Below are 144179 nucleotides of genomic sequence, written 5' to 3'. Positions count from 1 at the left end.
TGCCTCCAAGGTGGCAGTAGGAAAAGCACTGCAATGGGACTCAGCATCTGTGGGCTTTAGGGCAACCTTTTTGCTTGATTGAGTAGTTAGTTGATGGACATATATCATGTGTTTACTGACATCATCATGCCTCCCTATGCCGTTTCCTCTTCTGTGAAAAACAACAACAGTAGCACACCTTTCCTACCTGTCTCTGGGTTATTGTGAGATCAGATCCCTGATTCTCATCTTCATATGGTTTTCTTAAAGTATAAAGGCTTATAGCTTTTTCAAAAATAATTTAATGAATGCTTACTATATTCTAGGTGGTGTGCTGGGTCTTACATGTAATACCTCATTTTAATCCTCACTATCAGGTGGGTATTATCATACCTACTTTAGAGATGAGGAAACTGAAGGCTGGGAGGCCAGATACTGCTCATTTTCCCCAAGGTCTCATAGCTAATAAGTGATAGAGCCAAGAATCAACTCCAAAGGTCTTAGAACCACTGTGCTTTAAAAAATAATACCATTAAAATACATTGTAAGTTTGAGATCAGTATTGGCCACATACAATTCATCTCTCTACCAGGTTCTACAGACATCTTTCTAATGTTATAAAATCCTTAACTTGGAAAGCACACAGCAGTTAAATGAATGAAGATGAAGCATTGGGTAGAAAATAGAATGATCAACACAGGATCCACTCCCTTAACTGGATGATTATTTATGGACACTGGCTAGTTAATTAACATTCCCTGTGACCGATGTATATTTGCTATGATTATTACTACGATTAACATATGTTTGAGGACACCAACTGGAGAAAATCCAGTCACCTGTGTTAATTGATCTCTACCTCCTGGTAGTTCCTGGATGGCAAACTGACATGCACAGCAAGCAGCTTCATGGACTGAAGTTGAGCAAGGTCTGTCAGAGAGGGAAAATCCATATTAATGATATGCTATAAAACACTTTTTGTTAGTTACATATATTCCTTTACTTTCATTTCCCAAGAATAGCTCAGCTGTCAAAGCATTTCCAAGATTTCCATAGATTCGGCAAATACTGTGCGATTGAATTATTGCTCTGAGAGAAGCTGCAATTAAAACACATTAATCATTGTAACAAAGGATCCTTATTGAGGCTGACAAAGGTGGTGAAATCTGATGAGTAATTAGTCTGGTTAATCTTTTAAAAGTGAATTAAACCGCTAACAAGTTAAATCACTGTGATTTTCAAAATAAGCCTCCAGGGTGAGCAGAGAATGGGAATATTATCATCATTTTTAAAAGATATTTTCTTCCTCTTTCTCATCTCTGGGCTTGCATTGGAGGCCCTGGGTTAGAATAGTAGGACCCAGAGGAGCAGCTAGGGAGAATGAGGCTGGTCAAGCGTTTTCCCACAATGATTTCTCAATATATCTAAGAAAGTCTTATAGTGGATGGAGGAGGAACCATGCATCGTGACCTTTAAATCTGATTCAGAACTGATATGGTACCTGCTTACCAGCCATTCTCAATGACCTCTGGCGGATATATCATGCCATTCTGATTTCTTTCCCACCAACCATGACAACAGGGTCACTCTTGTATAACTTTGCCTTTTGCCCTTCCCTCTAGTCAGATGGCTTATTCTTCCAGACAACACCTCTCCTCTTTGCATGTCAATTACTGTGAAAAATCTGCCATACCCTGAAATGAACTGAGATGGGCAAATGTGAACTAATAAATCATGGGAACTGGAACAACAGGATAATCCTTTGGGCTAAAGTCTTCACTTTGGCTGAGACTCCACAACTTTTGGGAGGTTTAGTGGATGTTGTGATGCACGGTCCAGATGCCCTTCAGGTAGGAAGGACTTATTTCTCCAGCTGCTAGGAGTGCTGCTGGCATTTGGCCCTCAGCTGTTAGCCTTGAGTGAAGGAAACTGCCCCCGCAAGGTCATGCTTCCTTCCAGGGGCAGCTGGCACCCACTTACTGATCAATGTGGCGGTACAAAGACTGGCCTGACTTGGAACAACTCCAAGGGGGTCATTCTGATTCTGGAGTTCCCTGGGGGGTTGGCTAAGGCCTTTGCTGGGAGAGTATCGCAGCCCAATTTCTCCCTTATCCAAGCTTAATTTCTTCTCCTCCCTGTAGGTATTAATCACAAGAGGACTCCCTAACAAATAAACTGACTGCTAAACTCCTTCTCGGAATCTGTTTACGGGGACTTCCCTGGTGGCACAGTGGTTAAGAATCGGCCTGCCACTGCAGGGGACACGGGTTCAAGCCCTGGTCCTGGAAGATCCCACATGCCGCGGAGCAACTAAGCCCGTGCGCCACAGCTACTGACCCTGCGCTCTAGAGCCCGTGCTCCACAACAAGAGAAGCCACCATGATGAGAAGCCCACACACCACAACGGAGAGTAGCCCCTGCTCACCGCAACTAGAGAAAGCCTGCGCACAGCAACGAAGACCCAACGTAGCCAAAAGTAAAATAAAATTTAAAAAAATGATGGTGAGAAAGAACAACCATTAAAAAAAAAAAATCTGCTTCCTGGAGGCCCCAACCTATAACAGAAGATATCTCACTTGTGAAATGGAGGTCTCTAATGACTATTGATCCAATAACAGCAGATGGGAAAAATGAATCGGCCAAGCTCCCAACTCAGCTACCTCCCAGCTCTACATTACTCCTACAGCAAGAGTATTCCTACCAACAGATGCTCTAGGAGATGTCAAGGATCATTCCAAAAGAGAGATCATTGCTATCACAGATGAAAGGCTTATAGCTTTGAAAAGCAGGTGGATTTCAAGTTATTTAAGCCTAGTTACTTAAATTTCTGGTTTTTTTCATCTGCACAGTGAGCAGGTACAATCAGCCTCACAAGTTTATTGGTTAAGTGAGATGATATATGGCAGTTGCCTGATCCCAAATCCTACCAAGGGTTTATTTCTCTTTTATACATCCTCCATCCCCCTCACCCTGCTTTCCAGATTCCAGGAAAATCACTGCTTTTCTTTTTTTCTGACTGAGTTCATCTAATCCACGGGTATCTTGGAGATTCCATTTCAGGTGTTCATTCACCCATCTTCAGACCATGAAGTCTCTCTTGAGACAGCTGGTCTCATCAATTAGATGTCCATACCTGTTAGTTCTAATGCGGGTGAGGGCACCTCATTGTAATTCCCTGGGAACTGACAACACTTTGGAAAATACAGGGGACAGCTCAACGTTGTTGAAGAGTGATTATTTTCAGTTTAAATCTGGGCTCTGTTCCTGGCTTCGTGTATGGCAGCCACTTCTCCCCACTAAACTGTAAGTTCTATGAGGGCAAGTAGCATATCATCTCTTGTCACCCACCAGATCTAGCCTGGAGGGAGTGTTTTTTGCCAAATTACTTGGGGATGTTGACAAAGAAACTGATAAGAGAATAAGCAATACCTGTAAAAATTACATGTCCTGGGATCTCCCCAATCACTCTGTGGCAATTTCCAAGCCTCTTTAAATATTCTTTAATCTCCTGGTAATGCTGCTGTCATAGGTAATTGTGAATGAAAGCCAAATTTACAATGTTTTTGTCATGAATCAGATCCCTGCCTCTATTGCAGCAAAACTAAAAAAACCTGTAAAAGTATCAAGGGAAAGTTTGGGAATCTGGCTAAAATTGGACCTCAGAGAAAAGTGAAATAGAACTGAGATTTTTGGCCCAGGATAAGGGAAGTTCTACTAACTCCCTTCCCATGAAAAAGTCTATTGTGAGGAAACTGTTCAAGTCTTCCTTGACTTCCCATAGGAACAAACAAGATTGAAGCAGAAAGGACTTTGGCTAGGATTACTGAAGAATACTGAAATCTTTAGAGATTAAATCAGACTACCGTGTGTGTGTGTGTGTGTGTGTGTGTGTGTGTGTGTGTGTGTGTGTGTGTGTGTGTGTACTTTCAGGATTGCTTTTTAAGTATTTTGTTTTATAGCTATGTAACATACTAACATGGTTTCAAAGTCAAATCTACAAAACAATGTATGTTCAAAGAATTCTAACTATCCCTGATCCTCCTATTCTATTCTCCCTCTCCCCTAAGAAACATGTTTATGTTTTTAGTTTGTTTTGGCCTATATCCCTTTTAAAATCTCTTTTTTCCTTTTTACTCGCTATTACCCTTCAGTCACTTATTTATCTATTGAGCTTATTATTCTCTTTTGTGTTTTCCTAATTTAGTCTTCATTTCTGAAATAAAATTTTCCCTTTATTTCAAATTCTTTCCTGGGTTTATCACTTCATTTCCAAAATTTTCAGATTCCACATTGTCATTCTTTTATATCTTCTATCAGTTTAAAAAGTTTCTTTTAGCTTGTCTGAAATATTAGGACCTTCTTTTCATCCGTTTCATGAACATCTTTTTCTAAGTGGCTTTTAGTTTGGGGGTGAAAATATTTCCTTGATGCCCCAGCCTCAGTGCCCTTCATCTTCACTCCTCTCTACACACCTCCACCCAGGACCCTTCCCAGGAACTGACTCAGAGATTCTACCCTCCCCACTCCTCCAGGGTCTTGATACCCCCAATTTCTGTCACTTCTCTTTTTCTGTACTTTTAACCCCTCCCTCTCTACTGGAACTTTTCCTTCAGCATATAAACACGTTTGTATCTATCCTATCTTTAAAAATTAATACAAACTGCCCCCCTTCCCATCTTATATCCCCCTTTAGCCATCTTCTTCTCTTATTCTTCTCTTAGCCAACCTTTTGCAAGGTCTGTCTGCATTACTTCATTTCCCATTCCCTTGTCAACCCGTGTCAGTTAGCCGATGCCTACACCCCTCTGCTGAAACTCTTGCTGAGGTCGCAAGTGACTTCCTGGTTGTTAAATCCAATGACCTTTTTTCAGTTTTTATCTTATGTGACCTGTTTCTACTCTCAGACACCACTGACTACCTCCTCTTTCCTGAAATACTCTCCTTTGCTAGCTCTCTTTCTTTGATTTCTCCTTCCTCAGCCAACCACATAAATTTGCTATTCTGGGGGTTTCATCCTTGGCCCTGGTCTCTCCTCTTATCGTCTGCCCTCCCTGGGTGATCTCATTCACTGCTTCAATTTCCACTACCACTCCAATGTTAATCATTTCCTATTTACTACTTATTTATTTATACCCCTCCTTATTAAAAAATTAACTTAAGACATTTTAGTAAGATATACAGTGAAAAAATTAACGGAGAAAATCTAGGCAAAGGGTGGTGGTGGGGGTCTACAAATAAGGTAGAACACAAAAATGTGGTTCTAAGATTTCTTGTAGCCAGTGCAAAAAGGAAAACAGAATAACACATACATTTCACTATTTGCTCAACAGAAGCACAGAATTCACGGTTTTGAGACACAAGCTTTTGGTCCCATAAAGTCCGCATAAACGGGACATTGCACTGTGTTATGGTGTGTTCTCAAAATATATTAGTATAGTAAATACAATGATGTTTTTCTACAAGCTGTTTTTTTTTTAATAATGCCTCCCAATATTGATGAACTTGATTTTTTTTAAAGTAAACATATGGAGGGCCAAAACAATGTAGTCCAGGTACTCTGGTCTTTGACAACCAAGCCCATATTTTCAAACATTTTAACAGCAGACTTCTTTGTTAAAAAGGAAATCTCATGCGGAGTACTAACACTTAAAACCAATTCAGTTGGAACAGTTCTGATTGAAAGGGAAAGCAGAGCCCTTGTCCTTCCATCTCCTGTCCATCCCCACCTGCCCGAGAACCTCTGAGGTTCAGCAGAACAACTTCTGGAAGCCACCATCCCGACTTAGATTCAAGGGTAAATTCAGAGAATCACATTTTGAATGAAATGCTTTAGACAATTCTCCGTAATTATACCCCGAAGCTGAACTTTGGATCAGTATTGACTAAGGACATGGGGCAACAATTACTCAGCAATACACTAAGCAAATTAGCACAACTATTTTGGAAGACAATTTGGCAATACCTTTAAAAAGTAGCAATAAGTGGTAGTGAGTTCAAGGATATATTTCCAAATATGTGTAAGTATTCTAAGTTGCCATGTAAGTACAGATCCACGTGATGAAATGATTGGCCAAGTTGCAGATAGGATCAGGATTCTCATAGGCAATGGTTCTCAAACTTAAGCTAGCATCAGAGTCACCTGGAGACTTGTTAAAACATAGATTGGTACACTCCACCTGCAGAATTTCTGATTCAGTAGGTCTGAGAAGGAGCTTGAAAATTTGCTTATCTCACAAATTCCTGGGTGATGCTGATGCTGCTAGTCTGGGGACAACACTTTGAGAACCACTGTTCTTAAAGAAACTTAGGGAAAACTAAGGTGGCTACCTCATCTACCCAGAGTATCCAATTGCAGGTACGTAATATTCCTCAAAATATAATTTTGAATACAATCTAACTCAGGTGTACAGAGCAATCAAGGCATTAAATTGCTATGATTTAAAATGGCAACAATAAATGTTAAAACAAGAAAAATCTTAAAACATTGTTGTCATCTTGGTCTTTAAAAATATACTATTAGTAAAGATGCCTAAATGTTTGATTGAGTGATACAACTTTCTGGTGGGCAAAAAACAAAAACGAAAAAATAAAACAAAACCCCAAACCCTAGTTAACTTCTTTAATTCAGAGTGAGATTTCACATTTTTATTTCTTTTTCTGTGAACTATCTTTTGATGCTATCCTTTCACCATTCTAACAGAACTGTTTATCTTAACAACTTAACACAACCTGGGTCTGCCATTGGGTTGCAAGTATTTTCCAAGTTTGTCTTAACCTTGTGGTCATTTTTTAATATACATATTTTGAAATTTGTCACATTCAAGCATACATGTCAGTCTTTTCCTTAATATCTTATGGTTTTGTATTTTGAAATTTACAAAGTTCAAAATCTCTATTGAAGATTATATTTTAAAAATTCACCTATACTTTCCCTATCAATTTTTATGGACTTACACTCTTTTTAAAAATTAATTAACTAATTAATTAATTAATTTTTAGCTGCGTTGGGTCTTTGTTGCTGCACGCAAGTTTTCTCTAGTTGCGGCAAGTGGGGGCTACTCTTCAATGCGGTGCGCGGGCTTCTCATTGCGGTGGCTTCTCTTGTTGCGGAGCATGGGCTCTAGGTGCGTGGGCTTCAGTAGTTGTGGCACACTGGCTCAGTAGTTATGGCTCGCAGACTCTAGAGCGCAGGCTCAGTAGTTGTGGCACACGGGCTTTGTTGCTCCGCGGCACGTGGGATCTTCCTGGACTAGAGCTCAAACCCGTGTCGCCTGCATTGGCAGGCAGATTCTTTTTTTTTTTTTGGCAGGCAGATTCTTAACTACTGCACCACCAGGGAAGTCCTGGACTTATGTTTTTATGTTTAAATCATAGACTCATCCAAATTTTATCTTGATGTATCAGCTGTATTCCTTCCTCCAAACACTAGCCGGGTACCCTTAAGCTTTATTAAATTATCTAATATAAAGCTTCCCTTTTAAGGAAAAGGAAGACATCAATATTTATTTCCCAGAATTCCCTGGTGGCAAGAATCCCCTAAGGCACATATTAAAATATAAGTTCCCAGGCCCTACCCAGGAGACTGATTAATGTGGCAGGGGTGTGTACAGGAATTTATATATTTTAATAAGTACCCCCAGGTGATTCTTATCCAGGAAGTTTGGCAAACACTGGAGCAGACTCTGCTCTGGATCTAAATAGACAGGACCATGCCATCAGAGATTGGATCTTGACATTTCTTGAGAGGTCTGGGAATTTGTATTTCTTAGACCTGCTTCCTTAGACGTTCCACCAAATTACCCAACCACAGCTCAAATCCAAACCAAATAGGTTCTTTCTAGCACCCTCTTACTGAGACATCCCATGGTTCCCCAGGGTGTGCGCTCCCTCACTGCAACAATAAACCCAATTTGTTCAACTACATTACGGGTGTGTCCCTGGTTGTGTTTGGCTGAAGGGCATTGATAAAATACAAAAGCCTCTTTGGTAGTTCTAACATCTAAACAATTGCTGTAGTATCTGTTATTTTTAATAAAACATACACTACCTTCAAATTAGGCCATTTTTATTACATTTAATAAACACTGCATTCTTTGTGAAAGTTAATTTGGGACACTCAGTTATACAGTTGTGTCCCATGCATATGAATTCAGCTATGTGCATTTATCTCAAGAGTAAGTTTCTAACGGTTTGGTATGGTTCTTGCTCTTACGTCTCCAGCCTCTATGATACTACATATTCCTGTGTATGTGTATTCTACTGCATATTCTAGTGGAAGGAGAGATCATTCAAGTCCACAAAGCACAAACATCACTTAACAGTAGATTAAAAATAACAATAACAGTATACAAAACAGTGATTGTAAAGAAACACAATTTTAAACACAAATACAAGCTCCAAATGGAAATATCTAAAAGTCTCTAGAGTCAGTCCTGAAGAAACAAAGACAAGAATATTGCAGTCTCATATACACACTAATATGTATAAAATAGATAACTAGTAAGAACCTGCTGTATAAAAATTAAATTAAAAAAAAAGAATATTGCAGTCTCTGGAATTTATTGTGAAATGGAATTTTTATGAATCTCTACCAAACTTTTCCTAATTATTTGCATATTTGTTGCCTCATGTGAAAGAAACTTATCAAAATTACAATTAAATAAAAATGTTTTTGATCAACTATGAGTGAAGACATGTTGACAAATCTGGCTATACTGACTACTGAATGGGAATGTGCAAAGAAAAGCAGTTTTGATATAGTCAATGACAAAGATGCAGAAGCTATATTTCAAAACCAGAAACTATAATGTTAGTATTTGTTCAGCTACAGACCAATAAGTAGGTATAAGTTTTTTCCCCTTTTTCAAAAAAAAAAAATTATTAAATTTAATGTGTCATTTTATTACCTTTTTCTTTTTTGTATAATAATATCTTTTTGTTTTATTTAAAGTTTTACAGGCATGATTATACACATGATATGCAGCAGAAGATTTTCACTATCTGCATTTTTCACTGGCCATTATTCTTGTGTGTGTGCGTGTGTTTATTGAGGTATAATTAACATTATAACTAATGTTAATTATAAACTAATTAACATTAGTTTCATGAGTACAACATGATTCCATATTCATATATATTGCTAAGCAATCACCACAATAACTCTAGTTAACATCTGTCCCCATACACAGTCACAAAAAATTTTTTTCTCGTGATGACTTTCATTATTCCTTTGTTTCATCTATGATTATTACTGAATAATTGTGTTGAATAGCGAGGAAGTATTTAACAAGAATCTGCTCTGAGTATCCAACATATGAGGTGCATCACTGCAGACCAGGCTCTCTCTGCCTTGGGACCTCGGCCTGGAGTGCACTTTCTCTTTCTCCTGCCAGGTAATCTTTACTCACGCTCAGGCCTTAGCTAAAGTGATACTTCTGGGAAACCACCGTTAAACCTTCTGCAGTCCAGAGCTCCTGTATATTTCCCTCTGGACCTATATTTCCTTTTTTCATATTGTCCATGCTTGTTTAACTGTTTATTACTTCAGCTAGCTTGTGAGCAGCATAAGGAAAGGGCTTGTATTTCTCCTGCTTGCTCAGTAAGTGTTTGCTGAGTGCATTGAATAATGAATCCCCACCCCAGACACCTAAGGTAACAGATCAAATAAGTAATTGGCCTGAGCTACAGAGCAAGTCTTTTGGTAGAATTCCCAAAGCAGGAAATTTCTAAATAGAAAGTTTTCTAGGAGGTATTCCCACAACAAACTTGTGAGAATCAAAAGAACCAACTTCAATTTTACCTTCCCTCTATTCTTCCAGTCCCTGCCTCTCTCTGCGCTTTAATATCACAGAAGTGCCCCAGGAAAATTCAATGTAAAGATAAAGAAGGTAAAAATCCACTAGAGATGTCTAAAAACAAATAGAATATCAAGAGGAATAGGACTTGAGGAAAAAGAGAAGAGCAGGAATGTCCTCCACCCAGAATAGAACTGTGAGGGGCAAGCACTTCCCCCCTTAACCCCTGACCTTGACAGGTACAAAGTTCTCAGAATTAGGAGGAGTGAAGGGGCAACAAACTTGGGTCTCCAATGCTGAGGCAAACCCAGAGGAAAGAAAACAAGACTGATTCCTGGGGAGGGGATCAGAGAGCCTCCTGTTTTCCTGAGGATCCATTGCTAGTCCAGGTCAGCAGATAACAGGAGGCCAGGCATCCTGGATGAGCAATGCCTTGAGTTCTCCCTTGTCTTTAGCATTTTAACATGAGGATTCAGGGTGATAAACACTCACAAGTGACTCATGTTCCCAAGAGCTCTTGTATCACTTGTGTTCAGGGTTGACACCCAATCCACAGCATGGCTCGCAGGGGACCCTGAGCAGTGCCGCAGCCTTGACCATCAGAGTTGCCCCGGATATGATATGAATATCCAGTGCTGATATGAATGTCCAGTGTGGGTAATTGAGTCTGCTTGCCCAGCAGAGAAACCCAGTATTCCACATACAGAACTGCTGTACTGATTAAAATGTATATTTTGAGGCAGAAAAAGATTCCCTACATTATAGTGGGACTGAGAAACTTGCATGTCAGGGTGAAGCCTGATAGAAATTAAACAAATGGGTAACAAACCCTTCTGGAGAGGAGCTTATAATGGAAACACTGACGGGATATAATTATGATCTGGATTTTGATCACTACGTTCTATTGAAGACACCTCCGGTATACAGTAGTTATGTAAAATACCTGTACACTGTTGTCAAGTGGCATTTTAAAAAAGCATTAAAGTTAATTTTTAAGAGCCTCAAAAACCACAGTAATGATTAAATGAGGAAGCCAACACTGCATTCTCTTTGCTACAAAGGAATTCAAGAGAGGCAAGAAGAGGAGGTGACTGGTGGCAATCCACTTAAGTCCTGTCTGTTTTTCCTTCACTTCTAAGAGATTCTCAGCCTTCATAGTCTATTTTGAAGGTCTAATTGAAGGACTGGTACACAAATGTAGCCAGATAGCATTTTTCCAAATAAGTAAATTCAACCAATACTTATGGATTGCTTGTGGTACACACAACATAAATCACAATTATTGCTCTCAAGGAATTTACAATCTAGTGGAAGAGAGATAATCCAAAGGCACAAACTACCAATATGCAAAGCTATGCATTGTAGATACCATGGGGCCTTAAGGCTCCTTATTTAGTTGGGAGACAAGGAAAAGCCTCTGAATATTCAGGGCTTAAACAATAGGCAAAATCTTCAGGAATAGACAAAGGTGAGGAGTGTTTAGGGCGTGGCAGGCAGAGCGAACAGTAAGAACTATGGTGTGGAGGCCCTTAAGGTCTCAATTGGGCAAAGCACTAGACAAGAGAAGTAGAACTTTCCAATGGGTGATAGCCATTAGTTCGAGGTCAGCCTGGAGTGAAAGAGTGGAAAAAGACCCATGAATGGCATGCTGACGACTTAGAACAATAAGAATGCTTTATGCACTGAAGATTTGTTATCAGGAAGAAGTCCCATCAGAGTCATGTTAACATCTCTAAGCAAGAACAAACCTGATAATGCCCCTTAGTGACAGAATTGTCCCTTAAAAAAAAAAATAGATGTGCTTCAGATGCTTTTAATAGGTTCTAAATCCTTTTACACTTATCATTCCTTCCTTTTTTTCCTCTCTTAATCAAAGAATACTACGCTGGCTCCAGCCTCAGATGTCAAACCTCAAGCTAAGCCTGATTGAGAAGTTTGCAGATGAGAATTAAGAAACCAGAAAAAAAAAAAAGACAACCTCAGATTATACTCTTAGAATTAGACCACCCAGCTTCTGCAGCTTTCTTGTCCTTTTCTATCCTGGGCCTCAGCAGGAGGCCAGCTGGGGGCCTCAGACTAGGGAGGATTGGCTGGTCTTAGGATGCTATTATAGACAACAGAGTTCCATGTCTTGGTAGTAAGGGAAAGTTGAGTTCAGAAGGGTAAAAATGCCACTACTCATTTTCTTCTTCCAGGGTCCTTAATCTTTGTAAAAACAATTAGTTTTAATTTTCTGAAAGCTTTGAGTTTTCTGTACATCAAGTCTCTAAAGAGAGCACATCTGGGGCTCTCCTCCCCCTGGTGGGAGTCCAAAGAAAGGGAAACTTGGTAGAAAGATCCATCTTTGAAATTCCTGAAAGATTCCATTCCACTGGTTTGGTACTGACAGATCTACTTCACCAAGTCTAAATTCCTCTGCCTGGAGTTGCAGCGTGCCGCCACAGCATCGCTGTCCATGGTGCTGACAACCACTGTTCCGCTAAGCAGACATGGTTGTTTCTCTTATTTCTGAGACACTGTTGATGGTGAATTGAAGGTCCTTGTGTGCACTATGTCAAAATGGTCATAGTTGTATGTATTTTATCTTCTATCTGAGGAGTAACTTTATTTTTTACTATATTGCATAACAAAATTATGGTTTACATTTTCCAGTGTAGGTAGAGGATTCACATACACTGAGAGTTCTACCATGTTTCTGTTGATGATAAAATATCTCCCTCTGGAAGGCACATGCGCTATCCACTCTTCCCCATATCTCTCTACTTATAACTCTACCTGGCTTTGAAAGTACTCTCCAATCTGATCATAATACCTGTATATCCCTATCTCCTGCTTTCAGCACACACTCTCAGCAGCAGAGAGCAATTGCCTTTTCACCCCTCACATGCTACTATCAATCCCCTCTATTTCTTGACTCATTCTGGCTCCCAGATTGTAATTCCCCTCTATGACTTTCCTTCTTTCTCATAAAAACTCTACCCAGATTTCAATGTTCAGCTCCTACCCTGCCTCCTCCATGTAACCTTCTTTGATAATCCAATTACTTCATTCTTCCTCTTCTCCAAATTCTTTCAGAATTTTTTATTTGGAAAATCTGGCATTGCATCTGGGATCATAGCACATTTGGAAGGGAACCTCAACTTTAGTTCCATGCCTGTGCCAAAACAGTGCAGTGGAAAGTGCATATGTTTTAGTATCAATTTTTTTTTTTTTTTAGTATCAGACAATTCTTAATTTCAGTTCTAACTCCTCCATTCCCTAGCTTGAGTTGAGGTACTTAACGTTTTAAAGCTTCCTTTCTTCTCTAATCATGAAGAAAAATGTTTAACCTATATATCATGAAATTATATATGCATTATAAATTATTTGGCATACAATAGGCCCGCAGTAAATGAGTTTTTGCTCTCTTCTTCCTCCCCACTGTAGCCTTCATACTACCTAGCACAATGTTGAACATATGGTAAATGTGACTTTACTGAAATGCACAGAAAATTCAGTTTGACTACTCAGCTTTTCTGTGAAATCCACCTGCAAGGAACTGGCCATCTCTCATCAAGCACATTTTGGGCAGAGAAGTGTCCACAAGGCCTGAGAGAGCAAACTTAAGAGAGACCATTAGAGTAGATGTTAAACTACTTGGCTCTTGAAATGGTTATAGTGATGGTTAATTTTATGTGTCAACTTGACTGGGCTAAAGGAATGCCCAAAGAGTTGGTTAGACATAATTTCTGGGTGTGTCTGTGAGTATTTCTGGATGAGATTAGCATTTGAATGGGTAGACTCAGTAAAGAAATTGACCTCATCAATGTAGGTGGGAATGATCCAATCCACTGAGGGCCTGAATAGAACAAAAAGTGGAGGAAGGGCAAATTTGCTCTTTACCTGAGCTGGGACATCCACCTTCTCCTGTCCTTGGACATCAGCACTCCTTGTTCTCAAGCCTTCAGAGTTAGACTGAATTATACCACCAGTTTTCCCAGTTCTCCACCTTGTGGATGGCAGATTTGGGGAATTCTTGCCTTCCATAATCCTGTGAGCCAATTCCTATAATATTACCCCCTTTTATATATCTCTCTATATATCCTATTGGTTCTTTCTTTGGAGAGCCCTAACACAGTCATGTTCTCAGTCAAGGTCCGATGACCAAGTACAAAACTCATGGATGTGGGCACTGGCGAAAGATACACGTAGCTGTGAAAATCTGACTCCTGCACAACCTGTGCCCAAAACTCTTTAAAATTCAAAGTGCAGTGTTGGAGGAAATTTTTACTCTCTACACTTGCCAAATTTTGACATTTCCCCCCTGACATTTTTATTTTCTATTATCAGAATTTCTTCTGAAAAAGAGAAGAAAAAGAAGATACATAGAATATTGGTTTTAAGTGTTATTTTTGTTCTTGAAAAGGCTTCTCATAGACTTTAAAAGAAAGCTTTTTTCCTTCAGAGATTTATTTTGATAGAATTATCTGAGCCTTGTCAGGAAGAACAAAATTTTTGTGAGCCTACCGTACCAGTAAAATGCCAAATTATATGCTGTAAGTTTTTTGTTTTATCTCTGGGTCCAGTCAAAGAGAGAAAAGATTTTGAATCCAGAACTATTAGCATTTGGAGACAAAAAGGAGCCTTCACTGCAGCTGATACCCTGGGGCTTGTTCCCCAGCCCTACAGGCTCCATCACTCAGGTGGGAAGATGCTATATCCCTCACACACACACACACACACACACACAAACACTTCTGGAAATCTAAGGAGTTTACACACAAGATCAATTTCCTCAGTAACCTCTTTAAAAAGCATTAAGTCAACTTTATAATGAGCACCAGGAGATGAGTGCACGCACACATGCACACACACACACACCACACCCCCACCAAAAAAGTAACATTTTACTGAGGGCATTAAGTCTGCACTGGTATATCCTGATCACAAAGAAGTAACAGAGTGCAGTGGGAAGAGTTTAGACTTTAAAACCAGACACATCTGGAGGTGAATCCCAGTTCTACCACTGTCTGGCTCTGCTACTTTGGGCAAATTACCTAACCTCTCTGAGTCTCAGTTTCTTCATTTGTAAAGAGGAGATAATAGTAATATCTGTGTTGAGGAGCCATGGTTAGAATTAAAAATTATATAGGTAAAAACGCCTTATGTATTGGCTTGCCTGCAGTAGGAGCTCCCTAAATGGTATACTGTTACTATAAATGAAACCTGGGACTATGACACCTGAGAGACAAACTTCACGTGTTGGAGACACCACAGGCAGGCTAGTGTGAGTGGAAAGAGGCACCAACAAGTCGGTGAGGCTGCAGAAATGAGCAGGGGCCACATCAGGTAGGAACTCATGCAACCACAGTAAGGACTTTGGAATTTTGTTCTCTGTGTGATGGGAAAGCCATAAAGAGTTTTGATTAGGGGAATAAAATTTTTCGATTATGTTTTGAAAATATTTCTTCGGTTGCTATGCAGGAAACAGACTGTGGTTGAGTGACTAGGAGGTTACTTTTGGAGTCCAGGTGAGAGCTGATAATGGTGGGAGATGATGATGCAAATGGCAAGAAGTGTTTTGAAGTGCAGTATGACTTGATGGTAGAGTTGACAGAACTTGCTGATAGACTGGGTGCATCGTATGAGAGAGAGGGGAGGAAAAATACGATTTTTAGGGGTTTGCACTGAGGAATTAGGAGAATGGAATAGCCATGAAACAGGGAAGACTGTGGAAGAAGCAGTTTGGGTCAGAGAGAGCAGGGAATGAAGAGTTCTGCTTTGGGCATGGGAGGTCTGCAATACCTATTAAACACCCAAGTAGGAACTGGAGACTGGACCTCAGAGGAGAAGTGAGATAGGAATTTGGATGTCATCATCCTAAAGATGGTATATGGAGCCACGAGAAGAGGAGATTGCCAAGGTAGAGACAGAAGGAATCTGAGGCCCAGGGCACTGCAACATTTAGAGGCTGGAAAAGGAGAAAGTCCAGTAAAATAGACTTAGGAGGACTATTCACCCCTGGATTTAGCTACACAAACATATTGGTAAGTGGAATAGTGGGGACAAAAGCCTGATGTGAATAAGTTCCAGAATGAATGGAAACTGATGGAGGAAAAAAAAAAAACCAGTATAGGCAACTCTTTTCAGGGATTTTATTGTAAGGGGAAAAAAAGAGAGAATAGCTGGAAGGAGAAGTAGAGTCTTGAGAGTTTTTTTTTTTAAGATGGAAAACATATTAGAATGCATGCTGATGAGAATGATTTACTAGAGAGGGGAAATTAATGGTGCAGGAAAAAAGTGAAAATATCAGGAGTGAAGTCCTTGAGTAGGCCAGAGGAGGTGAGATCTGAAGAAAGTGGGAGGGTTGGCCTTACACACAGTGAATTGTAAGAGGAAAGAAAGCCAAGTTTATGAGCAGAGATTCAGGAGGCTGGTAGAATAATTGCCTCACATATTCTAGAACAAGGCGTAGGCCAAAGCACATTACTAGAGAGTACCCTGTATTGGAGATGGGGGCATTCTACAGTATGATATTTCACCACACAACATAGGGAAAGGTAATTTTGTTTTTCTCCTGGTTCCCTGCCGTCGACCCCTCCTGCAGCCTCTGTGGCTTTTCTCTCCAGACTCCAGCATGGACACTGCATGCTAATGAGACAACACTTGGTCCAATCCCAGACACTTGTTTCTGAATAATCTGGCATTTTATCAGCACCTACAGCCTTGGTTTTCCTGATGAAATAAAAGGCCAACGCTCTTAACAACCGTCAACTAGCTCTTTGGTGTGGTTTGGCTCCATGTCATATTAACCCACTGGGAAGTCTGGAACAATCTGATGAAAGGAGCACACCCTCCCCCTTTTGGGTACTCCCCCAAACCATAGCTCAGACAGCAGGGGTTCAGCTTAGTCTTTCTGGGAAGATGGAGGAGGATAGGATGTCCTGACAATTTCAACTCCACACACCCATTTTGAACATCACAAGGGCCCTCTGGCTTTCCTGAGTCCCATCCAACCATTCAAAGGCCTTGTTTTTGTTTGCTCTCTGGCAATTCTCATGTCTCCCTCCTCTCCGTCTGCTAGTCTTCTATTTCTCCTGAATGTGATCAAAGTCAGCTTAAGTATGACTCAAGCCCTAAATTCAAAATAAAGGAAAGTCTCCTTCCTATTGAGAATTAAAAAAAAAAAAAAAAACCCAAACAAGAACAGGTTTCTCTCAGTTCAAATTTGAAAATGCCAGGCAGAAGCTACACCTTTTAAATAAGCTTTGAGATTTCTTTGAAGATGGCAGAAAGATGGAAGAGAAAGAGGATCGGGTAGCAACTGGCTTCTGTGAAGTCCAGCTGGCACTGTAGAGCTTCCTGAATTCACAAGGGTCATCAGAGGCACTGAGATAGCAGAGATCGTTGTGGCAGAAGCAACTGGAAAATGTCCTGGGACTGAAACACAGACAGATTAACATCACCCCGGTGGACACTAATGACTTGCACTTTGAAATGCCAGAGGCTCATACTGCCAGTTAAGACAAGGGGAAAACACATTTCTAGTCTCCAAAGACCTTAGATCTTTCCAAACTCTGCAGGCAAATGCAGCCGTCATGAATTTCTGCAGCGGGGCAGCCCCTTCGTGCCAGTAGGGGAATCACTGCCAGAGTTGCTATGGGCAGCGTAGTCAGCAAAGCTGAATAAAACAATCCCTGAAAACCTCTCAGAAGTTAGTAATGATTCAATTTATAATTCAACACAATCAAGCCTACAGCATCTCCAAATACCAAGCTTATTTTAGTGATACCACCTAAAACACTTTTTCCTCTCAAGGTTCACAGGCTAGACAAAGGGTTTCCAAAAAAGTTTTATGATTTACCATCAACAGATAATTAGAATGTCTTTTCAATCACTGGCATCTGGATAAAGTAATTTTGCCCCAGCACGGGCATTTCTAGGAAGCAAACAAAAGTCAAAGAGTAGGGCGGAGTCAGATGGCGTACTAGGGGGACGCAGAATTCACGTCTCCTCACAACTAGGGCACCTACCAGGCACCGGTGGGGTACCACAGACACCTCAGGCGACGGGAGGAACCCCCAGCGACCAGGTAGGACGTGGGGCATTGGGGGAGTGAAAGGGGAGGAGAAGTGGAGGCGGGACGGGACTGGCTCCCCTGAGGGGCAGCTGGGGGAGGGGAAGGGATCCCACCCCGTAAGGGGTAAATTGGGGGACCACTGGGAGGGCAGAGGATCAAAAGGGAGTGTGACCAGGTTTCCCCTAACCACTTGGGCCCCCAGGAACCTGCTGAGATCCCGGGCCTCATCCTCTGCCCCCCGAGGCCCCCTCCAGCCACGCAGGTCCTGAGGGAGTGGGAGGGAGGGAAGGGGGAGTAAAAGTAAAGGCCGGACCTCCAGGACAGTCATCCCTGAGGGGTGGCTGGGGGAGGCGAGTTCCTACAGCCAGCGGGACCCACCCGCGGTTAGGGGTCCAGCAGTGATGGGGGACACCCTGGGGGAGATGGTGGGGGAGGGGCACGAAGAAATGGAAGGGAATGCGGCCAGTGCCTTCCCTGTCCACTTAGGCACCAGGGAGCCTGTTGGGCTCAGGCCTAATCCTCTGCCCTTAGAGGCTCCCCCCTGCCTCTCAGAACCCCAGCCCCGCCCTTACACCCCCACCCAGGGCCCTACCTCTACACTCGGAGACCCCCTCTGAGACCCCCTCCAACGAGCTGGGCCTAAACCCCACCCACACACCCTCATCCAGGGCCCTACCTCCAAACTCGGGAACCCCACACTCCAGAGACCCTCCCTTCCACGTGCTGCCTCTCCCCACCTGCACAGGTCCTAAGCATAGGCCCTGCCCGACGCTTTAAGGTCTCCCCGCACCCTCCTAGGTCCTGCCCCACCCTAAACCCCGCCCCTACCTAAGTTCCACCCACCCCACCCCCGCCTAAACTCCGCCCCCATAGCCAAAGCTTATTTTTTTCTTCTTTTAGATTGGGGTTCTGTTTTACCTTGTTGATTCATTGCTGTTGATACTTTTAAATTATTATTTTTCCTAATAAATCTTTTATTTTTCTAATTTTATTTTATTCTTTATACTTTGTTATTGTTCTCTCCTTTTGGCTTGTCACCCCCCCACCCCCCCCCCACACACACACAACCTTCCTTTTTCCTTTTTTCTGTTGTGGTCTTATTTTACCTTGTTGTAGTTGTTTCAATTACAGTTTTATTTTTCCTAATATATTTTTTATCTTTCTAATTTTATTTTGTTTTTTATTCTTTGATATTGTACTGCTCCTTTTTTTTTTCTTCTTTCTTTTCATTTTTTTAACCCCGCCACGAGGCTTGCGAGATCTTGGTTCCCAGGCCAGAGGTCAGGCCCAAGCTCCTGAGGTGGGAGCTCCGAGTCCAAACCACTGGACTAACAGAGAACCTCAGACCCCAGGGAATATTAATCAGAGTGAGGCCTCCCGGAGGTCCTTATCTCAGCACCAAGACCCGGCTCTATCCAACTGCCTGCAAACTCCAGTGCTGGAAGTCTCAGGCCAAACAACCAGTAAGACAGGAATACAGTACCACCCATCAAAAAGAGAGAGAAAAAAAAAGAAACGACAAAAAAATATGTTACAGATGAAGGAGCAAGGTAAAAACTTACAAGACCAAATAAATGAAGATGAAATAGGCAAACTACCTGCAAAAGAATTCAGAGTAATGACAGTAAAGATGATCCAAAATCTCGGAAACAGAATGGTGAAAATACAAGAAACATTTAACAAGGATCTAGAAGAACTAAAGGGCAAACAAACAGTGATGAAAAACACAATTACTGAAATTAAAAATACTCTAGAAGGAATGAATAGCAGAATGACTGAGGCAGAAAAACGGATAAGTGAGCTGGAAGATTAAATGGTGGAAATAACTGCCAAGGAGCAGAATAAAACAAAAATAATGAAAAGAATTGAGGACAGTCTCAGAGACCTCTGGGACAACATTAAATGCACCAACATTCGAATTATAGGGGTCCCAGAAGAAGAGAAAAAGAAAAGGTCTGAGAAAATATTTGAAGAGATTATAGTCGAAAACTTCCCTAACATGGGAAAGGAAATAGTCAGTCAAGTCCAGGAAGCACAGAGAGCACCATACAGGATAAACCCAAAGAGAAACACACTGAGAAACATACTAATGCACTATCAAAAATTAAATACAAAGAAAAATATTAAAAGCAGCAAGGGAAAAGCAACAAATAACATACAAGGGAATCCCCATAAGGTTAACAGCTGATTTCTCAGCAGAAACTCTGCAAGCCAGAAGGGAGTGGCAGGACATACTTCAAGTGATGAAAGGGAAAAACCTACAACCAAGCAAGGATCTCATTCAGATTCGATGGAGAAATTATAACCTTTACAGATAAGCAAAAGTTAAGAGAATTCAGCACCACCAAACCAGCTTTACAGCAAATGCTAAAGGAACTTCTCTAGGCAGGAAACACAAGAGAAGGAAAAGACCTACAAAAACAAACCCAAAACAATTAAGAAAATGGTAATAGGAACATATCAATAATTACCTTAAATGTAAATGGATTAAATGCTCCAACCAAAAGACATAGACTGGCTGAATGGATACAAAAACAAGACCCATACATATGCTGTCTACAAGAGACCCACTTCAGACCTATGGACACATACAGACTGAAAGTGAGGGGATGGAAAAAGATATTCCATGCAAATGGAAATCAAAAGAAAGCTGGAGTGGCAATCCCCATATCAGACAAAATAGACTTTAAACAAAGACTATTACAAGAGACAAAGAAGGACACTACAGGGCTTCCCTGGTGGCGCAGTGGTTGAGAGTCCACCTGCCAATGCAGGGGACATGGGTTCGTGCCCCGGTCTGGGAAGATCCCACGTGCCGCGGAGTGGCTGGGCCCGTAGGCCATGGCCGCTGAGCCTGCGCGTCCGGAGCCTGTGCTCCGCAACGGGAGAGGCCACAACAGTGAGAGGCCCACGTACCACAAAAAAAAAAAAAAAAAAGAAAAAAGAAGGACACTACATAATGAGCAAGGGATAAATCCAAGAAGAAGATATAACAATTGTAAATATTTTTACACCCAACATAGGAGCACCTCAATACATAAGGCAAATGCTAACAGCCATAAAAGGGGAAATCAACAGTAACACAATCAGAGCAGGGGACTTTAACACCGCACTTTCACTGATGGACAGATTATCCAAAATGAAAATAAATACGGAAACACAAGCTTTAAATGACACATTAAACAAGATGGACTTAATTGATATTTATAGGACATTCCATCCAAAAACAACAGAATACACTTTCTTCTCAGGTGCACATGGAACATTCTCCAGGACAGATCACATCTTGCATCACAAATCAAGCCTTGGTAAATTTAAGAAAATTGAAATCATATCAAGTATCTTTTCTGACCAAAACGCTATGAGACTAGATATCAAAGACAGGAAAAGATCTGTAAAAAACACAAACACATGGAGGCTAAACAGTAGGCTACTAAATAGCCAAGATATCACTGAAGAAATCAAAGAGGAAATCAGAAAATACCTAGAAACAAATGACAATGAAAACACGACGACCCAAAACCTGTGGGATGCAGCAAAAGCAGTTCTAAAGGGAAGTTGATAGCAATACAATCCTACCTCAAGAAACAAGAAACTCTCAAATAAACAACCTAACCTTACAACTAAAGCAATTAGAGAAAGAAGAACAAAGAAACCCCAAAGTTACCAGAAGGAAAGAAATCATAAAGATCAGATCAGAAATAAATGAAAAAGAAATGAAGGAAACAATAGCAAAGATCAATAAAACTAAAAGCTGGTTCTTTGAGAAGATAAACAAAATTGATAAACCATTAGCCAGACTCATTAAGAAAAAAAGGGAGAAGACTCAAATTAACAGAATTAGAAATGAAAAAGGAGAAGTAACAACTGACACTGCAGAATACAAAGGATCATGTGAGATTACTACAAGCAACTCTACGCCAATAAAATGGACAACCTAGAAGAAATGGACAAATTCTTAGAAAAGCACAATCTTCTGAGACTGAACCAGGAAGAAATAGAAAATATGAACAGACTGATCACAAGCACTGAAATTGAAACTGTGATTTAAAATCTTCCAACAAACAAAAGCCCAGGACCAGATGGCTTCACAGGCGAATTCTATCAAACATTTAGAGAAGAGCTATCCTTCTCAAACTCTTCCAAAATATAGCAGAGGGAGGAACACTCCCAAACTCATTCTACGAGGCCACCGTCACCTGATACCAAAAGCAGATAAGGATGTCCCATGAAAGAAAACTACAGTCCAATATCACTGATGAACATAGATGCAAAAATCCTCAACAAAATACTAGCAAACAGAATCCAACAGCACATTAAAAGGATCATACACCATGATCAAGTGGGGTTTATCCCAGGAATGCAAGGATTCTTCAATATAAACAAATCAATCAATGTGATACACCATATTAACAAAATGAAGGATAAAAACCATATGATCATCTCAATAGATGCAGAAAAAGCTTTTGACAAAATTCAACACCCATTTATGATGAAAACCCTCCAGAAAGTAGGCATAGAGGGAACCTACCTCAACATAATAGAGGCCATATATGACAAACTCACAGCCAACATCATTCTCAATGGTGAAAAACTGAAACCATTTCCTCTAAGATCAGGAACAAGACAAGGTTGTCCACTCTCACCACTGTTATTCAACATATTTTTGGAAGTTATAGCCATACCAATCAGAGAAGAAAAAGAAATAAAAGGAATCCAAATCAGAAAAGAAGTAAAACTGTCACTGTTTACAGAGATAATCCTAAAGATGCTACTAGAAAACTACTAGAGCAAATCAATGAATTTGGTAGAGTGGCAGGATACAAAATTAATGCATAGAAATCTCTTGCATTCCTATACACTAATGATGATAAATCTGAAAGAAAAATTAAGGAAACACTCCTATTTACCATTGCAACAAAAAGAATAAAATACCTAGGAACAAACCTACCTAAGGAGACAAAAGACCTATATGCAGAAAACTGTAAGACAGTGATGAAAGAAATTAAAGATGACACAAACAGATGGAGAGATATACCATGTTCTTTGGTTGGAAGAATCAACATTGTGAAAAATGACTATACTACCCAAAGCAATCTACCAATTCGATACAATCTGTATCAAACTACGAATGGCATTTTTCACAGAACTAGAACAAAAAATTTCACAATTTGTATGGAAACACAAAAGATCCCGAATGGCCAAAGCAATCTTGAGAAAGAAAAATGGAGCTGGAGGAATCAGGCTCCCCGACTTCAGAATATACTACAATGCTACAGTAATCAAGACAGTATGGTACTGGAACAAAAACAGAAATACAGATCAATGGAATAGGATAGAAAGCCCAGAGATAAACCCATGCATATATGGTCACCTTATCTTTGATAAAGGAGGCAAGAGTATACAATGGATGAAAGACTGCCTCTTCAATAAGTGGTGCTGGGAAAACTGGACAGTTCCATGTAAAAGAATGAAATTAGAACACTCCCTAACACCATGCACAAAAATAAACTCAAAATGGATTAAAGACCTAAATGTAAGGGCAGACACTATTAAACTCCTAGAGGAAAACATAGGCAGAACACTCTATGACATAAATCACAGCAAGATCCTTTATGACCTACCTCCTAGAGAAATGGAAATAAAAATAAACAAATGGGACCTAATGAAACTTAAAAGCTTTTGCACAGCAAAGGAAAACATAAACAAGATGAAAAGACAACCCTCAGAATGGGAGAAAATATTTACAAACGAAACAACTGACAAAGATTAATCTCCAAAATATACATCAGCTCATGCACCTCAATATCAGAAAAACAAACAACCCAATCCAAAATAGGCAGAAGACCTAAATAGACATTTCTCCAAAGAAGATATACAGATTGCCAACAAACACATGAAAAGATGCTCAACATCATTAATCATTAGACACAGGCAAATCAAAACTACAATGTGGTATCACCTCACACCGGTCAGAATGTCCATCATCAAAAAAATCTACAAACAATAAATGCTGGAGAGGGTGTGGAGAAAAGGGAACCCTCTTGCACTGTTGGTGGGAATGTAAATTGATACAGCCACTATGGAGAACAGTATGGAGGTTCCTTAACAAACTAAAAATAGAACTACCATATAACCCAGCAACCCCACTACTGGGCATATACCCTGAGAAAACCATAATTCAAACACAGTCATGTACCACAGTGTTCATTGCAGCACTATTTACAATAGCCAGGACACGAAAGCAACCTAAGTGTCCACTGACATATGAATGGATAAAGAAGATGTGGCACATATATACAATGGAATATTACTCAGCCATAAAAAGAAACGAAATTGAATTATTTGTAGTCAGGTGGATGGACCTAGAGTCTGTCATACAGAGTGAAGTAAGTCAGAAAGAGAAAAACAAATACCGTATACTAACACATATATATGGAATCTAAAAAGAAAAAAAATGGTTCTGGTGAACCTAGGGGCAGGACGGGAATAAAGACACAGACGTAGAGAATGGACTTGAGGACACCGGGAGGGGGAAGGGGAAGCTCGGATGAAGTGAGAAGAGTAATACTGACATATATACACTACCAAATGTAAAATAGATAGCTAGTGGGAAGCAGCTGCATAGCACAGGGAGATCAGCTCAGTGCTGTGACCACCTAGAGGGGTGGGATAAGGAGGGTGGGAGAGGGACACAAGAGGGAGGGGACATTATGGGGCTATACATATGCATATAGCTGATTCACTTTGTTATACAGCAGAAACTAACACAACATTGTAAAGCAATTATACTCCAATAAAGATGTTAAAGGTAAAAAGAAAAAAAAAGTCAAAGAGGAAAGAGCTTGCTGGAAACTTTCTCCAAAGGAAAGTCTTTCAAGAACCACTCTCAGCTGCAGGAAGGGAACGTTCCCATACCAATTTGATCTGCAAAATAAATGGGGGCTTTGAGCAGTGCGGATCAACAAAAGAATATCTGGTGTGACTGAAGGAAGGAAATCTCTGGTTAAATATCTAAAACTGCAAATGGGTAGGAACTGATTAGATGTAATGTCAATCTCATGAAATCAGTCCTAAATGAATCTAAAATTCACACGTCACAGGTTTCTAAAGTCAATCTACCGCTTACAAATCTGGTCGACAAATAACTTTCCGATGCCTTGCACCAGGTGCTACAAGCAAGGGGAGAAGTAAAACTGGACCTGAGTTCTCAATTTCTCATCCAGTTGAGAAGGCCAAACTAACAGAATGAAAGGGGCATAATCAAATGCCAAATTGTGCAATACTGATTTTAAGTTGAATATAAATTCAGAAATGAGAGAAATCAGTGTTGGTTGGGGTGGAATAGTTCCTGGGAGGCAGAGTAGCAAAAGACCCCCAATGAACAAAGACATATTCTTCTACAGGCCTGCCTGCAATTGTCACCATCACCGCTGTGCCTTTGCATTGTGGTTATTATTTTAAAACAGTGTAGGATAGTGGTTAGATACACACTGGCTTTGGAACCCGCCTGCCTGGGTTTCAAACCTGGCTCAATCACTTATTAGCTGTGTGATCTGGAGCAAATTAGCCTTTCTGTGCCTCAGTTTTCTCATTTATAAAATGTAGTTACTAACAGATCCCACCTTATAGAACCGTTCGGAACATTAAATTAGTTAACGTATGTAATTCACTCAGTGAGATTATAATTTGGTGTGCATCAGAATCACCTGGGGAGTTATGTAAAATATGGGGTCTGTAGAAGTTAAAGAAACTAAGTTCCCTAGTGCAGCTAATTACATTTGGGGAGATGGTGGTAGAATATAGTGTGGAGACTTTTTTCTTTTTTTTTTTTTTTTGCGGTAACGCAGGCCTCTCACTGTTGTGGCCTCTCCCATTGTGGACCACAGGCTCCGGACGCGCAGGCTCAGCTGCCATGGCTCACGGGCCCAGCCGCTCCGCGGAATGTGGGATCTTCCCGGACCGGGGCACGAACCCGCGTCCCCTGCATCGGCAGGCGGACTCCCAACCACTGCACCACCAGGGAAGCCCCAAGACTTTTTTCTTTGAGTGTCTTATTTCCAAGCCACTTGGTCAGCAGACCATTTCACCTTTGTTCTAGGGTGTTTCTCCTCAACCTCCTTGCACAATTTTGCTTTGGAATATTTTTGGTGTGTTAGTTTCAATTTGGAGTATATCTGATTTTTTAAAAAATTCATTTATTCTTGACTTGTTCCCTTTTGTTGAAACTTTGGAGTATAGCTTGGTTATATTTTAATCTTTCAACATTTTCAGTGTGTTATCTTTTTTTAATGTAATGAAGTTATAATCGACAAAATGATAAAGCAATGAGAACACAGAGAATGAATTAAAACAGTAAAAATAATTAAAAAATCAACTTACTGATGTTTAGAGGAAGCATGCTGTTAAAGAATTAAACCTAAAACTATGGAGAATAATGGTACTACCCAAAGTCAGTATGTATTAAGTTGGGCCTTTTTCTAGTGCAACAGCAAAAGCTCTCTGAAACCAGCTTAAGTACAAAGGTGATTTATTGGCTCATGTACCTGGTAATTAAGTCCAGGGGTAAATCTGGCTTCAAGCACAACTGGATACGGAAACACCAATAAAGTCATAAGCCTTCTCTCCAGACCTTGGCTCTGCTTCTCTGTGTTGTTCTCATTCTCTCCTACTACATACAGGTGTCTTGGTGGGGCAGGGAGAATGCCACCAGCAATTACTGATTCACGTTTTCATGGCTGATAACTCTACAATAAGGTGTCTTTCCTACCAGCTGCAGTTAAAAATTCAATGAATTATGCCATTTGCTTTATTTTGGGTCCCTATTACTCTAGCCAAAAGGATGGGATTCTCTCATAGGCTAGGCCTGGCTCATGTGCTGATCCCTTGACCACTAGTGGGGTGTAATATTGGAAATTAGAAGAAGTATGAATGTAGGGGAAACATTGTGGAACAATGACAAAAAAATGCTGACAGTCTCCTTCTAACATGCAGCGATAAACACGTATCTTTCTTGCCATATATAATGCAAAAAAGTGCTTTAATCTAATATAATTCAACTGTCCCACACTCAACGAAAACACACCACTCACTTTCCAGTGGGAGACAACCCCAAGACACACATTGGTTCTACATCCTGCTTGCTGTGCCACATTTGCAGGTGATTTGCATTCCTCCCAGTCAGGCCTGGAAAGCAAGATGGGCAGCCAAGAACAATAGCCATATCAATGTCTTTGCAACTTAATGCAATGAAAAATCCATATATTCTTTACTAAGCACAAGTAAAGTCTATTAGTTTCCCTCTCCAGCTTAAACTGAAATTATCAGAAGGTAAATTGCATAAAAGTATCCAACTTGTAAAAGAAATTACTTTCCAACCCTTGGAGAGACACAAGCTAAAATTTCGTATTACCTATTGCTCTTAGAAAATTAAATATATTTTCTAGTTCCTTAAAAACAACAACAACAACAAAAACTTCAGTTAAACAGGAAATTTAAGAGATCCATGTCACATTTTAGGAATTAGCAATGACTGTTAATAAAGACTTCCTAAAGTTTATGTTCAGCTATTACAAGGATGATAACTGTTTTCTGTCTTGAAGGGATTTAGTTGTATAGTACATTGAAATGCCAATTACGTTTGACTACTATTCTATATTGATTTATCCGGACACTATCTGCCCTGTGGGAAACACATAAACTTTCAGCCTTCACACATGGTAACACTGGGAAAATATCAGCAATAACCCCTTGTTGCCAATGATGGTTATTTTCTTACAGTAAATGACCCTGCACCTGTCTTCCTGGTTTGTGCACTTACGAAAGAATTATTGTTTGATGGAAGTGTGGCTGAAGGGTGTAACAATGACAAATTGGACCTCCACTTATAATGAGAATCTCGGGGCTGTCTGCAAATAAAGGTCTGAGCAGAATATTTTTTGAATAATTGGGAATTACATACATGTATAAATTTGGATATGAAAAATGTAGTCACAGATGGAAGAAGCCCTTGATTCATCACACAAGTTGCCTTAAGAAAAAATACAATCATAACTAAACATTAAATCTGCTGCTTAAAATATGTTAAGGCTTTTAAGCAAACCAGGCTTTTAAACTCAAGGCAATCACTTGGTTCTTTGCTCACAGTAGTTTGGATGTATTTGTGTGAAAATCAGAGGAGACTCCAAAGAGGCCAACAAACAATTATGAATGATCAGCTCTAGTTTTTGATTCTTTGCGATTCCTCATAAATTATATGAGGCCAAGAAAAGGTTAATTTGACCTAAGTGAGATTAATGTCCACCGCCTTGTAAATTTCCCATTCAGGGCGTTGAGTACCATACTTTCAGCTAAGAATTTTGAAGTTAAATCATTTTTTTTTTTTTTAAACTTTGGTCTTAAATGAAAATCTTTGTCTTAGATTGTATTAGCTACAATCTCAGATATTTCATGTTTTATGTAAAATGACTTAGCAACAACAGCAAGTTTCAATGTGTGAGCAACTATTTGCTGGAGAAGTCAATCAACGATGTTGTTCCCATGAACACGTCTCCAGTTCGAAGAGGTACAGTCTGATACATTTATCTGCCTGTTTCTGTTTACCCTGCACTTATATTGACATGACTGAGTACAGTGTTTTTCAAACTCCAAGTCATGCTGTATTAATGAATAGTGAAATCAAAATACAACCAGCATTTAAGATCTTTTTCTTTATGAACACTTAAAACCATATATAAAGTAGAGAGAATAGTAAAATGAACTCCTATACACCCACCCAGATTTTAAATATAGCAAGGTATTCACACTTGCTTCTTATGTCCTTTTGTTCTAACTTTTATTCCTTGGGGAGGTTTCTTCAAGAAAATTCCACACAGCATGTTAATTTACTTCTACATATGCCAGCATGTATCTCTAAAAATATACAAGTATTTTCTTACACAGCAACAGAGCCCATTATTACACTAAAAAAGCAATAATTCTTGTATTGTGCATTATACTCGTGTCTAAAAAAGTCTTCTTATAGCTGGTTTGTTTGAATTAGGATCAATCAGCATTTTAAAAAATGAAATAGATAAGTAAATATCTAATGGCATCACGTGTAGCAAGGCTCATTACTGTTTTATAAAATTTTTTGGTATGTGTGTATTTGTGTCACTTATAAAACATATTTTCTTACCATTGGTCACAGCCACGGAAGCGTGAACACCACTGGTTTAAAGATCCTCTCCTTTACTCGATAGGCTCTGGGCAAACTTCTGTGTCCAAAAACACTTTCTGCAGTTTAAGAAGGGATGTATATACAGAAAGGAGAGCTCTGTATCTCTACTTTTACTGTTCCCTCTGACTAGAAGTCCTCTCGCCATGATGTCTACTACTTAACATCTTCCCCAGCCTACGAGGGCTGAAATATCATTCCCACTATGAAACCTTCTTCTGTTCTCCTGCCTGGCTATCATTTGGCTTGTCTCTTCTTCATTCTACTCATCACACTGCCTAATGTAATGGTTATCTATATACAATATGTGTTTTATCCTGTCCTATAAATTAAGCTCATCAAATGTAGTATGAATAATTTCTTTGCCCTGAGATGTAACTTGCCCCGTGCTTGGCTTACACTAAGCATTTAACAACTGGAAAACTAAGTTAGGAATTTGGGACACTGGCCATAGATTATTAGGCAGTAAAGATGTTGGGGTCAAAAACTGGACCCCAGGGAGAGACTGGAGAAGAACCCAAATTCATGAGGTTTAGACTCGATTATGAAAAGCAACAACAATATTGATGGTAGTAACATTATTTTTCACAGTTTCCTATGCGCCTGTAAGTACGTCACTAATATTCCCAAATAATCCTGGGAGGAAAGGGTAGATATCACCAGTTTTACACATTAAAAAAAAAAAAAGCAGTTAAGTACTTCTGCAAAGTCTGGCTTCTAAACTGTTAAAATTCTGTTCAGAGGCTATTCTATTTACTGGGATGGGGACCCCTAATTTTCTAACCAACAGTTGAACGCATTTCATAGTTCAGAATAACTTGAGGGAGAAACCAAGGATGCTCAACCTGGGCTCCTCTTCCACTTTGTCACATCTTCTGGAGACTAAAGAAATCTGAGAACAACTTGGTTAAGTCTGAACTGAAAAACAGGCAAAACCACTCTTTCTCTCTTACACACACACAGCACATACCTTGCATGTGTTAACAGCTAGTCATCCTTCAGACTTCAGCTTAAAGATCCCTTCCCTGGAAACGTTTTTTGATTCCCAGGTGAGGCATACTCGCTCAAGGAAACATGTCTCTTTCCTTCAGAACCCCTGTTTCAGTGTTTAATTCATTTAGTGTGATTATTTGATTAATATCTGCCTTGTCCCTTAGAAGGTAACTTCCATAACAGTAAGGACCATGCCTGCTTTTGCCCATCATATTTTTTTCTACACTTAACTTGCTGCCTGGCAGAACTTAGGGATTTAATAGTGAATACATTCATGATTTAATAAATGAATGCCTAGACAAATTTCATCAGTATTGCCTCATACTTCAAGAGGAAGCCTGGTACAAGGACAGAGAGAATCTTGGTTGCGGATTAAGGGTTTCAGAGCTAGAAGCAAGTAGAAAAGAATATGCATTCATTCTCACTACTGCCTCTACCAGCCTCATTGATTCTGCAACCACATGCCTTGTCCTTCCTTCTGTGACATTGGTTGGACTGTCTGGATTCTTACCTAAAGTCAATCCCTTCACTTTTGTACTGGATCCCATCCCGTCTTGCATATTCAATGTACTCTTTCTCCGTCTTATGCTGCATTATCAATTTTTCACCCCTTACTGCAGCACTGTCCAGTAGAATTTTCTATGATGATGAAAATGTTCTCTGTGCTGTCCAATACAGTAGCTACTAGCTATGTGTGGTTGAATGTGGTTAATTACTAAGGAACTGAATTTTAAAATTTATTTAAATTTAAATCTCCACTTCCCCTTCCTTCATGTACTCTTAAACTTGCTTCGCTCAATCATTTAGCTCAGCATGTCACCAAAATGGCTCTTCTAAGCATCACCAGGGACCTCTGAGTTGAGAAATCCTATGGTCAATTTTGAGTGCTCGTTTTACCAGAACAGCAGCATTTTACATGGTTGATAATTCCCATGGTTGAAAGGTTTCTCTCTGTTATTTGTGAACTCACTACTCTCTCTTGGTTCTCCCCCTACCTCTCTGGCTATTCTTTCTCAGTTTCTTGTGCTGGATTTTCATCTTCGCATCCTCTAAATACTGAAGTGTCATAAATCTCAGTCCTTCGACCTCATCTTTTGTCTATCCATATTTTCCTCCTAGGTGCTTTTGTCCATTTCTCATTCATTTCTATGGCTTCAAATAATAGATACAGACTATAAACTCCCAAGTGTATCTTTAGCTCTGAACTCCAGACTTGTATATCATACAGCCAACCCCCTACTCAAACTTGACATTTGGATGTCTAACAGGCACTTCAAGTTTAATATTCCAGATTACTTTTTTTTTTTTTTTTTTGCGCGGTACGAGGGCCTCTCACTGTTGTGGCCTCTCCCGCTGCGGAGCACAGGCTCCAGATGCGCAGGCTCAGTGGCCTTGGCTCATGGGCCCAGCCGCTCCATGGCATGTGGGATCTTCCTGGACCGGGGCACAAACCCGTGTCCCCTGCATTGGCAGGCGGACTCTCAACCACTGCGCCACCAGGGAAGCCCCAGATTACTTTTGATTTCACCTTTTAAATCTGCTTTTCCCTCAGTCTTTCCCTTCTTAATCAGTGCCATCTCTATCTTTCTAATTGCTCAGGTCAAAAATTTTGGAGTCATTTTTGACTTACATCCCATAGCCAATCCATCAGTAAATCCTCTTGGTTCTATTTAAGTAGAGTGAGGATCTGACCCTTTTTCATTCTCTCACCTGCCACCCCCCTTCTCCAAGCCACTACCATCTGTACTCTGGATTATTGCAAAAGCCTCCTCACTGGTCTCCCTACTTTTATTTATCCTATTCCCTTAAAATCACCTTTTCAAACAGCAGCCAGTGTAATCCTTTAAAAATGCAAATGGATTCATATCACAACATACTAAACTTTCCAGTGGTTTCCCATATCATTCTGAATAAAAATCAAAGTCCTTACTACAACACTCTGCATGATGAGGCCCAACGCCCACGGTCCCCGCCACCCCCTTTGCTCTTTCTTCTCATCCACACCGTCCTCATTGTTCTCCGAGGGGGTTAAGCATACCACCCTCAATTCCTTTCCCCTTATTTATTTTACATCACAGTTCTTATCTGTCTTCCCAAACTAAACTTTGGAGCCAATCGAATCAAAATCCAGACTTGGTCTCTTTTGTTCTCTGCTGTATCCGCATCTCAAATAGTGCCTGGCACTATTTGAGAACACTATTTATATGTGTTCAATAAATCAGTGTTGAATGAGTGAATAAATTATATCCTAGTGCCTAGTAGTATTACCCAGAGTAAATCATTTAACCTTTTTTTGGATCTCATTTTTCTCATCTCTCAAAGGAGAAATGAGCTGGATAACCTCCAAACACATTTATTCAGTAATTATTTAATGCAACCTACCGTGTGCTTGGCACTGGGTAGGTGCTTCCGTTACAGGAAAAGGTCGCACGGTTCCTGCTTTCAAGGAGCTACTTGTCGGGCTTCCGGAAAAAACTTCTGAGCTTTCACCTGGGAATGCTTAGAATACAGCTAGGTGAAGAGGGCGCTGGAGAGTTATCTGTACTTTTGAAGCCTGTTCTCGGCTTCCCACATAACTCCGATTGCCCCAACAGATACTGAACAGGCAAAACTTTGCGGAGAAAGCTGCTCTGAATTGTGTTTGAAAATACATACATAACTTGACTGTCAATTAGTGTTTTTACAAACTGAGATGGCATATTACAGTACTGTTTTAAAAGTTACGTTTATGAATCGAAACCTTTGGGTAACTTGGGAACTTGTAACCCAAATTTACATATATAATATGCAAAAAATCTTTTAAGTTGATTTACATGCACAGGGTACCCTTCCAGGTCGTAAGGCTGGGGGCCTCCTATTTTATCCCCAGATTTGGCTCAGGACTTTTTTTTTTCAGGACTCTTAATTATACTGTTATCTTGCTGGTGCATTTACTGAAGGAATGGGTGGGGTGGGAGTTGGGGAATATAATGCGTTCACCGCCAGCTTTAAAACTATACGACCTTCGTTATAATCCATCCATTTCGTAAAGCAAGGCACTGCTCATGGACTTAAAAGTTGTACCTCCGTATACCTTTACACTGTTCCCTGGCCCCAAGCACACAAATCACATCACATTTAACCTTGGAGGCCCCTAGCACAGTGCAAAGGTCCTTAACGTTCTTCCTGTCCCATACTTCTGACTATAGTACGTTCCTCTCAGTAGGCGCGGCATCTTCGGCTTGGAGCGGGAACCGCGTAACGTTGGCTACAACTCCCGCACTCTGCAGAGAAAAGTCCCACACTCCGGGTTCTTCACAGTCGGCTCTTCTCGAGAGTTCCCGGGTGTTCTCGCTAGTTGGCCCCCCGCAAGCCCTTGCGCGAACCTGGGAGGAGTCGACCTCTTCCGACTCTACCAACTGAAAAGTGAAGGGGTGGAGAGACTGAACATGCTGACGTGAAGGAAAGAGAACGGAAAGAGACGCTCCCTGGAATGACATATCAAGCTACCTTGTAATGCACATATCTCGTGGGGATCATATGTCCTGGGAGAAACAGGTTTTTCAATCTTCCAAGTTATAACAACACGTGCCTCCCCCTACGTCTGGCGCGCCCGGCCTTTGGTCTCTCCCGCGCCGGACGACCCCGCGGTCACGTGCTCCCCCATCCTTGCCCAGCGTGCAGCCTACGGTGGGGACGGCGGAGCCATGGCGGCCTTGCTGAGACCGGCCCGCTGGCTCCTCCGCGCTGGGGCGGCCCCGCACCTCCCGCTCTCCCTGCGCCTTCTAGCGGGCGGCCCGAGGTGGCCGCACGCCGCCTTCTGTCCTCACGCCGCTCGCGCCGGGCGCGTCGCCGGGTGAGTGCTCGGCCGCTTTCTCAGCCCGCCTGCAGCGCGGCAGTTCCTCGGGGTCGTGGACGTGGGCGAGGGCCGGGTCCCACTTGCGCTCTTTTCACACTCTCCTCGCTGCTCCAGGGCCAGGCGTCCCCGGGCCTCGTATCACGCTCCTCACCGGGGGGTTTAGGGTGACAGGGTTGGTCGCCTTCGAAGGTTACGGCCACGGACGTGGCTTGCTTCCGTCATGGATCCTGCCATCGCCGCCTCGGACTCGGTCGTCCTGCCCTCGGGTTATCGACGTCCTAAGAAGCTGAGAGGGGCTTTGAAGGCTGCTGCAGGGGATCAAGTGTTACTCTTCTATGATTGACCGGCTCGGGTGTTGTCCCACGTGCAAGCGTTATTGGTGCTTAGTAACCATCTACGATTTAAGTTTCGAGAGCTTTCTTTTTGGAGGGAGGATAGGTTGGGAATTTTGGGTGAGCTAAGGGTAGTTTAGAGGTGGAAGTTTAATTATCAGTGTGGGCTTTTGCCTCCGTTTTCTTCAGTGGAGTTTACCTCAGTATTTACGAAGAAGTGCAGCGGGTTGGGAGTCGGGACAGTAGACTCTGTAAATGTCAGTGAATGTATAAGTGGACGCATTCTAGGCACTCTGTGGGAACTGGGGGTGCAAAGGCAAATTAAGTTCTCAGTGGGTGTCAAATGTGTGAATAAATGCTCTCATGGATTGAGGTTTATCAGGGGGTAAGTTTGGTATAGACTTTGCCAAGGAGACGATAAGGAAGCTTGATGAACGTGTTAATTTGAGTAGTATTTTTTTTTTTACATCTTTATTGGAGTATAATTGCTCTACAATGGTGTGTCAGTTTCTGCTTTGTAACAAAGTGAATCAGCCATACACACACACATGTTCCCATATCTCTTCCCTCTTGCGTCTCCCTCCCTCCCACCCTCCCTATTGCACCCCTCTAGGTGGGCACAAAGCACCGAGCTGATCTCCCTGTGCTATGCGGCTGCTTCCCACTAGCTATCTATTTTACGTTTGAGTAGTATTCTGATTGCCTGAGAAGGGTAGATGGGCACTGAGGTTTTAGAGTTGAAGAAAAACTGATTTTGAAAGACGAGTGTTTATAAATAGAGGTACTTTGGGAGACAGCATAAGGGCTAAGAGCTGAGGATCTGGAATAGGCCAGGGCTGGACTGCGGGCTTCTCTATTTGCATTATGCCACTGGGCAAGTTACGTAACGTTGACAGGCCTCAGTTTCTTTAGTTATAAGATGGGAGTAGTAATAGTGTTGGTGACATTGCATGAGGTTATCTATATAAACCTCTTAATATAGGGCCTGGTTCCTCGTAAATGCTGTATTAGTTACTATAATAGTAACAGTAATAGCTGTGATTGCGTGGATTTTTTGTGGTCCTGCTTGGAAACCTACTTTATGTGTAGAATTACATGGAGGAAATGTTTTATGACTTCTTAGCAACTTAGTTATACAATTTTGGAATGTAGTCTGCTTATGACTTGGAGCCTACCTGAATTTTCTCATTAGGCCTGAACAGTTAACCTTTAGAAGTTGTGCCTCTGCTTTCACAGATCTACACTTCTTGGCTTTCAGAGAGGTTCTTTTGAGAAAGTTGTGCCAATGATTTATATTTTTCTAGTCCTTAACATCCCTGTGAGGCCAGGGGAGGGTCGATGTTACAGTTCATCTTCGCTGTTGCATTTGAGGAAAACAGTAGGGGGAACACAATCTAGTAGAGAGGGTGTTGGTCTGCTCATCAGACCTGGGCTCCATTTACTTGCTGCATAACCTTACCTAGCCTTTTTGATCCTCAGTTCGTTGTCTGTGAAGTAGAGGTAACAAGGCCTTTCCCTCTTCTTTTAAAGCTCATTTCTTGTCATTCAGGACTCAACTTAAATGCTATCTCTTCAGAGAGGCCTAACCTCAACACTCAGTGCAAACCCTATTTTAGTTGTATCACGGCATGTCTCACTTGTCTGATATTATTTATCTGCCCGCTGCTTGTTTCCTTAGAACTTAGTCTTGTTCACCATTGTGTGCTCAGCTCATAGCAGGCAGTAAAGAAGTGTTTGTTTTCTTGTTCTCCTGGACTCTGAACGTTTTCTATACAGTTTCCTACCCACAGCCTGTAAGCATGCTCACATCTTTCCCACCTGAAAAACAAAACCTTTCCTGAAACTGGACTTAACTCCACATGCTCCCCAGTCTCTTCTTCCTGTCTGTACTCCTGTCTCCTTCATTTCTTCACTTCGAATTCGCTCTTTGACCCACTGCAGTCACACCACTGGGAATAGCCATCATTGTTTTATTTATTAGCTTTTTATTATGTATTTTTAAATTTTAGAACTTATGTGCCTTCAGGAACAATTGCAAAATATTGGGGGGGAAAGCAATAAACTAAAAATCACTCTTAATTCTATCACCCACAGAGAGCCATTGAGATGTGTGTATATATATATACAGAGAGAGAGAGAGGGTGCTTTTAAAATTAGGCATGTGTGAGATGTAAGTTTATTTCATTTAATTTTTTAAGGGACTTCTTAATAACCAGATCCACTCTTGGTTGTTTTTTATATAATTTTTTTTATTTTTGGCTGCGTTGGGTCATTGTTGCTGTGCGCAGGCTTTCTCTGGTTGCGGCGAGTGGGGGCTACTCTTCGTCACAGTGTGTGGGCTTCTCATTGCAGTGGCTTCTCTTGTTGAGGAGCACAGGCTCTAGGTGCGCGGGCTTCAGTAGTTGTGGCACGCGGACTCAGTAGCTGTGGCTCATGAGCTCTAGAGGGCAGGCTCAATAGTTGTGGCACATGGGCTTAGTTGCTCTGCGGCATGTGGGATCTTCCCGGACCAGGGCTCCAAGCCGTGCCCCCTGCATTGGCAGCCAGATTCTTAATCACTGCGCCACCAGGGAAGCCCCCAGATCCACTCTTAAGGCCTTGACCTCTGGCATTACTGTCTCCCATTTCCCCCTTAATGAAACCCTTTTATTGGCATTGAAGATGACACCACTCTTTCTTGATTTTATTCTCTTTAGAATTTTTCTCATTTTGTTGCATCCTTTTTCCTCTGTTCATCTCTTAAATGCTGATATCTTTGGGGGGTGGCGGTGGTTGTCCTTAGTCCTTTTGTTTTCTCATTTTTTTTTCATTCCCTTTGGGCAACCTCTTCCATTTTTAGGGCATCAGCTGATACCTGCCTATCTGATGATGGCAATATTTTCCCTCCTGGAGGTGCCTGCCTGCTACTAGGCACCTCCACTTGTTGACCTATAGGTACTTCAAACCCATACATCTCAAACTGGATTCATCACTTTGCTGTACACCAGAAACTAACACAACATTGTAAGTCAACTATACTTCAATTTTTTTTTTTTTTTTTTTTTTTTTGTGGTACGCGGGCCTCTCACTGTTGTGGCCTCTCCCGTTGCGGAGCACAGGCTCCAGACGCGCAGGCTCAGTGGCCATGGCTCACGGGCCCAGCCACTCCGCGGCATGTAGGATCTTCCCGGACCGGGGCACGAACCCGTGTCCCCTGCATTGGCAGGCGGACTCTCAACCACTGCGCCACCAGGAAGCCCTATACTTCAATTTGAAAAATTAAAAAAAAAAAAGAAAATATCAAACTGGATTCATCTTTCCTCCCAAGTCTGTTCCTCGTGCGTCCCCTGTTTTAGTGAATGTTGCTATTTCTGTCAGCTTTATAGAGATTTTTCATTCATATTTCTTTGACACTTCCCTGTTCCCATCCTCCCTCCTATGTATTGATTGCACAAATGATTAAGTTCTGTTAGAGCTACTTCATCTGGAATGATTTACCTCTTCTTCCAACCCCTACTTTATTCTGTAGTTACCCTGGTAATTTGATCTTGTCATTTTCCTACTGAAGAATTAGACACTGTGGTGGCTCCATTTGTTCCAGGATAAGGTGCTTCATGATCTGGAGATGCCTCTGGAGCCTCACTTCTTGTGAGTTCATTCCCATGGTGTCCTCTGTGCTAGCCATCTCAAACTCTACTTCAGAGTCCTCCACAGCAGGGCTTCTGAAACCGTAATGAGCATAAGAATTCCCTGGGGATCCTCTGAAAATGTGGATTCTGACTTTGTAGGTATAGGTAGGGGACTGAGATTCTGCATTTTTAACAAGCCCTCAGATGATAAAGGTGCTGCTGGTCTGTGAACCAGCAAGGCTTTGATGGAGCACGTTGCACATCTCTTTACCTTTGACTGTGATGTTCATTGTTGGGATGTGTCTCCTCTTCTCTGTTTAATCTCTGTTGCTGGCTTCTTCCTTTGACCACTCCCTTCTTGTGCTTTCTCTCAGATCCGGAATCACTAAAGCACCCATTAACACTATTGCATGTGTACCCACCAGCACTCCAGACCTGGTTGAAGGTTCCTTGAAGGCAGGGACTTTGTCTTACTCTTTTTGCCTCCCCTGGTGTCTGACTTTGTGGCACATAGTAGATGTCAAATGTTTGTTGAGTAAATCAATGAAAATCTTAGATATTGAGGAAGGAATATTTGTGGGATGCAAAGGAGTGTGAAGGGGTACTTAACCCATTCATGTAGTGCAGTGGATATCCACAAATTCACCCTGATCTTGATTTCCAGGAATGTCTGAGAAGGACAGATGAGTATTATTGAGTGAAATTATTAGAATTTATTAATACTTAGGTGCTTCAGAGGAAAGGTAAGCTTTGAGTTAAATCAGTTTGGAAGCGGATCTGGATTGATGATTATCTTAAAGGTGAAGAGCACATATTGCCCTATGACAGAATGATGTGACTTCTAAAATTGAAAGGAGAGAAAACTTTTCCTTGTTTACCTCTCATTAAAAAAACGTTCTCAGCACATCTTAAAAGTCTGTCTGGGTCCTTTGGAGTTGCGATTCAGCCTCTGCTCCCTGTGGGTTTAAGTTTATCAATTACAGAGGACTATGATAGGCACGTGTACAACATGTTATGTATGTGCTATCCATAGAGAGGAATATAATACTGTGGCATTTCAGAGAGAAGAAGGAAAGAAACATTTGTTTTGTGGTAGGGGATTGCTCAAGTTTAAGAGGCCATGTGGTAATGAGTAGTCAGAATGTTCCAGGGGAAGAAAGAGGAGGAAGAAACTTGGAGGCCATACTTTTATCCTGTGTGTCTACGTGGGGTGGGATGTAGTGGAAGTTGATACTACAAAAGTCCATCAATTTCTTTTTTTAAAAAAATAATTTATTTTTGGCTGCGTTGGGTCTTTGTTGCTGCACGTGGGCTTTCTCTAGTTGCAGCGAGCAGTGGCTACTCTTGGTTGCGGGTGCGCGGGCTTCTCACTGCGGTGGCTTCTCTTGTGGAGCACAGGCTGTAGGCACGCGGGCTTCAGGAGTTGTGGCACACAGGCTTAGTTGCTCCATGGCATGTGGGATCTTCCTGGACCAGGGCTCGACCCTGTGTCCCCTGCATTGGTAGGCGGATTCTTAACCACTACACCACCAGCGTTGGTTAGAAAGTTGGTCGGAAGCCGTTGGAGGCTTTTGAGAAATACAGTTCTTCACAAAGTTTACAAAGACCCTAGGAGAAATAGGGACTGGGGATAGATAGACCAGTGAGGAACAACATTGATACATACTGCAGATTAGGCTTAATAGGGCCACAACTAGGTGGTGCAGAACTGAAGAAAAGATACTTCCTTTTCTGAAGGAAAGAGAACAGGAGCTTGGAGAGAATGTTAGAATTAGGAAGAATTGATTTGGAGATTAGGATAAATAATAGTACCTTTGGGGTAGATCTTTACCATTGTTAAACTGTGTTTGTATGAATTTATCACACACACGTTTCATCTTCTGTGGGTTGATATTACAAGTTAGGAAACTGAGGTTTAGAAGGGTGAAGTAATTTATCCAGGATCTCCAGTTGGGATTCAACTGCAGATGCTGTGATTCTCAGTTCCCAAGTGCTTTGAATATGTTGTGTTTTAGGTGCTAAAGGGATTACTTATGGACAAAAAAACATTTTTTAAAAAAGGCAATACATAATACAGTATAAACTGAGGAATTAGAGACTATCACAAGTAAGTAAGCACATGATAAGATCTCAGAATGTAAACTCTGGAGGGCATCTCTAGAATAATCTAGTCTATCCCACTCTTGCTTTATATTGATAGATTCTACAGAGTATCTTGCTCCACGTTACATATAAGGTCCCAGCCTGGGTAACTGACTCTTGTTAGTTCCTGTCATAGCTGAGGCAAAGGAGACATCCCTTTGGACTGGAGGAACCTGAGATGGAGGGGACATCTGGATAGGTAGAAAGGAATGGCATTGGTGTTTCAAGTCAGAAGACTGTTACCAAGTGTAGAAGGGTTGCAAGTGACTTTTTTACTCTGAAGTTCTGTGACTTACCGTAGAGCATAAAGCAGTGTTTGGGGGACAGCTTAGCTGGGCAAGAGTTTTCGGAGAACTGAGGTCTTGGAAAATTCAGGGAGAATTTTTCAGGGAGAAAGTTCATTGTGACAGCTTTACAAAAGATTTTTTAAAAGATCAAACAGCAGATATTTATTGAGTACCTTCTATAATAAGAACTATTTATTGAGCACTCTTTTGTTAGGAATCTTATTTTTTATGTGATCTTTACAAGGTAGGTACTTTTTCTCACTTGAGGGAACTAATGGTTAAACCAAATACCTTTCCCAGAGTCACGTACCTGTTAAACAGCATAGCTTGGATTTCAGTAGGCCTTTTAAAATAAGTCTTGTACTTTCTGCTAATACATTTTAAAAAGAAGAAGTAATGTAGTTAATATTTATTATGCTTAATTTGCTGGGTCCTTTATGTATACTTTTCTCAGTGTTGCCCAGACCTTGGGCATTTGTGTACTGCCTTCACATTTTTTTGCCAAATCTAGTACTACCTAAACTATTATTTATGTTTAGCATTTTTCTTTTCATTGGGTTTAGATTTAAACTGACATTTTATAACTTAATTTTGTTTTAAGCAAGAATTCTAGGAAGATAAAGAGCTAGATGCAATAGTTATTTTAAACTATTTATTGAAGTAAATAAAACTACAGAAATAGAAAGTCTTTGTCTACATGCTATCTAAAACCATTTTCCTGGCAGAAGTGCAATATTTTGGGAAACACTGCATTATCTCAGTCTTTGTGATACTCCTGTGCGGTGAGTACTATTATCTCTGAGATTTTACGGGCTCAGAGAGAGTTGTGGTAACTTGGCCAAAGTTACATATCTTAGAAATGGCAGAGCCTGAAATCAGGACAGTCTGTTTGTTTGGTTTTTTTCCCCTTCCAATGAGAATGTCTTGAATGGCCTAAATTTTGCATAATGGCTAACCGTTTATCCTTTTTTTTTTTTCATATAATTAGAGACTTTTGGCTTATAATTAGTGATAGTTCCCAGGAAACATGGCAACAGATATAAAAAGAATATATTAGACATTTCTTATTGGAATCTAGGTTTCTATTGAGTCTGGTGTTAGCAAATTTGGAATACTAGACTTCTCAGTACAAGCTCTTCTGTTCTTAAGCTTCTTTCTTTTCTCCTTATAATATAGACTTTACAGTTAGGGGCCATGTTGGAAATTCTTAATTTTTTTAAACACATAAAATATTCCTGTTAAATTTGACTCTAAACAAGAATTTTAAGGACCAAAATTAGGAGTAATTGCCAAAATTTCCCCTCCTTATCCCAATAACCATTTTACATTTTTATATTCAAGCCCACACTCTGAAAGCTGGTGTGTTTCCACTATGCCATGGAGCCTTCTGTTTTTGTCTCTAAGATTGTGCTTATCAAGTGTTATGAAAATGATACATAATACGTTAAGATGTATACAGAGGATTAATCGAGACTCTGTAGGGCTCTTTTACATGAATTTTTCTCTATTACATGGAAGTGAGAATTAACAAATTGTACTGGCAAGACTTGTTGCCTGGAATTTGCAGTTAAATCAGGTGGGAGCCTTGGTGATTCTTATCTCCACGCCCACCCTCTAAGCTTCAGTCTCTCACTTGGACTGCTGCAACAGCTTCCTAAATGGTATCTCTATTAAATTCTTGCTGCTGTCTAATTTTTGGTCCACCCTGCAGCTAGACTGATCTTTTCTAAACAGAAATAGATCATACCACAACCCCTGCTTACAAAACCTTCAGTAGGGTTATATACAGTTTTGTACTTGGAATGAAATCTGTATCTAGAATAAAATCCAGACTCCTTACCTTCACAATCCTCCATGATCTAGCCCAGCCTTCCTCTCCAATCTCATACCATCTGTTGCTCACGCACTTGGTCTACTGACTGTTCTACTTGGCCTAGAATACTCATCCTCTGATATCTGTATGGCTGCTGCTTTTCATCCTTAGTTAAAAATTTTGAGTGTCATCATCTTTGTACATTTAATCCAAAGTAGAACCCTACTGTTGTTTCATTGGAGTCATAGAACTTAACACAACTCGTGGGTTTTGTTGTTTTGTTTTTTAAGTTTAACTAATTGATTATCAGGTTTACTTACTAGATAAGTAGAAAGGCTGATCCTAGCACAGTGCTTTATACATAGAAGGTGCTTAATAAATCTTCTTTGAATCAATAAATGAAAGAATTTAGGTGTTGTGATAAAAGTAAAAAAAACAGTTATAGGATCCTAAAGAGGCAGTGGCATGAGACGGTTTTGGGGGAGATTGATCTGGCAGTTGTATGAAGAAAAGCTGAAGCCTGAGAAACTAATATGAGTTTTGTTGCAAAAATCCATGTGTTCTGGATTGAACAAGGAACTCAGAAATAAAGAGGTATCTGAGGGCTCAACAGATGCGCTGTGAAGGATGAGAGGGATTGAGCACTTATCCTAAGATTTTGAGCTTGAGGGAAAAATGTAAAGATGGTGTAGTCAGTAGCAGTGAAGAAATTTGAAAGGAATACCAACCACTTTTAGGAGTCATTGTTTTTTGAATTTTTAACATGTTAAAACTTAATTGGAATCAGTATATACATAAAATGTATAAAATAATTATATACTGCAACCAAATTGGGTTTATTCCAGGTGTGCAAGCCTGGTTCAAGGTTTGAATAGTCAATTGATGTAATCAACCATTATCAACAGACTAAATAAAGAAAACTCAAGTAGAATAGTTAAAATAAGGGATTGGTGAGAACATAAGAGAAATTTGGATACCTATTGCCTACAGAATAGTTCAGCAAAATATGCTTCTGTGAGAGCAGCATTGTGAAAATCAGTCTTGTATTTTATAAGCATGTCATAAAATCCAAATCCTGTCGTTATCAGCCATTGTAGACTTTCCCTTATCTCGTCTCACATTCCCTGCCTAGGTTTAATTTTTACCACTTTCCAGTGTGAACTGCCTGTTGCAGCCAGGTTAGTTTCCTTGATGCCCTTCCGCCATGTTGAGCTCATTTCAGAATGAAATTACCCATGTACAGGTACAGGTCCTGTCGTTTAACTAGCTTTTACTGTGACTTTGGGCAAGTTACTTCACTTTTCTTATCTGTAAAGTCAAGATTATAGTCCTAATTTTCTATTACCTTGCATGTCTTAAATGCGTAATAAACATTAGCTACTGACTATACCTATTCTGTCGCTGTATCTTTAAACTCTGATAGCTCTAGAGTGATGCCCAATTGGCTCATAATAGCAGTGAAAAAGGAAGAAGAGAATAGGGAAGGGAGAGTTTTAAAAATGTATGTGATTAGTTTGGTGTATATTCAGAGTTTAAAAGGAATGAATAACAGTTCAATAAAAAGTTTACTTGAAAGAAATAAACACTGAGACTATCCAAAAGATACAAAGAACTCTTAAAACTCAACAATGAGAAAACTTAATGACCTAGTTGAGAAATTAGCACATCTGAACAGTTCACCAAAGAAATACTGAAGGCAAATAAGCATATGAAAAGATGCTCATATCATATGTCATTAGGGAATTGCAAATTAAAACAACAGTTAGATACCACTACATGCATGTTAGAATGGCTAAAACACCTATGGCATCTGTGGTGAGATGTGGGGCAATAGGAACTCTCATTTATTGCTAGTGGGGATGCAAAATGGTACAGTCATTTTGGAATAGTTTGACGGTTTCTTACAAAGATAAATAAACATAAGCTTACTATATGATCCAGCAGTCACACTCCTAGATATTTACCCAAATGAGTTGAAGATTTCTGTCCACACAAAAACCTGCACATACATGTTTACAGTAGCTTTATTCATAATTGCCCCAAATTGGAAGCGACTAGTATGTCCTTCAGTAGGTGAACTGATAAGCAAATTGTGGTACATCCATACAGTGGAATGTTATTCAGCACTAAAAAAAAATGAACTATCAAGCCATGAAAAGACACAGGGGAACCTTAAATGTGTATTGCTAGGTGAAAGAAGCCAATCTGAAAAAGATTACGTCCTGTATGATTCAACTATATGACATTCTGGAAAAGGTGAAACAAGACAAGTAAAAAGTGGTTGCTAGGGGTTCAGGAGGAGGGGGAAGGGATGAGTTAGGTGGAACACAGGGCATTTTGAGGGCAGTGAAATATTCTGTGGTTCTGTAATGCGTGTCATGTATTTGTCAAAGCCCATAGATATGTACACACAGAGCGTGAACATTTTTGTATACTATAGACCTTAGCTAATAAAAATGTATCAATATTGGTCATCATTTGTAACGAATGTACCACACTAATACAGAATGTTAATAGAGGAAATTAGGTGGAGGGGGAAGAGGGTCTAATACATGGGAACTCCGTACTTTCTGGACAGTTTTTCTGTAAACTTAAAAATGCCTTGAAAAAGTAAGGCATTGATTTTTAAAAGTGACAGGCTTAATAGGGGAGCCTGTTAATTAGGGAACCCATGGAAGCCTGTTTATAATAATCTAATAATAATCTAGTCCTTGTACCTTTTTGAAATATGGACGCTCAACTATAAAATCATTATTTTTTTCACTAAAGAGTCAAAAAACACGAGCACCCATTATAAAAAAACAACAAAACCTGAGAAAAATAACTTTTTAAATGCCAGATTTTGCCAGAGAAAATTCATGGGTAACCTGGAAGTTGGTTGTGAGTGCTGGAGTCTCAGGAGGAAACCTGAGAAATTTAACTCAAAAATATAAAGGAGCCATTTATGACACTTGGGTGAAATGATAAAATAATTTTCCCTTATGTGTTTACATCACTTGGTCATCAGGTTTTGGAGGCAGTGCATTCCAGCTTGTTCAGGCCTGATGGTTAGGTTCCTACCTTGCATGGACCCACCTTAACCCCTGCACTTGTTCTTTCCTTTCTTTTATATCACAACATACCTATCGTTCTAGGCTGTGAACACACCCTTTTTCCTTCAGGGTGTGTTCAAGTGAATTTAAAAATAAATTCTGTGTCAAATAAGAAATGTAGAAAGGGCTGCCATGTGAGGAAGCACTGGAGAATCTTTTTTTTTTTTTTTTTTGTGGTACGCGGGCCTCTCACTGTTGTGGCCTCCCCCATTGCGGAGCACAGGCTCCGGACGCGCAGGCTCAGCGGCCACAGCTCACGGGCCCAGCCGCTCCGCGGCATGTGGGATCTTCCCGGACCGCGGTACGAACCTGTGTCCCTGCATCGGCAGGCGGACTCTCAACCACTGCGCCACCAGGGAAGCCCTGGAGAATCCTTTTGAAGAGGGAAGAATCCTTTGACTTAAATATGTAACTCTTTCCCTCCCCAGTTTACTTTATAGTAGATTCATATTTTGACTTAACTAATTAAAGCCAAACACACGTGAAGGAGACTTAGCAGCATTAAAGATTTATTTTGTGAGAAAAATTAGCTTTAGAATGTTCAGCATGCAGTGCTGGTTTATTAACGTCTCTGTTTTCTGCCTGGATTTTATTTGTGTTTGTTTGATCTTACATTTTATTTTATTTTTTAATATTTATTTATTTATTTTGGCTGCACAGGGTCTTGGTTGTGGCATGTGGACTCTTAGTTGTGGCATGCATGTGGGATCTAGTTCCCTGACCAGGGATCGAACTCGGGCCCCCTGCATTGGGAGCGCAGAGTTTTACCCACTGGACTACCAGGGAAGTCCCTGATCTTACATTTTAAAGCTGCATTTTAAACAGAGGTTTTATTTTTATGCCCCTTCACAGTTTATCAGATTTGGGTTGTGTAAAAAACATTGACAAATACACTTCACTACAATTTTGAAATCTCTTATGTTATTAGCTTTCATTGTTGAACAATATTATTGCACACTCTCCTGAACCTGACACATTGTTCTGGGTGATTTAAAATAATATTTTGTGTTTGCCTGACTAACAAGGGCATAGGTTAGTAACAGCCAGACAAACAGCCAGAGAAAACTTTTGAAAATAAGGGATAAGTATATGTAGGCATGTATCTTCTGTGGTTTATAGGTAAAAATCTAGCATTTAATTAATTCAGTTCATTTAACTACTTTAATCAATTAGCCATCTGCAAGTGCTGATCATTAGGCTTCTTAACTAAACAAGATAAGACATTGTCTTGTTTAGTTACTATTTTGATTTTTTCCATTGTTTTCCAGTCTACTGATTTACATAGGTGGAATCATTGATGGCCAGAGTGATTTGTCCCAGGTCACAGTGGTAGAATTTCTAGTCATCAGTTACTGCCTCTGTTTTACATAACTTTGTTGTGAAACTACTGGTGTAGCTTTCTTTAATGTAACATCAGGTACTTAATCATTCAGTTTTGTGAGTGGTTTTCCAGGTTAATAACATAGGATAGGAAGTCAACAATTTTATTTTTAAACTCACTAGTATGTAAATATTTATTTTGGTAATTGTGGTAAAAAATGTGCACATGCTAGAAAAATGTTATTGTCATCCTAAACGCATTCTCAAATTAGTAAGTAGAGTGTTTTTACATTATACTTAGTTACTATGTACTTAGTATTATTTAGTTATACTTACTGGCTACTTCTGAAAAGTCTAAGATATTTGGGGGTAAAGATGTAAATCTCTGAGAATTAGATAATTTTGTGTGAGATTTGAATGCACAGAAAGAGTTTAAATTCAATTCAAAGATTTATGACAGGGTTTCCTTCACACATAAGGATTATTTCTAAGTTTGATGTTTGTAAATCAGGTAGAGCCTATTTCTACAGCGTAGAATACCTCTGATTTCACGTTTTGGAGCATTTGGTCTGCATGCTAGACCTCTTTTATTAAAATGTTGAATGGTTTAAAGGTTGTTTGCTTTTTGTACACATGTACTAGTTTGACCTTAATTTTTTTTCCTTTTGACTTTCCCCAAATTAATGATGTTTAACAGCAGAAATCTAGTTTTATATTTGTTGGTTGCAGTTGTTAAAATGATTAGAAAAGTATACAGTTAGCATTTTGACATGAATTGAGAGTTGAAACATCACTATAAAATGTTTCAGATTTATTTAGAAAGATGGGAAATTCTTTCGTTGTTAATGATCCTTTAAAACGTATAATTTTAACTTGGAAATTGGTCTTCTTAATAATTCATAATAAGCAACACCTGGAAAGCATTTGAAGAATGCTTTAGAATTCTTCAGAATTTTAGATATATTTTAGATCTCTTGTCTCATTTGCAGAGGTAAGAAGAGCTTTGTAGCATAATCTTCATTTTCCTTCACTGACTTGGTTTTGGTTAAGGGAGATTTAAAAACACTTAAAACATACTGTATTATTGTCTTAGTTTGAGTTGATTCCATGTGAAAAGTTATCCAGATATTGTCAGTTATTCAAGAGGTTAATTTGCATGCAGTTTATGCGCATGTGACTTCATTTAAAGCAAAGGTCAAAACTTTCTTCCCTACCAATTTATACTTCTCTGTGCATTTTTGCTATTGTGCTATGAATTTAGGTATTTAGTAACTAATAAGAAAGCTTTGTATAAATTTTACTCACACAGATGACCTATGTGGTTAGTAGCTGACATAGTTTATTTCTAATTGTCTTTCATTTTGTAGAGAGCTACTGAGCCAAGCCAGGCTGTATGCCATTGCTGCTGAAAAAAAGAATTATCTTCAAGAAGAGGCCACTTCTTCTCATAGAAGGAATACCAGTCAGTTTGATTGGGCTCTAATGAGGCTAGATAATTCTGTCCGAAGAACTGGCCGCATCCCTAAGACTCTTCTACAAAAAGTCTTTGATAACACCTGCCACTCAGGTATTTCAAGATTTTCTGTTCAAAAAGTTGAACTTAAGTACTGGTTTGGTGGTAAGCTCATTATAGAGCACATTACTTGATACTTCAAATTTTGTTATTTCTATTCATGATTTTATGTTATGATTGTGATCTGTTTTTCCAACTCATCAGAGCAAAGTTTTGAGTAAAACATTTTGTTTTGCATGTTTATTTCAAAATCAGCAAATAAAAATGGTCTTCTCCCACAGTTTATGAAGGAATCACTTTGAGTGGTAAATTTTCTTGGAAGATATTAGTTTTTCTTCTGTTGTATAGTGTCTGCTTTCCCTAAGATAATCACATATGACAAATTCCCAGAAAGACTGATAATCACTATTTCCCTTTCATTTTCACTTAGCTATTAAAATTTATTTGAGTCACTTATGCAACTTTGATAATCTGATAGAAACTTGCCCTCAACACCGCCCCCCAAAAAAAACCCTAACCACACATGCTCACACAAAAGCCCATGTGCAAGCCACACACATAATTTTGTATATAGTTTGAGAGCATTCACCAGCTTCCCAAAGCCCATCCATGATTTCAGTCACGTTAAGCTGTAGAATCTAATGATGAGGGATACTAAAGAAGTATCAGTAATAACTTGCATTTAAAGACAGTTTTTATCATTTTCTCTTGAGTTGTACGGCTATCACCGCAGTCAATTTTAGAACATTTTTATCACCCCCAAAAGAAACGTCCATACTCCTAAACATCAGTCCCCAGACCTCCATCCCTTCCAGCCCTCGGCAACCACTAGTGTACTTCCTTGTAGATTTGCTTATCCTGGATACTTTATATAAATGGAATCATGCAATAAGTGGTTTATTTTTGTTTTTGTTTTAAAGTCAGCTTTCAGAGACATGTGGATAAAGGGAGAAGGAAGTTAATATTTTGTAGAGGATTATAAACCTAAGTTGGATATTCTTGGGTTTTAATTGCACTACTTTGTACTATTTTCATAAGATACTGAGAAGTTTAGCCTTTCTATTGCAGTAAGCACTAGGTTCTTTGTAGTCTTGCAGATTGTATAGATTTATAACCTTAGCTTCCCTAAGAAAACAGATTAGTTTTAAAAACTTGTAGTAACATTGTAAATGATACTTGTTGATTGGGATAGGATTTTTCTGATTTATGAGTACTCTTTTAATATTATCTTTAGTGAGGCAGGAGATTTTAAAATATTTACAGATTTCAACTTAAGTTTTGATATTTATCTGCATGGTATTGTTACTATGTTAAATATTATACATTAACCTGTTTTCATAGGTAGCCGAGGTGGTAATCAAGCCTTGCTTCTGCTGCGCAGCTGTGGTTCTCTCTTGCCTGAACTAAAGCTCTCAGAGAGAACAGAATTTGCTCATAGGATATGGGACAAACTTCAGAAATTGGGTATGATTGTATGAATATATGATGTGTATGAAGGGTGTAGATACTTTTTCTTTTAGTAAAAAAGAATTTCTTTTCATAAATGCTGTAGTTCAGTTTTATGGAAGGGTTTTACTTGATTCATATTTTTTTGTGATATGACTTATTTGGTGAGTTATAGTGACATCTAGGGGCATTAAGAGTAAAATAATTTTTCATAACAAGTATTACTTTTAGGGTAAGTTAAAAAGAACGAAGTAGAAAGACATTTAGTCTGTCAAAGTTATAAGTGCACATACTATTTGACCAAGCATTTCTATTTGTTAGAATTTATTAACATATCAAGCATTTCAGTGTTTTAATATGTTTATACTTAAAAAAATTCCTTTTGACGTACAGTTGATTTACAATATTATATTAACTTGAGGTGTACAACATAGTCTGTTTGTTAGAGTTTAGATAGATATACTCACATGTGCAAAAGGATATTCTTCATTGTAGCTTGTTTGCAAAAGTAAAAATTGGAACCAACTCTAATGTCCCTCACTAGAGGTTTGGTTAAATAAATTATGGAGTGTCTGTAAAATGGAATACGGTGCAACCATTAAAAGAATGGAGTTCTTCATATACTAATGTGGGGTTTTCTCCAAAATATAATTAAAAATTAAGATACAGAACAGAGTGTATAGTTTGATACCATTCTGAAGAAAAATGTTTATATGTGTATGTGCATATGATATTAAAATATTTCTGGAAGGATGATAAACACTAGATACAATTTTTACTGTATACTTTTTAAAAAAATTATAGTTGATTACCCTATACTCTTTTATACTTTTTCATTTTGGGGCTATGAATAGTACCTATTCAAAAAATAAAATAGTTTAAAAGATCATTTGATAAAATTCAATGTTCATTCCTGATTTAAGAAAATCTTAACAAAGCAAACTAGAAATATCTATATGTCAGTAAGTCACATAACTTAAAAACACATGTTGAACTGGGAGAAATATTTGTGAGAATGGTTATATTCTAAAATAGAAAAGAACCCTTATATAGTAGTCATAACATTAATACCTCAATAGAAAGATAGACACGTATTACTTTCTATTATAATTGTTCACAAACATGTCTTTTCTCTATACTGTATATCCTTTGTGAGAGTAGAATTCATAACATCTTTGTTTTTCTCTTTGCCAGTAGAATAATGCTTTGAACTTATTACACTTGTTAACTAGTTGTTGAATTAATATTGTTAGAAACCTGGTAGATTGCCACCGTGACTCTTGTTCACAGACTTTTTTTAAGCTGTAAGAGATTTTTTTAGCTTAGGTAATATGTCCAAAGTTACAGAATGAGCTGTGACAGATCCGAGACTGGAACTGAGTTTTCCAGACTAAAGGGGATTCTTTAGTCCCCTTTAGTTTGGAAATGATAGGCTCTCATTTCAATGTTGCCATATGCTAAATTTTTTTTTTTTTTTTTTGCGATACGCAGGCCTCTCACTGTTGTGGCCTCTCCTGTTGCAGAGCACAGGCTCTGGACACGCAGGCTCAGCGGCCATGGCTCACGGGCCTGGCCGCTCTGCGGCATGTGGGATCTTCCCGGACCGGGGCACGAACCCGTGTCCCCTGCATCGGCAGGCGGACTCTAAACCACTGTGCTACCAGGGAAGCCCTAAATTTTTAAAAATAGAATTACTTCTGGTGTACTTCTTGGCCACATCATGATAATATATGTCTCCTTAAGTTTTGTTATTCAGGTTATTTATCTTTTCTGGAGTGTTCTTTTGTTTCTTACTCTTTAAGTCAATCCATTTTTCAAGCTATAATTTAAATCCCTCCTTTCTAGAGTTTTACCTCCAGTCCCAATTAGTGTCTCATCAGTTTCCTACATTAGAATTGTGAGTTTGTCTTTTTTTTTCTTTGGCTGCATTGGGTCTTCGTTGCTGCACGCGGGCTTTCTCTAGTTGTAGTGAGTGGCAGCTACTCTGTGTTGTGGTGTGTGGACTTCTCATTGTGGTGGGTTTTCTTGTTGCGGAGCACGGGCTCTAGGCATGTGGGTTTCAGTAGTTATGGCACGCGGTCTCAGCAGTTGTGGCACACGAGCTTAGTTGCTCCGCGGCATGTGGGATCTTCCTGGACCAGGGATTGAACCTGTGTCCCCTGTACTGGCAAGTGGACTCTTAACCACTGCGCCACCAGGGAAGTCCCTGAATTTGTCTTTTTAATAGATATTCTTCTCTTGGAGGCTGATGATCTTATCTTATTCATATTTAGATCTTTGTCATGAACCTTCCAGTGTTTTGCACATGTTGGGTACTAAAGTAGTAATAGTTGAAATTGTAGAAAATGTTCAAGCAAATTTAACTTGACTTCAAAAAAATTCAAATTCTACTTCATTAAATAGTAAATCTGTTAATATTAACATGGTTCAGATGCAAAAGGTTCAATAAAGTTTATAGTGAAAGGCTTTGACCTATGTTCCCCAGACACCCAGTTCCACTCTTGGGGCCAGTCAGTCAAATCTAACTTAAAAAAAATTCTCTAAGAAAATAATCACATTTTGGAAAAAGATAGATGTAATTTTTTTAGAAAACTATTTCTTACAAAGGCTGTTAATCTATTTGGGATTGCAAAAAACCTTGATCACTAGAACTCTGGTTTAGAGACAAAGGTAGGGAGGGATAAAAACTACTCTGAACAAAAAAGTGCAAACATGTTTTTAAGTATTGGTATTAAGGACAGGTCCACATTTAATATATTTATATAATCTTAATGAAGGGGACTATATAATGACATCTTAAAGTTTTCAGATGACACCATATTTTTCTTGAACAGTAAAATGCCAAGCTAATTAACATAACTACACATAAAAAGCCCTGTGAGATGACAGAAAAGTGACAGGTAACTTTTACTGTGGGCAAGCACAAGGTAATACATGGAAGAGAGAATAATTATCCGAAATACACCAATGGATGAGCACTAATCTAGCAAGAAACCTGGCTTTTATCTAAAATAGTAATATTTTAGGATATTCTTTCAGATTTGAACAAAATAAGTATAAGATAAATGTAAGTGGATGACAATTTACAAAATTATTACATAACGAGATTGAACAAGAACATAATATTAAAACATTAAAAGTAATGGACAGCAGAGCCAGAGCCATGAGATAGTATTAGAGGTATAAGGGTATATGGTAAGGTACATAAGGAAATGCTATTATATAGCTTTTGATTATTAAAGTAAGATATTTTAGGATTATGTCCCTAAACTTTGAGTTTTTAATTTAAATTTTAAAGATTTTAATTTACTCTATGAAAGATACACTATGTATTTTTAAAAAATTATTCTTCAAGAAATGACCCATGAAATTAACTAGACATAATAGTAAATATGGGGATAAAATTTTTACTGAAGTTCACAGAAACGTTTTTGTCATCTGTAGAACCATGTCAATGTGGCAGAAATAAAGAAATGAAACCCAGTTATGTTAACATTGATCTTGACTAAAATCTGTATGAAAATCCAGAGTAGATGTTACTTCTCTGGATTTTCAGCAGTTTCCTCAGCTTTTCCAGCACACTAGAGTAAATACCTTTATAAAATTATAGAATATAACTTCCTCAGCCTTAGAGCTGTAGCCAACCATTGTTAAAGAGTTCAGCTTGAGTTGATGGTTTTTTGAAAGTTCTCAGACACTACATGGTAACCCTGTTGCATAATTATATTACAGATGTGGACTTGCATATGGTTTCCTATAAGGCCCTGTATAAAGTATTACAATGGTTAAGAGATTGGGCTCTCAAGGCAGACTACCTACATTCAAATTTATGGTCATATACTAGCCTTGTGGCCTTGGGTAAATGGAAGAGTCAGTTTTCCTAATCTGTAAGATGGGGATGATAACAGTACCTTCCTGAAAGCTGTTGTGAAGAGTAATTCAACCTCTGTATGCAGAGCACTTAGTACAGTGCCTGAAACATAGTAAATAACACTACATGTCTAAGGTTAAAAACAAGTTTTAATTTAATAGAACAGGACTCTACTGCTTTGAATGCCAAACTGACACCACAGGCCTGTGTAGCCACAGGCAGTTGAATAAAGATATAAAATTTAATTCCTGACAATTTAGTAAAACATGTTAGCACTGTATTGATATGGTAACCCTGATGTCATGTTGTGCGTTGGTATGGTAAGGCTGAGTGGTAACCTTAATTGATATGGCCTTAGGCAAGATAAACATAGAAAGAGGGCTTCCCTGGTGGCGCAGTGGTTGAGAGTCCGCCTGCCGATGCGGGGACACGGGTTCGTGCCCTGGTCCGGGGGAATCCCACATGCCACGGAGTGGCTGGGCCCGTGAGCCATGGCCGCTGAGCCTGTGCGTCCGGAGCCTGTGCTCCGCGACGGGAGAGGCCACAGCAGTGAGAGGCCTGCATACCGCAAAAAAAAACAAAAACAAAAACAAAAAACATAGAAAGAAAACAAAGGGCATTGCAATACAGGTAATTAACAATAGCAGACTAGAAATGGTGTTCAGCAACTAGAAATGGAGTGGAAATGGAGCCTTCAAACACTGAGTAGCCTGGTTAGTAAATAAGCAAAATTGTTAGCACAGTCCTACCTGTATATAACAACTGCAGTCACAATTCATCCATCTCAGGGTATCTGTAATGTGGCAAGGACTGCTTTATAAGGAAAAATCTTTCAGCCACTTTAAATGTAGGGGTCTTACTATTATAAAACTCCTAGAGGAAAACATAGGCAGAACACTCTATGACATAAATCACAGCAAGATCCATTTTGACCCACCTCCTAGAGAAATGGAAATCAAAACAAAAATAAACAAATGGGACCTAATGAAACTTCAAAGCTTTTGCACAGCAAAGGAAACCATAAACAAGACCAAAAGACAACCCTCAGAATGGGAGAAAATATTTGCAAATGAAGCAACTGACAAAGGATTAATCTCCAAAATTTATAAGCAGCTCATGCAGCTCAATATCAAAAAAACAAACAACCCAATCCAAAAATGGGCAGAAGACCTAACTAGATATTTCTCCAAAGAAGACATACAAATTGCCAACAAACTCATGAAAAGATGCTCAACATCACTAATCATTAGAGAAATGCAAATCAAAAATACATTGAGGTATCACCCCACACCAGAATGGCCATCATCAAAAAATCTACAAACAATAAATGCTGGAGAGGGTGTGGAGTTACACTGTTGGTGGGAATGTAAACCAACATTCCACTGTTGGTGGGAATGTAAACTGATATAGCCACTATGGAGAACAGTATGGAGGTTCCTTAAACAACTAAAAATAGAACTGCCATATGACCCAGCAATCCCACTACTGAGCATATAGCCTGAGAAAACCATAATTCAAAAAGAGTCATGTACCACAGTGTTCATTGCAGCACTATTTACAATAGCCAGGACATGGAAGCAACCTAAGTGTCCATTGACAGATGAATGGATAAAGATGTGGCACATATGTACAATGGAATATTAGTCAGCCATAAAAAGAAATGAAATTGAGTTATTTGTATTGAGGTGGATGGACCTAGAGACTGTCATACACAGTGAAGTAAGTCAGAAAGAGAAAAAGAAATACCGTATGCTAACACATATATATGGAATCTAAAAAAATAAAACAAAAAATGGTTCTGAAGAACCTAGGGGCAGGACAGGAATAAAGACACAGATGTAGAGAATGGACTTGAGGACACGGGGAGGGGGAAGGGTAAGCTGGGAAGAAGTGAGAGATTGGCATGGACTTACATATACTACCAAATGTAAAATAGATAGTGGGAAGCAGCCGCATAGCACAGTGAGATGAGCTTGATGCTTTGTGACCACCTAGAGGGGTGGGATAGGGAGGGTGGGAGGGAGACTCAAGAGGGAGGAGATATGGGGATATATGTATATGTATAGCTGATTCACTTTGTTATAAAGCAGAAACTAACACAGCATTGTAAAGCAATTATACTCCAATAAATATGTTAAAAAAAATACAGGGGTCTTGTCAGCATTTTCTAACAGGAAGGGAATACTGTGCTTCATAAGTAAGAGAACTTTTAATCCTTGAATAGGCAGTTACTTGTAACTGTCCATTAATTCAGTAATTATTCTCTTGTGTACTTAGTTTCCTCTGTTCTGGCAGAATTTCTATATAGGTGGGTCTAAATATGGGGTATAATGCTGAAGTGATCATTTTACCCTCCTTGTTTGTTACATTTAGGTGCACATATTTCAGTTGTGTTAAAGGGTATGACTTTAAGTGCTCTTCCAAAAATTTGATTTAAATTTCATTTGTAGGTACTGTGTATGATGTAAGTCACTATAATGCTTTGCTTAAAGTCTACCTTCAAAATGAGTATAAATTTTCACCAACTGACTTCTTGGAAAAAATGGAGAAAGCAAACATTCAACCAAATCGAGTAAGTAGTTGCTATTATAAATGTTTATTGGTCATATCCACTTTTATTTTTACCCAGAAAAAAAAAATTTTTAGGCAGTATTAACTGGCCCATTTCATTGACAGGTGACATACCAAAGGTTGATTGCTGCTTATTGTAATATGGGAGATATTGAAGGTGCCAGGTATGTAGTTCTACGAATGTATGTTTAAGCCAACAAATTTGTAAGTCTTGTAAACCTAGAATATTTTCATTCTTTTTTTTTTAAGTTTCTACTTAGTAAGAAAATTATTTCAGAAGTATTTTAACCTAGCAAATTTGGTCATATGACTTAGATAAAATATAAAATTTTGTAAAAGGGGAAGTGTAATTGAAAATTGCTATTTTAATTAAAAATTTCATTTACTGGAGCAGAAGTTTAAAATTGTTGAGGTACAAAGCTGACTTTACTTTTTTTTTAATTGCTGTTTCCAAAAGTAAATGTTCTTAACCATTTACACTGTATTCATTTATAAAACTGATAATATTCTTTTTTCAGTGATTTGTATAAAATTAGTTATGACATTTCTCTGCTCATGTAAAATTTATTAATACTTTTGGATGGAGGGTTTAGGAAATAAGAAATAAATTGAAATGTACAATCTCATTTTTAATGAAATGAATCACTAAACTTTATGCTTTTTAAAGGTTAATTAGTACAGAAGAAACAATCAGATTTTTAAAACTTACCTAGTGTTTTTAACAAGAGTACTTCAAGACTATTGATATAACTTCAAGGAGTGGAATTTTGTGTGCACATGTTGTAAAAGGTGTTTTTCATGTGTATTTCCAAGAAGTATTTTTATTTCTCTTTTGTTGCAGCAAGATTCTTGGATTTATGAAAACTAAGGATCTTCCAGTCACAGAGGCAGTATTCAGTGCTCTTGTTACAGGGCATGCAAGAGCTGGGTAATGTTCCACCTAAGGTTTCATTCTCAAGTGAGATTTAAATTACAGAAAATTATTGTGGAAAATTCTTAAACTATGTTTATCTCTCAAAAAAAATCTTGAGTGTGTGTGGTAGAACATGCACATCTTAAAATAAATTATTCTTAAATTTATCTGTTTCATCAAACTTTTATTTGAAGATTTCAGTTTTAAAAATTGGACTTGATCCAAGGTAACTGACTTTGTAAAGTTTATTAACTACTCTGCTAGTGACCTGGAAAATATTTTTATTTTTGAAGAATAATTTACTAAATGTTATTCTTTCCTAAAAAGGTAAATTTAAGTCACAACATACCAAGTGAAAGAGGGCACGTTATTTAATGTCTATGTAATTATTATTTAATTTGGTTTCTCTTTTGGAAAAGTTACCTATAAAAATTTGAGATGTTTATGATCTTTATTATTTCAGAAATCTGTTACCAGTTTAATATGTATTTATTCTTTTCTGATGTTACGATTCTAAATGGTACTTAAGAATTTTAATTTTAATAAGCGTGAGTAATACTTTCTAGATTAAATGATATGACATTTGGCAGTATTATGGTAATCTATTTTATTTTCTTTGAATTAACTTACAGAGATATGGAGAATGCAGAAAATATTCTCACAGTGATGAAAGAGGCTGGAATTGAGCCTGGTCCAGACACATACCTAGCACTGTTGAATGCATATGCCGAGAAGGGTGACATTGACCATGTTAAACAGGTGTGACTTATATAAATAAACATACTTTAAAATCATTTGTATAAACTGTGCTACATTTTGCAGGATGCAGAAAAGTGTAGTTTATATGTTTTTAAAGATATCTCTTGTAGACAGTCTTGAAGGAGAATTCTTACTATAGTTCAGTACTTTGGTGTTGATGTAACAGTTATTGTTGGAATAGAATGTTTTTCTGTTTCATAAGAGACGTCTTAAACCTTTAGATGGTATGTGTTTCTAATTTTTTAAAATCTTGGTATTTTAATTTATTTAGCTTTAATAAAAAAAACAAACTTGTGTCTAACTTGTTCTTCTAATTTCTGGAACTGTCTATAGACCCTGGAGAAAGTGGAGAAGTCTGATCTTTACCTTATGGATCGTGATATATTGCAAATTATCTTTAGCTTCAGTAAAGCTGGATATCCTCAATATGTCTCAGAAATTTTGGAAAAAATTACATATGAAAGAAGATATATTCCAGGTAGTTTTACAATTTTTACTTTCATGATTTTTCTAAAAATAAGAATTACTATTTCTACATGATGGAAAGGGCATTCTTTAACAATAGGGTATTGTGGTAGATGAACATAGGATTCTTTTAAAGTCAGCTTAATAAACTGAAAAACTTGAGTGAATGAATACATGGGAATGTTTTGATTTGGAAGTGTTTCACTATCATGTAGGCAGATAAATCCTTTTCGTATTTGTAGTTCATAAGTTTGTCTTTCATATTGGTAGCAGTGTAGGAATATTGTTCAAATCGGTAACAAAAGATGTCTTTGTTTTCTTTCCAGATACAATGAACCTCATTTTGCTTTTAGTCACAGAAAAATTGGAAGATACAGCATTGCAGATTTTATTAGCATGTCCTATATCAAGGGAAGACAGTCTGAGTGACTTTGGCAGTTTCTTTTTACGACACTGTGTGACTATGAATACGGTATTTACATAGTCCATTTTTTCTTTGTAGACAATGTAATTGGCAGTGAAATAATATTCTTTAAAATAAGAGAACGTATTATGAGATTAGACCAACTATAAATATTAAGAGAAGTTTGTTTTTGTGTTGGAAGATTATTAGATAGAAAGAGGGTGAGAAGTTCAAATTTTTTATCTCAAAAGTGGTAGAATATTTGCAGAAGGTCAAATGGTAGGATATTTGCAGATTCAGCTGATGTGGTGCCTTTCTTTTCTAGCCTGCAGAGAAGCTTAAAGACTACTGTAAGAAGTTAAAGGAAGCCCAGATGCACACATCTCCTTTCCAGTTCACACTCCACTGTGCTTTACTAGCCAAAAAAATGGGTACTATATTCTCGTAATTGAAACCCACATAAGTAAGTTTTGCTGAGGTAGCTTTGTAATATTTTATGGTGTCTCTTTCAGATTTGGCAAAAGCTCTAATGAAGGCTCTGAAGGAAGAAGGTTTTCCTATCAGAACTCATTATTTCTGGCCATTACTAGTTGGACATCAGAAGGAGAAAAATGTTCAAGGTTAGGTTTTACCTTTTACAGATTTAATAGTGGTTTAGATATCCAGTATAACAGTTTCTACACACATTTAATTATTTGGGAAAACATGCTTATTAGATCTTATGAGAAAATAGAATTAAGTCGTAGTAAAGTATTAGGTAAACGTTTAAAAAACAAACATAATAGATGTCTTTCATCTTAATTTCTTTTTTTTTTTTTTTTTTTGCGGTACGCGGGCCTCTCACTGTTGTGGCCTCTCCCGTTGCAGAGCACAGGCTCCAGATGCGCAGGCTCAGTGGGCATAGCTCACAGGCCCAGCCGCTCCGCGGCCTGTGGGATCTTCCTGGACCAGGGCACGAACCCGTGTCCCCTGTGTCGGCAGGCGGACTCCCAACCACTGCGCCACCAGGGAAGCGCTTAATTTCATTTCTTAATTCATCTCTGATCTTGATATTCAGACTTGTGATTGTGGTTTTAAATAGTTCACTGTTTTTAAGTTTTTCAAAAAACTCTTTAGTTCTTGATTTTACATACATACAGTGTTTGAAATTAGTTTAGCCTTATTAAAGATAAAATATATACAATCAGACCATTTTCTTTGTGGACCAGTCTATTTCTTCTTAACTGAGCTGAGTTAAAATAATAGGAAAGGCAGGAAAACTTTTATTGCAAAATGAATGCTCATGACCTGACAGCCAACTGATTGAAGGACAGAAATGTTCAATCTTTCAGGTTCTTAAGTACGTTTAAGCATTTAGCATACTTTTACCTGTACACATGGGATGTCTATAGGATATGAATAAGAATTGAACAAATATTAAATTTTAGAGTACAGTATCTAATTCTTTGGTTTGCATTATTGGTAATTCAGAAAGAGTAGTCTCATAAAAAGATGCTTTTAACAGAAGTACTTCCCCCTTGGGGAAACAAAAAATGGTCTTTTTCATTTTATCGCGCCGTATAATGTGCTTTAGAATGAGATGCAGAGTTGTTAGTATGACATTGGGTGACAAACAAAATGCACAAACATCAAAAAAAAGTGCTTTTAGCAGACTTTCATATTGCAATTTTATTTAAATATATAGCCGTCTTCTGGTTTAAAGGAAATAGTGAAACAAGTATTCCCTAATTGTTTCTGGCTGTAAAAGTCTCTAAATCCTTTTTAGAAAAATTTTTGTGAAAACAATATGCTAGTTGGTTAACTCTTTGCATATCCTCCAGTTCTGAAAACTCTAAGAGTTAACCTTTAACCCTAGTATTTTTGAACCACAGAAAGTTTACATCATTCCATGAAAATCTTTGGCCATGTTAGTATTGTCCACAATACACAGGTATGAAAATACTTTTGGTACTCCTGTTGAAATGTTTGTTTATTCATCAGGTAAATTTCCTTTTCTCAGCCTATCATGGTATCTAGACTTGAATTGGTTACTACATTTTTACTACTTAGTAAACATGAAAGACTTCAGGTAATTCTTTCCATAGTTGTAGCTCAAACTAGTAGAAAAGTGGACTTTATCTTGAAGCCATTTTTTTCTTAGAATCGTAGAATCAAAGGTGCCTTGTTGAAAGCTCACATTATATTAATGAAGGAACTGAGAGCCCAGAGAGATTCAGTGGCTGATCTTAGGTTCCACATCTAGTTGTCAGAAGTGCTGGGATTAGAACTAGGATTTCTGTCCTCCTGTTGTAAATACTTATTTTTAATACCGTAACACCTCCATATTAGGCACTTGTAAATATGCCGTACTTGTTTTATAAAAATTCTTAGCTATTGGTTAAAAATTAGGTATCGATTTTGGTATTAAGGACATATTTTAAAAGTGGTACCAAGTTTTTTAATCAGTGAAGGTTTTAACTGGAAAAATAGGAAAGCTGGAAAGTTAACTTGAGAGTACAAGAGATTGTCAGCTGTTTTACAGTTTTTAAAAAGTACTTTCTCCTTTGTAGGAAGTCCTGAAATAGAGTAAAGTATGTATTCTACAGTCTTTTCTTCATGTAACAGGGAAATGGCTGTATATATTCTATATAGTTTCTTCAGTGTAAGATAAGAAAGTAAGATTCTTTTTAGTGCAGTGAATTTGTTCTTTGTCTGGGGAAAGTCATTATAAACTGGTAGAAATAAATAATTAACAGAAGAAAATAATGGCTACAGAGATGGAGGATGTAGAGGAGTGTTTCATAAGGAATAAATAAAACCCTTCAGGAAATCAAAGAAAGGTATGTAGAGGTCAGATCAGACTGAACCAAGTGTTCAACAATAGGATGATCAAACTTTCATTGAATTCTAGAATTTTCCTGGCTGCAAATTTGGCCAACCCTTAAAAAAGATTCTTATAATGACTTCCTCATGGCTTATCTTGCTAGTATTTTTCTCTGTTGTGCAAATGGAAAAGTCCTCTCTTAGAATTTTAGCAAATTGGCCCAAGTGAGAGGAAATAATGCAGAGTGATTGAGGGATTATCTACATCCCTTGGTATATTTAGGAAACATGAAAATAAGAATATAAAACAGGTAAAATATAAAAGGAAGGGCTGGTATGAAAACCTAAATGCCAGTTGAGTGAATGGTTGAGTAGATGATACTTTTTAAAAAGTAAGAAATTGCCTCCTCGTAAAGTGAGCGCTCTGGGCAGAGTCTAAAATTATGTGGAGTAAAGAGTCCTAGTTGGTGGAATTTGTTCAGGAAAACCATATATCTTTCCCAATAGTTTGAACTACTTTAATTCTTATAAAACTTTTTGAATGGAGACTTTCCTTTAGATTCATAAACTTTCTTGTGCCTACATTTGAAATATTTTTACTAGATTGTTTAGATTTTCTAAGTTCACAGAGGTTTGGGATCCTCGTTTATCTAAGTTAATATATGATTATTTTAATCTTTTATTTTAAAAAGAAATATGAATTGTATTTTTGAGGAGGATATTTGTAGGTATGTCAGATCAATCACCTTTCTTTCTCCTTATTGAGAAGTGTTTCCCTCTTCCTGTCCAACTATAGTTACTGAAGGGAATATCCTTGTGTGCTTCCTCAGAGTGCTTGAGGGAGTGATTGAACTTGGCTGAGCAATGGTGTGAACCCAGGTTTTCTTAAACCTGCTTTAGTTTCAGTTGGAAAGATACATGAGTTACAAATGCTACCAACCCAGGTCATCTAAATGAGCAGAATGCACTCCTCTCCCTGAAAAACATTATTGGAAAAATGAATTAAGAGAATAAAATATATTTGAGGCATAGATGATGAGGGGAAGTGTTTGTATAGGAATAGGAATCTTCTATCTGCAATCAATTTGTTGGCCTGTTTTCAAACATTAGAAAATGAAATAGAGTTACCTTATGCTAAATTTTAGAAATTATTAGAGTATTTTAAGACAGCTAAAAAAATTAAATCACTGTTAATATTAACATTTGTTTAGTATTTTTAGGGTTTCACACATTTTTTTTTTTTTTTTTAGTTTTAATGACCATCCTGAGAAGTAAATAGGCAGCTGTATTATCATTCCTGTATGCAAAATGACTTGATCCCACATCCTTCTGATTGGAGGGAAAAGTGTAGGTTTTTGCAGTTTTGTAGTGTTACAAGCACCTGCCAGCAATTAGGAGACAAGGTTTCTTTTTCAAGACACGTCTCTGATCTTGAAGAAATCGCTTACTTTAACACTTTTGTTAAAATACAGATTATTGGACTTCTAAAGGCATTTCCAGCTTTATTTAAATAGAGAAGTATACACCCCCCTTCTCCCTGCCTACCCAGTAGGCTGAAATGAAAGCCTTTTTAGTATGAACCTGATATATTGATCTAAACTGAGTTGTAATACTGCGGTTCTTTTTGTTCAGTATGTTCTGTTTTTTCTATTGTCCTCCATCTTCCTGTAGGCCTAGACCACAGAATTTCTTCCATACCTGTGGGTAATATTTACAATTTTTGTTACTTTGCTTCTATCCATTCAATAAGCATGAACTCTTATAGGTCAGAAAATTGTTCTATTTATTGAGTGCCTTGACTCGTATTGCCTTGCTTAATCCATGGATGGTGGGTAGAAGGATCAAGCCAAAAGGTACATGTTAAAGTGTCTAGAGGCACGGTTCTGGCATATTGCCATTTCTAGTGTGTAAGCTAAGAAAATGGCTCAGAAAAGTGGAGTTACTTGCTCAGATTTACACTGCCATTAAGTGGAAGAACCCGGGTTGAAAGGTAGGTCTCTTTAAATTGCAAAACCTGTTTTTGTTTTGTCACTTCTCTGTAGTGTCTTATCCGACAAAGCAGTCAATACTGGCCAGAAGGGACATTGAGGACATTAGATTAGCACAAGACTATTACAAGTAATTGAAAAGCAGCTAAAAAGAAAAGAAAAGCAGCTATGTCCTCCTGTCAGGTGCTTAGTAATCTTTGCATATGAAGAAGAGCACAGGGCTTCCCTGGTGGCACAGTGGTTGAGAGTCCGCCTGCCGATGCAGGGGACACGGGTTCGTGTCCCGATCTGGGAGGATCCCACATGCCGTGGAGCGGCTGGGCCCGTGAGCCATGGCCGCTGAGCCTGTGCATCCGGAGCCTGTGCTCTGCAACAGGAGAGGCCACAACAGTGAGAGGCCCGCGTACTGCAAAAAAAAAAAAACAACACTTTTGTCTTGGAAAGATTTCCTCTCACCCCATTCCTCTAATCCCTTCTCTCTGCAGTATTTCGTCATGTCAAGTTTTATTTTGTAGATCCATATTGCTCTGTGATAGCAGTGCTGTTTTATGATCTCTGTTCAATTGGGATACTGGAAATTACTAAGCATCTTGCTTGTTTTCATTTTTCTTTTAATTTCTAGGGTATTTCCTTAGCACTTTCTCCTGAATTAATAGGGAGAGATGAAGGAAGGAGCAATAAAATTTTTTCATTTATCATCTTATTATCCAGTTCTGTTGTTCTTTCTCTTTCAGATAAACAAAATGCTGAGTACTTTTCCGACATTATAATTCAGAAAGTAAATGAACTGAACTTTTTGATTTTTTGTTAATTTATTCCAAGTTCCTCATCTTTGTGCTTCTAAATTTGATTTTACAGGTATAGTTGAAGTCCTCAAAGAAATGCATGAAATAGGAGTAACTCCTGATCAGGAGACATACATAAATTACGTGTTTCCATGCTTTGATAGTGTAAAGTCAGTTCGTGCTATTTTGCAGGTGAGTGCAAGTGTGGTTTTAATTTCATAATTGAAGAACATTTTTCCTCCCTAATGTTTTGTGGTAATCAAATAAAAAAAAAACTGAGCTGAGACTAAAATGGTTATGTTGCTATATAATTTTCTGAAGCTTTGTAAAAATATTGGTTAGTGTAACAGCTGTAGTTTTTTTTTTTAAAAATATTTATTTATTTATTTTGGCTGCACCAGGTCTTAGTTGTGGCATGTGGGATCTTTAGTTGTGACATTCAGGCTTCTTAGTTGTGGCATGTGAACTCTTAGTTGCAGCATGCGTACGGGATCTAGTTCCCCTACCAGGGATCGAACCTGGGCCCCCTGCATTGGGAGTATGGAATCTTACCCACGGGACCACCAGGGAAGTCTAGCATCTGTAGCTACTAAACTTAAAAGTCTTATAAAGGTGAAGTAGTATTTTTCTCGTGTGTTGAAAAGACAGTATGTCAATATCAGACAAAATTTAAATGAAAGTTTCACTCTTTAATCCCACTCTACAGTGCAACTGCACCTTTCATTTTTGAATATTACTTTTCACTTCTATATGAATTTTCATAATAAACTCTTAGTATATTTACTATTCTGTTTTTTTTTTTTTGTAAGTAATCTTTTGTTTGACCCCAGAGCATTGTTTTCCTGCCAGATAATTCCTGTGCCCACCAGAATAAGTAAGGCATTTATGAAGGGGCATATGAAAAATTGACCCAGTGCACTGGGGCAGCAATGGTTACACTTTGCATTTTCAGAATAAAGTGCTATGCAATTAGGAACAACATGGCGGAGTATCACACATTTTAGTAAGAAATATTTTGTTCAGAAGACCTGTTTCCTAGGTGGTTATTCACATAACGCCTTTATTTTTCTAATATTGTGTTAGAGTGTTCTTTTCTTTCCTTGAAATGATTTCATAATTCCAGTCCTCTTCAAGGGAGAGTTTATGTCTTGAGTGTCTTTACCTTTCTTCCCTGAGTATTTAACAGTGTATTTTGACACTGTGCTATACATATTTTACTGTTAAAAAAGTAATTTTCCCACATGTTCTTTTTCCCCAAAACCTACTTTTTTCATGGCACCTTTACATTATAGTGTGTAATTCCACAAATAATTGTTTATGTTTGTATGATGTTTTATTGTGTGGATATACTGTAATTTATCTTTATTCATTTCTTATTATTGATTAGTTAATTTTCAATATTGTGCTATTATTATAAAGTGGTTCAGTAAACATGTTTGGCTAAATTTCAGCCCATATACTTAAATTATTAAATACGATGTTGAGATAAGTCATTAGCCATTTGAAGTTAAATAAAAATAGATTTGATCTTTACCTCATTATATGTCTTAAAATATCATTTTAGATCAGTGCATTCAATTTTCATTTTGTTGTTAATTAGAGAATTGTTCTAATGTCTTCAATAGTAAACTCTTCCTAGAAGGAAGACACTCTAAGGGTAACAGATTATATGAATTTGAAGATAAGCATTTAATTTGGGATGTTGGGACTGTATCTCATAGCTTTTGCTGAAGTTTGGTTATTCAGTTTATTTGCATTATTTTAGAAAACGGTCTTTTTTAAATGAAGGATTATCAGAATATGGTCATATAAAGAAATGGGAAAACAGGAAGTTTGACATATCAAAATATTTTTAGCTGAGGTGTATTATCATTGAAATATGCTTTATCCCTAGGAAAATGGATGTCTACATGAAGATAGTATATTTTCTCAAGCTGAATTGAGAATTGAAGCAGTAAATGGAAACTTAGACTATATTTTATCATTTTGTAAGTATGCAGCATTAGAAGAAAGCTTGACAGGTGTTAATTTCAGTTACTTTTGAGGGCATACAGGGTGGTTCATGCCCTCACTGCCTGCCTCAGGTAGTTGAAAGTGTTTTCCTCAAAAGCAAGGAAGTTTTTATATGTTTTATTTAAGTTAGTCTTATAAGATAGTTTATGAGTTTAACTTGTAGATAATTTGGAAGTAACTTTAAAGTTAATAGGACCTTGGAGATAACATGGTGTTAGGTTGGACTGGGGACCCAGAGGACTTGGGTCCATATTTATAATTTAGCTGCTGATTATAGGACCTGAAACAAATACCCGTATTGTTCTTTCAGTTTTATGAAATGGGATAGTATTGCCTATCTGTCTACCTTGTGGGAGTTGTGAGAACCATATGAGATCTTGCTTTTGAAAGTGTTTTCTAAACTAATGCTTATTATGGCCCTAAGTTACATGAAGCCATCTCCCAGTCCTCATTATTAAAAACACAGTAAATGTTTCCAAACACTTATAAATGATAGGGTGCTTTACAACGTTCATCACATGTTAATAAACTTCCTCCATTGATAGATGAAGAAAGGCAGAGAGATGTTAAATGATTTGCCCAAAGTTAGTGATTGAGTCAGAACCAAGATCATCTAATCTTATGAACTTATTTTTCCACTATACTATGTTTTAATTTAATAAATTAGACATTTTTTAATTTTAATTTTTAACATATCTATGGCATTATCTTGACAGTGTTTCATATCTTGTGAAAGAGATATCATTTAAAAATAAATATAAAACATCAATTTCTAGCACACTGAAATGTTAAAAGTTAAGATTTTATTAATGTATATTCAAATTGTGTAAGTGGAAGCTTTGTTAAAACCAGGTTACTGGTATATATTATCTGTGTTTGAGGTATTTAAAATAGTTTATTGTATTATTATAAAGGGGAAGGCGAAGTGTTCAGTATGAAAGCGTTGACTGTTAGAGGTGTAGTTATTTGAGTGTAAAGTTGAGTATTAATGCTGGCTGCTATCCGAGAGTATTGATTTTGCCTTCTACTCTGTATAATATATAGATTTTCCATACTGACAAGATGAAAACAGAAGCATTAGCTGAGGAATCTAGGTGCATAAGGTGGATACATGAGAGCTGCCTTTTCCCTTTATCATACCATCCATTCCACTTCATTGTCAATCTCTTGAAATTTTTCACACTTGTTTGTTGCTAAGGAAACTAGATGCTTTTTGTCAGCAGCCTTCCAGCTTGCTGAGATGTTTCTGGTCACCTTTTTTTTTTTTTCAGTCACCTTTTTAATGAATAAAAACTTGATAATATTCTGTAAAATACTAATTTGAATAGTTGAGAAATAAGTTTCCAAGAGGTTGTTTATTAAATGTGAAAAAGAAAAATACCATGAACTTAAAGACTAAAGAAGATTTCAGCTTCCTCACCCTTTGAATTACAGATCTTTGAAGAGCAGTTAGTTCTATAATTGTTGGTATTCCCTGTAGGCTGCTTATAGATAGGCACTTTTGGTTATTACAAGGAATGGCAGGTAGTAGAGAAAAGTAAATGGCTTGTCTTTTTTTTTTTAAATTGAGGTATAATTGATATATAATATTATATTAGTTTCAGGTGTACAACATAATGATTCAATATTTGTGTATATTGCAAAGTGGTCACGACAGTAAGTCTGGTTAACATTCGTCCACATACGTGGTTACAAAAATTTTTTTTTCTTGTGATGAGGATTTCAAAGATCTACTCTCTCAACAACTTTCACATATGAAATATAGTATTATTAACTGTAGTCACCATGCTGTACATTCCATCCCCCTGACTTATTAAATGGCTTATTTTGATCAAGTTTGTGGAGTAGTAAGAAACATTTTCCCACTTGATTTTATAGGCATGGAAATTAATTTGATCAAGCAAAATTAAAGGTTACCGAAAAGCATGTGGTGTATCCACCTTAAAATTCCTGAGTGACTAAATACAGCTCATTTCAGAGACGATTTTTAGAGTTTTAATTGCCACATGAAACCACTGAGAAACTTATGCTTCCTGTTCAAGGGATCTAACAGTCAGTCTAAAGTATTTCTCCTTGTGTGTGCGGGTTAAATTTTTATTCATATTTAGGGAGATGAGCAAATATTAAAACCTACTGTGATTTTTCCCGTGAGTTTTTTTTTTAAGTTAACCAGCTATCTTAATCTTTACCTAAGCTGTATTTATTAATTCTGTCTTCAGAATTTGCCTCCACTACGAGTTCCTATCTAACTCCATCCCTCTTGAATCATTCAGCAGCTGCTTTGCATATATACTGAAAAGATTAAAACAATTACTTATAACATGGCACCATTTTAATATAATGACAGGAAAAAATAAATTCAGGATATGCCTACTGTGATTCTGTCCCAAGATAATTATGGCAAGGGTTATGTGGAGAACCAGGTCTTATGCATTAAGGCCTGATTCTTATACTAAGGCAAATCAGGCTTAGAATGTCAGCATTGAAACATACAAGGCTGTATAAACACCAAAATGAATAGTAGAGCAAACAAATCATCAGAAAAATGAAAGATCAGTATAAATCAGTTACATAACAGAGGTAAAGAGGTTATTATGACTTTAGGTTGTCACTCTTGCATGAATGCAGGTCATAGATCATGTGGAAAATAGAATGAGGAATTGTGAGTGGTTCAACAGAATCCAACAACACTCTCAGAAAAGAACTTTCCCCCTCATCTTCTGTCTTTAAAGGGTAGTTACAGTCTCTCCCTTCATAGTGCCATGTTGTCCAGTAACATACAGCCTTGGTATGTGTACCAGACTGACTTTGAGTATGCTGGTAGATTAGTTAATTGCCATTTATAGAAAAGAATATTTATAAATTCATTAGTTGTATAGATTTATGTAAATGAAGTAAAGTGTTTTAAAAGGATAGCTTATATTGCCAGTATATATTTCTGCAATTTCTAATTAACTTTGTATGCAAACTTTAACATTTTAAAAATAATATTTCCCAGATGAAAATTGAAAGGTGTTGGTATAAATGTGCTTTCAAATAAATTGATAATTTAAGTTTTTGGTTTTGGTCTGGGGTTTTATGATGATTATTTTCTTTTGCAGTGGAATCAAATACATTGCCTCTCTCATTTGCTTCATTGAGAGGCAGCCTAATTCTAGGCTTTAGGAGGTAAGATGATCACCTTATATAATCTTTGCCTGAATATAGACTGATTTCTCCTTTTTGACCTGCTGTGTGAGGAAAGAAACAGATATTCTTATCTTCCAGTATACTAGTTACCTGAAATAACCTTATCTATTTTATTCTTCCTACTAAGTAGTTGTGAGTTTAGGCTGCCTTTTTTTATCATCTATTCCAAGAAATTCATACTGATTTAGTAGAGGTCTTGTTTCAAAAAAAGAAAGCACTCTTTGAATATGGCAGGTTGGAGTTATAGACAAATTTGCATGTATATTTGATTTATACTTTGAGCATTTAATTACAAGAGGAATTTTATTCAGTGTAATACTACTCTCTTCCTCGGTGTGCTCAGGGAATGTTAATGACCTTTTTTCCCAATTTTGTTGTTTTGAAAATATTCAAACATAAAGACAAGTTGAGTGGTAAAGGAAATACTCACATACCCTTTATGTAGATCACCAATTGTTGATATTTTGCCATATTAACTTGCTTTCTCTCTCATACACTTTTTCTATAATATATACATATGGACATATACATATACATATATACACTTTTTCTCCTTTTTTGCTGAACTCCTTGAAGTTGTAGACATCATGATACTGGATCCTTCAATATATCTCTCTTAAGAATAAGGTCATCATCTATGTAATCACAATACCAGTATCACTCCTAAAAATTAACAATACTATAATATCAGCTAATATACATTGCGTTAAGATTGTCCCAGCTGTTCTAAAATTCTTTTACAGCTGTTTTACTTTTTGAGGATTCAGTTAAGTTCATGCATGGTATTTGATTGCTATCTCTTTATTCTCTTAAAAACAATTCCCTACTTTTTTGGTGGTGGTGGGGAAAGAGTCGAGGCTTCTTTCTCTGTAGAATGTCCCTCTCATATTTTGTGTTTACCTAATTTTTCCCTCACGATCAGACTCAGATTGAACATTTTTAGCAAGTATATTTCATAGGTGATTGGCAGTTCTTAAGGAATATAATGTCAGGTGTCTAACTTTGGTGTCATCAGCTAATTTTGATCATTTGCTTACATTGGTGGCCCCCACTTCTCTTCCTTGCAAAGGAACCTCATCTCCTTTGTAATTAGTAAGGCTTCTGTGGGGTGATACTTTGAGATAGTGTGTCTACCCTGTTTCCTAGCACCTTTCACTCAGTGGTGATAGTAGCCATTGGTAGTCCTTGTTGAATCAGGTGTTAGCAGAGGTGGTTGCGAAAGGGTAAGTTTCTAATATTGTCATTCTTTCTTTGTTTATAATGTTAATGACTTCTGATATTGATCCCAGTAATTTTTAGACTGTTTGTTGATGGAAGCACTAGGTTTTCTGTTGACATCTCTGGAACCTCCATTGCAGGCAAGAAGAGATAGAACAAGTAGGAGGGATTCTTGTTGCCATTCTTTATTTAGCCAGTGCAATTCCACTCCTCTCATACACCTACATACATTTAAATAATTGCTGTTTTCCTGAAGTTAAGGAAAAAAAAACCCAAGGTCTGTGCCTATAAAGTTTGAAAATACAGAACACATAATCAAGTAGATAAAAATGCTAGTAGAGCCAGATTTTAAAACAAGAACCCATAATGCATTATGAAGTGAAATATAGTGACTTTTCATATAACTGTCCTTGACAAAAGACTTGAAAAAAAGTTTTTCATATAAACTTCCAGACGATGGGTATTTCCTTCTTTACCTTTATTATTTTTCTTAGTCAGTTTGAAAGGCAGTTGTTATATTTCACAAATCCGACACTTCTTTTTTTTTTTTTTGCGGTACGTGGACCTCTCACTGCCGCGGCCTCTCCCGCTGTGGAGCACAGGCTCCGGACGCGCAGGCCCAGTGGCCATGGCACATGGGCCCAGCCGCTCCGTGGCATGTGGGATCTTCCCGGACTGGGGCACAAACCTGTGTCCCCTGCATCGGCAGGCGGGCTTCCAACCACTGCGCCACCAGGGAAGTCCTAGAGCAGCTTTTAGTCTAGGATTATTCCCACTAAAGTAGTCAAGCCCTACTATTAAGGTAGTATCCTCCTGATACTGATAATTCTATCGGCTAGCCCATGTATTTTGAGATTATTAGGAATGTGAACTATTCCAATTCCATGTGTGGGTTCTGGGAATTGTCTTTTTTTGAGCTTCTGGAAAGTTCTCAGGTAGTTTCCTGGACTTCAGATTGTTTCTTCACTCGAACGTGCTTATCAGTACTTAGCTGAAGCCTGAGGACAACCCTCTGCAGTTCTCCAGGGCTCTGTATTTGTCAAGGTCTCTCTGCTCTGATAGTCTGCCCTATAAAAACAAGTTTTAATTAGTCCCTTCCAGAGAAATATTTTAAATCTGTAGGTTCTAAAACTGTATTATGTTGATGAATTTCTTATTGTAGATACCGAAAAGTTTCAGGTTGTGGTAATTTGGCATTAATCATAAGAATGTGCAAAATCTGAAGTATTTGACCAGAGGTAATTTCTTTCTTTTCCTCCCACCCCCAAAACTATTAAAAATTCAAAACATAGTCATTACAGTCCATTATCTTGGCATTAATGTAGCCTTCTATTCTTTCATTTGATGCTGAGCCAAATAGTATATATATTTTCAAATCCCTTTGTCAGTACATTCAGTACAGCTTTTGAAACAGTCACCTATCACATGCTTCTCAGGGTCCTGTTGTACTCTTCTGGCAACTTTAGAATTGGCTGAGTGACTGAAAGCTGTTCTGAAAACCAAACTGATTGGTATTGCCAGTAGACTCCTGCAGCTCCTATAAGGATTAGCCCATAAGAGATTCACTTAAAGTTACCAGAAAAAATTATTCATAGTTATCAGAAATAAGTTATAAAACATTAAATGAGATAGCATAGTCACTTCAGCTAATTCTAAGGGAAACTTGGATGTGCATTTCGGTATTGGAATGCAATTTTTGTAAGGGTTATCTGCCTTTAGTATTACCTGCCTAATAGTGGTAGATCCATGGTCCAAGAGGCAGTAGTTCCTCCCATGTGTCTGTAACCTATTTGGGCCCAGATTAATTTTTTATGCTATCCCACAATATTTTTGAAAGACCAACACTATTTTCTTCATATATTTTGAGAGTGGTGTTTAAGTGGCAAGCTAGTATTTCTGTAAATTGATAAGCTCAGGAGATGGTCATTGAATACCAATTAAGTGTCATGCCTTCCCGAAGTTTCCCAGTGTATAAACCAAACTGGTAGCCTATAGAGGCGAAGTCACCTATATAAAATGTTTAAAATTCAGTATTGCTATTAGTTAGGATGAGATTATTCAAGGTTATTAGGGAATTTTTACTTTAAAATTTTTTTAAAAAAATAAAGCTATTTTAAAGTATTTGAAAGGGCATTTACTCTGGTAAAGTTAGTGAGTTCTTCTGTCAAATCCAGGGCAAGAATATGTTTAGTATGAATAAGACTTTCTTTCCTCTTAACAATAGTTCCAGCTGAAAAAAGTTCAAATGAGAAGGAAGGCAGTGTACATTTTGTATATTAGTGAAAACTCCACCCCAGAAATATTGAGTCACTTCTAAGAGACAAAATGTCGCTGAAGATAGTTCAAAATTTGGTTGGCAAATACCAAAAAGAGAAATGTTTGAGAATTGGCTTGGAGGCACTTAAGTCTTCGTAGTCCATAGATAAAGAGTTCTGTGTGATATAAGGAGAGATTTTTCTGACCCAATGGCAAGAGTTTGAACTTGACAAGTGGGAATCTGTACCATTGGAGCAGAGCTGCCTTTCACATGTTGAAAAAAATCAAGTTTCTGACACTCGCCCTGTCACAGTCAACCAAGTTAAGTGCCAGGTGTTAAGTTCCTCTTTTCAGTCAGCCAGTGAGGCTCCCACTCACGACATTTTTACAAGGAGAAGGGAAGTACTTCATGAAGTACAGTTTGTGAGTACTCAGGAAATATTAGCTCTTAGCGTGTGTTAAGGGCTGGGACTGTGAGGTAATAGGTAATTCAGGAATGAATAGGAATCTTCTTGCCCCCACCTTGTTAACTAGGTACCAGAAAATAGGAAAGCAACTGCAAACTTATCTTGATAATTATGAATATATAGAGGAGAAGACACTATCTGAATGGATAAAGAAGATGTGGTGTGTACACATGCACACACACACACACACACACACACAATGGAATACTATTCAGCCATAAAAAGAATGAAACAATGCCATTTGCTGCAACATGGAGAGACCTAGAGATTATCATGCTAAGTGAAGTAAGTCAGAAAGACAAATGTCATATATCACTTTTATGTGGAATCTAAAATATGATACGAGTGAACTTATTTACAAAACAGAAACACAGCCACAGAACACAAACTTATGGTTACCAAAGGTGAAATGGGTGGAGGAATAAATTAGGAGTTTAGGATTAGCAGATGCAAACTACTATATATAAAAGAGATAAACAACAGGTCCTACTGTATAGCACAGGGAACTATATTCAATATCCTGTAATAAACCATAATGAAAAAGAATATATATATATGTATATATAACTGAATCACTGTCTCTTTCTGCCAAGGTTAGGGGAGGAATGGGTCAGGGCAAGATGTGTAGAGAAGGTGCTGAACTGAGGTTAAAGGATGAATAAGCATTTGCCCAGGGGAAGGAAGGGCATTCCAGGCAAAGGCATTGAAGCTGAGGGAACAGTGCATTTGGGAACCTGATGATAGATTGACATAATGGTTGCCCATGAAATAATGGCAAGAAATAAAGCCAAAGTGGTAGCCTGGGGCTCTTCGCAATTGCTCTCATTCTAAGTTATGAAGTTTAGACCTTGAGTCATGGCTTTCAGCCGCTGAAAGATTGACATAATGAAGGTTAAGACTGACAGTGGCTATTTGAAGCGGGGAGAAAAGTGTACTGGTAAGGGTAGGTGGGGGAATAGGACAACAGCAAGAGATAATCAACAATTCGTGGGATCCTTTTAGGTGCCCGTGGAACTTCCGGTGAAGATAATTCTAAACTTAGCCTTTCTGAGTCTGTTTCTTCTTCTGTGAAACAGGGAATTTAAATGCCTGCTTGCAGGATTGTCTTAAAAATTAAAAAATAAAATGCACTTGGAACCTAGTACAGAGGATTGTTTTTAAGGAGCACCTAGGGAAGGAGAATTTCTGAAACAGATTGAGTAGCATCACTGGAAGACTGGCAGGGAATGATCAACAACACAAATCTCAAAACTTAATCAAAGGGGACCAGAAGGTGTTAGTTGAATTTTGAATTGAGATGAGTGGTAATAGTAAGAGTACTTTCAGTGGAGGTTTGGGGCCAGAAGCCAGATTGCACGGATTGAGTGTGTGATGAAGAAGTGTTAACTATCCTTCACACAGCTTAGTTGAAAAGATTCTGTGTGGGGTTTTTTAGTTTGTTTTTTCTGGACCTGTGCCATCTGTCATGAAGCTTCACATTCAAGGTAGTGCTTTTAGTCATTTTCAGTTACTTTAGATGTATGTACAATTTTGAAAGTTTGCCTCTGTGCCTTCCCTAGGTACTTCATGCCAGGTTTGATGGCAATTTACTATCTTAGGGATACTTTTTGTTCTACATTAAGTTGATGTTTGATGAAAGATATGATTAAAGTAGCTTTTCTTAAAAAGAAAGCCCAGTTTATTAATGCTGAGAGTTAGAATAGAGATGTAAAATTTAGACCAGAGATGGTATGTGTTTATTTTTCATTATGGAGCTTTCAATCATTCACGAAAGTAGAACTCCAAAGTAGCCACTGCCCAGCTTCAACAGTTAAGATTTGGGCAGTCTTGTTTCATTTATTCCTTCCCCACCCCCACCCCCCTTTTTTCCCCTAGACTGTTTAAAATTATGGACCTCTTGTCATTCTGTCTCGTATATACCTCAGAACTTACTTTAAATAAAACAACCACTGTAATGTTATCACACCTGACAAAACTAACAGTAATTGAGAAAACGAATTCACTGAAGTCCCAAAGGGGTCCATGGTACAGGACAGATGACAAACCACTGCAAATCTTGCCACTTAATATTGTGCACTTTTGGGCATTGGCTTCTCAAGTCCTTGCAAGCTGATTTCCCTACTCCCCTTATTCCCACCTTCCTCCCCAGCACCACCACCCTCTACCCCAGTTCCTTAGGTGTGGTAAGCATCTATCTACAGGTTCAGATTTCTTGGAATTAAAGTGGATTCTAGCCTAACCAAAAAAGATGACTGATTTTTTTTATCAATATAGATTTTTAGTGTATCTTATTCTTCACTGCACAGCATTTTATCTTCTTTTTTTTTTAACTAATTAATTTATTTTGGCTGCGCCAGGCCTTAGTTGCAGCACGCAGGATCTTCTTTGAGGCATGAGGGATCTTTAGTTGCGGCGTGCAGACTTCTTAGTTGCGGCATGCGGGCTTCTTAGTAGTGGCATGTGGGCTTCTTAGTAGTGGCATGCATGTGGTATCTAGTTCCCTGACCAGGGATCGAACCCGGGCCCCCTGCACTGGGAGCGTGGAGTCTTACCTGCTGGACTGCCAGGGAAGTCCATATCTTCATATTTTGAGTGCTCACTCTTCTTTCACTTACTATTTGGCCCCAAAAAAAAAAAATTTTTTTTTAACATATGGAAGTGTCAGGTAGTCAGAGGAGGCTGCTCTGTAATCAGTGGATGGATGAGATGAAAAACTTTCTTGTAACAGTTGAGAGATTGTCTTCCAGTTCAGCCTAGAGATACAATTTTTAGGTCAGTTTATCATGTCTTCTGCTAACTGATTACTCAAAGAGTTTTTTCCAAAACTGGAAGAAACACTATTAAATGCAGGGCTTCGTAAACATTTTTTTCCCCCACTTACTAATAAGATTTCATCTTTTTCAAAACTTTTTCTTAATGTGCTTTAGTAGGAGGGATGGTTTTTATCATAAGGCAGAGGATTCTAGAGGGGCATGGAACATGTTTTTATTTTTTGTTTTGAAGTACTTATGGAGTCATGGAAGTTGCAAAGATAGGACACAAAGGGCCTGTATACTCTCCATCCATTTTCCCCCAATGGTTACATCTCATTTTATCACACGTATGGATTTGTGTAACCATTACTGCAGTGAAGATACAGAACTATGCCATCACTACAAATTACCCCCTGCCCCCAGTACCTCTTTATCTCCCATCCACCATCCCTAACCTATGGCAGCCACTAATTTGTTCTCAATTTTTATAATTTTAGTTTGTAAAGATTATATAACTGGACTCATAGAGTATATCATATTTTGAGATTGGCCTTTTTTCACTCAGCGTAATGTCCCTGAAATCCATCCAAGTAGTCATGTGTGTCAGTAGTTCATTCTGAATGTTTTTAAAGTTGAAATAAGTGCCTTATTAACTCACTATACCAAAACAGTCCACCCTAAACTACCCAACCTCAAGTTTAAAGAGGGCTATGAATTTTTAAAAAGGCCTGTAAGTTTTGTGGGTATTTTACAATGTTAAGTATAATATACATAATTATAATAAATATATAAATCATATTTGCATTGTAAAATTATCATTAAAATGTAACTGGTCTCTTTAAAGTAGATTCTGTGTTTGACTTAAATATACAAAGCTTATAGACATTAAGTTTACAAAGCTTAAATAGTATAAGACTAGGGTTCATTGGTTACCCAGTTTTGTAAATGATTTTTCATTTAAACAGTCAGAATTTGGGTGAGCCGTTCTTTTTGCTTTCCTGAAATAATTTCACATTTATAGAAAATTACAAGAGTAGTACAGAGAACCTTTATATATCCCATTTATTTAACTTTTAGCATTTTTGACATTATCATTATACATTCTTTCCATCTATTTATACATGCATGTATATATAAATTTTAATTTTTTGGAACTATTTGAGCTTAGGTTGCATATGTCATGACCCTTTATCCTTAAATATGTCAGTATATAATTCTACAGAACAAGGATGTTCCCTTAACACAACTCCATCACAGTTGACAAATTCAGGAAATTTAACGTTGATGGAATATTTTTATCTAATATAGCTCATATACCAGTTTTATCAATTATTTTCTCTTTCTCGCTCTTCTTTTTTTTTTCCTCCAGAACAGAACAGAATCCAGTTCAGGGATGGATGTTAGTTGTCTTTTCTCTTTAATTTTCTCTGATCTGGAACAGTTCTTCAGGCTTTGTCGTTTATGACATTAGTAGTTTTGGAGAATACAGGCTGGTTATTTTCTAGAATGTTCCTCATGGTTCCCCATGATTAGTTTCATGTTACATCCCTGATTGGAATACCGCAGGAGTGATGTTCTGTCCTTCTCAGGGAATTAAATCTAAAATGTGTCCATCAGGGCTTCCCTGGTGGTGCAGTGGTTGAGAGTCTGCCTGCCGATGCAGGGGACACGGGTTCGTGCCCCGGTCCGGGAAGATCCCACATGCCGCGGAGCGGCTGGGCCCGTGAGCCATGGCCGCTGAGCCTGCGCGTCCGGAGCGTGTGCTCCGCAACGGGAGAGGCTACAACAGTGAGAGGCCCACGTACCACAAAAAAAAAAAAACAAAATTAAAAATAAAATGTGTCCATCAGCATTTCATTAGTGGTATTAATTTTGATCACTCAGTGAAGATATTGGTTCGATTTCTCCATTATGCGGTTACTGTCTTTACCATTACAAGTCATAAGCAGTCTTGGGTAGACACTTTGAGACCATGCAGATATCCTGCTCCATCAAACTGGGACCCCAAGATTTACTGATTCTTGTTCTTGAATCAGAGCAAGAGCAAGAATCAGTAAATCTTATTTTGAGGGTTCGAAGTAAGAGTCAATCTTTATAAATTACCTTGGCTTGAAAATTCACCTTGATTTTGGAAACACTTATTTACTTACATTTATTAGGACTTTGATCTGTATGCATTGTATATAATAATTGCTAGTGTCTTTTAACTTAAAAATGTTTCTTAAACTTTTGGGTTTATTTTTAATCCTTTGCTGCCCCCTGCAGGTCTATGAATATAAATCTTTGGAGCAAGGTAAGTATTCCTAATATTGCAAATCATAACATGGTATATAAAAAGCAAAAGTTATAATAGCTTCATATATTTGTCATGTATCATTATAAATTAAGTGAATTTAGAATCTTCAAGTTGGTCATTTTAGTTTTAAAACTGCTTTCCTGGAGCATGAAATTTATTATTGAAGTGATCCTTTACTTTGTCCTAAATTCTTCATAAGGTTTTCAACTTTTCCAAAAAACAACTGTTAACGTTATTGCAGTAACCATACAGATTTAATAATTATTTTTAAAAATATATGCATGTGTGTATATGTTTGTGTATCTACATGTATATCTATATATGAATGATATACAAATAAATTTTAAACTGTTATCTTTTTAAGAAGTTAACTGCTTTTATGCAGGAAGTACAATGATCCTTACGCTGAATTACAAGAATATTTGTAGCTTAATAAAATCAGAATGCACATTATTGATTGGAATTCCCAATTTAAATAATTTTTAAAATCTTATTTTCATTCAGTTCTGTTTTTAGTATTACTTAAACTGCCATTCAAACTATATAGTCAGTTATAATATATGGTTGAGATATTTATATTTAGAACTAATTTTTTGACTAGAAAGATTTTTCATTGGTTTATTAAATGTGTCTTTGTTCAAAATGTGGTGTTAAATTTGTCTGTCATGTCTGATGTATGGCTACAGCTTCTGGTAGAATTTATTGTCTACCTTCTATGCATGTCTGTGTTGGTTAAAAAACAGTTTGTAGGTAAGGATTGTTTTGTTTTGCTTTGCTTTTGAACAGTTTCTACCTTAACCTTTGAATTGCTATTAACAGTAGCATGATTTTATGGTGGAGTGAAGTGGGGTATGGTCAGTTTTGCCTTATTTTCCATATTAGAAGATAAATAGTTGAAGAAGCTGCTGTAGTTTGAGTTGTTAATACTTATGGTATGTGCTGGGCACTATTTAAAGAACAAATAAGTTCAATCGTAGTATACACATGAGGTAATTCAGAATTCCTAACTCATATCACTTCAGAAAACTATGTTCCTTTCTTATTATCTTCTGCCCGTGGATATATAGTCAAGTACTGTGATCAAAAGTTAGATGTCAGTACTGTATGTAGGTTTTGTAATCGTTTTCATCATAAAATATATATTTGAATTTTTTAAATTGAAATTTTGTGGGCAGAATTAATGTTGATGAGTAAGTCTTTAGTTTTTGTGTATTCGGTTGATAAGAATCAATGAGAACAAACATGTTAGAACTTTCAACCCCCTTTTGTTTTAATGCCATTAAAATGACTGGGAAAATGTTGAAAAACTTAAAAAAAAAAAGTTATTTAGTGGTTCAGGGAATTTTACTTTCTTATTTCTGTAAAACTACACTTAAAAGGAGGAAACTGGACCAATTTCAACAAGACCAAAAACAATACAATGACAAATAACATTGGTTGATAATTTCTATAAGATATTTCCTGTTATAACAGTTTATTTAAAACAGTATATAAAAGATCAGTTTAGAGGCTTTCTTAGTGACATTTCATGAAACATTGCAGTTTTCCTTCAACATGGATTTGTTTTGTTTTTGTTTTTAAAAGACAAGCCTATTATTTAAAAACGGAACAATCTCCTTGGCAGGTGGGGATGGTGTTGAATTACTATGATACAGAATAACACCTTACTGGGGAGAGGCTTTATTATTTCAAGAATTCAATTTCAGATTGTATTTGTTCTTATTTGCTTCTCTTGCTGCAATGCACGCATTTCCTGTCTTACCAGATAACAGAACTGTTGTACAAGGATGGACGTTATTGCCAGGAGCCTCCAGGACCAACGGGTAGCGTTTCAATTTCGATGATTGTAACTTATCCACAAATCCATTCTTCTGTGTAATGATGGACTGGAAGGATTACAGCAGTAAACATTTTCTTTTTGAAAGTGAAATTTGAAAACATTTGGTTATAAATCTTTATATTGATAACCACAACATTTTGAGATCTGTGAGGTGTTTGGTTTTATCATAATTGTTTTTTTAAAGGGAGGGTTGGGAGGGCTTTTTTTTTTAGATATTGAGGAAATGCTTCTTATAGAATCAATCAAAATAGGCTTAAAAATTAGTAATCCTTAGTGTTTATGTGATTTTAATGTTTTGCCAGTATAATCAAACATATAAAATAGTAAAGCGGTCTTGTAGATTTTTCCACTTAAATATAATTTATTACCTAAAATATATTATTTGACATTTAATGATTTTTGTTTTCACATAATAAAGCCTAGAATATATGGGTTTCTGTAAGAAGGTACCCTTCTTGAAAGTTCGTATTTTTCTATCCTAGGTATTAACACATGGCCCTATACATTTTATGCTTGAATGCATAGGAAAATTACTGTTGTTACAAAGCATCTTTGTTAATCTCGGTTTTTCATTGGCTAATAGGCAGCTCTCCACAGGATTACTGTATCTGCTTATTAAAATTATTTAACTTTCTATACTCAACATTTAACAGTCCTCTCTAATTTTATGTTTCCCTACTAAGTATTGCCCACCAAAAAATTAGTATAGAAATGTTTACAAGGCATTTATTTATTCTCACTATTTGTGATTTGGACAGGAAAGGGGTAAGGCCTTGGGCAGGACAACTTCTGTCACAGAGTGGTGGAAAAAAATAGATTGAAGTAAGATTCAGTACTGAAAAGCTGTCACTCGGTCTGAAAATAATTAATATTCCTTTCACTCACCAGTTAGATATGTGCTCCCAAACCACATAATCTCTATGCCTCAGTGATCATTGTTGCCATTTCAGAGCCTCTCATCAGGGTGACATCTCACACCAAAATGATTTCTTATAAATTAATCTTGATAACATGACAGTCTCAGTAATTTTAGTGGAATGCTTTCTCTTGTTTTTTTTCCACAGAAGCTGTTGGCTATTTTCTTTATAACTTGATTGACAGCATGAGTGACTCAGAGGTACAGGCCAAGGAGGAGCATTTGAGACAATACTTCCATCAGCTGATGGAGATGGTACCATTTCATTTTTTGCTATATAATGCCTGTCCTGCCTGACATGTATCTATTAGATTTGAAATTGCTGCTTTTAAGTACAACCAGACCACTTCTCAATGACATAGACGAGTTGGAGACTTAAATTATGTCTGAGATAATTTCTGTTAGACAAATCTCAGTTTGGTTGTCTAAAACTCAGTTGTTTTTTCTCCTCCCTTCCCTTTGCACAGAATGTAAAAATTCCTGAAAATATCTACAGAGGCATTCGTAATCTGCTGGATAGCTACCATGTTCCTGAATTGATTAAGGTGTGTGTGAAACAGTAATCAACTTTTTAAAATGCTTAATTTATATATAAAAGCATGTTAAAATTTTATTTAAATATGTTGCTTTTGGCCAAAAGTTTATTTAAATGACAACCTTTAAAACAAGGCTTTTCATTGATTGTTGGTAAATGCTGTTTATATATTGAAGAACGTGTTTAAAGTATTTATTACAGTGGTTATAAAGCATGAACAGAATTTCTGCGAAATTTTGGAAGATGGAAAAATAACAGTGAAATGAAATGAAATTTCCAAAATTTGCTTTTGACATTTGCTAATACATTTTACACATGTTTTCTGATTCTAATTTAAATCCCAATTTTAGGATGTTAATATGTTGGTTGAAAGAGAGAAGACAGACTCTCGAAAAGTAAGTAGGTTTTTTGAGTAGATTCTACATGCTATAGTAACCACATTTAATGAGAGTTCTAGACTGTGTCCTTATAAAACCAGTGGTTCCTAACATTTTTGTCATCAGTGTACCTCTAAGAAGTTGGTAAAAGCTATTTCAGAAAAATCAGCATATCTCAAAAAAATCGGCATATCTGAGAAATTTGCATATAATCTCAGGAGCTTTATAAACCTCTAGAGTCCATCCCCAGATCCCCAGATTAATATCCATGATAGCATTTATGACATTTAGGAAAGGTCAGTTTAAAGGGAAGAGTGACAAAGGCTGCATTTTCTTTGTAGGAAATTTCTTTCCTTCTTTTTTCTTTCCATTTCTGTAGACTACGCAGCCTACATCATCTGATTTGGAGTCTAAACTTGAAAAACTAAAAGCTGAAAATCAACCTATAGGAGATGTCCTGAAGCAACTCATATTAATGCTGTGTTCAGAAGAGGTAACTTATAACTATTTCAAATACGCTATTAAGGTAAAAAGAAATTCTTTATAGATAAAAGTAAGCAAAGCCAAATATAATATTTATGATTTTTACAATTAATTATTATACATCATATCTGTGAAGAATGCAATTATTAAAGGTTAGCTAATTTCAGCTACACCTTGAATGGCATGTTTTCCGGTTACTGTAGTTTGTTTACAATAACCTGCAAAGTGAATGATAGTAACAGCCATGATAGGTTTATCATACATGCCAAATGTCCTTTCAAGCCATGGCTCCGGTCTCTTCTATCTAGATTGTCAAGCAACTGATACATGCAGTCGTCATTTGCAAGTCAAATATTACTGGGTTGTTAATGCAGGGATTGAAATTCCATTTTCCTGCTGGAAAAAAGTCTTTCTGAGATAAAGGGTCTCTTGCCTTTTTTCAGCAGGCGTCCAGCTGTACTTTGTGTTCATTTTAGTGTGCGTCTGCAATTTGTGGTGTATCACTAGACTTTTTCGGTTTTTAGTTCAGTATCATTTGGTCTTATGCCTGTGTTTCTAGGGGAACAGAAATAACAGCTGACTTTAAGGTTATAACATGGTACTATTAAATTCTAAAATATTTCCTTACATTACTTGGATATTGACTAGACTGTGAGGAACGTTGCAGTGATAGACATTTCTGTGCCTGGAAATTGGACGGTGAGTAAGGGCTCACTTGGTACATATTTAATCTGGAAGTCTTTTTTTTATAATACAATACCCAAACCTTAAAACATCAAATTTGGCATAGTGGCCTGTTTTGCAGTGTAGATAACAAATCTTTTAAACCCCACATATATATATCTTTTCCTGCTTTTTAAAAGGCAAATAAAAATACCAGGGAGCAAGGTGAAGTTAATGCCATGAATCCATTTCTTTTCAGGGAGCAAGGTGAAGTTAATAACATGAATCCATTTATTTTAAAAGTACTATTAACTTTTTTTACACTCTGAACATTGAAACTAGAAATTTTATTTTATTTTTATATTAATTTCTTTTTCACTTCCATCCTTTATTTTAGAACATGCATAAAGCTCTTGAATTGAAAGCAAAATATGAATCAGATATGGTTATCGGTGGCTATGCCTCTTTAATAAATTTGTGCTGTCGACATGATAATGCAGAAGAGGCATTGAACCTGAAACGAGAATTGTGAGTACCCTGGCACTGAAACAAACCATCAGCATGTATGCTGATATACAGTCCTTGATGGATCATGTAGATTGACTACTACTCTCATACAATGTGAATTTAAAAAATTCTCTTTTGTGTTTTTGAAATTTCATACTATAAGACTCTTTGATTAATTATGGCTTGTTTTCAGCAAGGAGTCTTTGTTTAAGTATGATAAGACGTTCTATTCCTTAAAGCCAAAGTTTTTTTCCTCTTGATTATACAACTGCATATGACAACAGTGGTGGTGGTAACTATTTTATAAAGCTTGTTAAATATTCCACTTTCTGTACTGTAGGGTAAACAAAATTCTGTCCATTTCTAAGGTATCTTTGGTTTCCCATCCTGATACATTTGCCAAATAAAAATATGTCTTTCAGGGGTATTTCAGTATTCATGACAAAGTTAGAATCACCTTAAGTGCCATGAGGCAAAAGAGTTCCTTATTAGTGTCATTTGCAGATGGAAAGATGCAATATATATGTAGTGTTAGATTTTTACTTCGTCACTTTGAATATAATTACATGTGGATTTGTATATGGCTTCAAAAATAAACCTTAACTAAATTGTAGAGGCCAATGTTAATAACAGTTCAGATTCTGATGAGTTTTTGAAAAGTGATCAAGTAGATATTGCTGTCCTTTTAACAGTTAAACAACTTCTAACATAATATAAATATGGCTTTAATTTTTAGTGACCGTTTAGATTCTTCTGCTGTCCTTGATACCAGCAAGTATGTAAGACTTGTAAAAGTATTGGGAAAACATGGCAAGCTCCAAGGTAAGCGTCAGCACATAAAGGAAACATGTGATGCAAGTATCTTGCCACTGGAATAACATGTGAATTGATATTAATGGTATATCATGTCTTGCAAAGTGCTTGAACACTTTGCAGAATTTGCATGTGAATCCAGGCAGAGCTGCATGGACAGTGTAGGCCATTAGTTTTAATGGATTGGCAAGCTTGTCATTTACATTTGCACAGCTCAGTGCTTTTTGCATTTCTGCAGCTAGTTTTTATTAGCATTGCTGTTTGGAATGAGTTTGAAGATCATGACTTATGGCACAATTTGCCTATATGCCTGCACTAATGGCTTTGTTTTCGCTTAAGAACATTAGAAGGCTGAACATAAAACCTATAAATATAACCTTTATTCAAGAATATGAATTTTGCAGGAGTCTTTGTCTTCACTTTTAATAACATTAACAAAATGTGTACTTTAATAAGGTTTTACATAGAAGTTTGCGGGGAGAGCCTAGCCGATTATATTGTTGATGTATATACTCTAATTTTCTCGTAGTTGAGATAATGCTAAACGTAATATAATTACACTTGATAATTTATTCTTACTGTTTGCTTGTTTCTTTCTCATTGGGCTTTATTTTGAAACTCTGTTTCTAACCTCCCTCTCTTTTATTCCTAGAGAAGATTTTTAAAAAAATCTTTATAGTCAAAAATGTGGAGAAAATATTTGATTTGAACATTGAATTTTTTCCTAGGAAGCCTTTCTAACACAAAATTCTTTATGAAGATTAGACTGCTTTTTAAAAATCATTTTCTGTAAAGCGGTCAAAACATTTTTTCTGTGCAATAATTAAGAACAACATTATAAAAATGAACTTATTCCATATCCTAAAATGTTTGTTTCTGCCTTCCTAATGAAGCTTAATGAATCTAATGTATTAACATGCAGTCTTTTGGAAAGCTTTCATTGGCTCTGCTTGGCTAATTAGTATCGACATAGCAAACAGGCCCTATCGGTATCAGACCATTAGTCTGGCTGTATATACAGTGTAAACACATCTTTATTATCTGGCCTCCTGACAAGCCATCTGCTGAAGAAACAATGGTGTGATTTAGCAGATGTTAGCTCTGAACGATAAAAGCATCCATTTAGGAGGATCTTACAGCTATAGGGCAGACAGTACAGGGTTATGTGGTGCAGAGTGGGCACACAGTCCCTATCTATAATTTGTAGTCAAAGTTGCAGGGAAATGATAAAACCATGCTATTGTGGATTTATAATTGTAGTCTCGTTTAGAAATGCAAGTAGTAATTAACTTGAAATCGGCATTATACACTAGAATTTACATTCCTGCTGGGCTTGAAATGCTGTTTTAATAGCAGTTTGTTTTCCCTACATGAAATTACCTAAGGGTCTTTTGTGCTACTTCATTGTAGATGCTATTAACATTCTAAAGGAGATGAAAGAGAAGGATGTTCTTATCAAAGATGCAACAGTCTTGTCCTTTTTCCACATCCTAAATGGCGCAGCTTTAAGAGGTGAAACTGAAACAGTAAAACAGTTGCATGAAGCCATCGTGACTCTAGGGTTAGCGAAACCATCTACTACCTTAAGTTCCCCATTGGTCACCCTATATCTGGAAAAGTAAGTTAATTGAATTTTCAATTTTAAATGTTGGCATTGAAAGAATGAATCTAATCATTTGGGGATTATACTTTGTAAATTCTCTGTAGTGCTGTGGAAGCCTTGGAGGTTATTCACCACAGAATAAGAGGACTTCTGTGGAGTAGGTGACCTATAAAATCACCAGCCGCCCTGTGGTCCTGTGGATTACTTCTCAATGGAATGATCTATGGTGATTTTTTTTTTGTGGGGCATGTGATGATATTACATGAAGCCAAATCTAGTTTTTCCCAGTTTTGAGCCTTATAAGTGTTAATTATTAATAAATATAAGAAAGAAGGATTCTCTGGGGCTTTTGATTATGCTTCATGACTGTTATTCAGGTAATGATGTGGCAGCGTCTCTTCATTGCTCCTTTCCTCCATGTAGTATTTTAATTGCATGTACCAATACAGTAGTTATTCTGGCTTCGATAAATATTGTAGAAGATGTCTCTGTGTCTTGTGGGAAGAAGATGAATTTTGTTAATAGGGTGAGATTTACTGAATTTGAAAATTTTTACATTTGGAATGTTTATGTTGGTGCCCAATTTAAGATATTTTTTCCAGTGCAAATCATAAAGTCAACCTACTCTCTTGTAATGAGTGAAACATTTTAGTAAGATGATAAAGTATCCTTTATTCTTTTCCTTTTGTGTTTGTTTTTCTTTTCCATTTTAAAAAATTTCTCAGATCTTACCTCTTTGTCATCTCTTCCATGGCTTAATGCAATTTTTAATCTACTTATTTTGTGATTGTGATTTTCTAATTTTAGTTTGGATGTTGCCGTATCAGTGTCAGGAGAAAAGTAAAAGATAAATCTTAACGGTTCTCATATTCTTCCCACATTTCTGGTAGTTTTTCTTTATTTATTAGGGGGTATAATTAATTGAATATAATGAATGATTTAGTATTGAATTTAAAATGTGGAATAAAAACATCTCTTAACTAACTCTTTTTAGGAAATATGTGTACCCACACATATATATATGTACACACATACATGCACATAAATGTTTTATGAAATAATTTCTTTGCCATCAATCAAAAAATAGTTTATCAGCTTAATATGATCTGGCTAAATCTTAACCTCCACAATCTCAGCATTACATCTTTTTAAAGAAATAGTGATTCAAACAATTATTGTGTTATTGAGTTCTCATGTTCACAGCCTACTTTATATAGAAATCCTATAATTAATATGCTTCCTCCTAGAATTTTTTTGATTGTTTAAAAGACCCGTCTCTGCAAATTGCATGTGGAGCTCTGCATAGGGATTTGAAAGAAATGGGCCCAGTGCCCAGAAGAATTAGGCCCTCCTCCACCACTGGGCAAAAATAAAATAATTAACAATGAAAATGAGGCCATGGTAGAAAAAGTATCTTACGAATAGAAATACTTTGAAGACAGAGGAGATACAAAAGTTTTCCAGAAGAGGTCTGCAGATGGGGCTCATGAACCAAGGAGAACTTCCCCCAAGGGAAAATGGAAATAGCATGGGATTCAGATGTTGATGTGGAGCATACTCTGTGCTTCCGATTTTACTGTACAGTCAGAGATTTGTGTGTCTCAGTAAAATCTGACTGTCCCTGTTAATTGGGCTAGAGAAATCTAAATTAGTTTCTTTTATGATTTTTTTTTTTTTTTACTACTTTCAGATACAAAGAGAAATTACCTTCTATTTTTATTTGCCTGAATTTGTTTTTGTTTTTTGCTATCTTTGCTTTGCAGAGGCAGTTTCCATGACAAGATCTTCAGTTTCATCTGTCATGATAAAAAGGTTTTGTTGACTCTTTTAGAGTCAGGAGAATAATTAAAAGGAGATAAAGGAAATTTCATGTTTAGCAGAAAACAGTAGTAGCACTCCTGGTGGGGGCTAAGTTGGAGGAAAACATTGACTTTGCAACTTATTTTCAATTGTGTTTTCCCAACTGATGGAAGATAGCTAATTAATTCAGAATCATGACAAGTGCAGTACTAGGATTAACTATGCTAGCCTGCCCAAAAGTCTACATGTATTTGATTTGATTAAATATGTTTAATCTTCAATAATATCAGGTAATTGGCCTCAGCAGGTATGAACCCATCTGGAGAATGAGGCTTTTATTCAAACTTGAGGTAGAATCACGAGAAACATTTCAGAACACTTTACAAAATCTTCATCCTTTCAAAGGCAAGCATCTTTTTGGAAAGTCATTGCAAAGACTCTGAAGAAGGCTGTCACTTACAAATTGTAATTCTAGAACAAATTTGCAAGGTTGAGTTCCTTAGAAAGATGATCTTTAAGATTCAATAGATAATAATTTTGGACTGACTTTTCCAGCATTGGATAAAACACAGGAGAAATTTAATATTGTATCAGTTTGTTACTTGGATATTGTTTTAAAAGTTTTACAGTTATGAAAAAATAATACATTTTGTTTTTATTCATTTGCCAAAGGAAATCCAAAATAACAGGTTTGCAAAATTTTGAAGAACTTGTTAAACTAATCTGATTTGTATTATCAAAATAATACTTGCACTGAAAAGAAGTATGCTGATTTGAACAAAATTTTCATGTGTTTCATTTACACTGGGACTGTTCTGTAAGACACATGTCTACATGTAGTCCACATGAATGTTAAACATTTTCCTTTGTAACTACTTAAAAAAATTTTTTTTAATTGAAATCATGCCTGATCCAGAAAGATGACCTGGATCCTCCATATTAAGGAAGAAAGAAATGCTTTAAAATAGGTTAAAAGAGCTTTTGATTAGTCTTTATGCTATGATAAAGGAAATAAAATTAATGAAATTTGGGCCATTAGTTTTTTTAAAGCATAAAAATTTGTGTGATGCAGTTTCAGATTCACTTGTATAGCTGATCCATTTTGGTTTCATTTCATATGAAAAATATCTGAAGCTGTTTAACTGGATTATTTAGTGCAAATGATCAAAGAATCTTTAATTTCTGCTTTCCATTTAGGATTTTTCTGTGCTGATTTGTGCTATAATCTGTATATACCCACATGCATTTCATTTAAGTGAATCATGGACTTTGTCCATATAATCCTCCCAGAACTCTTGCTAAATTAATCTTGAGTTCTTCATAAAGGTCACAATTTCTGTAAGATGAACCTATACCAATACGTTTTAAAACTTACTGTAACACTTCAATATGTTGCAGAAGTGGGAAATACACTTTTTATAATGCTGGTTATTCTGTCATATATACTCCCCTTTAATTTTGGCATCTTCATTTGTACTGGATACTTTTATTATTTGTGGGAATGCTCGCCTTCTAGAGTAAAACTCTTTATGTGCTGAAAGGAAATTAAGGAGGTTTGGCTCTTTTACTCCATTATTGCAATTAAGAATTTAGCATCATCAGTGCCAAAGGACAAAAGTGGTTCATTTGCCCTAGGGGGACAGGACAGTGATAAGATGATTTTTCGTCAAGGATCATTGGGTCGTAATTAAGTTACATTCATGGCTATTGCTTTTTGAAGGATGATTGGTAAATGACAGGCTTCATGTGCTTAGTACGGACAGTGTTCAGTAGGGTTTTTTCTCCCTCTGTCAGAAAATCCTGTTGAGCCTGATAATGTAAATGTGGCATTTTATTCTGAACAAAAGAGCAGGGAAATGAGCTATCTTGTCTAATCATTCAGTTGTTTAACACTGACTTCCAGTTTAGACTCAATTGGCTGGAAAGCACTTGACATGTGAAGTTAGTGCTGTTCCGAAAGCATGTTTGAGTAAATTTGAAAGTAAGTGACAGCTAAATTGTACCTAGGGAAATTACAAAGCCTTCAACACAGTTAATTTTTTTGGGAGGATTAGTTGTAATTGCAACACTAGTCTCCTTGAAGATTCCGCATTTATAGATGATGAACAGAAAAAGAAACATTTAGCTCTTTCAAGGGCTGGTTCTCTTCACAGAATAATTTTTGTGAAGTCGATGGTTTCTCCTGAATTGATTTCTTTCCACACTGAACATCTGCTTAAGATTTATAGAATAGTCAGTTTTTAGAGTGTTAAGGTGTTTTTTGTTTCCCCCTCCCTTGTTTTGAACTTTTTTCTCCCCTAAAGCCCCTCTTTTCTCCAGTGACTTCAGATTTTGAGAGCTTTTCAGTCAGTAAGCTCTTTAGGTAAATCGCCACTTCACTAACACTTTATGCATAATGTTGAAGCACTTTATTCCAATTAAGAAATTAATATTTGTCATTTAAAATTTTGATTAAATTGGAAGTTATTTGCTATAGGTAAGGAGACTAAGTTTAAAGCTACCAGTAGGTAGATAGTTGTCACTGGTTGTTCTTGTTCAAGATTGTATGAAACACATTTGTGATTTTTACAGTTATATATAAAGGAATTTGAGTTAGGAGGACTTTGTTTTCTGGTACCTTTAAGTAGATAGTTTTATGATCAGCCTCATATAAATGTTATGTCCAGGGTTTGTTTTTCTGTCAATGACATAAAGCATACTTTCATTTCATAATAAGGACTAACACAAGAGGTAACATCAGATTTGCCATGTTCTTATTGGACTCAGTCTATTATATATATGTGTGTTCTTAAAATTTAGAATTATAGAATCTTCCTTTCCACTGTTCTGTTTTTATTTCATAGGCTCCCAGAATTTTGATAAAGGCTATGTTGAGTTAATTTATATCAATCAAAAATATTTTAAAATGATTGATTACTTTTTATTAGCATGTATAGTTTTATTTATGAAAATCACTTTATGTATATCATTGAAATACTTTGGGAGGGTGTCTAGTCGTTGAAAATATCACAGTGGATTTTTCTTAGAGATAATAGTATGTTATAGAGTTGATTTTCACTTAGTATTATTTGAGGTTTGTGAAAGCAGTGGCTAAATTTTTATCAGGATTGGACTTATAAAAATTTGTGACCCGTTTGTATATAAAGCTTTAGGAATTATGCGTGTATAATGAAATAAGCATGGAGTAAGTTTTGAATCCAGAATTAATGTTTTCAACAAGATTTCTTCAAAAGATTATTATTTTAGAGTAGAGTTTTAAATCAGTTCTAGTGTTTTAAAGTGTACAAAGGAAATCACAGAATCATTTTAGGTCACAGAAACTAGAATTACACTGATTAATAAAGTCTTCCCCCACATTTTGGGTATAAGGCAGTTTCCACCTTTTCCCATTTGATATTTTACTGCACTTACTGATTTCATCCAGCCTAATAAAAGTGGTATTTTCATGTGATGATTTTTTCTGCTGGTGTGAAACATTTGAGATGATGAACCTAACAAGCTCAAGTTCATAGAACCTCGCGTTAGAGTATTAGAACTGGGAGGGAACCCAAAGGTCCTTGAGTTCAACTGTTGTGATAATCTGCTTTCATCACCACTTCTAGAAATGTGTCACACTGCTGTAGCCAAGCTGCATGTAGTATTTATCAATTGGAATTGAAATTCAAAAGTCCTATGCGTATACAACTATTTTCACAGTAATGTGAATTTTATATACTTTCTCATATTTTTCATTTCCCTCACCCAAAGTTTTCAAGCTTTAATAGGAAAGATTAATGATGACATCAAATCATACGAGGAGTGGACATTTTTATCTCTTTAAAGTGACGTGATCCAACCAAACACAAGTCAGAATGTAGATAATAAGGACTGAAAAGAAACGACTAGACCTTAGTTCATTTCTATCATCAGTAAGCACACTTTGTACAAAATGTTTCACTATAGATTTCTAATTCATTTTGTTGGCAACCTGGGGTCAGTGACATTGTTACTTAAAATTACTAACAAATATATATGAATTATTTCCATTTTGCTATACTTGTCTTTTCTGTTGTTGTTCTGAGCATGTATAATCTTCAGAAGCATATATTTGGAGACCAAAGACTATTAACATGTCTCTTTGATTGACAGAACAATTATTCACTCATTTATTGATAGCTTTGACCTAATGTAGGGAAAATACAATTGAGACAATATTATCCTAGTTTGGAAATTGATCTGAAAAAGCAAATTATACTGCTTTTTAAAAATCAGTGTGTGTTAGTTTTTCTCTTAAATATTTTGGTAGTTTTCCATTAAATGGAATTGTAAAAAGGTAATAACTTGTATCTGAAGCAAGGGAAAATACTGATTATATAAAGCTTTATATCATATGTGGTAGCATTTCTCTTGTATGACAGTAATCTAGCCTGCAACATCTACTTGCAGTTTTGAAATTAACCTGTAATTTAGTCTTCACCCCAAATGACAAAAATTCAAATGACTCTGTGGGGTGCCGGAAGATGCACTGTAAACAGGGCTTAGTAAGGGGATAAGGTAGAGTTCCGTCAGGATAGGCTCATTTTCACTGTGTCAGTATTGTAGTAAAATAAATGCTTCTTCATGATATTTTACTTCTTAGTACAGTTTAAAACCTTAATCTAGATAAAATGGTAATTCAATCTAGGGCAACATAACATTTGTATAATGAACCAAAATGTTAGGGCTTCAATGGAAAATTTTAAAAGGCTTTCTTCCTTTTGAAAACTGTTGCACATGTGAGAGAAATGTGTTTTCTCCACAAAGATTGTCACTGTTATCGCTACTTGTACTTTGGTCCATGTCTCTAACCATGCTTCTTTTTTTAATACATTCATACTTTCTTTTTAAAAATCTTTAATTTCATATTCCATATTACACCACCTTATTAGGTTAAACAAACAACATTGCTTTTAATAGAGCATAATGTATAATTAGATGTACTGAACTGAAAGGGGGGAGAGTCCAGGGACCTGATGACAGTGCCTTTCTCTGTTTACCTGGTGGCCTTAGGCTAATCAGTCAATCTCTAGATGCCTTAATTTCCTCATCTATTTAAAAATAAAGGAAGGTGGCAAGTAGAATTGGATCACATAATCTCTACAGCTTTTTCAAGGTCTTAATAATTTCTCATACTGTCAATTTCCAAGGGAAATAGTAGGTTTTGAGGGCACACAAGAATGTGTTTCCACACTCTTATTTAATAAACTGACTTAATGAAAATATCTTTTTATTTTAATTAATTAACCACATAAGAGAAGCTTCGATTTTATAATTGGAAATAATTTTTAAAAGCTTACCCTCTTATGAAAAGCTTTTAAAGAGTTCTAGAATTCACCAACCCTAAGAATATCCTAGGTTTAGCAACAGTAAGTTTCTATATGTATGAATCCTAAAGTTACTTCTTCCTGGGATTTCCTTGTGGCACATGGTTAGGAATCCGCCTGCTAATGCAGGGGACATGGGTTTGAGCCCTGGTCTGGGAAGGTCCCACATACTGCGGAGCACCTAAGCCCGTGCGCCACAACTACTGAAGCCCGAGTGCCTAGAGCCTGTGCTCCGCAACAAGAGAAGCCACAGCAATGAGAAGCCCATGCACTGCAACGAAGAGTAGCCCCTGCTCACCACAACTAGAGAAAGCCCACGCGCAGCGACAAAGACCCAACGCAGCCAAAAGTAAATTAAAAAAAAAAAAGTTAGTTCCTCCTTATCTGGAGAGGCAGCAGTATGAAACATATGATGAGAAAGGTGAAAGTGCTTGAAAAGTTCTTGATGACTGTTAATGGACATTTAATAAAGTTTCCCAAATCTGGAATTATTGAGGACCATAAACACAAAGTAGTTGGAAAAAATATTTGACAGTAGTCCTTGTTTTTAGAATAATGCATTCTTATAGCAATTTATATATAATCTGAGAGAATGCCTTCATCTTTTGGACTTTTTAATAAGTACCATTTAGCAAGCAAAATAATAAAAGTTGAAGCAGGGAAAACAGGGAACCACTAATGATGTCTGTACTCTGAACATTGATTTTTATATAAGGATTGTTTCTTGTATTTTTTTTTTTCCAATTTGGCTTCGTGGTATTCTACCTTAAATAAAACTCACTCGTGTACCTTTTGACTGGTCATTGTATAGCTCTCAAATTAATTAGATATATTTTATTCATTGTTAATATTTTGATGTTTCCAAGGGATGACTTACCTACTGCTCTTGAAGTCACGATTGACTGCTATAAAAAGTATAAAATACTACCAAGGATTCATGATGTCCTATGTAAACTGATAGAGAAAGGCGAGACTGATCTAATTCAGAAAGGTTAGTCACCTTCTAATTCGTTAGTGTTGTTAGTTTTCTTTTTTCCCCTCTTGCTTATTTAATCTTAATGTGTTGCTGTGAAGAGAGAATTTAACAGGAAGGCAAGCACATCCAGAGAAACTTTGTTACACTCTGAGTTGAAAAATATCAGGTATATTTTTAACATTATAAATGTACTTGATTTTAGTAACTTCATTTTGAAAAGTCACCCCTCTTGTTTTTTGTGTGTGTGTGTGTGGTATGCGGGCCTCTCACTGTTGTGGCCTCTCCCGTTGCGGAGCACAGGCTCCGGACACGCAGGCTCAGTGGCCATGGCTCAGGGGGCCTAGCCGCTCCGTGGCATGTGGGATCTTCCCGGACTGGGGCACGAACCCATGTCCCCTGCACCGGCAGGTGGACTCTCAACCACTGCGCCACCAGGGAAGCCCCCCTCTGTTATTTTTTGGTCCGCTTCTTGATGACCTGCCTTTGTGAGATTTTCAGCCTTATCCTCACCAGTTCTCTTTGAAGCTAGTCACAGGTACTTAATGTCATAAATGTATGCTGTTACATAAGGAATGTGACAGAAAATTGGTTGATTTAGCTATAACCTTTAAGTTATTCTAAATATTTGTTTTAAAGTTTTCTTGTATTTGTTCAGAACTCTTCAAGTGATATAGTGTTAGTCTATATTTTGTCTTCTAATATATTTTCTTCTTTCCTCTCTAGCAATGGACTTTGTGAGCCAAGAACAAGGTGAAATGACTATGCTGTATGATCTCTTCTTTGCCTTCCTACAAACAGGAAATTACAAAGAGGCCAAGAAGATCATTGAGGTATGATTTTAACTCCAGTATTCTAATTGTACAGCTATTTAGACTCTTAATTAGAATATGTTTACAAATTTTAACCTTTAATTACACATGTTCTGATTCATGTTAATATAATTCAGTCTCAATAATGTGGGGTGAGAGGGAGAGACTCGGCCAGCTTCTTTATTGTATATAATTACAGTTCAGAAAAGGCAGCCTGGTTGTATATTGAATTTGTTTCTTCACTTTGTTAAATTCACTGTTATATATCAAAATGATATTTGCATATTAAATCTTGGATTGTGGAACAATTAAATTAAACTGGCATTCCTGTGTGTAAAGTTGCTAATCCTCTTTGCCAAGGAATTCTTTGTTCTTAAAAGCAGTGGAATTTAATTTGCTGCAGACCATGCTCAGATTTATTTGTAATGCTTGTCTATAAGTTAATCAGCCAAACAAGTGCTGTCTGCAGGTGTTTGGCATTTAATTTAAAATTTCTTCTTTTTTTTCACTATGGTAAGCAGCTTACGGGAAATGGTAGGTGACAAACCTGGGCTATTTAGGATTAGTATATTTTATCTAGGCTTGATTGAAATTTTGCTTACTGAAATTGATAAGTCAAAGGGCAACGATAAAGTCTGTCCAAATTGTGATTAATTTCACTATTAAACAATTCTGTATCTCCTAAAAAAATCATTTCAGAGAAGATGGACCCATCGCCTTAAGAAATATTACTTTTAATATGAGTAAAATAAACTTGTGAATACATCAGTAATCATTTTTCTCTCAGATATACTTTACTGTTACTCCATGTCTTCTCCCAAAAGTGCCCATGGTGGACGAGACATAAAGGTGGTGTTTGGCCTCCTTGTTTTTATGTTGATGACTGCTTATAATGGATTTGAAAATAGAGGCACACATCCCAGAAAATTATTAGTTTCTCTTGACATTTTTCAAAGAAAAGTCTAGTATGAAAAAGGACTGTGAAATTAATTCAGAACTTTCTTATATTTCTATCTGTCTTTAACTCAATCTGTCCTCCTGTCGGAGGGAAGTGTGGAGTATTCTGTCTTGGACAGGTGCTTCTATAGCTCGAGTAGTTCATTTGTATTTTCTAGAAAATGTTATAAATTCTCTCATCGAAGGTGCACAGTGTATGTATCTGAAAATGAGAGAAGCTGTCTGCCTGTTGAGTTCTGTACTCTGTATGCATGTTATCAGTATTAGTAAGGCACTGATCAGAGCAGAAATAAAGCTCAGGTATTCAGATAATAGTGATTAGAGGTTCTACAGCAGGAAATCATGTGGCTCTCTTTGTGTAATAAGCAAGACATAATAGGAAGCACAAAAGGCATGAGTGGGTTCTCCTTCTGTCATCTACTTGCTAGTGTGATAATAAATAAGTTACTAAACCTTTCTAAGCTTCCTCATCTCTAAAAGGGAATATAGTATCTTTCTTTAAGATTCAATCACATAATGTATGTAAAGCAGCTTGCATGTTTCCTGGATTATGGTAGTAATCAATATTATTAATTCTCTTTGCCCCTTAAAGGTAGAGATTGTGTTTTCTTCATCCCACATAATTCACAGTATGATGCTTAGCATAAGGTGCATGTTTGTCACATGAATAGGCGAGAGGAGGCTGCATCTTAATTACTTTAAAGCTTTGCCAATGTACAACATCATTGAGTGTAATCATTTAGGAATGGCTGTCTACTGATGACACAGTTTTTATAGTGAATGTGTACAGAATTGCTTAAAGGATACAGAATAGCTTTACAGAATCCCTCTGCAGTACCCTAGGGTAGGACAGCAGGGTGTGCAATATATGGAAATATACTGAAGCACGTTTTTAGGGTTTTTTTTGTTTTTTTTAATGGTTAGTTGGAATTGAATTAAAGTGGGAACTTGATTTTTTTACTATTAAAATTCAAGACCTGGAGTTCTCTCTTGTGGTTTTCTAAGGATTATTGGAAATATTAAAAGTAATGAAAATGAATAAACTAGGACTGTATCACCATATGAAAGAATATTATAAATACTGAGGAACATTTTTATTATTCCCCCAAACACAATAGTGTCTTATCAATGGGTAGATTCACTAGAGTTGAATTTCCAAAGCAAAATATACAATAAAGCTTCTTTGTATTTGAAACACTGTGGGAGATAAGATAAACCAAGTCATACAAATGGTCTCATTAAGTAAAGAAAGAGACAAGATTCAGTGTATAATATGACCTGTGCTTTTAAAATGAGTTGGTATACATACATATATATAATACGTTTTAACATAGTTTTATATTTTAATTCTACCCATGGATTATTGCAGGAGGGTGGAATTATAGCTGGCATTTTGCTATATACTTTTCTGTATTTTCTGAGTTTTCAGTAATGAGCATATGTATTCTTATTGTATATATACTCAGAAAGAGTGTTATTTTCTAGTAAAAGAGAGAAAAGTAAATAAGACTTACATCCACCCTCAAGGAGCTAATGTGAGATTAATACGTGAAGATAATGTCTATATAAGACTGAGAAGTGTTGACTGCTGTAAGAAAAATACAAATAGTTCTGAGAGTTCAAGAGAGAAAGTTATTCCCAGTGTAGGAAATTAGGTAAGACTTTATTGAGAAAATGGGGTTTAGGGTGTGGCTTGATGGATGTGGTAAGTACTGTTCACATTTGGGAGTTTGATAGGGTTGGGCAATGTATTAAAGATATTAGAGGTAGAACAAAGAAGTAGAAAAGGGAAGTCTCTAAGTAGTTCCTTTTTTTTCTCCAGCTTCATTGAGATACAAGTGACATTTAACATTGTATAAGTTTAAGGTGTACAACCTGTTGGTTTGATGTACTTATATATTGCAAAATGATTACCACTGTAGTGTTAGTTAACACCTCCATTACCTCATGTAATTACCATTTCTTTTTTGTGGTGAGAACATTTAAGATCTACTCTTAGCATCTTTCAAGTATATGAGTGTGTGTGTGTGTGTGTGTGTGTAAGTGCACGCTGTATTGTTAAGTATAACTGCCATGTTGTACGTTAGATCCCCAGTACCTGTTCGTCTTAGAAGTGGAAGTTTGTACCATTTGACCAACATCTCCCGTTTCTCCCCACCCCAAGACGCTGGCAACCACCATTCTATGCACTGTTTTTAGGAGTTCAGCTTTTTTAGATTTCACATGTAAGGGATATCATACAGTCTTTCCATGTCTCTGTCTGACTTATTTTCCTTAGCATAATGCTTTCATGGTATATCTTCATTGTTGCAAATGGCAGAATTTCTTTCTTTCTCATGGCTGAATAGTGTGTGTGGTGTGTGTGTGCGCGTGTGTGTATGACTTACAAATATTTTCTCTCATTTCTTGGGTTGCCTTTTAATTTTGTTGATTGTTTCTCTTGCTGTACAGAAGCTTTTTAGTTTGATGTAGTCCCACTTATTTATTTTTGCTTTTTTCACTTATGCTTTTGTGTCTTATCCAAAAAATTGTTGCCAAGACCAGTATCAGGGAGCTTTTCCCCTGTGTTTTGTTCTGGGAGATTTATGATTTCAGGCTTTATGTTAAAGGCTTTAATCCATTGCAAGTTAATTTTTGTAAGTGGTGAAAGATAGGGGTTTAATTTTATTCTACTGCATGTGATTATCTAGTTTTCCCAATACCATTTATTAAAGAGACTATCCTTTTCCTGTTGAGTATTCTTGGCTCCCTTGTCAAATATTAGTTGACTATATATGTGAAGGTTTATTTCTGATTCTGTTCCATTGGTCTTTGCTTCTGTTTTTATTCCAGTACCATTCTGTTTGATTATTATAGCTTTGTAGTGTAGTTTTAGGAAGTGTGATGCCTCCAGCTTTGTTCTTTTTCAGGGCTGCTTTGGCTATTTGTGATCTTTTGTGGTTCCATACAAATTTTAGGATTGTTTTTTCTATTTCTGTGAAAAATGCCATTCAGAATTTTGATAGGGATTTCACTGACTCTATAGATAGCTTTGGATAGTATAGACATTTTAACAATATTAATTCTTCTGATCCATGAACACGGGGTATTTTTTCATTTATTTATGTCTTCAGTTTCTTTCATCAAAGTCTTACAGTTTTCAGTGTACAGATCTTTCACAACCTTTGTTAAATTTATTCCTAGGTTTTTTTTTTTAATCATTTTGCTCATCTTATGAATGGTATTTTATTTTTTTCAGATATTCTGCTAGTGGATAGAAATGAAACTGATTTCTATATGTTGATTTTGTATCCTGCAACTTTACTGAATCCGTTGATTAGTTCTAATAGTTTTTTGGTGGAGTCTTTAGGATTTTCTGCTTATAATATCTTGTCATCTGCAAACAAAGTTTTATTTCTTTCTGATTTCTTAAATAGTTCTTTCATCCTGGGGTATAGGATTTATAGGAAGTATTTTGTAAGGGTAGATTGTTCCCAGAGACCCTTCAATATCAGAATAAGCAGGCTTGAGTTCATGCAGAAGACAGTGAACTCTCAGCAGTGTTAGAAAGAAATTTATACTAGCAGAAGAATGTGTGATAGATGAAAGGGGGTTGGGGACAGTGAGATTAATAGTATCTGAATTAGGATAGTGGTTGTAGGGGTTTTGTTGTTGTTGTTTGCGGTACGCAGCCCTCTCACTGTTGTGGCCTCTCCTGTTACGGAGCACAGGCTCCAGATGCGCAGGCTCAGCGGCCATGGCTCACGGGCCTAGCCGCTCCGCGGCATGTGGGATCTTCCCGGACCAGGGCACGAGCCTGCGTCCCCTGCATCGGCAGGCGGACTCTCAACCGCTGCGCCACCAGGGAAGCCCTGTTGTAGGGATTTTTAAGACACTTTACTCAGTCATCTCAAATGATATCTAATAATTGAAGGATAGTGACCTTAGCAGAAGGTATGGTGAATTAACAGAGGCATAATATCATCTAAGCTCTGACTTGAGAGAAACTAAGCTCTAACTTAGATCTGATACAGCGTCTCCCATCATGAACCCTTATAAGTTGGCATTGGCAGATTTCGTCACCTAAAACTTCCTAGATGAAGTCCTTTAACTAAGGTGGTTGATAATATTTGAGTGGCTTCCCAGTTTGACCAATTTCCCCTCCTTCCGTCCCTCCCTTCTGCCCTTCAATAAATAATTATGGCTCACATCTTACAGTCTTGTTCTAAAGATAGACCTTAAAAAGATGAATCCATAAAATGCAATAATTGCTGTAACAGAAAGTGCTGTAGAAAGCATCTGTTTCAGACTAGATCTTTTTGAGGAAGTGATGTTTGGGATGAGAACTAAAGGATGAACTGGGAGCCAGCCACATAAAGAGTGGGAGCAAAAGCATTTCACTTAGAGGGCACTGTCTGTGCAAAGGCCTGAGAAATTTTGTTATGTTTTTATAGATGGTACCTCTTTTATGGTTCATAGTAGCAAAGATTTGGACTAAAACTCAGGCCTCCTGAGTTCTAGTCCCATGCTTTTTTGCTAGAAATTATGATAAAATAGAGTGGTATTTCTTTGTTTTTTAAAAAAAATGACTTCATTCTTTCGGCCAAGTGTCTTTTAAGGTACTTCATTCACCTCCCAGGAAGGAAGTGTTGCAGGTCATTTAAATAAATTAACAGTTTAGATCATTCATTTTGTGTATTAAGACTGGAGATTAAGTCCAGGGAGAGATGATAAAAACAAGTACAAAAAGTTAAATAATGACATGAAATGTTAAGTAACCATATTAAAGGTTTCTATAAAGCATTATATTATTTAATTTTATTCTTAATCCTTTGAGCAGTTCAGTAATCACTTACTGATTGCCTGCCATGTGCCAGGCACTAAGTTCTCAGGATACAAACACAAAGATGAGTAAGAGTCTGCTTTGAACTTATTTAGCATTTCTTTTTCTAACCTTATCCCTTGAGGTTCAAACCTAGGTTACAAGTTAACCAATATTGGTAACATTTTTATACTTCTCAAATGATTTTCATGTACATCTTCACGTGAGCCTCACATAACAACTAATTAGGGCAATGAAACTTCTTTCAGTTCAGGGTGTGAGTGTGGAGCTTATTTAGTTAGTAGTAGTCATGGAATTTGAAATCACGTCCTGATTTCACATTTTCTGTTGGTTCCCTTACACCATTTCTACCTCCATGATATCTCTCTTTTAAAAATTGAGATAGGATATAACATTTCATAAGTTTAAGGTGTAGGACGTGTTTATTTGATATATTTATGTATTTCAATACAACCTCCGTGATCTCTCGACCCTTAATATCTGAACCACCAAAACAACTTATCGTTTCTCCAAACTTACTCTTTCTTGACTTTTCCCTCTCGTCTTATCTGCTATTACCCTTCCATCACACTTCAGCCAGAGTAAATTTTCTGTCTTCTCAGGGGGCAAAACTCTTCTTTTTATGTCTTTGCCTTTAGGACCAAAAGTTTGGATTACAGCAATCTCCCAACCTTCGTTCCTCTTCCCTTTGTTCTTTAATAGATCAAATGCAGGGTTTTATCCTAATTTGCCTTCCTTAACAAGCCAGAATGGATCTTATATATAAAGAAGGGATTTTAGAGCTAGTTTCCCCCTCCAGCCCTAGAATTTTAAGAGATGTCAGTTCTCTTGCAAATTCATACGCCCCTCCCATGAGTTAGTTTACTTAGTATTTTCTGTAACACCTGGATCATATTTAGTTAATGATAGTTAAACTGTTAGTTTGACTTGCTCAGACATATTTTCCTCCTTACTAGACCATGGTCCTTAAGTCTGTCTCTAGAGATTTTACAGAAGAGGACAATTATTGAAAGGTTTAATAATTCCATGATACCCCTTTTTCTCCTTGCTCTCCTGGCTAGGGGGATAAGTAGTTGCGTTCTTGCTGTTTTTGTTTGTCCCATACACCTCGTGCGCTTGATTTTCCTCCTACTACTCCAGCTAAAGGACATGAAGCCAGAGTAGTTGTTTGTTTTCTATTTTCCATTTCTAGCAGTAATGGTAAGAAAACTCAGAGCAGGTAAAAATCACTATTTTAGTTAAATTTAAAATGATTGCCTTTGAGATAGAGTTTGAAGTAGAAGAATCTTCATCTGTTTTCACTTTAAAGGTAATAATTACTTGATACCTATTTTCACTAGTGTACATTGAAGCCTATTATAACAACAAATTTACATCAAGGTAATATAGTGAAATTAATGAAAATTATTTTTTTATTTTGGATTACTTTTTTTCTTATACAAGTGAACCTAGTACTGAATTGGAACTGCACAAAGAGTGTTTTGAAGCACAGTAACCCAGGTGGAAACAAACATGCTGTATTTTGGTTTTGGTGTTTTGTTTGTTTGTTTGTATTTTTGCCTGCATTGGGTCTTTGTTGCTACGTGCGGGCTTTCTCTAGCTGTGGCAAGTGGTGGCTACTCTTCATTGCAGTGCGCGCAGGCTTCTCATTGCGGTGGCTTCTCTTGTTGCAGAGCACGGGCTCTAGGCGCATGGGCTCAGGAGTTGCGGCGCACGGGCTCTAGGGCACACGGGCTTCAGTAGTTGTGGCGCATGGGCTTAGTTGCTCCGTGGCATGTGGCATCTTCCCGGATCAGGCATCAAACCCATGTCCCCTCCATTGGCAGGTGGATTCTTAACCACTGCACCATCAGGGAAGTCCCTTTTTTTTTTTTTTAATTACAGTAATTACTTTATCCTCACTGTCTATTAAATAGATTGTATGTAACAAAAACAGGAAAAATTAAGAGTTGAGTTCATTGTTTTAATTAAGCAGTAACTGGTTTTGGATAAGTTACATTTAGCATCCCAGTTAAAATTCTATTCTTCTCCATGTTTTATTACATTTTTCATTTTTACTATAAATTTGCAATGTTTAAAATTCAATAAGATGTTAAGAGATAAGCCAGAAATGTAGACTATTACAGAAGCCTAGGAGATTTAGTTAATCTGACCTAGATGTTGTTTTGATGATTGAGATTTATTTTTGAAAACAGTTCTCAGTTTCAGAATGAAGCACACAGCTGCCATATAAGTCAGTTGTCCTGCCAGTGACAGGCAGATTAATCAGCCACAAAAAGGAAGAGTTTGCCATAAAAGTTGTGCTAGTCAGATCATTGGCATTTGGATGAGACATAATATTGAAAGTTATAAGTGAATGTAGCTCTTGCATTTTGCCATGTTCTAAAGAGGATTATCTAGTATTTTTTCAAGGGCTTTTTGTATACATTTGATGTTGGCTTCATTTTCAATGTAATGCATGTGAAACAAAACAGATAATGTGAGAAAATCCTTGAGTAGAAATTGGGTACAAATGTAAATATTAATGATGTTTGAGAATGTATATCAACAGTTAATTTATTCAGCATTTATTTCGTGTATGGCAAAATGTGGGTACTTGCACAGTTAGAATGAGAACACTTATACAACTTCTTCTGTACCAATTTTTCTGTCATTCTACCAAAGCTCTGAGATGTTAGTTCTTGTGTCAGTTTTTAATTTAACATTGTACAATACTATTTTTTTAAATTTATTTATTTAATTTATTTTTGACTGCATTGGGTCTTCGTTGCTGTGCACAAGCTTTCTCTAGTTGCAGCGAGTGGGGGCTATTCTTCGTTGTGGTGCGTGGGCTTCTCATTGCGGTGGCTTCTCTTGTTGCGGAGCACGGGCTCTAGGTGCATAGGCTTCAGTAGTTATAGCACGCGGGCTCAGTAGTTGTGGTGTGCGGGCTCTAGAGCGCAGCCTCAGTAGTTGTGGTGCACGGGCCTAGTTGCTCCGCGGCATGTGGGATCTTCCCGGACCAGGGCTCAAACCCATGTCCCGTGCATTAGCAGGCGGATTCTTAACCACTGCACCACCAGGGAAGTCCCTACAATACTATTTTTAAGAAATAAAAAGTAATGAGGGGGCTTCCCCGGTGGCACAGTGGTTGAGAGTCCGCCTGCCGATGCAGGGGACACGGGTTCGTGCTCCAGTCCGGGAAGATCCCACATGCCGCGGAGTGGCTGGGCCCGTGAGCCATGGCCGCTGAGCCTGCGCGTCCGGAGCCTGTGCTCCGCAACGGGAGACGCCACAACAGTGAGAGGCCCACGTACCACAAAAAAAAAAAAAAAAAGTAATGAGGACTTATAAATAAGAGATCAGATGTGAGGGTTGCCTGGTGTCGTCCACAAAACTGAGTGGAGAAAGCAGTAAATGTACGTCCTCTGGACTGGAGCAGCCAGGGTAATGAGTATGTTGTTTTCTTATCATAATGCTGGGAAATGTAGTATTTAATAGGGAAGCCCTATTACAGATGATGAAAATACTGGAAGTAGAGTGACATCCTTGGAATTATATGTGAAGTGGTTTGTCTTTTATTTCAGTATCCAAAATTGTAAAGTAATTGTTTTGAAGCCAGAGTTATTGACTAAACCTTAGTAATTCCTGATTGAGGCTATAACACACATCTCAATTACTGAAATAAACTAAGACTATGAACTAATTTTAAGTACTTAGCTTGTTTTTAGTACTTAGCTCTTTAAACATTTAGTTTTAGATACTAGGCAAATGTGTGGTAATCAGAATACTTTTATCACTGATTTTTACAAAGCATGTTTCTTTAAAAGCCATTGGTTTTATCATTGTGACAATTGTTAATAAGTCAACATAACATATTAATAAGTCAACATAACATATTAATAATTTTTGCTTCCTGAATCTATTGGGATCTCTGAAGTTGTGTGTGTGTGTTTAATTTGACATATTTTGGAGTTTTTTAGTCCATCATTTCAAGGTTTCTTTTTGAGTTACAGAAAGCTTAGCCATTTTTAATAATTAAAGATTTATGGAATTAAAATTGACCTACAAAGTAACGTTTTGAAATAACCCGAATCTTCTAGACACTGGTTAAGTATAGGTTGTTCTAATCCTAAAGGTCTTTGATAACTGTGGGATTAAGTTATAGGTTTCTTTTAGTATATACATTTGGCAGGGAGGAAGCAGGGTCATTAGAAGGAAAACTATTTGTCTTTGAGGGAAAATTAACATTTAGCTAAAGCCTTACCTGTGTGCTGTATGATTATTTTATTTTACAGACTCCAGGCATTAGAGCTCGGCCCACAAGACTTCAGTGGTTTTGTGATAGATGTATTGCAAGTAATCAGGTTTGTGTTTAATTTCTGATCTCACTCACCTAAAACTGTGAGTAGAAAGCAAGTGTCCTACATGTCCTGTGAGCGTTTGGGGAGTTCAGGTGATGCAGCATTGCTTATCTTGGTTGTTTTCCAAATAAGCAATAGCTTAATTCTGGTTTCTGAGATCCAGTGGAATCCCTAAAAATTTTAACTTTGGCTCTGAAGATTTTAGCTGCTTCATTCTACTTGTTGGTTTGAGCAAGCTAATGTTGTTTCTTTGGCAATTTAAATCTGCTTCAGTCGTTAGTGACCAGAGGAGTCACTTGATGGGAGCCCATTGGAGTTTCTACTTTACCTCTACTCCAGCACAGATATCTGTTCACATCCTGCCAAGAAAAAGCCACAGGGAAAGAGGAGTTTAAAGTTTGGGTGGAGGAATATTCCTATGAACAAATATAGATATACTCACTGAGTCCTCCACCCTAAATATCTTTGAATTCTACAGAATACTCCTTTGTGGAGGTTCCCTCAACTAGATAATTATTCATGTGTGTTATTGACTCCAAAGTGTCCTTTAGCCCTTTAACTTAACATTTAAAAAAAATTATGATAAAATACATATAACATCAAGTTTATCATTTTAGCTATTTTTAAGTGTACAGTTTAGTGGCATTAAGTACATTTACGAAGTTGTGCTCAGTCCTTTAACTTTTGAAGTGAAGTTAATCTGCCCTTTGGGTAAAGTTAATTTGAAGGATTATTCAACTGTGATTTGTCAACTATAAAATGTCCTTTACACAGTCTAGATCCATCTGTTAATCTTATTTTTAAGGTTGAAACTCTAGAGAAATTAGTGGAGCTGACACAGAAGCTATTTGAGTGTGATAGAGACCAGCTATACTACAGTCTGCTAAAACTATACAGTAAGTAAGCTGACTATTCCTCGTGTTTTCATTTTGAGACATTTATTCTATGGAAGGCAGTGGCCAGAAAGGAATATCAGGCTGTGAGGAAGCTCCAGGGGTTGTCAAATGTGGAGTCTTAAACAGAGGCTCACGTAGAGGCCAGATTGAATTTTCTCACAAAATGTTATATTGTATCACTAGACACCCTACAATCTTCATAATTTCTGATGTTCTTGCTGCAATAATGAGAAGGTGAGAAAAATCTTCATCAGAGCCACAGAATTTAATAGGAGTTTTTGAGGAGAGACTGTTCTTTGTTTTCTTTTAATTTAATTTCTTTAGTAGATTTATTAGTCACTTCTATGAATAAGTAATCATTGACATGTTCATGTATATAGATCTTTTTCCAGAAAAATGCATATTGATGTACAAACTCATTGCTGAACAATTACTTTTTAAAATGTGATTGTATTATAATATAGTTTTGACTCAGTTCTATATTAAAAATGTTTTTCTACATTTTTTCACCTACAAATGGCTACATTGAACAGATATACTAGAATTTACTTAGCCAGTCTCCTACTGCTAGACAAGTGAATAGATTTCAGTTTTCCATATTATAAAATAACACTGCATTAGTCATCTTTGCATCTAATCTTCGTTAACACCCTTAATTGTTTCCCTAGGCTGAATTTGTGTTTTTATTAAGGGTTAAAAGTGATGAACTTTTCTGAAACGTTTGACCTCTATTGTCAAACAGTACTTACTCTAGGACTGTGCAGTCTCTTAGGGTATTTGGGTAGAGAGGAACAATACTTAGAATAGTCAGTGACCTTTCTTCCTTCCTTTCCTTCCTTCTTTTTCTTCATAGATATTTGATCTAGATTTCTTCTTCTCTTTTTCTTTTGGGAAGTTTTCCTTCACCAAACACAGACAGCAATGAATAAGGTGATTTTATTTGTCTTTTTGAACTTGAGTTTATTGTCATTGGAAGCTTTGTCTTACATCTTGATGGTGTATGTAAAATAAGACTTGCTGTAAAATTTACATTTCATTTGTTGGTTGCATTGACATACCACAACATAATTCTTAAAACTTTGGCTTGAATATGATCAGATTCTGGCACACAATGCTCAGGTTGTTGTTGAATGTATAGAATTTAAAAACTTAGGTTTTAGGTATTTAGTCCTTAATTAGTGGATTTGAGTGCTGATTCTCCCTCCTTCCCCTGCTTTTTCTTACTTTTGAAGAACTGTTTCTTGCTTAAATTCTAATTTTATGCAAACTAAAAAAAGAAAATACTAAACTTATATGTCCAGATGAATCTCAGCCTTTAAAATCATCCCCATAAGAAGACTATATAAACTTTCGTTCAGAAATACTCTGAAGCCCTTACTGTGCTACCCGTTGAGGTAGGCACTGCAGATAGAAAGGTAGTGCTCTTCAGAAGAGTTAGACCTGAACCAACACTGAGAATACCTTGGGGTGAAAGAACAGCTGTAAGGATGCATGAGGTACAGCGGTAGTCCAGGGAAGGATGAGAGGCAGCCAGCCTTACGGACTTCCTTCTCCTCTGCAGATGACCTTTTGCTGTTGCTTTTTTAAAAAGAAAGAAAAGAAAAAACAACTTTGAAGTTCATCTTAAAATTTCCTTTAGGGATAAGCAGGAACTCTTATAAATAAACTCTGAGGTTTATTACCCTTTTCTTTTCTTTAATCCCCTCTATCTGTTCTGATGGACACCCCGCTTCCAGCTCTGTATTTGAGCCAATAGTCTGAGGCGCTCTCCTCTCCTTAGCTGAGGAGCCTCTGAGGCTGAGGTAACATGAGGGTGGCCTCTCATGGAACTGGAAGCTGGAGGAATCATTATAGGGAAGTATACTTTTTAACCCAGTTTGTTTACTTCCCAACTTCTATACGGCTATAAATCAATAATGTGGTTGTGATAACCCTGATCCTTCCCTTTCTGAAGAAAAAGCAAGGTTTCTCCTCCTGAGACCTGGCCCCCTCTGTGTTGCCCTCTGACTTGGACCACTACTTAAATATGTTAAATAAAGCACTGTGGACTCAATTTATTTGAAAAGGAACATACAGTATGGAATGACATATGAAATGTGGCCCTGTAACACATGAAAAAAATCCATGTTTTAGATTGTGGATTTCTGAGAAAATGATTTGTTTCACCTATTGGAATTTTTTATGAGCTCATTCTTTTTCATGATGTAATTTTCACCCTTGAAAGGAGTTCATTTAATTATTTGGGTTTATTTGTTAAAGAGCAGTTTTGCTTGTTTATTTTAAAACAGTACCTTTCACACAGGTATACACACTTATTTTGTTGTGAATTACAACATACTACAGAAACATGCACAAGACAAAGATACATTGCTCCATGGTTTATGACAGCAGCATCCATATGACTGTAATCTAGATTAAGGAATAGCAAATGTAACTCTTCATCCCTTTAAATACTAGCTGACCTAAACCTGTTTTCATTTTCTACTTGTTCCATATAATATGATGTTCATAGGTGGTCTGTTACAAGAATCAGCCGTAATTCAAACTTCAGTTCTATCCTTTCTAATACATTTTGACCTTTCATTGTGATAGTCTTGTAAAATTAGTTCCTAAACATTACATGAATGAAACAACTCCCTCACCTGCATATGTACTATTATTTCTAAATGACAATACTATAAGGAATATTTTATTTCTAAATGACAGTATTTTCACCTTCTTAACCATTTTCTTATATTAGAAACACTTCAGTTTCTTTACATATACAAAGTAAAGATAGTTTATTCTTTGTATACATACAGTACTCTAGCCAAAACTAAAGCTGTCTTACATTCATAATTTTGTAATAAAAATTCTTTGAATCTGTTTTTAAAACCCCAACATTTAAAACCTGAGCATTTATCCTAAGAAGTTATTTATGTGCTATTTTCTTCAGGTACTTATGACCACTGACATTTCTTTTTACACTGTGTGGTCTTTCCCCGCCCCAGTATTACACAAATACAACATGAATATATTCTAAATTACTGAAGATTCAAGCAGTACAGTAGTGTACAGAGCAAAATTTGGAAATGTCATTGTGCGTCCACACCTTAGAGTTCACTTGTCAGTGTCCATCCTTCCAATTAATTCTCTCTACATTTCTATCCATGTATTTTTTTTACATATACACCTATTATTTTGATTGTTTAATGCTCTACATGTTTCATGCTCTGTGTTCTGTGGCTTTTTAAAAATTATTATGAAATAAATTCACAGGAAAAGATATATACTTGCTTTTTCTCCTCTTTTTTCTTTTAATTAATTTATTTATTGATGACTGTGTTGGGTCTTTGCTGCGCGCGGGCTTTTCTCTAGTTGTGGCGAGCGGGGGCTACTCTTCGTTGCAGTGTGTGGGCTTCTCATTGCAGTGGCTCCTCTTGTTGTGGAGCACGGACTCTAGGCGCATGGGCTCTCTAGAGTGCAGGCTCAGTAGTTGTGGCGCACGGGCTTAGTTGCTCAGTGGCACGTGGGATCTTCCTGGACCAGGTCTCGAACCCGTGTCACCTGCATTGGCAGGCGGATTCTCAACCACTGCGCTACTGAGAAGCCCTGCCTTTTCTCCCTTTAATTACCAGCTTCAAGTGCTGGTGTCCCTGGAACCTCCTAAGTTGATCATTAAAATTTTTTTTAATGAGTTTATTAATTTTTTTTGTATATTTGTTTTTCAATTTGTCGCAGCCATTATTCTTTTGGGTGCTCAAATTGTCCCATCTTTGGCCACTGGGAACCCCGTCGCATCAGCTCCTGTGTCATTTGACACACCCCATTAGTTTGTTGTGTTTTTTTTCCCTGAAATAACCTTTTTTTTTTTTTTTTTTTTTTGCGGTAGGCGGGCCTCTCACTGTTGTGGCCTCTCCCGTTGCGGAGCACAGGCTCCTGACACACAGGCTCAGCGGCCATGGCTCACAGGCCCAGCCGCTCCGCGGCATGTGGGATCTTCCTGGACCAGGGCACGAACCTGTGTCCCCTGCATCGGCAGGCGGACTCTTAACCACTGCGCCACCAGGGAAGCCCGAAATACCTTTTTTAAAAAAAAATTTTTTTTAACATCTTTATTGGAGTATAATTGCTTTACTTTGTTGTGTTAGCTGTATAACAAAGTGAATCAGCTATACGTATACATATATCCCCATATCCCCTCCCTCTTGCGTCTCCCTCCCACCCTCCATATCCCAACCCTTCTAGGTGGTCACAAAGCACAGAGCTGATCTCCCTGTGCTATGCAGCTGCTTCCCACTAGCTATCTATTTTACATCTGGTAGTGTATATATGTCACTGCCACTCTCTCACTTTGTCCCAGCTTACCCTTCCCCCTCCCCATCTCCTCAAGTCCATTCTCTACGTCTGCGTCTTTATTCCTGTCCTGCCCCTAGGTTCTTCAGAACCTTTTTTTTTTTTTTTTTTTTTTTAGATTCCATATATATCTGTTAGCATGCAGTATTTGTTTTTCTCTTTCTGATTTACTTCACTCTGTATGACCGACTCTAGGTCCATCCACCTCACTATAAATAACTCCATTTCGTTTCTTTTTATGGCTGAGTAATATTCCATTGTATATATGTGCCCCATCTTCTTTATCCATTCATCTGTCGATGGACACTTAAGTTCCTTCCATATCCTGGCTATTGTAAATAGTGCTGCAATGAACATTGTGGTGCATGACTCTTTTTGAATTATGGTTTTCTCAGGGTATATGCCGAGTAGTGGGATTGCTGGGTCATAACCCCATTAGTCTTTGATAGGTCCTTATTTTCAGGCCAAACAAGACCATCCAGGCTTACGTGGCATAATTCCTGTCCCAAACCTGGAGTCCTTATTTTAGAGGGGAATGATATTTAGAGACCATTATCAGGTGATTGACACATGGGGAATTTAGAAATTGCCCCATCCTATCAGTAATATGTAAAAATTTATCAGCTTTGTAATTAAAATCCTGATCTCTAGAAATCTTCATCTCTTAGTTTAAATACCATAGAAACCCCATGTGAAGTGCCAGCTGTTGTTACACACTGGTCAGATAGCCATAAATGAAGCCCCATAAATATGTCTGTTCCTGTAAAATTCACTGATAGTGTCAAAAATCTTTGGTTTTATAGCTTAAGAGTTCTCAAATCATTTAGTAGTCAGTGCTCTTGTTCTTTAAAGAGGACACGGTGAGTTCCAGGAAAGTGATGGAATTATTGAGGGAGCGTCCATTCCCTGGTCACAGCCCAGGTTTGTGGCTGTTTGATTCTTCAAATAACAAGTATGATTGTTGTTGTCTTGGTTGAAGGAATTTTAAGCCCCAGAGGGATACTATGAAAGAAAGGCATGGCCCTTCATGGGAGCACGGCTGCAGATTTTGGCACTGACTAGTTTGATTGCCTCAAATTTTTGTTATGTATTCTGTGATCCAGGTACATTTCCAAGATTTTTTTTTCCAAAAAAAAAAAAAAAAGTGTCTATATCTCAGTTGTTTTATGCTGTATGCACTGTCTAGTTCTCACCTGTATTTTGAAAAAATTTTCTTGTTACAAGCTGCTAGTCCATTTGAATAGGTGCATCTCTGTTATATCTTGTCCTCCCAAAGTTGAAGCTTTTCATATAGTTTGTGCTTTTTTAAAAAGAATTACCTTCCCAGAGTTCTTTCAGTCTGAAGGCAGAGTTGTACCTCATCCACCTCTTCACATAACATAATAGTTATGTTAGCTTAAAAATTAATCTCTTTAAAAAACACCTTAGCAGGGCTGTTCCCAGCGCTTGGAAATCTTCCCTGTGTCCCCACAGTCCATAGTACTCTTTGGCACAGAACAAAAGTAGTTCCCCTTTCCCCTTCTACAGAATTACAGATTTGGGGGCTTGGGTTTTTGTTTTTAATTTATTTAATCAAATAAACTAAAGTGTATTTGATAACCTTTATGTATAAAGTTTTATACATTAACGTACTTGAAAAATTACTCTTGAATTTTACATTACATGAGAACATTTTAATGAAAAGCATAATTATCTTATGAGAGTCTTGCTTTGAAAATTGATTGTAAATTTAATAAGGGTTTTATATTAGGCTGATTTTTATTGTCAAAGTATGTATAAAATCACTCTGAACTTTAGGTTAATTGCTACTGTTTGGGCCACCTTTCAGCATATTCCTTATGAAAGTTTGGGCTGCAATCTTTGTATGACCCCTGGGAAATTCTCTGCTTGTTATCTTTTTCTTTATTGCAGGTTTCTGATGGAGTGTGAATGTGTTTTGTTTTTGTTCTTTTAGTTTTTTACTTCCAGGAGTCAGTTATCAAAAAGCTTAGCTTTTCAGTTTTAGGGTGGGAGGGAAATCTAGGAAAATTCCATGTGTTTTAGTATTTTGGTATTTTTGAGAAACAAATCTACTCATGTTTTCTGGAACATTTGTGTCCTGAAACACACCCTCTTCCTGGAGCTGACCATACACCATTAAGATATTCCTTATTCATATTAGCAAATTTTTTTAAAAAGGCCACATTTAAAACAGTACTTCTTTGTGCCTAATAGGTATATTGAATTTATTGTCATAAGACATTTTTCATATTTTGCTCTAGTTTTTCACAAGCAGAAATGGCTTGATCTTTTCTTTTTTCAAAACCCGTTAGAATGTTTAAAAATAAGTTCTTGATTCTTAAGTCTTTGCTATTTGTGAAGACTAGGTTACCACATAGAAGGAACTAGATATTTCATTATGAAGGAAGCTGCCTATTTCTTTCCAGTAAACTTCCTGTGATCTTACTTAGTCTGAGGGCATTATCAGAAATCTATTACACACTGACATAGAAATTCTTCAAGTTGACAGAAGAGACAAAATTCTCCCTACTTAACTAAGGGAAAAAGGTTTGTTGATTTGTCACTTTTGACAAAAATCATACATTTGCACACTTTCAATCATTTTAGACCTTCAGCTGTGTACTGTACTGTATATGTGTATCCCATCGTCTTTCCAAAGTCTACTGGTCATAGTTGAATTGTTACCTGTTTCTGATTTTGATTTTAACAGTGGGCAATTTCTCAGTTACTTTAAAAAGGTAAACTTTGTATCAACATGATTTTCAAAGTTCTTAATAAAGTGTGGATTTTTTTTTCTATTTTTTAATAGGTAAGTAATTTCTATGGTTTAAAATTCAAAAGATACAAAAAGGTATACAGAAAGAAGTCTTCTTACCTTTGGTCCACAATCACCCTGGTCCTTTCCCTGGAGGCAATGTTTGGAATACTTCCTTCCGCATCAAATAAAAATAGTTCTAAATATTGTCATGAATTCTGTTGAGTACGTTCATTTATTTCTGCTTATTTTTACAGAAGTGAATGGTGACTGGCAAAGAGCTGATGCTGTCTGGAATAAAATGCAAGAAGAAAATATTATTCCTCGTGGAAGGACATTAAGGTTATTAGCGGAAATCCTTAGGAACAGTAACCAAGAGGTTCCATTTGACGTACCTGAGGTAATTTGTTTTTAACTGTAAGCATAACAGATTTTGTTGTTTGTCTATAACTTTAGGTTATAGATTAGCCCAGCTTTACAACGAAAAGGTCACTGTTGTGTTTACCACTTTTTGTTTAATTGAATAATTTTATTTTTAAGTTGTGGTATGAGGATGAAAAACATTCCCTGACTTCATCACCCTCACCTGTAGAAGTTAGTCTCCAGAAAGAGCTATTGAATGCCTGCCACAGGAAGAAAGACAAAGGTAAACGTGTACACTGGGGTCTTCTTTCTGATAGCAACATGGGATCTAAGCCCAGCAAATCATTAGTGATCTCGGGTAGAGATGGAACTTAAATTGTATATATTAATTATTTTCTTTCATTTTTTAAGTTAACAAAGACATTTTGGGACAATTGGGAAAATTTAAATATAGACTGAGTAGTGGGTCATTAAGGAATCACTCATTTTATTAGATACGATAACAGCATTATGATTTATAGGAAAATGTCCTTAAATTTTGAGATCTATAATGAAGTATTGAGAAATGGGAAAAAAAATCAAGATTTCTGTAATTTATTTTAAAGTACTTAAGCCATAAAAAAATGGTTAAACAAATCTGGCAAAATGTTAATTATTAGGTGTAGGTGATGGGTACGTGGAGGGGGTTATTATACTATTCTTTATATTTTTCTGTACATTTGAAATTTTTCATAATAAAAACTAAAATAGTGCATTTTTCAAAAATTACACTTTGAAAATAGCATTATCATTAATTTTTTGGCAAGTGTATTTGTTACACATTTTTACGTGAAAGCAAAAAATGATTAGGGCATTAACCATCATACTAGTGTGTGTTAAGCTGTATCTCGAGGTTGAAGGCAGGACACGAGCCCTGTTTCTTGCGTTTCTCCCCTTTCTTCAGCGGTAAACTTACCTGAAGGTATGCCTACCTCTATTGTGACTACTTTAAAATTTCTTTGACCATCTTGAGCCCTCTGGTACAAGCTTGCCTACCACATTCTAGATGTTTTCATTTAGACTTCGTTGTACTCTCCCCAGATCATATATTACTTTTGTTTCCTTCATTTTTGTTAATTTTTCTTCATAGAATGCTACTGTTACCTTTAACTCCTCCAGTTTTTGTGTACATTTTCAAGTATGCTTTATGATAATTTAACCATTATGCAGCAGATTTTCTTTTCATTTTAGTATTGACAGTTTTGAGCTCCCTTCAGTAGGAAGTCATCAATTTAGAAATTTATAGAACCTTTTAATTTCTTTTTTTTAATATTGTACTTTTAATTTAATTTATTTATTTATTTTTGACTGCGTTGGGTCTTCTCTGGTGCGCACTGGCTTTTCTCTAGTTGCGGCAAGCGGGGGCTACTCTTTGTTGTGGCGCGCGGGCTTCTCGTTGCGGTGGCTTCTCTTGTTGCAGAGCACGGGCTCTAGGTGTGTGAGCTTCAGTAGTTGTGGCACGTGGGCTCATTAGTTGTGGCTCGCCAGCTCTAGAGCGCAGGCTCAGTAGTTGTGGCACATGGGCTTAGTTACTCTGTGGCATATGGGATTTTCCTGGACCAGGGATCGAACCCGTGTCCCCTGCATTGGCAGGCAGATTCTTAACCACTGCGCCGCCAGGGAAGTCCGAACCCTTTAATTTCTTAACTAGAAATTTTGTGACACTGACATAAAGTGTCTGAAGGAGGAATTAAGTTAAGCTCTTAAGCTTGCTTAATACTGCAGAGTAACTTTATTCTTTCTGAGTCATTTTCCTTCGTTGCATATTCAGTCTATATATCCTTGAGTCTTTCACCATGTATCTCTTAAACCTAAATATAAAGTTCATTATTATCAATGCTATTTAAATATTCTAATGGAATTTTGATTTGATTGAAATGAATGTACGGTTAGTGTATACTTCCTGTTTAAAGATTCCAAAGCTCCATATATTGCCTTTTTTTAATTGTTGTTTTTATTTAAGTAAAAACATTTTAACCAGCTAACTAAATGTAATGCAGTGTATATTATAAATGTAAAGATATACCCCTATTCTAGTTTTTTTTTAATTTTTTAAAAAAATAAATTTATTTATTTAATTTATTTTTTTTGGCTGTGTTGGGTCTTCATTGCTGCGCGCTGGTTTTATTTGCGGCGAGCGGGGGCTACTCTTTGTCGCGGTGCACAGGCTTCTCATTGCAGTGGCTTCTCTTGTTGCAAGAGCATGGGCTCTAGGCACGCGGGCTTCAGTAGTTGTGGCTCGTGGGCTCTAGAGCGCAGGCTCAGTAGTGGTACACAGGCTTAGTTGCTCTGTGGCATGTGGGATCTTCCTGGAACAGGGCTCGAACCCATGTCCCGTGCCTTGGCAGGCGGATTGTTAACCACTGTGCCACCAGGGAAGTCCCCTCTTCTAGTTTCAATATACAATTTACATTTATCTAGTTGGTTTCATTCTGTTAATTCTGCAGAGGTTTGAGTTACTTTTGTGTATATCTCAGAATTGAATGCTTGGCAAAATATGAATACTTTGAAAATTGAATTCAAGACTACAGTTTTAGAAAACCACTAGTAAGCTTTTCTAGATTATTTTGTTACCTTAAATATTCAAATTGTACTTACTGTGTATTTTCATTCAGCAAAGTAGTGAACTATTATATATGCTTGTTGGGATGTAGCCAATAGTTGCAGTACATCATAACTTCTAAGCTCTATTAAAAGGAAAATATATGCATTATGTACTGAATGATAGATTCTATCTTTTCTTAGTTAACATACAAATATTAAGATCATAACCTTTTTCTCTTGTTTTCTCTGAATTTAGCTTGAAAGTTAACTAAGTTTTTGATATTGTCACTTCAGTTTAATTGAAGGGCTAATTCAAACTCCCCTAACTTGTAATGTAAACACAAGCATAATTTCTGCTTGTTTAGAAACCTCCAAAGTAGCTCAGAATGTTCTTCTGAGCATTAATATCATGTTCATTCCTATTTGTGTGTTCTGTATTTCTTTACATGGAGCTTTATATCCATAAAAGTTCTTATGTGATAGTTCAGTTATGCCCCATCTTTATTGTGATGTGTTTATACACACCAGAGTGTGGATTGTAGTTTCAGTTGGATGTTTATAGCCAGGCAATTTTATTTCAGAAAAGTAAGTGACTGAAAAGTGTAGTTACTTCTCTTCTGGTAACATCTTTTCATTCACTGACAGTTATTGTGAACAAGTGAAATAAAACTGTTAATCAGTCAAACAAATGTTGCTTAGTTTACTTGTTAGATATCTGTATATTTGAAAATTGTATGTTTTTGTATAAGTCCTGTCGTAGCCAAATAATTTGATCTCCTAATTTTAGCATTACAGGCTATACTCACTGTAATGCTGTTGTGTTGGAATCTTAACCGCAGGAACCACCCACTTACAGATTCAAGATCGCTTTAAAGTGAATCTTTTGCTCCCCTCAATCTAAATTATACCCCTGGTTTATTTGGACTTTAACACACATTTTGCAATTTATTTTGAAACTGGAAACTGAGATCATCTTTTGATAAACAAATTCAGAAGAGCTCTTTTTCGTTTTTATTGGCATGAAAATAATTTATTGACTTTAGAGAGCTAGTATGAAAAATAATTTTAAAACGAAGCCCTTTCTGGTACCATCCATTTGGATTAAGTAGTAGTTTTCATAACTGTCACTTTGTTTTTTAAAGATTAGAAGAGTGATAACATCTGCTTGCTTGGTCAGTGTGTGTGTGTCTCTGTAGAGTGGTTTAGTGAGTGAGTATTAAAAGAAGCAGAAATATGGGGGTTTCGGGCTTTGTTTTAGGGCTTTTCCCCCTCCTTTTTTGCCATTTCAGAATAATGTCATCTCATTTTTTGTTGTTTTTTTCCTTCATAGATGCATTTAATATTTTCCTGAAAGCAAAAAAGCAAAACGTTGTGTTCAATAGTGAAACTTATGCCAGTCTTATAAACTTACTGTTGATGAAGGATAATCCTACACAAGCAGTGCAAGTGAAAGATTTGTAAGTATTAGTTCATCTATTAAACCTCACACTTAAAAACAAATATCAACTATCATTAGGATTTTTCTGATATATTGTAGTAGCAGTTGCTTAATTGTCTTCAACTAGTCACAAAAATTATATGAAATGTTTTTCTAATTTTATGGGGGTTTTTAACCTACAAAAAATATAACTTTTATTAGCCCTGCACACTGCAGTATATTTTATTTTACCTTATGTAACGTCACAACTCATGTATTCTATTCATATATAGAAAAGTAGTTTTTTAAATCATATTCTGTTTCTTGTTCAGCAACTCGATCTGTGTACCTTTTATGGTGGAAGCAGCCTGATACATGAAGACATCAAGGGCTTTGAACTTAGGCAAGGGTTTGAATCTTACTTGAAAGCTCGTGGGAAAATTTCCTCCTATCTCTGAGCCTTAGTTTTTCTTCTGTATAATGAGTAGATGATAATAAGTCTTACATTAATGATTTCTTCTAGCTATTGAAGGAGATAGAGTGAAGTAGAGAAAATATATGGTACTCAACACATTTTAAATACCTTTTCTCTTTCCCCTTCTTGTTTTGTAATCTGTTTAGTGGTATTGGTGTTAGTGGCGGTAGTGGTTTTGTCTCTGGCTAGTTCCCTAAAGTAAAATACTTTGTTAATCAGAACGAGAATACAGTTTTCTTCCCTGGTGTTGTGTCAGTTAACTGACTCTGTTGTCTTATCCCCAAGGAGTTACCTTCAAAGTTAAGTAATTAATCAGAAAAGGCCTAGAAAGGAGAAGATCAAGGTCACCTGCTCTGGAAGGTACACCTGTCCTGTTGATGAGTCAATAGCTTTATTTTCAATGGCAAAGGTCAACCTTTTCCTAGTATATTGTAAGTTTTGAAATAATCTCTCCTGGCTAACTTTTGGCCTTCAAAATTTTTAAGTCGCAGCACTTTTGGAATATTAGAATCCTGAATAGAAAATGGATGTTTGCCATTCTTGGAATTCACTGGAAAACCTGGCGTTAATATTAGTGTTATGTTAAAGTTATGCACCATAGGGCCGTGTTTACTGTTTGTGTTTCAGTACATTTTGAAAAATACGTTGTGTATGACTGTACTTGTCTGTGGAAATATATCTGTATCTATTGACATATACACACACGCACAGTATATATAATTCATATATATACATATAAGTACTATATATGTATGGATACACACATATACCATATATATCTATGATCTTGAATCACTTCTATGTCTTGATATAGGACGGTCACACTGAGACTTTTAAGTTCAGGTTTTTAATGCATTGTGTCTCATTTGTGTTTTTACTCAGTTGCTAATTAAATTATCTCTCTCTGGAATACTCAGTACATCCTCAATTAGTGACTTGGAAAATGTGACATTGAACAGCATCCTGTCATCTATAACCATTGAAGTCATCCAGGAGGTGCAGGTTTTTTCCTACAGTTACTTTTCTTGGAAAATTATTATCTAAACACTGTCCACAATTATCAAAGGTGTTTTGAAACAACAGTGATTTGGGAGGAAAGGGTGGCAGAAAAAAGAGAGGAACATTTTGTGTTGAGAATTGGGTATGATTAACTGAGGAGATGGAAGCAAAGAAGGAAATCTTTTTCAAGTCTTTTAGTCCTGAGGTTGGTCACAGAGACCTCTGAAATACTTCCCAAAAGTACAAATTATAATTCTTTCATTTTAATTGGGCTTGTTCTAGAATGGTGAGCCTCACATTCTGGTAGCATAAACAGATAACCCACCACCCACCCCAAAGGTTTGACTCACCTGATCTGGTGTGGCGCCCAGGGATCTGCATTTTACTAAACACCCCAGGTGAGTCAAGGATCATGTCTTAAACATTTTGATCACATTACCATTATCAGTGAGCTGTACTACTGTAAGTATATGATATGTAAGTATATTATAGAGCATACTCCAAAAATAGCAGTTTTTTGGAGAATAAGATTTAAAAATAGAAACTTAAACATTTTCTTGTCTCACCCTAGAGCATTCACACAGTGTGCATACCTCTTGCTGGAGACCCCTGATCTAGAGTAGTTTTTCAAATTGCATTTATAACCTGTTAGTGGATCATGGACTCTCTTTAGTGGGGCAGAATCAACATCTTTTTTAGTTAAATAGAATAGAAAGTATCAAAGCATTCCATGTAGTAGAGATATTTTGTGAACATTTGCTTTCAGTTATATGTGCATCTGTATATCAGTGCACTGGTATGTACCATAAAACATCGTTTCTTAACTATGTCTGACTGAGAATCTTGATCAAACAAGTGTGAAAGCTGTTGACCTAGAAGATGGTTATAAGCACAGCCCTTCTATTTACACTTATGTCCACAACCTGTAAAATGTAGGTTTATCTTCTTTTCTTCCCTCCCTCTCTAGATGTTCATGAAACCTTTCTGTACTCCTGAGGTTACTTTTATCTTCCCCTGTGTTATCTTCCAGGAGTATTTTGTAGCTGCCTTCCCCATCTAGTTGTGTGGGCCCAAAGAGATTCCTAGATTCCAAGCTTTAGAATGCCCAGAGGCACTTAATCTGGGGATCTGTGCACATCCTTTTCTTTGAACCAATAAAACGTTATATCTGACTATGAAGAATCGTATCTTGGGTTAGATCTACATTGGGTACTTTTGAAAATAACTCTGGACTGGGAATTCAGAAGCGGAAGTTAGAGTTCCAATTCTCTGTTACTGGAGGAATGTCGTATAACTTCTCTGGATTTGTTTCCTGGTTCCAGCGTTGCCAGTGTTCCACTAGGTCATCTCTTCCCCTTCTGGCTCTGCATCAGTGATCAGAATGAAAAATAATTGTTGCTTTTTTTTTTAGAGGCATCTTTATTGTAATATGGTGTGACCAAATGAGCTACTGTAGCAAGTGGTGGTACCCCCAGTATTATTCTGGCACTACTACTCTATTATTACGCTATAAATATACTGTATAAATAGCAGTCTGTTACACTTACCTACATGATGCCACCTGTTCAATCTTAAGAGCAGTTGTTTTCTCTGTGAACTAATGCAGTCTTTGTTTTTGCTGTACCTTTGCTGTCTCTAATGTATTGCGGATTCACATGACTACTAGTGAGATTTCTGCAGCTTAAGGTTACTTAACCTTCCCAACAAGTAATGGAACCTCAAAAGTAACAGATGCCTTTAAAATTTTTGAAAGAAAAAAAGAATGACTTTCTTTCATTTTCGGTTAGAATTCAACATTTCCTTGTGTTTCAAAATAAAAATTTAGGTATAGTGAATTCTTTCAATGGAGGGGAACTGCTTATTTATAGAGCAGTAATGGTTATGAATTGTTATTTTAAATCTCTGTTAACACTGAACTCTATTCTTAGGAAATTTGAGAATCATGTGGTGATTAGCTTTGCTTTATCTTTCAAGAATAGCACTTCATTTTCTCTTGTTTCTACTAGCTTCTTATTTTATTCTGTCTAAAAATAATGCTAAATTAATAACTGATGGTTTTTACTGGGTTGGCCAGTTTTTGTTTTCCAAAGTAAGATAAATTCTAATCACTGCCTAATGTCCTATGTGCGTGTTATATAAGTACAATCCATAGACCAGTCATAGCTCTGAAATCTCTAATATGAACCTTTCCATGTGATACTATCTTCTTTGGTTAAGACAGAGTAATTTTTGCACTTGATTGTAAGTTAAAAGATTGATACCCCTTCACTCTGCAATTTTTTTTTCCTTTATTTTAGCAGTTCTAAAAAAGAAAAGAAAATGTCTGGAATTCTGTGCTGTCCAGTCCAGTAGCCACTAGCCATAAGTGCCCACTTAAATTTAAATTATTAAAATTAAATATAATTAAGGTTTCCATTCCTCCATCACAGTAGCCAGGTAGCCACATGTAGCTGGTGGCTACCCTATTGGACAGCATGGGTAAAGAATATTCTCATTATCACAAGGAAGTTTGATTTGACATCTCTGTATTAGATTTTTTTCCAAAAGGAAAGATCAAACTTATGATTCAGAAGTAAACTTCTCTTATTTTATTGTATGAATGAGTACACTGCAGAATCACCAGTACCTTCTGTAGTTTTTCTCCCTTTGCCAGTTTGGAATATATTTTGGTTGTGATTGGTCAGTTTCTACATGTGTAATATATGTTCAGCATGTAATAGAACTGGGGAGAGTTTTCTTCCTATTTATCCTCACTTTCAAATATATATTGAATACACACCTTGAGATAGCAAGAGATTATTAAAAGAAAAATGTTCTGTGTTTTGAGATTTTCAAAAGGTTTGACAATCAAGTGTGATGTCAGAAGTTTTGTTACCTTATGGTTTTAATGAATTTTAGGTACTATTTTCAAGTAAATATGGTATAATACATGTAATAATGTTGGCATAAGAAATGAGCTTAATTTTAATAGTGTCTGCTTGTTTATTTAACCATGCTAAAGATTGAGAAAGTAAATCCTTTATTTTCTGCAGTTTATAGTCTCATGTATGAGTTTTTGACTTAAGAGCTTTGACAGATGGGAAAAAGGAAAAAAGTCAAACTGAGCAGTGGGTGCTTTGGTGGGATTAAGAGGATCGTTGCGGGGATAAAAAAATCCTTCCCCCAGGAACAGTAGGGGGGGAACCTCAGAGGCTGAAAGTGACTGAGAGGATGGGCACATCATGGTGTCTTTGGAGGATTTTCTTGGGATTGACGAGAGTAATTTAGCAGTGACCCTGCTTTTCTCGCAATCTGCTCAGCTTAGATGTTCATGTCGGTAGGCCGAGGTTGTTGGCAGCAAGATCATCACTGAGCTTGATAAGGCAAATGGCAGCAATTGCTTTTGCTCCTTTTGACCTGTGGAGATTTCCTAATTGGGAGATAAAGGCTAGGGGCATTAAGGATGCTGAAATTTCATCACAGGAGATATGCAAACAATGTAGCAAACAAATCATCTCTGGCTAGGGTTCTTCTTCTTCTTTCTTTCTTTTTTTTTTTTTAAATTATGTAGGTTTTAGTCATAAGAAAAGTGAGTTTTTGCTCTTGAGTTTTAAAAAGTTGGGGGGAGGGACTTCCCTGGTGGTCCAGTGGTTAAGAATCCACCTGCCAATGCAGGGGACACAGGTTCGAGCCCTGGTCCGGGAAGATCCCACATGCCACAGAGCAACTAAGCCCGTGCGCCACGACTACTGAGCCTGCGCTCTACAGCCCCTGAGTCACAACTACTGAAGCCCGCGCACCTAGAACCTGTGCTCTGCAACAAGAGAAGCCACCGCGTTGAGAAGCCAACACACCACCACGAAGAGTAGCCCCGGCTCTCAGCAACTGGAGAAAGCCTGCATGCAGCAATGAAGACCCAACACAGCCAAAAATACATAAATAAATAAACTTTAAAAAAAAAAAAAAGTTGGGGGGGTTTGGGCTTCCCTGGTAGCGCAGTGGTTGAGAGTCCGCCTGCCGATGCAGGGGACACGGGTTCGTGCCCCGGTCCGGGAAGATCCCACATGCCATAGAGCGGCTGGGCCCGTGAGCCATGGCCGCTGAGCCTGCGCGTCCGGAGCCTGTGGTCCGCTACGGGAGAGGCCACAACAGTGAGAGGCCCGCGTACCGGGGAAAAAAAAAAGTTGGGTTTCAAATTTAAGGCTGGGACAAGATTGTGTGAAATTTTACATTTTAATATAGCAGTGGTTTTAGTTCTGCAGTATGTTCACCTTTAAAAATTGTATGTATCTAGATGACAGAAATTTGAAAATTAATCAGCCAAATGATATGGTGTTAGTAATATGCTTTAGTTTATATTTAAAATATAAAGTGCTGAAAATAAATGCTCATTTTTGTTGCCGAAAGAATAGTTTTACATTTTATAATTATGGTGAGTGTAGAAAAAAGAGGAAAAAGTATCCAGCTTAGGATACAGCAGAACAATGCAGGGCATGCAGTTATTTTAGTCATCTAATATGTCAGCATTCAAGAATCTGAACCGATTGTTTAAAAAAAATCTTGTACTTTGTTTCTTTTGTTGCTCATTTCCAACTTTGTCATCTGTCAGAATGCAAAAAAAAATTATCCTTCTATAACCATTGACAGGATAACACAAAAGCTGTCTCCAGGTCGATATTTTGCAGCAATATTTTTAACATATGAACAGTAGTTTTTATAATTTCACCTTGGTGCTCAACCATTTATTATCGTATCAGAAGCATGTCAGTAATTCCTTTCTAAATGTCTGCTTCTTTTAGCGCTGAGACCCACATCAAGGGCTTCACACTGAACGATGCTGCCAACAGCCGCCTCATCATAACGCAAGTTAGGCGGGATTATTTGAAAGGTATGTCACAATGCTTGACCTTTACGTCACATTAATGCCTCTGCAGATTTTTCTTGTAACGCCCTTCGAATACTTGGATAAAGGAGTCCATTTAGCAAATTACCTGCTTATCAAGAGCCTTTTGTGGTAGCTGAGAGACGTAAATTACTGTACATGCATTTATAATACAGCTTGAATATGAATGTACTTGTCATTTGACCACTTAGTCCAGTTTCCATTCCATTTAACACAAGATGGGTTTTCTTAAGATGAATCACAGCTCTTCAGACATGCAAAATTTGTGTTGCAGAAGGAGAGAAAGTACAGGCTTTCAAGTGCGTTAAAATTCACAGCACAAGTCATTTTGCTTTGGAAATTAACATACTTTAGAGCATCTGAAACAATTCCCAGCAGTTGTTTCTTGCATATTGTGTTGGTTGTATGTGAGTTAGCAAATGAGTTAAATTGAGTGTTAAATGTGTGGGATTGTGCACCAAGTGATTATAATATTGATTTTTAAAACTTAATCTAATACTTCTTTAATAGTTCGTAATACCAACAGCAGTAAGATACAGTGTTTGTTTGGAGTTTGGAGTTTGGAGCTTTTGAATTAAGAGGATAACACCAGAAAAATGTGGAGATGACTTTGGGGAGGGTTGGGATGAGGCCATTTGTTTGGTAGAGGCTGTTTATGGGTTTGCAGAGGAATGGATTTGGATCGGATAGTCTTATGAATGAGCTCCCAAGGGGAAAAATGATGAATCTCTTAAATTTAGATAAGCATCTTTTCACATTTAATTTTACATTTGAATTTTAGTTGATACAGTAACACCATGGTTTTGCCAATACAACAAAAGACACTTAGACTCTTTAATGAAGGTTGAAACAGCTCTTTAACCGTTAAATATGTTGCCTAGTTTTTTCCTCACTCTGTATATACTCCTCACTTGCATGCTTATAAAATAATATCACATCTCTGAAAGTTGCTGTCTAATTGTGCAGCTTTAATGTTGCCTGTAATGCCTAGAGGTATTGGTCTTTGGATGTCTTCCTAACTGGTTAGGACTGAGTATGTAAGTGATCATTTCTGCCTATGCAGAATTGCTGCCTCAGTATTCTACAGGCAGGACCAGTCTGTTAGAGACAGCTTCAGTCATAATTGAGTGTTTTAGGGCTTGCTATTAAAACTTTAAAAGCTTTCATTTTCTTTGAAATAGAAGAGGCTTTTTGGCAAGTAGATATTTAAAAACAATTTTTTTCTACTTTTTGAAATTTTATTTTTTGGCCACGACACGCAGCATGTGGGATCTTAGTTCCCTGACCAGGGATCGAACCTGCGCCCCCTGCAGTGGAAGTGCAGAGTCTTAACCATTGGACCTCCAAGGAAGTCCCTGATAAACAATTTTAAAACATTGAAAAATTAAACTTGCTCCCATATAAATAAGTTCATTTTTATAAATGACATTTTGTAGACACGGAGATCAGAATAAAACACTTTTTTAATTTCAAGGAGTTAATTTTTGAGCTGAATCTAATCAGTGTTTAACTTGACTGGTATCCCACTTGTATGTTAGGTACCCTGTGAAGACAACAAGAAACTATGATATAATTTCACATCTGTTTTCAGCTGTTCACCTGGAGGTTGGTTGAGAGTAGAAGCTATGAACCCACCTCCCAGTGCCTCGCCACAGACTAACCTACTGTGGTCATTGTCAAGGACGGGAATGCTGTTGGCACTATCCACATCTCCTTATTTTGTTCCATGGCTGACTAGAGCTCCCAATTAAAAAAAAAAATTCAGGTTGCTTTTTCTCAATGCCATCTAAAGCAGTAAGAAAAATAAAGCCAGTTCAAATGCTGTTCTGGAATATTAATAGCTGATACATCACACTGTTGCAGTATAATCAATATTACTAGTAAATTAGGTGACAGTGTGATAAGGACTCGGGGAGGGGTGTGGATGGATACTGCTTTTGGTGTCCCAAAGCAGTAAATCATAAACTGTCTAGAAGTCCAGCCCTGTATGGGAATATGATTTCGGTTCTAAGGTCCCATGCTCCCTTTGGATAGACATAAAATGATCTCTTCTCCTTTATCCTCCACTCTTTCACACACACAGGCACCCATAGATGCAGGCTCTGGGGTGGTTAGATTCTTGGGTTGGTGTCTTAACAGTATGACCTTGGGGAAGTTATTTAAATTATCTGTGCCTCAGTTTCCCACATATAAATTTGTTACTTACCTCAGAGGGTAGTTGTGAGTGTGACTGCTTAATACTGTGTCTGGCATGTAGTAAGTGCTCAACAAATGTAGTAAAAGCTCAGTAAATGCGCGTTACTATCATCACCATTGTTATCTTATTTTTGTTGCTATTTGATCCACTGGTGTGGGAAGATCATCCTGGCTGACAATATTCTTGGCTAATAAAAATATTCCATATAATCTGTGTATGACCACCAGTTAAGATTTTATCAAGTTTATTTTCTATAGATAATATTATTAATAACATTAATAGTAGTATAAATAACATTTTTTGTTTCCTGTATGTTCGTGTGTATTTATAAAATTTTATTGAATATGCCTTCTAAACTGCCTATTTTCCCTTTTCCCCATTTGAGAATCACTGGTTTAGAATGTAGATTTGGAGTAATAATGAATTGTTTATTCAGTAATAAATACTTAAATTCATGATGTCTTTTACTGTATCACTTTTAATATTACCCTTTCCCCATTCTTCTCTTAAAGATAGACTGTTATTTGGAAAGCTGCTTTGAGGGTCTTAGTTTTGTATAGGTTACACTGCTTTAATTTCTATAGAGCCATGAAGTTTTCTTTGGTAGCAGTGATTGTTGTGCTAAGTATTGCAATTTCCCTGCAGTCCATCATTTTATTTAATAGAAGGATTTTGCTACCCTGGCACTTAAATCAGTAAATCAGAAGGATATTCCATATTTATCCATAATCACATACTTGTAAGTATGATACTTTAAAAAAAAAAAAAAAGAAAGAAACTCCTGAGGGGTTTCTCCCTGGGAATCTGGTGAGCTTTATTTTCTCCGAAAAATCAGTGTAAGAAAATATCTGCAAGATATGTAATCGTGTAAAATAAATTTGTTAGTGTGTAAGTTGAGTGTTCCAGTTTGGCTGCTCTTCTTGTATGATCAGTCCTTTTTGGATTAGAAAGAGACATTGTTTTCAAGAAAGAATCTTTGCGGTATTAGAAGATTTTGATAATCATGAATCTTTTGAGTGTAGTAAAATCTGGGAAAGTATGAATGTGGGTAGAGGTTACATATTTTTGGAAGGCCTTTAATTTTTAAAATTTTTCCTTATTTATATTTCTCTGAACTTGTCAACTTCTTTGAAATTAGTCACTAAATGTTATCCCTGAATGGAATCCACATTCTGTCAGTAACATCTGCATTTTCTCTGTAACTTAAAGAAGAAATTTCTCTGGTCTCTGATATCTTACAGTCAAATAAATCTTTATTTTTTTTTTTTTAGGTTTCTCATAAAGTATTAATATTTTCTGTAATATAGAATAAATTATTCATAGCTTTTTGTGTATAGTCATTTTGTGCTCATATTTAAAAGCTAGTTTTCAAAACACATTAAAGTCAGTACGGTTCATATAAAAAAAGCTCTGTCACCTGCTCTTCTATTGTAGATGCTCTAACAACACTAAAAACAGCCTTGGATCTGGAGCAGATACCTTCTAGGATAGCAGTGACCCGCCTTATTCAGGCATGTGCCTTGAAGGGTGATACAGAAAGCATACAAGACATTCAGAAGTTGGTAAATGGACTCGAAGATTCAATTGGACTTTCCCGTATGGTTTTCATCAATAACATTGCTTTGGCACAAATAAAGAAGTGAGTATTTTCGAGCTTTCTTTTTCTCCATTGGATACTGGAAGGAACGTTATCTCAAATCCCACCTTTTGTAAAACTAGGGTATTAGAAGCCGTATCAACTACAGAGGAAGTATCGATGCCAGTTGCTGATTATTCTGTAGCTATCAGGGAATAATTATATGTTAACAAAATATGTTTTAGCTTTAAATTAAATCTTAAATCAACATTTATCAAAATTTTCAAATTCATAAAACTTGCTTCACGGTTGGTAACTTTTCTCATTCATACATTCCAGGCCCTTATTGAAACACTTGGTTGCAAAAGTGAAAAATAAGTTCATTTGAATGTTAGCAACACTTGAAGGTGACACCCTACCAGTACATAGTGAAATGGAAGGCCTAGCAAGCTTGTTAAAAATACACATTTCCATCTTCTCCTACCCATCCACCCGTGTCAACACACATCCACACAAAGGGAGGTATTTAGAGATGATTCTCATACCACCATTTCTAGATTCCTTGTTGAGGATCACTACTGTAGAAGTAAATAAGAACTTGATTTTTATTAACCTCACTAGCAAAGTTAAAGATTCATGGGGGTAATAATGGAATTGACATTTTTCATGCTTTTAGGAAAAAATGTTCTTTAGCAGTTAATCCTACATACATTTAATGGGTTGTGATACGAAAATGTCATGTTGGTTTTTACAGGGCTTTTTGTTCCTCTTTCTTTGGGCAGAGAAGAGGTTTTGTTTTGTTTTTCACCCTTTTAAAACTATTTCCCCAAATAGAACTTTAAACTTTTCCTTTAATAAGAAAATGTGATTATTTTAAGTTAGAAGATCCAAAAAATTATCCAAGTCTTTGTTGCTGCACACGGGCTTTCTCTAGTGTGGCGAGCAGGGGCTACTTAGTTGCGGTGCGCAGGCTTCTCATTGCGGTGGCTTCTCTTGTTGCAGAGCATGGGCTCTAGGCGCACGGGCTTCAGTAGTTGTGGCACGCGGGCTTCAGTAGTCGTGGCTCACAGGCTGTAGAGCACAGGCTTAGTAGTTGTGGCGAACGGGCTTAGTTGCTCGGCGGCATGTGGGATCTTCCCAGCCCAGGACTCGAACCCATGTCCCCTGCATTGGCAGGCAGATTCTTAACCACTGCGCCACCAGGAAGCCCCTGGATGAAATTTTAAATGTTACCATATAAACAGAGTTTTATATGAGGCCGAGAATATGTTTTTATTCACTATTAAATAATTCTCTAACTAAAACCCATAAGAAAACTTTATTGTAATGGTGTACTCATTTTTAGAGAATTTTTGTTTCAGGTAATAATTCCAACATAAAATTGATTATTTGGATTTCGAGTGCCATATCATAACTGTAAAGTATCAATTAAAGAGCATCTTAACCAAAAAGATAGTCATAAAGATAATTTTTTATCATAACTTGCTACATAAGGCCATGTAATTAATTTTTTAAAATAAAAAGTGTGAAGATACTTTTTTCTGAGAATTTTGGTATAAATTGAATATTTTTCAAATGTTATGTATTACCTGACAAAAACAAATTGTAGTGACTGTGGGTTGAGAGACATGAAAATATACCTTTTGAAGACATCATCAGCATTTTTAAGAATCCTAAGATGTAATACATTATCTTTATTTCATGCACTAGTGACCAGTTGCAGATTATAATGCCAGAGTTATATAGCATTTAAACAAGTTTTCATTTTACATTCCAAACAGCTGCAGAATCAAGTCTTTGAGATACAATAATTTTTTAAGTTACTGTCTTTAATTCTTCTCTATATAGTTGTTTGATCTTGTCTCTAAAGCAGTTTTTTAAAATAAGCAGCTACTTCAGTTACTGTAGCATAAAGCACCCAGTGATTGCTTGTGCCACCTAAATGTGATTGGGTTCAACTTGCATAGTGTTTTTTATCTGGTTAATTGTAAATGTATTTCCTTTTTTTCCTAAAGTGCTTGCATGTGTGAATCCCAAAGTACTCATACGGAAACTGCCTGCAATATTAATACTAAAAGCAAATATTTCCTTATAATTTATTTTACTTTCTTTTACAGTAGTAACATAGATGGTGCAATAGAAAACATTGAAAATATGCTTACTTCAGGGAACCAAACCATGGAACTTCAGTACTTTGGCTTGGCATACTTATTCCGAAAAGTCATAGAGGAACGGTTGGAACCAGCACTTGAAAAGAGTAAGTTAGCTGTTCTAGCCAAAGAACACAGAAGCACTTTTTCTCTCTAGTGAGTCTGGACTGACTTTCTTTGGTGGATGAGGTAGTTATACCACTGTTTAAATGAAAGATTTTTCTTACCTGTCATTTTTTTCAGTAAGCATCATGGCGGAGAGATTGGCCAATCAGTTTGCAATTTACAAACCTGTCACCGATCTTTTCCTTCAGCTTGTGGATGCAGGCAAGGTGGATGATGCCAGAGCTCTCCTACAGGTAATGACCCACCACACATGGAGCAGTGGGGCTTGTGGCTTGGGAGAAGTCAGTTAAGAAATTACTAGACTTAGGTGTGTGGTAGAATACCGGAAATGAAGTGTGGTGCTGCCTGCACATTTAAATTTGAACGTGAATCAAGGTTACATGACAGGGACTGGATTGTAAGTTACAGGTTGCTGGTTTTAAAGATGCCAAATCAGACTAGAAATGTCTTTAGATTTAAGTGGGGGTGGGGGAAGACATGTTTTGCCAAAATGATTTAAAGACAAATGTTTCTGTGCAGATAGGTAATGCAAAACAATTCCTTTGATTTCCTAGTTTAATTTCTCTAAGCTGCTCTATAAATACTGTGCATCACCATGGCAACACAGTTTGCAAACAAAAAGTAGGAAATGTTTGCTTTTCAAGTACAGCTTCTCTTGAATACTCAAACATTCTCAGTGCCTTATTCAAGATTTATTAAGAATTTGCTTTCTATTCACTTGTGTGTCACAGACACATTAAATGACAAATGCAGGTCTCTGTGGCCCGCACTCTCTGTTAAATTAGCAATCTTCAGGGAAGGAGACAACTGCATTCATGCCATTTTAACAGCACTAAATATAAAGCAGCACGCCAACGGTGGGTGATCGTAGCTGCCACTGTTAATGTACACAAACAGGCACCGCCGGGGAGCCCCTTCCCAGCAGGTGGCAGTCAAACAGTCACCGTGATCCCGCCAACGGCTGTGTTTGTATAGACTCCCTGTGTCAAATTGAGGCCTGGGACCAATTTCTGGTAGTAAATAGTATTATATTCACTTAACGTTTTTGCAAGCTGCAGCACCTCTTAAGTAGTAGATAGGGAAGGTAAAACTGTACTCATTTGCTGGAACTCTGCTTTTGATCCTTAAAGTTCATCTAGTTTGACAGTAGAATCCAAGTCATTTTTAAAAGGAATTCCTGAGAAATTTCTCTGTGTTAACATTTTTGTAAAACGTGTAAATTGGCACTGCCTCTAAGGCTTTTTTACTTTTGTTCCTGGAGAGAGAGAAATGCTAGTTAATTGAGAATTTTCTTGATTGGTTTGGTATGTTTACCTTTTTTTTTCCTTAAAAAAAATTTTTGTTTTAAACAGAAAAGGCAATTTATGATGGGGATTTCAGGAATCTTTTCATTGTTTTGTTGCCTTTAGTATTACAAGTTTTATCTTGAAAAGAATAAATTCTAATGCTTTATGTTTGTGTGTACATACCTAAGTGTGCCCACTCAGGGTATATGCATGTCTAGCTGGACGTGTGATAGTATTCATTCAGCTTTAACACATCATTGTGATAGCTCCTTAGGAAGTCACACTTGATATTTCATTTACCAGCTTGTTGATCAAGGCTCTTCCTAGTGAGCAGTCCAGAGTGGGAGACAGTGGGGATGTGGCAGCCGCCTTCAGAGCTGCATGTACCCACAGTGGCCTGTCTGGGGCTCTTGGCAACAGCCGAGCGTTGCTGCAACAGCTGTCTTTTCATTTTTATCCCTTCAGTAGACTGAGGTTTCAGATGATAAACCCTTTACCCATTCTTTACCTGCTTGTCAAACAGTAAAAGATTATTCTTGCTGTAGTGAAGAATACTTTATTCACAGATGTCGAAAGCATCAGTTTATAGTGTAAATGTTCTGTGTGTCCCCAAAAGTTCTTTTTATACTAGTCATTTTAGTATTGACAGTGTTTTAAAGCTTTGAAAGAGCAATGTGCTTTTAGAAACTTAAGAGAATGACATCTGTGATGAGTGTAAACTAAAATAATGTCTTGCCATATTTGATTTTACTGTAGCATCTAAGATGGGATAGACACTTGATTTATCTGGTCTGTCATATAAACTTTGTTTTTTTTTGAGTTTAACTTTTGTCTCTTTCTCAAGCACTGGCTGTCTATCGCAATGAAAGCCTTTTATAAAATAGAGAGATTGAAATCAGTCCTTTTGTATGCGTAAGTGTAGGTAATTATACTTTAAAGAGAACTTGCTTTGTACATTTTAATTTTTATAAAGAAACGAGCAGTTATCTCCCTGACACCTTATTAAATGTATAATTAACCTTATGATCCCTAGCTCACTTGTGAATGCTTGGCAGTATAATTGGAGGGGAATAGTGTTTCTTTTTTCCCTCTTTCTTTGCAGTCCTAAACCTCGTTCTGTGGTTGTGGAAGCGTTGGTTGAATTTTTCCCTTTGCTTTTTAAACAGACCTTATACTTGCAGCGCCAAGGACAACATGCATGAAAGCCTGGCCTAGCTTGCACTTGGTTTTCTTTTTTCTTGCCTTAAAAAACATTGGTCGACTGTTAGACCTTCCTGTTGGTAATGATACATTACTGTATTATTGTGAACTTTCTTAACTGGAAATATTCACCTTGGTCTGCTTGTTTATCAAAAACCTTCACTTACCAAATAATGTTTCAATTTTTAGAGATGTGGTGCAATTGCTGAACAAACCCCAATTTTCTTGGTGTACTGTATTAGGAATTCTCGGAGATCGGGAAAGGTACGGTGCTATTGTACTTGCTGACAAATCAATAATGCTATGAGCTAGTCTTGTTCAGAGGTATTGAATATCATGTAAGAGCTTGTCAGTTCAGGACGTTTTCTAAAAATACTATAGAGATTGAACACTTGCTGGCCTGTGCTTGTTTACTTCTTTAGATGTTGATGCAGAGTCAGTTCTGGCTCCTTGGTTGTATTGGAAATGCAGAACAAGTTCATACAGTGAATTCTCTATCCTTGTAGTTATGCATTGAGCCCCAAGAAAGGGCCCTTAGAAATGTAAGAAACAAATCCCGTTGCTTGGGTCACTGGGTAAGTTTCACAGTGCAGAAGCACTGCTGAGGGAGACACCTACTGCAGAGTGTCTCCTGTCAGGTGGCTCAGGTAGAAACCATGAGGTAGATGAACCCGTTAGCTTTAAAACTGGTATGTGCCACGGATTCATGTTCTCAGTTTGTACAGTTACCTTATTTACACTAAAAGGTATGTGTGTATGTATGAAACAGAACCAAGTCTTATTTTTGATGTTTAAAAAAAAAAGAATAAAAGCATATTTCAAAATATTTTTTTTAGATTTGATTTTTCATGGTGAGTGGGCACCAGAAACCCTGTTCTTAGTTTATCTGGGCATATTATGAAGTTTTAAACTGAGCACCAATTGTAATGTTTGTTTTATGTGAAACATTTAGGTTGTTTACAACTCTGGGAGGTCTACTTTTCCTTAATTTTCACATACTTCCCCCATACATACACACACTTTAAAAAATAATTTACCTCATTGCACTTTTTATCTCTGACTCATGTATTTATTTACAACAAACATCATTTAGAAAATATTTAGTTGTCCTTTTTTTTCCTTTCAAAGAGACTGTATAAAATGGTGTAGTATTTGCAGATAACCTACCACACATCACCTGTATACTTTAAATAATCTCTAGATTACTTATAATACCCAATACAATGTGAATGCTATGTAAGTATTTGCTGGTACACAGCAAATTCAATGTTTACTTTTTTGGACTTTCTGGATTTTTTTTTTTTTTTTGGTCCGTGGTTGGTTGAATCTACAGATTCAGAACCCACTGGATACAGGGGGCCGAGTGTACTAAGATATACAAAAGGGAAAATAGTCCATTAAATTGAATAGGCAGTTCTGTTGCTGTTGTCAGGTTTTTTTGGTATGATGTCCATATATCAGTGTTTTATTTCACTGTTCTTTTGAGTCATGGTAATGTTACCTATATTTAATTTTCTAGGCACCAACTGTGAAGTCTTTGTTAGAATTGATTCCTGAATTAACTGAAAAGGAAGAAGCATACACTTCCATCATGAAAAGCTATGGTAATAAGTTTAATCTGACTTCATTATTTAAGTGATTTAAATATTTGTAGTATAGTCAACTAAGTCTTCAGCTCAAAGGCAGTAATCCTAAATATCAGATAATTGCTTATGGTACAAAATTTATTTAGCCTTAGGATATGTTTTAAAATTGTATTTAAGAAAAATATGAAATTATTCATGTAGTGTTAACATAAAGTATCTCTGAGCATCTTTTGAGGGGCCCTGATTTGTTGAGTAAGATCCCAGGTTCCTGGAAGGACTTAGAAGTCCACTTGGCTGTACACATTGGGAACCAATCCAGTCTCTTTAAGATGTTACGGAAAAACCTGAATGAACTTTTTGGCCAACCTAATACAATGTAAAATGGGTACATATTTGAGACTGCCACTTGACTTTGTCTGTTTACTCCTTCAGTGGTCTACCTACTCCTTTGAAATAACAATCACCTTGATTGAAAAGTGAGCCCCAAGGTTTTACCTGCAGTCATAACTGAAATTCTAGTCTTTTAAGCAGTTTCCTCCCTGATCGCCAGGCAATCACACATGAAAGGGAACCAGTCTAAAGTTTCCTCAGTAATCAAAATAAATGTTAGCATTTGTAAATTATGATCACCTCTCCATCTGACACCCACTGATTTGCTCACTTTTTAATGGGTAAGTAAAGAGTTGCTTTGTCGATTTTATTGTTGGCAGGACACCAGACTGAGCAATCAGAATTCTCCATTTTTCTACCCTTATGAGTGGAACATGATATATTTCAAAATAGTGCTATAATCATAAAGTTTCGTTTGAGGAATTGGCAGACATTGAGTAATAACTAAGATGAAGTAGTGTAAAACAGCATAAAATTACTATTAAATTGTGTAATCCCACTTGGGAATTGGGAGGGAGAAGAGCAGGGAGATCAGGAAGTTTTAGTAAAAGGGAAGATATTAAAATTTTTGCAAATCAGCCACAAGTAGAAAGCCAGCTGAAGTTAGCTCCTAGGCTACTTCATCATCCAGTTAAGTGAAGTATTAGTGTAACTTGTATAGATGTATGTAGATTTTTTAATGTATATTAATAATGTATATAAAATTTTTTTTGGTCATTGTAGCTAACTGTATTCCTCATTTGCTTATTTTAGGATAGGAGAATATATTGAAAGTCTTTTTTTTTTTAACATCTTTATTGGAGTATAACTGCTTTACAATGGTGTGTTAGTTTCTGCTTTATAACAAAGTGAATCAGTTATACATATACATATGTTCCCATATCTCTTCCCTCTTGCGTGTCCCTCCCTCCCACCCTCCCTTATTGAAAGTCTTTTGGTGGTGTTTAGCTGCTGATCTTGATGTTGATGAAGATATAGACTTCCACATAATTTATTTTACACACTCCTCACCACAGAAGTCCCTGGATTAGCTTAATTTCAAAGTGTGGTTTTAAGCAGAAGAAGATTGAATGGTGTATGCTTACTTTATGATTGAAGACTTCAGTTTGTGGTCACTTTAACTAGCATGGGTCTTTAAAATAACTATTTGTCATTTTCCTTCTCTTTCATAGCGGGTGATGCTGAACGAGAGGTGTGGGGAAGGAAGGGCGGAGCTTGTAGATTATGAATGCTGAAGGTAGTTAAGTATTCCTTTGCTTTGGGATAAAGGTATCCAGGAGTCCCTGAATGGCTAAGTGTTTTGGGAAAAGAAGAAGATAAATTGGCTTTATCTGTGATTAATATCTTTTTCTCTAGTCTTGGACAGTGATGTCGCATCTGCTAAAGCACTATATGAAAATTTGACTGCGAAGGATGTAAAATTGAATGATCTGTTTCTAAAGCGTTATGCAGTTTTGCTGAAGAATGCTGGAGAGTCTGTCCCTTTCACTGAACCCCCTGTGAGTATTTCTTAATTAAGAGGGAAAAAAAAATACCTCTAAAGATTTGTGTGTGCTTCATAATAATGTGTAAAAAATAAGTTGAATACTTAATTACATGAGGATTAGATCTCTGTGAAGGATCCTCCAGAGAGGGCTTTGGGAACTGAACAGTCATGCCATGGGTTTGGCTGCAGGAGAACATAGCCCTCTGGGGCTGAGGTTTAAAATACAAGGTCAGTCTGAGACCTTCAACTGTAGGTATGAATTTATCAAATGTCCTTGGGGCAGTTCCCTCTTCATTTCAACTTGAAATAGGGTTTAATGGCCTGTATTTCAATAGCTAAGCATATTATGTCACTGTTAATTACTTGTTCATTTCCATTTTAAGTAAGTTGGGTTTTCTCTCTTTATCTAGGATTTTTTTAAATTGAAATATAATTGACAACATTATATTAGTTACAGCTATACAACATAATAACTCAATATGTGTATATATAGCAGAATGATCACCACAATAAGCCCAGTTAACATCTGCCACCATACATAGTCACAAAAGAAAAATTTTTTTCTTGTGATGAAAACTTTCAAGATCTGCTCTCCCAGCTGTTTTCAAATATGCAATCCAGTATTAACCATATTCACCGTGCTGTACATTGTATCCCCTTGAGTTACCCATTGTATAACTGGAAATTTGTGCTGTTTGAACCTCTTTACCCATCTTTCTCCTCCTCAAACCTGCCTCCACCAGCCTCAGGCAACCACTGATCTGTTCTCTGTATCCATGAGCTCGGTTCTGTTTGTTTGTGTTTTTCAGATTCCAGATATAAGTGAAATCATACAGTGTTTATCTTTTTCTGTCTGACATTTCATTTAGCATAATACCATCAAGGTCCATCCATGTTGCAGATGACAAGATTTCATTCTTTTTACGGCTGGATAATATTCCTGTGTGTGTGTGTTTGTGTGTGTGTGTGTGTGTGAGTGTGTGACATTTTCTTTATCCTTCATCCATTGATGGACACTTAGATTGTTTCCATGTCTTGGCTATTGTAAATGCTGCAGTGAACCTGAGGGAGCATATATCTTTTTTGAATTATCTTTTTTGAATTTTTTGAATTTTTTGAATTCATTTTCTTTGGCTGAATACCCAAAAGTGGAATTGCTAGATCATATGTTAGTTTTATTTTTAATTTTTCGAGGAACCTCCATACTGTTCTCTGTAGTGGCTGCACCATTTACATTCCCACCAACAGTGCACAAGGGCTCCTTTTTCTCCAAATCTTCGCTAACATTTGTTATTCCTAGTCTTTTTGATAATAGATATTCTAACAGGTGTGAAGTGATATCTCACTGTGTTTTTTAATTGTATTTCCCTGATTATCAGTGATGTTGAGCAACTTTTCGTGTACCAGTTGGCCATCTGTAGTTCTTCTTTGGCCACATGTCTGTTCAGTTCCCCTGTTGCTATTGAGTTATATAAATTCTTTGTATATTTTGACTATTAACCCCATATCAGCTATATATGTTTACAAATATTTTCTCCCATTCAGTAGGTTGCCTAGGAAATTTTGTTTTATTTACTTTGCTTTGTTTAATAAGAGAAATCATGAGTGCAAAATTCCTTTTTATTGTTTCATTGAACTGAAAGTCACCTAAAACATGTTTATTTCAAACCCCTTGACCTTCCATACCCAGGTGTAAATACCTGCATGCACTTGCCCATGCACACACACAGCAGAGGCTCCTGGTGCCTTAATTCTCAGTTGGGGGCCCTTGAACTGGTGATTTCATGAAATAGAGAAGAGTGCTGAAGCTTGAGGAGACTGCAGCCGCTGTGGACCCAGCAGTCTTTGCTACCAGTTTGCAGTACTTTATGTTTTTAAGTTTTGTACCATCACCTCTTGCTGGTAACTTTTTTTTTTTTTTTTTTTTTTTTGCGGTACGTGGGCCTCTCACTGCTGTGGCCTCTCCCGTAGCAGAGCACAGGCTCCGGACGCGCAGGCCATGGCCCACGGGCCCAGCCGCTCTGCGGCATGTGGGATCCTCCCGGACTGGGGCACAAACCCGTGTCCCCTGCATCGGCAGGCGGACTCTCAACCACTGCACCACCAGGGGAGTCCCGCTGGTAACTTTTATCTGTAACTTTCCTCCCTTTTTTTTTCCTCTACAGGAAAGCTTTGAATTTTATGCAAAGCAGCTAAAAGAGTCAAAGGAAAACCCTTTGTGAAGCAAGCCGGCACTACTTTGTTTTGTGTGTATTTGTGATTCTGTGTCTAAAATGTTACTTTTTAAATGTATTTGAGAGGACAAAATAAACAAATGAAAAGTTACTTTGTTTATGTACTTTTATTTATTCGTAATATATGATAATATTTAACATCTTATTGACAATAACTGTGTATACTAAGTCACTAGACTTCTTTGGGTTTTGCCTACAATGTAAATCAATGGCATTTTCCTTGAGGCTCCTGGTGTAAGAAGCCATAGTTTTTCAGGGTTCTTCTCCCATTTGACTTTTCAGATTCCTGGCTCTATTTCATTTATTATTTTCATAAAAAGATTGTTCCTTTAGTTAAGACTTGCTTGTCAATATTGTTTATCTGAAAAATTTTGGAGCTGGACAAAATGATGCTTAGTGGGCTTTCTAATGCTTAATATTCTATGAAGTAACAATTCTTTATTAGTGTAAAGCCCTGCGTACTTTTCCAGTTTTGTAAAATGTTGGCACCAGAAGGCATCTCAGGAGTCATCAAATCCAGCACTCTTCATTTCCCAGTGAGAAGCTAAGACCCAAAGAGACTTGTTTGGTCAGGGTGCTCCCTCCATGCCTTCCCTTCTACCACGGAGGCTCCCACAAACCTCTGTTCACTGAAGTCTCCAAAACTGCATCTGAGTGTGAGTTTGATCATGAAGTAAGAGCAATGCATTTCCTTCATCTTGGTTTCAGGTCTTCATCAGCACAAGCTACACCCTACACTGGACTTGTTACTTCATACTGCATATCAATGAATATGTGAGTAAGTATATGAAGGAGTGAAACCTCTGTATTCAGTTTTATCAAAGTTATCCTCAAATTGGCCTTCATGCCTGTTAATATCTATACTGTACAATAGTTACTATAAAAGAATTTAAGATAGGTAGTCAAGACAGTTTACCATCTTAATATAATGTTAATCTATTTGGGGATTATATTATTTAAAAAGTTGAAAATGCTTTGTGTGAGAGTTATCCCCACTTTGGTGTATCCCTTGTTCATTTGAAATCGGTGATTAGCTACTGTTTTGGTTTCAGTGAGGTTACTTGGTTCCCACCATTTACGTGAATCGAGACCTTGCCTTGGGGAGTAAGCCAGCCTCACACTGTTTATGCTGCTAACCTGTGTCTTGTGGGATCAACCATTCTGCATCTACAGCCTGCAGATGGCGTGAGAGGGAGGGTAGATGGAGGGAAGCCAAAAAATAAATGTCATCGTGGCATCAACCATGCTTCATCTCTGTTTTGTAGAGTTAGACCTAAGGAATCGGGCTCGGCCAGTGCCGAGTCCCAGCCTAGAGGACTTAGTAAAGCTTTCCTTTGTGTACTTCTCAGGTGCAGGACCTGTATGTGTTGTTTTGACACTACTGATTTGCCATGAGCCTCCCTCTATTAGGGATTCCACTGAAGCAGATTTATATTTTGTAGTTATGCCAACCATAAGATAGTTGAGCTAAATTTTATTGATAGTCATTGAATTAGGTCTCTAAGAAGAGGAACGACCTTGGGGCATAATCTGGACCTCCCAGTTATCTTTAGGGAAGCTCAGAGTACAATCTCATTTGCATGAAGTGACTCCAAGCCAGCCTTGTATATGGACTCTGGTAAAATGTGGGTCTAGTGCAGAGGAAATAGATATAAATCCCTCGATGAGCTTTCTACTGCTTAATAACATTTCTAGCATTCTGAACAGCAGGCTGGACCATTCAATATATTACATACATTAAAGAACTATCAAGTCATGCATCTGTAGCACTGTATTGGCTTCCTGTTTTGAATGTAAATATTTAACATGTAATCATTGTATATTCTAGGTGAGCTTATGAATGCTTTCTAAATATCTAATAGCAAAATTGAAATAAATAGAAATATAAACACAATTATAGCAGCACTCAATGGTACCTTTTAGATTCAAATTATAAGCAAACAGCTAATTCTAAAAAGTAAATGTCATAAACTTCGGGAAAGTATAGTGTTTTATATGTAATTGTATGTTCGTGTATTTAAACCTAATATAATTTTAATGTGAAATGCTTTGAATAAATTGTATTCCAGCAACCTGTGGGCTTCTTCATTTTTATCTTACTATGTTTTTATATAACCACTTTAAGCCATTTCAAGGACTTGAATCTTAAAGTTTTTAATTAAAAATTGTGTGGTGGCCTCTGTTGTGGCCAGAATTTCCTTGTTTTAAATGGTGTACAGGTTGTGAGTGGGGAACCAGGGAAGTCACTGCTTATCTGCTTTAAGGACAAACAGATATTCAGTCTGATATCTCTGAGGTACAAAGTTGGCAAGAATTAGAGTTGGATGTGTGGTGAATGACACTTACAACAGAGGGGGTTTTATCTTGCTCTGAGTGTCAGACAGAGGGAGCATTTTACAGCTGCACGGATGACTGGGCTCCACTCCACCAGGGCTGTCTTCAGCACACTCCCCTCTTCCTCCTGTTCCTCGCTTGTGAATGCTCACTGAGGCCGCTTCAGTGTCCCCTCTCCCACCAGGAATATTAATTCTCTCTCCAGGGCCCCCCTGAAGCCACTTGAAAACGCAGCAGGTACCGACCACACAGGTTGTAAACTCACTGAGGATCAGTTGTCTCCTGTCTGTGTGTCCCCAGCTTAGCACATTCATGAGTTGTCAGTGGTCAGTTCTGTGGGTTCTACCGTGTGTCAGGTGCCCCTCTTGCCTGATGTTCACAGTGAGGAAACTTAGGGAAGTTAATTTGCACAGAATCACAGCGATAATATCACATGGCCAGGACTTTGAGAGTCATGTACTTACTCTGAGGTTACAAAAAACCTGATGGAATCCAGCCTAAACTCAGTTAAAAATCCAGTTAATCAAATTGGAATCTCTAAACTATAGGAATATTTTTTAAAAACCTTTCACATTAATACAAGTGTTTGCAGTCTCTGGACAGCTAGCACTGTATTTTCTACCAGTTAATCAAAATACCCAGTGCCTAGCATAATCACTGAGTTTTCAAGTTCCAATAAATTACTAAGCGAGCTTTATATTGCAAATTGTGCTTCCCAGTACAATTTATTTCTCCAGTCTGTCTGCAGTGTGTGTGCTGTGCACATTTTTCCTCATGTCTTCGAGCAAACAATATTCATTTGGTATTTGCCTTTTTGAAAAACCAATATTTGTAGAGTTTCTGTAAGTGAAAGCAACATTCCTGAAGTATGGTCGAAATAGTAGCTGTAGGGGGTACAAAATCATGGTAACTTATCGCTTTGCTGTTGGACATCATGAGCTTGAGTTTCCAACAGAAACGTATCCTTTCAGGCTTGTGGACTCTACAAAGTCCACGTTATGCAGCCTTGGTACAAATAAGATAGCTGCATTAGCAAATTCAAAATAGGCACTTTTTTTTTTTGCATGAAATAAACATCATCAGGTCCAGGTAGAGCAAAAAACACTTAACCAACTTAAGATCTACCACCTCTGCACATTCATTTGGACAACGGTTGGCTCTTGGGATCCATGTTTCAAGAGTTCACTAGAGAATAGATCTCACCAACCCTGCCCCCTGTGTGCACTTGCTGAGATTCTCTTAATTATTTACTTCTTTTTGTAGTTTCCTCCCCCAAGAACTTGAGCTCTCCCAGTGCTCTGCAGCCCCACCAGTTAGAACAGCCTGGCACTGGTAGGTGCCCAATAAGCATCACTGATTGAATCAGTGGGCACATCACCTGTCCCCCTTTCCAAGGCATGTTGTTTCTGAGATGTATGGTTTGTGTGCATTGGGGGGTTTCTTCCTCACACAAATTATAGGAGATAGAGGTGCCACTTTTTACCTCAGATCTAGGATATTGGGGTTGAGAGCTGAGAAGTCTTTCAAACCCTGTGTGCCCACATGTTAGCATTTCTGGATTTGCTGCCAAGAGGAAGAGGGCTCTCAAATGTGGGATGAAATCAGACAACTCAAGCTGAGTACAAGTACAGTGCAAGAGTGGAATCAACAAAAACAAAGCTTTATTTTTAACATGGGGCCATAGAGCTTTTTAGAGTTTGGGGGAAAAAGGAACACCTCCAATTTCACGAAAAGACAAGACCACCGCACGAACGGTAACTGTGAGGACTGTTACATGGAAAGCTGCGAAGTGTTATCCATCCTTTGAATTGGTGTATTAAAATCTTAACCCACCGCTTAAAACATTGTTTTAACTGTTAAGCTGCTAACACCACATGCACGGCTGTTCCCGGGCCGCCACCAGAAAATGGGCTGTGCTCCATCTGCCTACCTCCGCCCAGGCTGTCTCAGGCAGACCATGGAATAAAGACAGGATATTGCTCTATCTCCTGGCCACTTTAGAAGAACCAGTCATTTTATCAAAAACAAATGACAGATGAAATTTGAATTACCTAGTTTAGACTATTTGCAAATAAGGATGCCTTCTTTCAGGCACGAGCATGGGATGTATTTTCCAAATAAGCACAGATCCACCAGTAAGATGCTTCCTCACTCCTGCATCCTAGCATCCCATTCCCTCGCTCTCTTCCTCGGAGTCTGCTCGGTGCTCCAGATCCATGACTGGACCCAAAGGAGAGTGGCTCAGGGCAGCTGTGCTAAACTCTGCCAAGTGACTAATGTGCATCTCAGTAGAAACCCCTATAGCCCCAGGTCTGTAGTTAATGCTTGGATTGGTGTAGCTTTAAATAGCACTGCTGCTAGCTGTTTCATCTGGGATCAAAACAAGAGAGTGGAAGAAAAGAAGAAAACAAATGCAAGATCTACTTCTGTGAGCCTGACCAGGGAGATCAGCTTGACCAAGGGCATGATTGTGTCTTAAATAATCTTCATAGGAACGGAAGCCGTTTAAAAAAATCACCTCAGGAAATATTTGAGTTAATATAGGTAATTATTTTCTGCTTAATTAAAATTTCCCCGTCAGCACAACTTGCAGTTGGAGGGCTTAAAATGCCAATTTCAAAACCTTTACCTGTTGACCAAGGGCCTGCAAACTACAGCCTCGGGCCAAGTCCAGCATGCTCCCTGTTTTCATAAATAATGTTTCACTGGGACACAGCCACACCACCCATACTTCAGAGTTGTGTGTGGCGCCTTCACACTACGACAGCCCACTTGGGTATTTGCGACAGACTGTATGGCCTGCAAAGGAAATATTTACTGTCTCACCCTTAATGGGAAAAACTTGCAACCCCTGCTTTTTTTTTTAAATTGAAATATAGTTGATTTACAATATTGTGTTAGTTTTTGGTGTACAGCAAAGTGATTCATTTATATATTTTAAGGTTATTTTCTGTTATAGGTTATTACAAGATATTGCATATAGTTTTCTGTGCTATATAGTAAATCCTTGTTGCTTATCTATTTTATGTGTAGTAGTTTGTATCTGCTAATCCCATACTCCTCATTTATACCCCCTCCCCTTCCCCTTTGGTAACTGTAAGTTTTTCTATGTCTATGAGTCTTTCTGTTTTGTATATAGGTTCATTTGTATTATTTTTTAGATTCCACATGTAAGTGATATCATGTAATGTTTGTCTTTCTCTGTCTGACTTACTTGGCTCAGTATGATATTCTCTAGGTCCATCTGGGCTGCTGCAAATGTTACCAGAGTGGGACCCCCTGCTGAGGCCCGAGAGTGTGCTCTCGTATAACACTAGGAAGTGAATTGTCAGAGGAGACACACGGACTGACAAAGCAAAAGACTTTATTGAGAAGGGCCGCCTGGGTGAAGAACAGCAGGGTAAGGAAACCCAGGAGAACTGCTCTGCCATGTGACTTGCAGTCTCAGGTTTTATGGTAATGGGGTTAGTTTCTGGGTTGTTTCTAGCCAATCATCTTCCTCATGCCCATATGTGGTCTGACTCAAGGTCCTTCCTGGTGGCATGTGCATCTCTCAGCCAAGATGGATTCCATTGTGAGGGTTTCTAGGAATTTGGCAGGACATATTATGGACTGGCATCTCCTCCCTCCTATTGGCCCCTCCTGAATTCTCCTGGTTAGTTTTTGGTGGCAGCACCGAGTTCTCTATCAGGACCTCCTGTTGTGAGACAACTCATAGAGCAGTTATTATTGTGCCTGGCCAAGGTGGGTGGTTTCAGTCAACAGTTTCCTAACACAAATGGCAATATTTCATTCTTTTTTATGGCTGAGTAGTATTCTGTTGTGTATACATATACACCACATATTCTTAAACCAATCGTCTGTTGATGGGCACTTGGGTTATTTCCATGTCTTGACTGTTGTAAATAGTGCTGCTATGAATGTTGGAGTGGATGTATCTTCT

At 37.3% G+C, this 144179-nt stretch overlaps 1 protein-coding gene across 1 annotated transcript; it reads left to right on the top strand.

Annotated features, from left to right (window-relative positions):
* Positions 1-33716: 33716 nt before the first annotated feature.
* LRPPRC (leucine rich pentatricopeptide repeat containing) lies at positions 33717-137987 on the top strand. Its single transcript, XM_082851608.1, has 38 exons — positions 33717-33875; positions 47840-48039; positions 49327-49449; positions 55753-55874; positions 55979-56037; positions 56715-56801; positions 57419-57545; positions 57879-58023; positions 58337-58482; positions 58739-58844; positions 58926-59033; positions 64062-64180; positions 65883-65976; positions 69103-69169; positions 78150-78177; positions 79946-80003; positions 81085-81191; positions 81404-81481; positions 81822-81866; positions 82228-82341; positions 83392-83522; positions 84238-84323; positions 85725-85932; positions 93926-94050; positions 94759-94865; positions 104901-104969; positions 105772-105862; positions 113210-113352; positions 113493-113598; positions 117229-117355; positions 123568-123656; positions 127303-127507; positions 129562-129701; positions 129838-129953; positions 132396-132470; positions 133726-133810; positions 135539-135681; positions 137834-137987. Exons 1-38 carry the CDS (start codon positions 33727-33729, stop codon positions 137888-137890), a joined length of 4185 nt encoding a protein of 1394 aa, XP_082707734.1. The 5' UTR covers positions 33717-33726; the 3' UTR covers positions 137891-137987.
* The last annotated feature ends 6192 nt before the right edge of the window (positions 137988-144179 follow it).

This window comes from Leucopleurus acutus, assembly GCF_964270905.1.
Source record: "Leucopleurus acutus genome assembly, chromosome: 12".
In the NCBI taxonomy this organism is placed as follows: Eukaryota; Metazoa; Chordata; class Mammalia; order Artiodactyla; family Delphinidae; genus Leucopleurus; species Leucopleurus acutus.
This window is presented reverse-complemented; position numbering and strand designations above follow the sequence as displayed.

Excerpts from the sequence above, each read along its gene's own strand:
- LRPPRC (XM_082851608.1), top strand. The coding sequence starts at position 33,727 with ATGGCGGCCTTGCTGAGACCGGCCCGCTGGCTCCTCCGCGCTGGGGCG. Across the intron at positions 78,178-79,945 it reads ATATAAATCTTTGGAGCAAG|ATAACAGAACTGTTGTACAA; the intron begins GTAAGTATTCCT and ends CTGTCTTACCAG. Across the intron at positions 94,051-94,758 it reads GACTGATCTAATTCAGAAAG|CAATGGACTTTGTGAGCCAA; the intron begins GTTAGTCACCTT and ends TTTCCTCTCTAG.